This window comes from Anopheles marshallii, chromosome 2, assembly GCF_943734725.1.
Source record: "Anopheles marshallii chromosome 2, idAnoMarsDA_429_01, whole genome shotgun sequence".
Taxonomy (NCBI): domain Eukaryota; kingdom Metazoa; phylum Arthropoda; class Insecta; order Diptera; family Culicidae; genus Anopheles; species Anopheles marshallii.
In genome coordinates, this window is record NC_071326.1 from 60,444,394 (window position 1) to 60,588,572 (window position 144,179).

The window sequence follows — 144,179 nt, forward strand, 5'->3', positions numbered from 1 at the left end:
GCCAGTCTGTGATCAACTGCCCACGAGCAAGGACTGCTCTCCCGGATGCGTTCAGTGATTATACCGCGAATATAAAGTTACACTAATTCCATGTTACACAGTGCTAATATCCGTACCAAATAAATATATGTTAGATGACACAACCCTTAAACACACATTATCTACAACCTCACCGTACTGCTGGAAAGCGTAATGTTTACAAAAGCCTGTAGCTTTTCATGTAGCGCTACAAGTCTTTGAACCAATTTGCGCCGTCTTGCTAGCAATGCAAAGTCCGATTAAAAAGTCAGTATCAGTCTATGGATAGTCTTTTGCCTTGGCGATCAACTGTCTCTACGTGTTGGATAGATCATCCGTCTGAGGTTAGGGAGTAAAAAGTTATGTTCATCGCTTTTGAACGCTGTTTGGAGGAATCTTTTTTCTCTGTAAAATGTTATCCTTTAACAGACCCAAACCTTCAGTCACTGCTTGAGAGAGCTACCTATTTGCGCACATCCGATTGGTCTGAGCAGAACCTGACGCATAATAACGTTTACAAACAAGATGAGTCCTTCAACTAGTGATGAGAAGTTAGAGGGCCGATCCAGGCTTGAAAAATCTGATCCAATCTTATAATATGGGATCAAATGATCCGGGATCACTGTTGAATAGCGCTTTTGATCCGTAGCGATCCGGGATCATCATTGCATGGAAAAAGCTCTCTTCCCCCACCCTTCCCCGCCCCGATGTAAATTTACACTATCCGATTCCAACTTTGGGATCATTTCCCATCACTACCTTCAACCTCCAGAAAGAACGGAGGGATCACTTTGATGTCGATTGTCATCTTTAACTGTTGCTAACTGTTCTAACATAACTTCGATAGCATTTGCCTAACAAATTAGCTGATACCATGAACAAAATCTTCATCTAAACACCATCTGAATCTGAGCTACAACAGAAGAAACAAGACTGGAATCAAACACATTTGGCAAGGAACTCGTGCGTTGCTTACCCTATTGTTCCATCATGTTGTAGCATTTACCGTTACAATTGCACGGATGGCATATTTACAATCATCGTCACAACATATGACCAGACAAAGAACAAACAAACCACAAAACATCACACGTGAATCTTCAATAGATTTCAGTAACTATAATTGTACTAGTGGAATGACCGGTAAAGGACCAAACATCCTCTGGGATAGTGTTATGGATATTAAAATATGTTGAGAATCTCACTATGAGCGAAATACATGCGTGCATTGAGCGAACAAATCAGCTCTGCAAATGTTAAAAATGAGTTTTTTGCCATGAATCTCTGTGCACAAAGTAAATTCACGATCAAAAAGTGAAGTTAAAAACGAAGCATTTTTGCAACAGTGAGCTGTGTGTGTACGTTTGTTGACGTTTGTGTATACCTGCAACGGACACAACCGAGAAAGAAAGACTTCGAAGAAGCGAACAGCACGAGAAATTTCGCTCCGATCGAGAGAGCTTTCGAGGGGGGGGGGGGGGGGGGGGGGGGGGGGGGGGGGGGGGGGGGGGGGGGGGGGGGGGGGGGGGGGTTCGATTCGGCGAGAGTGCAAGCAGGAGCGAAATAGCTGTTAGAACGAGAACTTTCTGATTTTGTATGGAAAAAGTCCAATTGCTCTCCCTGGGATGGAGGCTCAACGACTGCTCTTCCAAAGGAACAATCAGCAACAGCTTCGAGCAGAACTGTACCAGGGCGTCTGGGACGTTGCTGCCGGTGATCAGCATCCATCTATCGTCGAACCACAGCAGTCTCGGAATGTTGGCTCTGTTCAAGCCAACGGGCAGAGAGATACGGTAATCGTCAACACCAACACCAACACTATGGCCGATGGCAACGGAAACACTCACCGTCGGACACTTCATACCACGGGGACACGAGTGATTTTGGCTCCATCCTCCGTCGGCAGTGAACGGTACATGCGAGCACAGTACCAGGATGCGATGGCTATCGTTCGGGCCTTAGGGAAGCCGGACCTTTTCATAACCATCACCTGCAACCATAAGTGGCCCGATATTACAGAAAACCTGCTTCCCGGACAACATGCGTCCGAACGTCCGAATCTCACGGCTCGCATTTTTCATCTGAAGAAAAATGCGATACTGAACGTTTTGCAGAAGGATGCACTTGGCGTGTAGGTCGCCAAAGTGTACGTGATCGACTTCCAGAAGCGAGGACTGCCTCATGCCCACCTGCTATTGATTCTTGGAGCTGACGACAAACCCCAAACGCCAGATCATTACGATAGATCCGTATCGGCAGAAATTCCGGATCCGGCCAACGAACAGCTTTACCACACCGTGACACAGTGTATGATGCATGGACCGTGTGGAGCTCATAATCGGAAGTCTCCGTGTATGAAGGACGGGGTTTGCACAAAACGCTACCCGTAATCGTTCTGCGAGCAGACACGCGCATCCGAGAATGGCTATCCGGAATGGGGTAGCGCTTGATAACCGACATGTCGTACCGTACAACCCGTGGTTTTCACACAAGTACGACTGTCATATCAACGTGGAAGTGTGTACGTCCATCACCGGTGTCAAGTACCTGTACAAATACGTGTACAAGGGCAACGATCGAGCTGCTGTATCTTTCGTATCGAGAGTGGATGAAATCGCCGACTACGTGCGGTACATTTCGGCGTCCGAAAGCTGCTGAAGAATCATGCGATTCGAGGTGCAGGCGAAATCTCACACCGTCATTACACTACCGATACATCTTCTCCACCAGTAGAGTGTTCTCTTTAGGCAGGACGAATCGGCACGTGGTAAGAATACCATGCTGTCGTGTTTTTTCCAGTTGGCAGCACACGATGATTTCGCCCGGAATTTACTGTAGCATGAAGTTCCGATACACTATCGATTCGCCAAACCAACAGCAAAACACCTAGAGCGAACGGTTGTTCTTCATCGATATGAGTCCGGAATCGTACCGGAAAATCGTACCTGTTACAAAAGATTCATGCATACACCTGTCGTCAGTGTAAAATCGCACTTGCCACAACTTCGAGCGGGATCGATGCACTACTGCTCAGTGGTGGCAAAACAGTGCCCTCCACCTTTAAATTGCCCCTTGATCTTAACGATCGCAGTACTTGCGCTATACCGGTGCAATCTAAACTAGCCGAGTTACTGAGCGAGACTGCATTGATCGTATGGGATGCTTCGATGGCCAGTCGCTACGCACTCGAGGCTGTCGATCGCACACTACAGGACATCATCGATGTGCGACGACATTTCGGTGGCAAAGTTGTGATGATTTCCGCTTCCGATTGAATCCGGAAGAGCAGGACAACCTGCATCTGCCGTCTGAGTTCCTCAAATCGCTTAACAGCGGCATACCATTGCACCGTTTGCGGCTGAAGCGATACGCGCCCGTTCTACTGCTGCGCAACCTGAATACCGACATGGGGTTGTGCAACGGCACTCGCTTGCAGATTGTGGAAATGAAGGCGAATTACATTAATGCCCGCATACTACGCATACTTCCCCGAATCTACTGCGATAGCAGCGATAAGGGTCTACCGTCCCAGATACGACGCAAACAGTTTCCTGTTCAGCCTTGCCTCGCGATGACGATCAATAAATCGCAAGGGCAATCGCTGCACCATTTGGGTCTCTTTCTGCCGAGACATGTGGTTGCTCACGGTCAGTTGTATGTGGCGTTATCGCGCGTTAAGCTACGGGGCCACGAGCGTTGAGACTGCGTCTCAAACCTCCTCAGTCACTCATTTACCTCAAAAAGTCACTCAAAACCAAAGTCTCCGTTGCCTCTTGAGGTTTTCCTCAATTTCAGTTCAGTGACGACCTTACTGGATTTGACGTTGACAACACACAGTGTGTGACGAGTAAAATGTTTTTCATGTATTTTTATTTCTTGTTTCTACTATATTTTTGTTTCAATTTTATGGAAAATATGGTCAAAAAAATTGTGGTTTTTTGATTAAAAACTAAATCATCATTTTCTTAATTACAGGAGATTAATCGATCAATCATATTGCAGTTGAAAAGTATCAATTCAATTATAAAACATGTTGACAACTTTTGTCACACAGTGTTCCAAAAGGTACGTTGCGGACACATAAAAACATCATACCGTACGCCAAAACATTGTGCTTGCACAATCATAATTACGCATAAAACACTTTCAGAATGTAGCTACATTCATAATAGTACGCAAAAAGTGTCTTTGTATTAAAAAATAAACCTTTATTCTTTCGCCATACCATCGGCAGATACAACAGGTTTTGTTTACATTTTGAGCTGCTGACTGGCCGAATCTGTCAAAAAAGTCTCAAAAATTTTTGAGACTTTTGTAGATGAGCCAGGTTTCCCTCAAAACTCAAGTCACTCAATATTTAGAGTTTTGAGGGAATCCTCATCGCTCGTGGCCCCGTGGCTTTACATCTAAATCCAACATTGCGATACTGATCGGCATTCCGGAACGGCAGGACGAACAGGGCGTCTCGACGACGAATATTGTTTACAAAGAAGTCGTATACGGTTGAGAAATGGTAGGTGACTTTAATTTCTTTTACACCCATCTATTATTTTATTTCACTCTTTCTACTCTTTCTATTCCATCGTTACTTATTTGCTTTACTTTTCACTTCACCGCAGAAGACGCTCCTGCTATCCAGTACATCGGAACAAACAGTTGGTATGCTGTCGCTGACGCAGCCCTCGCTGCATGCCAAAAACATTGGCAATGCAATGGATCAGGCCCTGTATGATACCTTTCCGTTTTTGGATGGAATGCTATGTGCACTGATGGGTGATGGTGAGCAACTGGGGTCGTTCTCATGAATTTTAGTAAAATGAAGCAATCAAAGACCCTGTTCCAGTTGCTTACACGCATTAGTTTTACCTCTAAAGCCTGCTATGATTCTATCTAGCCGACGACTGGTTTACGGTCGTACTGTGCATCTTACTGCCAACGCTGCCATGCCTGTGAGTATTAACAGTAGCAAACATTGGTTAGGATTCTATTCACAATGTTCACACGTTTTGATTCTACCTTCCATACCCTGCTATGCTTCTATCCAGTCGACGAGGTGTTCACGGGTTTACTTCATCTTCTGCATCGTTCATGGCCTTTCATGGCCTGTGACTTTCATCACAAACTGCTCGAAAACGAAAAACATTATTCAACATATACCATGCCTATTGTGCTGCTGCCTGGTGTGCCGTAATGTATTTTTACTTACGACAAAAATCAATCGTTTCTTCCAGTTAAGAAAATCGTTCTGTTAAGAAAATCGAGTAAACAGAAAAAACACATACGCGCAAATTAACATACAAGGTTCAAAGGTTAAGATTGGTGCTGCTCACATGACACTGCCGGTGGGCAAACAGGACACGGTTAGGGTTCGTTATGAACTGCACAGCACTGCGAAGTGCATGGTGGTTGGCCGCACGGTATGTAATCGCTGGAAGCACTGTCCACTATAAATAAGTAATATGTAGTTTAGAAGCAAAGTACTTAACAATAATTTACGTGACTGTAAGATTAGATTATGTTACTTTCATGATGCCGCTTCATTACAAAATGAACTGTAAGGACCTGTACCCAGTACGATTAGGTTTTGCCATTTACTCAATGTCACCGGAATGGGCTGTCCGCATGGGATTTCTTTTTCCTCTTCTTTGCCAAATGAACTATTGTCAGCTGTAACAAAACGAGTACATTCTATCACATTTTGTATATTGCTAATAAACAAGTTTTCAGATCACAATCTATGCGTGTACGGTAGGAGTTTTGATACATACATGACGCTACCGAGACGGTTGACTGTTCGCATGGGATACATGATTCGCTTACTTCGCTACTCAAACTACAGCCAGTTGTAACACAACGAATATATTATTACATACATACCTGATTTTTATACCACTTTTTCCATTTTAAACCATTGTTAACAACACCCGATTACATTGATTATTTACATCCGTTTGTACTGCGCATATTTTTGTATGTTTGCAGTTGCGCATAAAGAACAAGGGTAGGGTGTATTGGTATCATATTGATAATCTCCTAGCAGGCTTTCTGGAATCCTGTGGCACTTAGTTTGCGCGTATCCTGTAGAATGTACACACCATAGAGTTCATGTGCATTCGGGTGTTCATATGCTTTCCGGATTTTTTTGCATCCGGTTCTTCTCACAACGGTTCGATCGTAACCCATTTGTTTGCAATCCATTCTTTTTACTCTACAACAGCAAGGCTGCGTGAGCGGGTGAGAACAAGTCCGCTGATCTGCTCTCAAGAGAATTATTTCCGATTCCTCTATCACTTCGTGCTTTGTGGACGCTTTGTGGACGTCCGAAATCCACGAAGTCATACAAAAATTCAAAAAAATTGTGTCCTGCCGTGGACGCGTCCACAAAGCGTCCACAAAGCACGAAGTTACAGTTGACTGTCTCAATATCGTTGGAGCGATCCGGAGGGAGATAGACTGCACCGATAATGAAAGAGAGTGTAGCCCAAGGGAAACATTTAGACCTAACGCCATACAGAACTCAGAAGTGCTCGCTAACTACCCAGTGAGCAATTGAACCACGCCCCATCAAATTTTACTCGGATCTCTCGTTCTGGCCTACACGCGATGTGAGATAAAAGACCAACACACGCGAAATCACGGTACGCCCTCGATCGCGCGTGTACGGACGTACGAAGCGCACCAACACATGCAAAGCGACCGACCGCAAGGCGTGTGTCGACAGCGTACGTACCTATGTACAGTGTGTGTTGCCACTTGTGCGACCTTTTTGTATGCCTGGCTGACCAACTCTTTTGCTATTTCGGAACCAGTTCGACAAGCGCAGTGTTCTGCGCTGTACACAGCGCAGGTGCTTTTCGGACTCTCCACCGTACTACGTTTTATACAGTGCAGAGTGCTCGTTCGGACTCCTCATCGTACTGCGTTTTACACAGCGCTGTGTCCTCGTTTGACTTCCGCATGGTTCTGTGGAGTCCCGCTTCATGGCATTACCGGTGTGTAATTTCGGTGTTGCATTTCCTGCATTTAATAGCATTTAATTTATTATTTATTTACAAACGATCGATTGCAAATATTGGCAACACTTTAAGCTAACATTTGGAATATTTTTTGCTAAGATATTTTGAAAAACAAGTGCTTAAATTCATTGATTGGATTGAAAATTATTTCTCTATGACTTTCCCATGTAAAATTTTTACTGCCGATAGAATGAAAAATATTCAAATAAATATAAATAAAAAAATACTAATATATTAGATCGATTGCATTATTTTTAAATATTATTATTTGGAACTTATTTGATGCTTTAAGTTATTGCATAATTACTTTAAATAAATATATTCAATTCTGTTACACTTGCAACTAGTTCTTCGATTAACCGACAAGTTTTACCGTTGAGCAGCGTGTTTTAATTTTAATTAAAAAAAACATTCCCTGCTTCTGTACTCGGTGTCCCGTAGCCGCACTTACTGACCACTCTCAACAGATTAATGATATGAGTTTTGTTAGAGAACTGGACTTTTGGGCCAGTTCTACCGGCACCGGTCCACGTGCAACTGCCAAACAAATGTTTATCTAACATCAGGTCCAAAACGTTTTGCATTCGGTTCTTTGGATCATCGTGACCGATTTGATCATTTAGCTACGCTGCCATTGCTGTTAAGAACTCCGCATCTGATTCCAACCTTTCCTCCAAACTGTCCAGTTGTTCCGGTGTCTTAATAATTTCAAAATTAAAGCCACTTGGAGTCTGCGATGACGGGACTGTTACAATGGTATCGTGTTGAAACTACGTGCACTACAGTACGCAAGCGTGGCCGTCCTAAAGAAAGCTTTCCATGAAGCAGCATACAATAATTTTATGCTGTTATTTTGTGCAGCAACATATGTGGAATGTGAAATGGAAGATATCTTCCGTACATGAAAGCGAGTGGGAGCTTACAAAACAAGTTCGGGTTCAAGAATTTTTCTGGTCAAGGATTTTCGCACTATTTATGGAGAAAGTAGTGTTTCCAGCAATGTTCACAATATTCAGAATATTTACGAGGACATCGTAAGATTTGGACTTTTGAAAGAAATTTCCACGTATGCTTTCGAAACCGAACCAACACCTGAAGCGTCGGATGAAAGGAAGAAGCAAATTTTTGGAACAAATTGTTAACAGAGTGTGTGAACTACATCATGAAAATGTAGCCACAGTAAACAACGAAGGCAATACACAAGGGCATAACATTTCGTTACACATCACTCCCGAATTCCGCTTAAGAAAATGACCTAGGAACGAGTGGTTTTTATCGAAGGACAACACCATAATGAAATATTATAGGGCAGCTCAATCAGAAACTGAAGGTATAACCGTCTATGGTTATGACTTAGTTCGTCAGTACGAATTGTTTGACTATCCTTGTTCTTCTACAAAGCTAATGATGTTCCAAGCCAGTGTGAGTGTCCTTTCCCTTCGATAAGACAAGTGTCGGTTTCCGATATCCGCTGTAAGCTAGTAGGAATTAATGTGGATCAAACTGCTGCAGCATATCTACTAAACCTATAGTTGTAGCACAATTCTATCTGGAATAGTGAAATTGCTAACTGGGACCTACTTTAAGTGGAACCAAATACGCGGAAGAAAAAACGAGCATCGCGCAAACGTAAAGACACAATACAATCGTTATTAACGCGATAACTCGTAGCCACGCGACTAAACAAGCGGAAGTGAACATCTTAGCGTAAACTCATGACTTAGTCGTCGCAACCGCACCGTGCATCAAATAACGGTTAGCCGGAATTTATCGTTCCTGTTTAGAATAAAAGAAAGCTACAGATCTTACGGAACTAAAACAAACCCTCATAGATTTAAGGAGATAAAGTATAACATATGAATTTAATAACGTAAAGGAAGCTGTTAAAAACTTATGGTGTTTGTTATGATGAATAAAATATGTTAATACGTACAGTATATTGTTCATACATATGGTTTCATCCTTGTGTTTTAAATGAATAACAAAAAGTGCGATTAACATACAATATCTTAACCAACGTTTATAATTTCTACACTGTAAACGGTTAAATATCATACATTCAGTAATACGTGCCAGAATAAAACGTTTTAAAAAACCTCTAATTCAAACGTTTCATAGAGCAGCGCCTTAAGTTACGATAAAGAAAATAACCGAACCCGCATCAGCGAGCAACGGTTTTGATTCATTTAAATAAACCTCTATTCTTCATTTATCTCTAACAACCGCAAACTCCTACCGCACACATTAGTTTACAGCGATACCGAACAGTTTTTTTTAAAGATACCTGTGTCTGTTACCTGTTGTTTATCCAGTTTCTTAAAATAATCCAGCACATGGGGCAGTTGTGTAACAAATACTATCCATAAAACTGTATATTTCTAGAGAGCAAAAACAGGAATTATCCACCAAGAACGATATAAACAGCAAATAATCGAATCATACATGCGATAATAATGAGGATAATCATTCATGCAATAATAAATGTCAATCAATTCGCAGAACGCGTAAATGCAATACAATACGCAGAAAGCATACAATAAATTATTTCGTCTACAAATGTACACTATACGGAACGTACACTATTACGAACTTTGTAATCTTCGTACATTTAAAATATTTCCCGTTACGTCTCGTTCATATATGATATGCAACGTACGCAACTCAACAACAATCAGACGTCAATAACGTAAGTACCACTTTCCACCTACCACTTCCAATGCTTGAATCCAATGTTCTCTTTCATTACAGCACAAAAAAGATACGGGAGCATATACGAATGCTCCCCATAAGCGTATAGCGCTCACTCCGGCTTGTCACGGCAGAGAAAAAAAAATGTTTAGCCAAATTTGCCCCTCTACTCGAATCCAATATTTCATCAATAAATCAATCATAATTTTGTTGCAACCTGGCGTAGGTCCTTACGCTGCAAAAGCCGGAAGGCGACTGAAACGTGCGTGGCTACGCGAGGCCTTAAATACCACTCCGGTGAGAGTGTGTGCGTGAAGGTCGAAAGTATCTGACCATCGGTGCTCCGATTATAGGTCAATGCGGTATATCCGCGTCCAAAAGAACAAAAGGTTTTCGGAAACTTTGTTCGACTGGGCCGGAGTGTTGTAAACAAAACGTGTTCATACCGATCGCCGCTGCGATTGCTTATCTCGACTGATCGACCAGACCGTCAACGATTATGTATATGAACCTTGAGAGTCGGGTCTGCGATCGGCATAAGCAAAGCTATTGTAGGAGACAAGGTTGAATATTAGCGACTTTTCGCAAAATTCTTCTTCCAATAATTTGACGTTGGTGGGTGTGGGATCATACGTTTATAACTACAGTTACTACAGTTACAACTAAAGCCTATAGGCAGTGTATCATTTGAGAAGGGGGAAATAAATAGTTATTTGTAGAATATATCATTCATTTCATTACTGGGTAATTGATATCAACTTATCTATTAAAAAATAAAACTATTGCAGTACATGCTTGATTTATATGCCCAGACGCATTGCGGTCAGCATGAATTTTGGTGTGGTTCGCCGATTGTATAACTTGAAACCAAATTGTGGCGGTGCTAAATATGAACGAAAGGATGTTACTGTACCAAGTGCATATGGTTCTTTTCGTGTGAAAAACATCAATTAATCGAAAGGCATTCATTTCGTTATAACTGAATCTGCGCACGAGTTCATCCTTGGGAGTACCACTATCTTAAGATGCCGCTCTCTTAAGATCGAGTGGAAAGGGACATTTCACGGACGATTGTGGCTAATCGATATCGATAGATAATGATTGTACAAAATGATATGAAATTTAATCATCATCAAAAACTGTTTCACTTATGCCTCTTCATTACTCAATTTATTCTGGATGTAAATGATACAGTTTTGCTTGGTAGCAACTTTGCATTGACCAATAGCCTTAACAAGATATACCGTCCCCAACGGACATTCTCTTTTATATTTCATTAGTTACTATCATTACTTAAAATTCAAGCGCGAAATTTTGTATAATGTACAAAAGAAAAACATAAAAATGTTTAATTTTAATCGGACAGAGAAACACCGTTGCAATTCAAATGGTCGGTGTACCTTTTCTGAGGGATTTTGCAGGCTGTCAAACGCACCCTCCCCTGTCAAACGCACCTTCTAGTTTTTCGTCTGCTTGCTTGTCAAAATAATCTACATTCCACCACCTTGTCTCCTACAATAGCCTTGGACATAAGTGAGAATTGTAGTGAGTTTAGTAAATGTGGAGAGAGAGCGACCTTATAAAAACGGCGACAACGAACACGAACGGCATTCACATGTAAAATACGAGAAGGAATAAAGGGACTAATTTTTAGTTCGCGTGAGCAACTAACCGTATTTGGCTGCTTATCACAGCGAGTGTCAAGTTCGGTACGGGTTGCATTTTTGTGATTACCGGCGTGCAAGTGTTTTTTTTTTGTGATAAATTGCTAGTTTTTCTTCAGAATAAAAGGAAGGAAAGAAGAATAAGAGATCAGGGAAAATGAGCGCTCTTAGCCAGGTTGAAACAATAGCAGAGTTAGTAGATTTAACCCAGTATGGGCACCAGGCAGTGCGGTTGATGCAGGAGGCAGGAATGTTAAAGGGTGAGCACAAGGGTGTGAGAAGTGCCACCACTCGATGGTTTTGCTTGAAATAGAAAGACGCAATGCGTACAAATGGGTTTGTGCAAAATGGGTTTGTAGAATCGGAATGCACTATCCGGAAGGGAAGTGTGTTCCAATACTCGAAATTGTCACTTACGCAACTCCTCCGCTTAACCTTCGAGTGATCCCACGACTCGCACGTTAGCAGTACTAAGGCCGAATCAGGTTGTAGCAGGAAATCAGGAAACCAATGGTTCAAAACACTTATGGAAAAATGTATATTGCATTTAGAGGAGCATAGGAACATCATCGGGGGACCTGGATTGACGGTGGAGATAGACGAGTTCGTCCTCACGAAACGTAAGTATAAAAGAGGCCGGTTCAAATGGTCGTAAATAATCTTTCTAGGGTAACTATGTTGGCATATCCAAAGAGTAACGCACTTTACTCACTAACGAACGATGCACCAAACCATGCAGTCGTTGCAGTGCTACATCAACACCATGAAGACAAGTTTGAGCCACTGGCAGTATTTCAAAGACACTGGCATGGTTTCCGGCGAACGATACCCAGGCAAACCAAGCGGGGCTAAAATGAACAAATCAACGTGTATCCTGCTCTAATTGTATACCTTTCTAGCTGGGGCTCATTAGATATTTTTGTGTCACGTCACACACTTCGGCTTTTGTTCACTTCGTTATCATGCAGTTCGTTTTTACTCTATTCCGACCTTGCTTGCTCTTACATGTAACATTGACGGGACAAGATGTGCTACATCATATGTATCAATGTATGTGTACATATACAAAGCATTGGACGAATTTCCTACCTCCGGACGACCCTACCTCCGCTCATCCTACAAACAAATCCGTGTACAGGTAATGTTTGCTGAAAAAAAAATACAAATGTTGTTTCTTTCCGACCAACGCCATGTTGGACGAAATTTAAAGGTCAATGTCTTTTAAATGGTCAGCTGTTTTTGAAATTTCTTGACCATCAAAGCAGTGAAGATCGTTCATAAGAGTGCTAAGGGAAAGTGTTTGAAAAGTAAAAGAAAATATCTGATTTAAAACGTGCCCTAAAATCTGGAAAGTTTTGTCGCAGAGCTGCGAAGTATATAGAGCTAGACCCTTCCGAAAAGGACAGACATGAGGCAGAATCAAGTACATCTAGTAAGTGTTCGCAGTGGCTGTATTTGTTCTTTGCAAGAGCACCGGAATAATATAACCTAAAAGAGTTTGTTTCTTTTAAAGATCCTCTTACATTGTCTGTGGAAAATGTTGGAAGTGAAGCTTTTGTTTCGGAAGCAATTATGCCCCAGGCAGTAGACATAATTGATTGTGATGCAGACGAGATGATTCATTTCTATTCCTCATTTCTTGGATGATGAGGATGCTGATAGTATCGACAGCGATACCGAAATCAATGTTGGCGATCCTATAAGCCAAACACTAGAAAACATGTCTATCATTGATGGCCTTCGATACTGGGCACTAACAACAAATGCTCCTCACAGCTCCATCAATATAGTTTTAAAATTATTTAAAAAGGTCCAAGTAGATGTACCTGCAAACGCCAAAACCTTGTTAAGGACTAAATGGAACACATCATTGGAAATTGCGGAGATCGGTGGTGGGCAACTGTGGTATTGCGGATTTGAAAAATGCTTGATTAATTATTTCTGGTGAGTGTATTTATTGTTCTACATTTTATATTAGTCAAACAATCTGTTAATTTTTTCCAATATTTTTATTAGCGTCAATAAGTGCCCAACGAACAAATTGTCTTGGTCGGTATCGATAGACGGATTACCTTTACATAATAGCAGTAGTATGCAGTTTTGGCCCATCTTATTCACTGTTCAGGAATTGCCACAAGCACCAATTATGACGGCAGGAATATTTTGTGGGCCAACGAAACCAACAAATTTAGAACAATATCTCCGCCCTAAGTTTGAAGAATTGAATTGGCTATTCACATCCGGCATAACAATCCGCCGACAACATGTTACAGTAAAGCTACGTGTCATCGTTGCTGACACTCTAGCCAGGTCTTTTATTAAAGGTGAATAATATATAAAAAAAATGTTTCAGCAACATCAATAATTACCAGCTATTAACTATGTACGGTTTTGTTAATTACAGGCGTAGTTAGCCATAATAGCTATGAAAGATGTTTAAAGTGCACGGTAAAAGACACATATATACATGTAAGAAGATGAAGATGGGATAACCTTTTCTCCTTCCTGCCCTTCCTTATATAAGGCTATTTCCAGGGCTGTCAAACCTCTTCCCCACACGGCCTTTCCTGACAGTCATCCACCGCGAATGTTCCCATGGTTTCAACATATCAGCCGCACTAACTGTTTGTCGTGGACCTTAATCTTCGTCACACAACTTTCGTACCTCATATCAACCATACGGCATGATCTTCGCTATCTCATAAGGACCATAGAATCTCGGCTTAACCTTTTTACTCGTGACAAATTGCGTAACTGGTACAGCTACTAAATCTCCTATTTGATATATTTGTGCAGGTTTCCTACGCAGGTTATAATGTTTCCTGTTTTCTTCCTGCATCTTTTCAATGCTATCTCTCGCGTATTTTCGTCAATTATTTCGTGTTTCTTCAAAGTCCTTATGCAATTCTTCGTTTATCAACGTAGTCAAACCTACATCCTGCTTGGTGCGCATCTTTACTCCTGCCATCAGTTCGAACGGCGTCGTTTGTATCGCTCTTTGCCAACTATTATTAATAACTATTTGCACATCCGTCACAAACTTGAACTAATCCTCGTGATTTTTTATCGAAAGCTTCGTAAGTATCGGTATTATTACGCGATGAATACGCTCAATCTGTCCATTACCCCTCGGAACCCCTGTGGCAATCCGATGTGTCTCTATTCCACGATCTTCACAGTACTTCTGAAACGCTCCCGACGTGAAAGCTGCTCCATGATCAGAAATAATACGACTAGGATCTCCAAATACACCTGCCACTACTTCCAACTTCTTAGTCGTCTCCTGAGCCGATGTAGTTTTTGTTGGAAACATCCAAACAAACTTGGTAAATGCATCAAGAATCGTCAAAATGTAGTTATACGACTTTCGAGTAGAAGGCATGGGCCCTTAATGGTCTAAATGAAAAGTATCTAAAGGAACATCGCCTTTAGGAATTGGTTGCAAGTGACCCTCTGCCTTGCCTCGCTTCTTTTCGCTCAGTATGCACTCGATACAACTGCTAATGCATACTCTTATCTTTTCCTCCGCACTTGGAATAAAGTACTCATCTGTCAAATGCTCTATTGTTTTCTTAACTCCAAAATGCCCTTCTTCATGCGCTCTCTTAACTATATCCATTTCCATGGATCATGGTACATACATCTTCTTGTGCCCATCGACTTCTTTGTACAACATTCCATTAACAAATCTGAAATTACCGCAATGTCCTTCTCGGTCAATCCTGTTCACAATTTCTGAACACTTTTCATCTTCCTTTTGGGCCTTAATCATCCTTTTACAAATTACAATCGAAACCTTCAGCACATTTGCTCTCGATAATGCATCGACATGTTGTATTCTCTCAGCGGGACGGTGTTCTACATTGAAATCAAATTCAGCGAATGATACAAGCCATCTGCTTACTCTTACATTAATAATGGTCTTATTAAGTGCTTGTTTAAACGCTACGCAATCGGTTATAACGGTAAACTTTTCACCTAGTAGATAGCATCTGAATTTCTTCAAGGATTCAACAACAGCCAATCCCTCTCAAAGGAATGATAATTCCTTTCTGCCACATTAGTCAACCGACTATAATAGTAACACGGATGAATCTTCCCGTCATCGTCATACTGCATCAAGATTCCTGCTAACGCGTCTTTACTGGCATCTGTATGCACTTCGGTTCTACGACCTATCTTAAAAATGCGCAACACTGGATACACCGTTAGCATCCTCTTCACTTTCTCAAACGCTTCCGTCGCATTGGGGTTGAAGTTAAACTCTACGCCTTTCTTTAACAGCACGGACAACGGCTTCATTATTTTCGCAAAATCTGGGATAAACTTGCGGAAATAGTTGGCTAAACCATAAAACCGCTGAAGCTTCACATTCGCCGGAACAGGAAAACTTCTCACTTTTTCCACCTTCTGTGATGCTGGTTCAATGCGCCCTTCGTAGATCTGGTAGCCCAAATACTCGTCACGTCGTTGAAGAAACACGCATTTATTCCAATTGAATTCCAGGCCCGCGCTCTGCGCTATATCCAGCACACATTTCAACGCCGCTAATCAACGTTTCTCGTCTTGCGATGGGATGATAATATCATCAACAAACGCCAACATCACTCCTTCGCTTATCATATTCCGGAACACCGAACTGATAATTCGACCGAACGCACTTCCACTCGTACAAAGCCCAAAAGGTGCACGCATGAACTCGTACTGCCCATCTGGTGTTACGAAGGCTGTATACATCCTGCACTCTTCTTTCACCGGTACGTGAAAGTATGAGTTTTTTAGATCCAACGTGGTGTAAACTCTGGCATCGGCAAGCTGATCAATCTGGTTCTCTACGTTCGGCATAGGGTAGGGATCACGGACCATTCTTTTATTGATCTCACGATAGTCGACACATACCCGGTGAGATCCGTCCTTTTTGGGCACCACTACTAGAGCACTCACGTATGGACTATCAGAAAGCCGAATAATATCTTCTCGAAGCCATTGCTCGATCTGTTCACGAACCACCTTTCTTTCTACGCGGAATTCATTTTCTTTTCACGAAAGGAGCCAATCTACGCGGATTATTGGTGATCGTAAAATCCACATTTCTTAAGAAATTCATCCTCAATAACACGGAAACTACCGACGTGAGTGCCGTCTCAGGAACAAGGTCAAATTTGATATCAAATTTCTCTTCACCAATGATAGCAAACAAAATAGATTGCCCCGAAGTGTTTATTACCTTTCCACCCATATCACTAAGCCGCTGTGTCATTGCACTCCACATCTGCAAACTTCTCGGAATTGTTCTGTGCACGTCTGCTCGCAATAGTGTCACTTCGCTCCCAGTGTCCACACACGCATTCCACGCATTGTGCGACTGGTCCGCAATCTTTACCGGAACACTTGGAAGGGTGTGCACCAACAATACCTTTTGTTTTTGCTCTTTGCATTCGGACGATACATGACCAAATTTACCACACTTGAAACATTTTTTCCACTGTTTCTATGTGCACAATCCGAACTACGGTGTTTGTCTACCGTTTTCTCCGCATGTCTACCGTTTTCTCCGCAATTGTAACATCGAACTTTCGTGCTTCCTACCTTCTGTTTTGTGTTCTCATTTTGAGAAACACTGGACTTTTTGGAAAGTCCTTCTCTTTTGCACGCTCCTTAAGTTCGATTTTGTTTTTTAGCTCTCTAATTGTACGCGCTTCGTACAATGCCGCTCTCTGCACTTCGTCATCTGTTAGGCCGTCTACAATGTACTCACAAATCGTTTCTTCATCTAAATCGATTTGCTTTCCAATGCGCTGCATATTGTAAACAAAATTAAAATCAAAATCTTCTTGTCTTTCGCTCGTCGACGCATGGCTAACTGGCGATGCACATCGGATGGACGCGTCTTTTTCCGAATTCTGCTAACAATGATTTCTTCAACGCTGGAAACGACGTTACGTTGGTTATCGTTGAAAAAAAGTTCCAAGCAGTGCCTGCCAATTCTTAAGACACAAGATGAATTTTGGTCGTCAGACCATCCTTCCATCTTTGCGACCGCTTCAAATTCATCCAGCCATACCGTAAAAGCGATCGAGTCGTCCGATCCGTACGTCGAGATACTATAATGAAAAGATTACTGATTGGTTGGCGCGATGGTGTATTGGGCAGGATTCGATGGTCCAATAAAGATTGTGAAGACATATCAGTGGCCTTGGGAAAGATTGCACTACCAAGCGAAATTCACCGCAAAATTCGGCCACTGAAGTCTTTAAAACATTGGAAAGCCTCTGAATGTGCGACCATTTTGCACTACGCAGCAATAGTAATGTTTGAGCCTTATCTACCTGAGGATGTATACCAACATTTCATGTTGCTATTCTGCGACATCACTCTGCTCTCCTCCTCTGTATACAAAGATCATTGGCCGTTGGCGGGACGGTTACTAGATCGTTTTGTACTGGAGTATAGCGATATCTACGGTGAACGGTATGTGAACAGCAATGTACATAATGTACAACACGTTTATGAGGAAGTGCAACGATTTGGCTCGATATCATCCCTATCAACCTACCCGTATGAAAGTAAACTGCATCATCTGAAAAGACTAATTCGAAGTGGATGGAAGAGCTTGGAGCAAGCGGTAAACCGTCTTTCGGAGCTAGATGAGTTCTTTGCCTCCAGGGCACCGTCTATGATAAAATTACCTTCTATAATCCGGAAAGATAAAATTACAACTGCGCATGTTCGACCTAACTTCATAATTCAGGACAATCCGAGAAACTGCTGGTTTTTGACGAAAGACGAAAACATCGTACAGTTCCACACAGCAAAGGAGCGGTAACTATCAACGTATGCCTTAGTGACCATAAAGTAAATCCGAAAGATTTGACATCGAATGTCCGATGGATTAGAGCATCATATTTATATTTAAAGGTTATATGAACAATTTATCAAGCAGCTTGATATAAGCCAATTTAAACGACATTAGATGCAAGTTAGTGCCGTTACAAATTAACTGCAATGATGAATTCATTTTTGTTCCATTATTACATACATTAAGTGCATAAAATATAATACAATACGTGTTCAATATGTACTAAGCTACAAAACCAATGAATGTCGAAGCTTAACTGGAATGTATTCTTACATATGTATTTTATTCCTAGTATTAATATGAAATGGATTACTGAGAAAGAAAATTATATAAAAAAGATTGCTAACAAAAATGATTCGAGGATATTTTTAGTTAATTTCTTTATCTAAACTCAACCTACTTTATCCTTCACATTACAAAAAGTTGTTGAATCATCCTTCAAATGTTGCCGAGCAGGTGCGTGATTTAGTTTCGTTTTCATAAACTCTGCTAAATATGCACTACTGGCAAATAAACGTTCATTGCTGCCTACTGTTTTAAATAAATCCAAAATAGTAGTAATTTTACGTAGCTCTATTTTCCTTGTTTTTGCATTTCGACTTATACCCGACCCACTACACTGAGCAAAAAGGTGTTTGCTGAAGATTAAATCGATAATTCGATGCAGACGCCTTCGGATATGAGCTTCTGATACGTTAAATTTTAACCATTCCAAAACTTTTTGTATATTCTAAGTCTGATTTCATGCGCTGCTTGAAAGCTTGTAATTCTTCTTCCGTCTTCAGTGGTTCCAACTCAAATTGCAACTAAAAAAAAATCCCGCCTTTGGATGGCTAATCGCTATTAATTTGTTGATTCTTTCTGTGTTACGGGCCGAGTTCTTCAACAACTCTCTTATTTTGCTGTGCAATTGTTCTTTTAGGAATTTAACTTGATCCTCTAGTGATGATATCTGCTGCAAGTATAAGTGTTACGAACGTTATCGTAACAGAACGGCTCATAAAACGCGGTGTAGTTTTTAATAGCTTTATTTTCCTCGAGAGAGGGCTAAAAAATTCATTATCGTTTCGCAATAAACAAATGAGCGCTTTTTTCCCTTCGTCGGTCCCCTTTATGCCTTTTTCTCGTCCTGGCCAGCCAATGACCCCTAATCGAAACGTCATTCGGCCCGATCGACTCCACTTCGTACTGGGCGACGACGCCAACGCCATCTACATGACGTTTATCTCTGACGCTGGTTCCTAGCTTTCCTAATTTTAATCAGACCGTTGATTTGTATCAACACTGCCCCCAGTGTTTGTAAACACGTTTGTAAACACTACTTGTCCGATATGTTGATCACTGCTATTTTGATAGCCGGGCGCTCCAATACCTTTTCGGAAGCAGTTTGCACGTGCACACGTCGCACTTGGCCATCCTTCGCTGTACGGGTTTGTATGATCCTTCCTTTTGGCCAGCATCCTCGCGGGAGGTTTTCGTCAACGATGAATACCGGGTCCCCAATCTCAATCGATTTGCTGGGCTGAAACCATTTCGAAAGTTTGGTAAACGTTGGCAGATACGCCTTGACCCATCTTCGCCAAAAGATATTCGCATACACCTGGGACGTTTTCGGCATTTTAACCTTCTCAAGGCCATCGATTTGTTGTTGGGTAATTTTATATTGCTTCCGGGCCATAATAGACCTGTTTCGTACCGACCGTTCACTAGCTTAGTGTTTGAGTTGAGCAACTCTAAGGCCTGATCATCTTGCTTAGAAATACTGATTTTCATATTGGAGGATCGTACATCCTCCAAAGCAAAGCCTTGTTTCAAAGCGGCGTCGATTTTAGCATCTATATTTGCGCAGTCGCAGACGATTACACTATGTGTGGCTACGGCCATGTTTCGATTCTGTATTTCAGTGGTACAGCATCCTGATACAACCCATCCTAAGCGGGTCTTCGTAGACGTTGGTTCATTTATTAGTCCCTCAACTGTCTTAAGAAGGCGGGTTAGACGATAGTTATCGATTCCGATAAGTAATTGAGGAACAGCCGCTTCATAAGGCTGCAACGGAAGAGTTTTTAGGTGGTTATATCGCGACGTAAGATTACTCACGTTGACAGATTGCGTTGGTAAGTCTAGTGACTTAACCGTCCGAAAAGCAGGCATCAGGAACTTTCGATCTCCTTTTCGAATCCCGGAGATGGTGATCGGAATCTCGACGGAACCGTCATCGTTTCGTAGTGCCCCCCCGGTCCAGCTCAAACAAAGAGGTTTTATTGTTCCCTCTAAGCCCAGCTGTTTCATCAAGCTATGCTCCATCAGCGTCACGGATGAACCTTCGTCGAGGAGTGCCACCGTATGAACCGTCCGTTCATGTCCATGTCTGCCACAGGGACATAGCGCAACAATACCTCGCCTTTGCTATGTTCTCCTGTGAAATGCGAGAGATTAACTTCATACTTGCTTTGTTTTTCCGCTGTAGGTTCGTTGTGCAACAACGAATGGTGCTTCCTGGAAAAGCCGTTTTTGCCGCAAATCCGTGTCACGCGGCAAGGGTTGCGGTGACGACGCAAACATGTGCTGCATAGCTGGTCATCCTTCACACGTTTCCACCGCTCACCCGGAGTTAAACGCAGGAAACCCTCACAATACTCCAGCTGATTGCAATTGTTGTTGCAGGCGCACACTATTTTTTCGGAATGTGCGGGTGGCTCAGCCGTGGTATGCACGTTGATATGTTTGGCGCTTCGCTTCTCTTCTGGTTTCGCTGCTGCTGCTGCTGCTGTTGGAGAAGCTATCAGTGCGGCTTCTTTAGCGTCACGGATCCAGATACCAAAATCAGTCAGGCTAGCTGGCGGCTTCCTCACACGTTCCATTCCCCATAGAAAGGCCACGGTAGACGGCAGTCGTCGCACTAGCTCTTCCAATAAAGGACCGTCGTACCGATTCTCGAGACCACTTTTCTTTATTGCGGCGCATACCTCTTCCACCTTTATCGCGTAATCCACCAGTGTGTCCAGTTTCTCCATCTTCGGCGTCGGTGCCTTCCGAATCTGATCCATAAGCGAGCTTATGATCATCTCCGGTCGACCGAAACTGCTTCGTAGCGCTTCCATCACATCGGCCAGGTTGTCCGCTTTCCGAAGTCTCAACTGTACAGTCTTCAAGGCTTTCCCCTTTAATGCTCTTTGTAGCCGCATTATGTTCTCCCCATCCGAAAAACCACACAAACGCGTGCTTTCTTCGAAAGTCGAAATAAACATCGACCATTCGTCGGGATTTCCGGAGAAGAAGGGAAGCTTCGCCGCACCAATGTGTCTTGCAGATGATTTGGCCCGCGATAATTCCGGTTCATCATCTGTTGCAGAAAACCCGAAAGTTGAAGATGATGGCGGCTTTGCGTTAGTGGCGTGCGCTTTTAGCTTTTGTTCTAACGAGTTAATGCGTTCTACCAGTTGATCCACTGAACTTGACACTGGTCTCCTCGCTACCGTACAAATCGCGCACTGCCAATCACGTATCGCAACTGCTTCTACTTCCTGAATACACTCGATGTGACACCAGCGATCGCATTTATTACACTCGATCATGTTCAGTGTGCTGGTACGATTGCACACATAGCATACTCGTTGAGGAGAGGAGTTGCTAGGGGGTTCGCCCCCTCGTAACATGCATGCCTTCATTTCGTTAAAGAGGCGACTTATCTCGTTCACAGTATCGTCCGGCAGCGATGATTGACGTGCTACCGGATTGTCTCGAAGCGGGGACGATGAAGCCACGCTCGTCGCTCGAGGTATGCATATTGCACATCGCCACTCGCGGGTTCTCACCGAATCGTCTTCACCTACGCAATCCGGATGATATGATCTCCGGCAATCAACGCATCGAATGCACACAATATCGGTGGCCGAGGCACAGATTACACAAACTAGTTCGTTGGGTGCCATTTTCACAATTTCACTTCAGCACGGTTCTGCTGTTCTATTTCTTCAGCAACTTGCCGGCAACGGTAAGTCTGTGATGAATTAGCACTTTTTGTCACTTATTCAACACAAGTGAATTTTTTAGAATGTTACGAACGTTTTCGTAACAGAACGGCTCATAAAACGCGGTGTAGTTTTTAATAGCTTTATTTTCCTCGAGAGAGGGCTAAAAAATTCATTATCGTTTCGCAATAAACAAATGAGCGCTTTTTTCCCTTCGTCGGTCCCCTTTATGCCTTTTTCTCGTCCTGGCCAGCCAATGACCCCTAATCGAAACGTCATTCGGCCCGATCGACTCCACTTCGTACTGGGCGACGACGCCAACGCCATCTACATGTCGTTTATCTCTGACGCTGGTTCCTAGCTTTCCTAATTTTAATCGGACCGTTGATTTGTATCAACAATAAGTTTTTCATTTCCTTACACATTTCGCTGTACATTTTATTTCTTCATCAGCGGAATAATCCAATTTTCTTTTCTTCGTTCCTAAAAAGACACAAACACGTTAAAAGTCAACATAAAATATACAATTATTCTAAATTGTTGTCACTATTTGATTTTTAGAATTTTTTTTTCTTCATAACTTACCAAAAGGTTTTCGAGTAGCTTTGAAATTGAAAACTGCAGCTGACGTTGATGGTCGAGGATCGTCCACTACAAAACATAGGCAAATGTAGAAACAAAGTAGTACAAACGAACTTTACACTTGCATTTTTACGCCTACCATTTTGAACTGCCTTGACGTTCTCTTTATCATTTATTTCGATATTTTGTGACATTTTTGCTGTATTAATAAAAATAAAACTTAAAAAAATAAAAGAACAAACAAAAACCCTGTCTTGATTCCCCCTCGATAGATGGATCGATGGTTGATGTTATTCACTCATTAAAAGTGTTTTTTTTTTTTTGTTAAATATACAAATATTCACAATTTGCAAAATACCAATAGCAAGCAAAACTTTTAAATACAAGATGTTTGTTGAATCACTCCAATTCGGGACACGACTTTTTTCCCGCCTTCGTTTATATTTGATATGGCACATTCACAAATGTATATTGCGCATGAAGTACGTGTAGAAAAATAGAAAATCTCCTAATATCCACCGTCAACCATCAGAGTCAGCAAAGCATAATCATACCATCGAGACTGCTACAACTGCACGGTAAATATCGCTATGTACGCAGTATATGGGATGGTTTACGGCGAACGATTGCTCACGAGCGATTGTTCGTGACCCAGTGGGGAAAATTGTACGCAAATCCATACAAAAAAAGGGTCGATTAAGGGCCGATTTGAGGACCATTATAAGGCTGGGCACACACGGGACGTCCACGTCCTGCCCACGTCCACACCAACTTCGTGCAAAGCCGCACATAAACGCCTATCCTTTACCGTACGCACGAGCGAGACAGCATTTGTCGTACGATCAAGCCCGTTATGCTCTGTACGCGTCATTCTAATAGTTATTTCCGATTCCTCTTTCACTTCGTGCTTTGTGGACGGCTTGTGGACGCGTCCACGGCAGGACCCAATTTTTTTGAATTTTTGTATGACTTCGTGGATTTTGGACGTCCAGTGGACGTACGTGTGTGCCCAGCCTAAGAGTTTACTAGGCCCATTCACACGGCCAAGCGCTGTCATTGTGTGCGTGTGTTGCGCCGCTGCTGCCGTGCTTCTCATTACTACATGCGCATTACCCTAGGCGTGCTTTCGGATGGATTGAAAAGTGACCCGCAAGAATGTTTTGGTTTAATGCGAAATTGATCGCACATTTTTTTTTTTTATTTTTGCACCTAATATTTTCAACTATTGTTACCTTTAATTGTGCTGCATATTGCAAAGGTGAAATAATCACAAAAACGCCGCAAATACATTTTGTTAACACAATGTTCGCCCAAGGAACTTTTCAATCCATCGATTATTTCAATGACAAATGACAGATTGATTTGTGACATGCCAAATCAAAACACGGTGACCGCCTCCTGAAGCCGGCTCTTTGCTGAGAAATTGCAAGCTGTAAAAAAATAGCAACAAATTAGTGAAATGTTTGATTTGTGGTTTTTAAAATGATAATAACTTAGCTTGATTGATCGGGGAATGCCCACATGTTCATGGAAGATTATTTCAAACCAACAGCACGACAAACGTTGGTAAGGTTTCTGTTGTAAAAGAATAATGAAAACGAATGTAATTGATTAGTTAACAAATGTTGTTGTAGGAATACTCATCTTGGTCAATATTTTTGATTAAATCTTTACAGATTTCTTCAAGCGACGAGTACATATCACGGTGGTAAGTATTAGGCTATGAAAAGACATGAAAAGATGTGTTATTGATGTGTCCATTTGTCTTTGGTAGAAAAAATACCTTGCCGAAATAGTTAGTCACATGATGGAGAACAACAGCTACCCGCAACAAGATAAAGGCACTGGATGGTTTGCTGATACGAACCCAGAATCGAGGACAGAGTTGTGCAGCGAACCGTTAGGATACCGCTACCAAAGTCAACCAATTGCTGGACAACCTGTTGAATTGGTTTCCGCCGCCAGCAGTTCTCTGCAAACAAAAGCAATAGAAGAAAATAACAAACAAATATTTCGTTTAACCAAAGCGGTAACAATTTTAACGGATAAAGTGGACCGTGCATTGAACATTAATAATAACAACAACAACTGCAACAATAACTACAGCCAAATAATGCAACAGTGCCCATTTGAAAAAATAGTAACAGGTGTGCAATTAATTAATTTTAATCAAAAGTTATCTTCGGCACAGGAATTCCAAACGGCTTACAATTGGCTCGTAGGAAACATCGAATCGACATGCTCAAGAGCACGAATGCACGAAGCATTATATATTCTTTTCGATCGACACTTTCTAATGGCCTGTACTTGGGGCGGAACAAGTAAATCAGGGGTAAAAATAGCTTTTCGTCAATTTGGTAATTTGTTGAGGTTATTCCGTGAAATTGCGAGTAACAACTATAATCGTATAAGCATGAAAGAAGTATCTGCATTTTTTAAAATGAACTTGAAGCATGCCAGCAACTGTTTGAAATTCAAAAATATGTTTCTTGTTTCATCTTTTGTGTCTTCCTAGTCCTACAATTAACAATACAATTAGTAATCGTAATAAGTGTTGTGAAAGTAACAATTTATATTTTACCAATCAAACATGGATAACGTGCGAGAACTACAATTATAAATAAAAAAACACAACAAGTTAGCGGTACATCGCGAAGAAAACTATGTCTGTGATAGAAAAAAAGTTATTAATCCTTTGGAATACAATCATGGAAGCTCTTGAAATTAACATGTATTGTTCTAAGACCACCTGTTACTTTTAATTGAATTCAAGTAATAGATTGTACCCATATATTGTAAGTGTGAAGTAGAGGGAAAAATGCTATTTCTCGTGATACTTCTGTACATTGAGTGAGGTGTGACATAAACGGCTGATGTGGTAAATGAATGGCCACAAGTTTACATTTTATATCTGTTCGCATTATTTCAATGGGAATTGTTGAACTTCTCTCCTTAACTTTATAAATGCATAAATTAGACGAGCTTAGATAGGAATTCATTCCATTCTTAGCAATGGAAACCTGAAACAAATTCCATGTATCAGTAAACTGATGGCCACTAACAATAAGACGATGTGAGGGCGTCACTTGTGCCTTCGAAAATTTTACTATCCTATTGCTTTTTGTTAGGAACCATTGATCTTTGAAATTATCCTGCAATATGAAATTTGAAGCTACCCTGAGAACAGTTCCATTCGCTTTCAGTTGAGGAAATTTGGGCCATCATTCGCATACAGCTCTCAAATGTTAGCTAGTTCAGTAGAGCTAGCTATAACTTGCTCAAGGCATCTTGTACCAGATCTTACCCAGCGTTTGAACAACTGAAGATTCAGGCAATTCATTATTTTTGATTAATATTGGCAATATTTCTGCAGGATTGCTTTTATGTAGCGGTAAGCCATCTATAAATATGTACAGTGATAATTCATACACTGGAGGGTTAACATTCCTAAAATAAAAAGACAATTATATATCTGCATAAGACTTCTGCTACCATACTGACCTAAAATAATTCCTCAGAGCGTTTTCAACACCTTTATACCAGAATTGACCGTTTGCTACATTAGCTACTTGGAAACTGATATTGGGGTAGATCACGGTCTAAGCCAGTTTTTTGTATGCGTTTTGACGTTTCCAGGCTTATCCGCTTACAGCTCGCCATACAAATGGCAAGCCAAGTTAAGCCTAGGAAAGAAGGATTAGATTGGTTTCTCAATGAAAGTACCCAAAACCCAAACTCGACAAATGTCAAAACAAAGAATTTTGCTAGCTGGTCTGAGCCAGGTTAGGCCAAGTTTCCGGTGTACGAAAAAGGTAAACAATTTTTTTTAACGAAAAGAACTGAAAAAGGATTATTTTGATAATAAGACTTGTACATTATTTATTTCAAAAACATTGAAATTAAAATCAAATTACTAAACTTAAATCTATTTTTCTCAAATTTTAGTTTCACAAAAATGATCCCTTGTGTCATTCTTTATGTCAAAATGCTATGTCCTTTACGACTCTGTACAGAATGATACCGCCCGCTACCTGGATTATTTGACAGATACAGGCTTAAAGCTTAAGCTTTCTAACTTTTGGGATGATCTACCCCAGTATTGTATTAGGGTGTGCCGACAGGGCAAGCTAGGATCGGTTGTAATATGTTCAATAAGACTATGAAACTATGACAAAATATGAGAAGAAAATAAATTTCAAAAAACATAAATTATTTCCCTTAATTTTCTGAACTAATGTCGCATCCCCAACCATAGGCCCGGCGGAGTTATTGATCTTTACTTTCAAATGTGATAGGTGAATCTCGTCGCTAGTTGTTCTTTGCTGCATATAATATATTCCGCAAGATGGAGTACTCAGATGTAATGTTGTGTTTTCAATATTTTATTACGCTTTTTTACGAAAAGCCACGAACAGCTGAGGCATTCCCATTGACAAGTGGTATTATCTTAAGCTTAATTCTTCCTATTGATAAACGCTATGTACCGTAAAAAAACCCGTTTTGGCTAGACACAGCCCGCGTACTGCGGACGTCCACAATTTAAATTCCTGGATGTTTAGTTTATGCTTTGCCAACGCATGGAAATTCGTACTTCGTCAACCGATGAATGCTCTCGCGAAGAGCACACATGAGTGCTTGGTTGCATAACGCATCCAACAACAAGGTGTGGTACCGCTCCTTAATAGGATCAATACGCATCCGATTCGATGTTCGATTCGAACCAGATACCGCCTTTTGGAATTGTACGCTACCGGAATTGCTGTGCTGCTAACTTCTTGTTATCTGTAAATATTTTTTAATTTGCAAATAAAAAAAGACTTAAGGGAAATATACACGGTCCGTTGAATTTAATGATAACTGTGAAAATATATACAATTTGCGTTATTGGTCTACATTATAAGTACCTGCATAGCTATATGGCCTGGACGTCTTTCTAAAAGTAAAAAAGAATCGTCACAAGTAGGTAGGATTAAAATTTAAAAGTGTTGATAAACAAACAGATAAGACCATGGTACTTGTTTGAATATGTGTTGCTACCTGTAAAACTATTGAACTGTGCTTGAAGCCTGTTGTACGCGAAATTTGCTTTAAAAAATGTGTTCACCGTTTGGCCTTCCGATTGCTACTGACTTTATTCATACGCATACATTGCCCTTTGCGGGTTGCTATAATTTTAACGTCTATGCCCTATGATTCATTCCTTAACATGCCGCCCCCCGTGGAAAGGTATCTTTCTACTCCTATTAACCTTCTTGAACTGGTAAAATACATATCTTTGATATCGCTCGGCGATATTCCCCTTCCTTTGTTCGCACCTCAACGACCCGTATATTGCCATCATCTCCTCTAAATATTTTTGTTATTCTTCCAATAGCCCATTTTAACGGTGGCAGATTATCCTCCCTCACTAACACCAACGTTCCAACATCAATGTTTTCTCTCTGTCGTGTCCACTTAGTTCGCGGATGGAGCCCGGATAAGTAATCCGTTTTCCACTGTTTCCAGATCCGACGTACATACTCTTGGATCTTCTGAAAACGGTCCAATCGATTGATGTTCATATTTTCATACGATGGTTCAGGTATGGATACCAAACTGCGATGAATTAAGAAATGACCCGGTGTAAGTACTTCTAAATCTTCAGGGTCTGTCGATAACTGCGTCAATGGTCGGGAATTCAAACATGCCTCGATTTGAATCAGCAATGTCTCTAGGTCTTCCTTCAAAAGGATGGTGTCCCCAATTACACTTAAGTACACTTCAGATGCTTCTTCATACTCTTGATGGCCGCCTCCCATATTCCTCCGAAGTTTGGTGAGCGTGGTGGAATGAATTTAAATTCAATTCCTTCGGTGAGACACTGAGTGGTTATGGCATCTTGAGCTTGTTGCGTTGTAAAGAGTTCATATAGTTCCTTTAAAACTCGAGCCGCTCCTCGAAAGTTTTTAGCATTGTCACATTCTATAAGTGCGGGTTTTCCTCGTCGTGCTACAAAGCGCTTCAGCGCTGCGATAAACGCCTGGGTAGATAAATCCGCTACTAGCTCAATATGAACTGCCTTGGTTACCAGACATATAAAGACTGCCACATAACATTTAACTGGTGCAGACTTTCGTGATGCGAAACGATACCACATTGGACCACATAAATCGATTCCGGAATTTAGAAACGGATAGGATGGGGTGACCCTTTCTGGCGGCAGGTCACCCATTAGCTGCTCCATACACGTGGGTTTGCTTCTATAGCATTTTACACAATTGTGCACTACTTTGCGAGCTAAGTTGCGCACTCTAAGTGGCCAGAACCGTTCACGTATTAAAGCGATAAGCAGCTGTGGACCTGCATGTAGAAATTGGCGATGATATGACTGTATTAGCAATAGGGTAAGTGGATGTTTTGGGTCCAAAATTATTGGATGTTTTCTGGTTTCTGAAACTGGGGCATTTCGAAGTCTACCTCCGATACACAAAATACCATCCACTAATATCGGTGCCAGCGATTTCAGTTTCGAAGTTCCTTTTACTTGGCCATCTTTCAAACTCGCTATTTCTTCTTCGAATGTTTCTGATTGAGCCAATCTAACTAATACCTTTATGGCTTGTTGTAGTTCAACGAGTGTAAGGAATCCTTTTCGACGATGGCTTCGGTTCACCCTCTGACTGTTGTAACGGAAACGGAGAATGTATGCTACTGATCGTGCTAAGGCCGAATACGACGATCGCAGACTGAATATAGGACTGCTGTTCTTTGCCTGAGCAGTCAATACTACCACTCGTTCTTCTAATTGTTCTGCTGTGAAACTTTCATTTGGGACAGTAGTACGTGATGTCCATTGGATGTGCTCACTCAGCCATTTTGGGCCATGCCACCAGACCTCGTTTTTCTTCAAATCACAAGGTAACATGCCTCTAGATATAATATCCGCTGGATTTTCTTCTCCTGACACATGTAACCACTGAATCTTGTCAGTGATATGTTGAATCTCAGAAACCCTGTTTGCAATGAAGGGTTTCCATCGGGAAGGATTACCAGCGATCCAGTACAGGACAATTGTCGAATCTACCCAGAATACACAATTCATTTCGCGTTTTATGCTTAACTTGACCTTTTGCCACAGATGACTTAACAGTAAGGCAGCAGACAGCTCTAGTCTTGGTAACGTTACTCTTCTTTGTTTCTTGCCATTTTCGATAGGTGCAACCTTTGATTTTGCACTTAGCAGCTCTACTGTGATTCTTCCGTCTGTCGAAATAGTGCGTATGTAAATACAAGCACCATATGCCTTTTCAGATGCGTCGCTGAAACCATGCACTTCTACGATATCTGCTTCGTTTGCAACTACTCGACGTGGAACCACAATTTCTTCTATATCTGCCATGCTTCGTTTAAACTGCATCCATTTATCTCGTAGCACCTCCTCCAATGGGTCATCCCAATTAACCCTTCTTTCCCAAAGAACTTGCAAGAAACATTTGGCTATAACGATGACTGGTCCGATCAATCCCAAGGGATCGTATAAGCGAGCTGCATCTGATACAACAGTCCGTTTACTGATATGCTCTTCATTATTCCATTTTGGGATACAAAATGTAAGTATATCTTGTGCAGGTGTCCACTTTAGTCCAAGCGTCTTAATAGATTTGTGGGGATCGATCACAAGCTCCGAACCCACTTCTTGAAGTTCGGGTGAAAGCGTTTTTAATATATGTGCTGAATTAGAAGCCCACTTTCTCAGATGAAATCCCGCAGAATGTAGCACTGTAGATAGTTCTCTGTAAACACGCTCTCCTTGATCGACCGTATCTACCCCGCTTATCATATCATCCATATAAAAATCTGCCGCTAGTATCTTTGACGCTACTGGATGCGACAATTTGGTCTCGTTGGCAAGTGTTTGTAGGCATTTTGTGGCTAGGTATGGGGCTGACGCTGTTCCATATGTTACGGTCTTTAGTTGAAATTCCCTAATTCCACTTTCGTCATTTCCCCACAGAATGCGTTGGAGTGGGCGGTCTGCTTCTCTTATCCAAATCTGCCTATACATTTTCTCAATATCGGCTGTTAATGCGTATCTTGGGAAGCGAAAACGCATTATGATACTGAGCAGATCGTCTTGGATGACTGGGCCCACTAATAAAGCTTCATTTAACGAAACTCCTGAATCCGTACTACAGGAGGCATCAAAAACAACCCTTAGTTTGGTCGTTAGGCTATCGAGCTTTATAACGCAATGGTGTGGCATATAATACATCTGTACAATGCGTATTTGTTGGTGACTAATTTCCTCCATGTGGCCTAGCTTTAGATATTCGTTTAGAAACTCCTCGTATTGGAGCTTTAGTTCAGGATTGGCTTGCAGACGACGATTCAGCGAGTGGAGTCGTCGTTTCGATATTTCGTATGATCTACCTATCTTTTTTATCTTATCCCCGTTTTTAGGCAACGCAACTATAAATCTTCCATCTGATCCGCGAGTGGTTGTGCTTTCGAAAATCGCTTCACATTCTGATTCTTCAGGGGATAACATATTCGAAGTCTGACACGTTTCTATCTCCCAAAACTTGCAAAGTTGTTCGTCTAACGAATCCGCAACGTATGTTACATTTATAAGGCTTTGTTGTACGCAACTACTTTCTATCGACGCCTTTCCGGATACTACCCAACCGAATAGCGTTTGCTGTAGCATCAAGCTACTATCCTCTGAATGCAGTCTCATTAACCCGTCCAACAGTATTTCGTTATATACCTCTCTGCCGAGAAGCATATCTATCGGGCCAACTTCTTCACATGTCGGGTCAGCCAGTTTAATGTTCTGTGGTAATTTCCAATGTTGCGTATCAACCTTAGCAGCTGGAAGGTTCCACATTATCTCCGACAGAACGTGCAACCTTAAAGGAAATTGAACATTAGTACACTGTGACTGAATTATTACGTTTACCGAATGTGATGAAGGCTGGCAGCTCCTGCCCACTGCACCAATCGACAAGTCCTCCCGTTGCCTTTGAGCTCGTACTCCTTGCACTACTCGCTCGGTAATCAGGTTGACTTGCGCACCGCCGTCCAATAATGCTCGTGCTATCATCTTATTGCCATTCGATGTGACGACGGTTACCAGGAGGGTTGGCAGTAAAATCGTTGTTGAAGGCGCCGGTAGGCTCTCAGTCGGTGTGAACTTAACGGCGTTAGAAGGTTCGCCGACATGTACCATCGAAGATCTAGTTGAGTCACTTGCAATTGCGATTTCAGGAACAATGGCTTCAGGAGCACGTTGCTGGTCAGTCGGTGACCTGTGCAGCATAGTGTGATGTTTAAGCTTGCACACCCGACACACACTAGAAGTACAGTCTCTCACGCGATGATCTGACGCCAAGCAGTTTAAGCAAAGCCCTTTCTCTTTCACCATGTCGAATCGTTGGTTCACTGTCAGGTTTCGAAACGTGTTGCACTTGAAGAAAGAGTGGCTTTCTTGTTTGCAGAACATGCATTTTTTATCTAGAACATTAACTGATGCACACGCTTGCTTCATTTTGTTTCGGCCATGGTTTGTGTGTGCGTGTGGTAGAGGTTGCTCTTTAGTTTGGGGCATGCCTTGTAACACTATTAAGTGCTCCTTCAAAAACTGCACAAGTTCTTTATATTCGGCAACTTCTGCACTTCGATGATGCGTTTCCCATTCCTTTCGGGTGTTCGCATCCAATTTTTCGCATAACATGTGTGCTAGAAGCACACTCCAGCCATTTGTAATAATCCCAATCTTTTCCACCATTTTGATGGTCCGTTCGAAACTGTCTATCAAAATGGTGAGTGCCTCGAAGCTTTCGCTTTTTGACGGTGCAATGGCGAACAGTTCGTTCAGATAGCGACGCACTAACACCTTTTTGTTTTCGTAACGATCTTTTAACAGCTCCCAAGCCACACTATAATTCGCCGCGGTAGTTTCTACTGCGTCGATCAGCTGCGCTGCTTCCTTAGTCACCACGCGCTTTAGATACATTAACTTGTCTACATCAGACAATTTCGGATGCCCGTCGATCATACTAACAAACGAATCCCGAAACGTTGGCCACGTTTCCCAGGCACCATTGAAACTGGGCATCGGAATCTCAGGTAAACGCACCTTGGATCGGGAGTTTGACACTCCTGGCTGCTGCGTTTCTGTGTTGGACGCACACAAATCTGCTCCACTTCTCTTTATAAGTATCGATACTTCGCAGCGACGCCGGTCAAACTTCTCATACCGCTTCTCTTCTGCTTCCCACTGCGCAGCATCCACAGTCTCGAGCAACGACGCGTGCTTTGTATCGAACGCGGACACTATCACACTTAATCGTTCCGTCCATTCCTCTACATATGAAGAATCCGTATCTCTAGCGGCTTGGATAGCGTTCTTTAGAGAATCTAATCTACGCATTAAATGTGCTTGACCCCGTTGGATCACATTCGATACCGAGTCGTTTGGGCTCGATGTAGCTTGCACTCCAGAGAATTCCGACATTTCTGGGTTCGACATTTTTATTTTCAACAAAGAACGGTTAAAACTACCAGTTTACGTAACTATCCGGTTTTACGGATATCCGGTTCGAAGGACCAAATTTTTATGTACGAGAAATTTGCTTTAAAAAAGGTGTTCACCGTTTGGCTTTCCGATTGCTACTGACTTTATTCATACGCATACATTGCCCTTTGCGGGTTGCTATAATTTTAGCGTCTATGCCCTATGATTCATTCCTTAACACCTGTAAAGAGCAGATAAATAGAAAAAGTACAAAAATTAAATCGTTTTCCCCCGATCCTGTTAGTATATGATGGCCGGTAGCACACATCATATTCCAGCCAACACCACGAGGAGGTAGGATACGGAGTTCCAAGATAGCGGATGTATTACATGTAAACGCTAAGGAATGAAGAATACATTCGCTCTTGGCATTAGCTAGCCACCTTGAAGATAGCTGATGTATTAAAAATGTTTACGGAAGAGTAAATGAACAATTGATGGAAAACTTACCCATGTTCCTGTGTGACCGACGGTTGGATGGATGAGCACATTATCTGAAGAGAAATAGAAACATACAATTTACAAACATCTCTCTAGCATTCGGTAATCAGATAATCGGCATAAAAGAAAACTTACCCAAAGTCCTGGACAGCTTTGATTGCGCGCAACACACTCAGGAAGCCGTTCTGGTTCCGCCGCTTCATTTGGTACTCCCGTAGGTACGCGATAAAGGCTCCTCGGTTGGTGCCCTTAGATCTTAAAAAGGGCTTTAGCTTTAAAAGGGATATTTTGTGTGTTCACAAAGCCATCGTCCAGATCCACGAAATTTTCGGAGTGATTGACAGCTACGTGAACATATCCGTACTGTTCGATGCCGTTGTAGGCCCTCCAACCATCAGTCACTAACGTTGTTCCCGGAGTCACATGCTGCACAATGATGTCATGCAATGTGCCAGCATCCCGTTGCTGCACCAGCTCCAGAAACACTTCCTGTGTCTCGCGGCAGATACCGTCGACCAACCAGACTTGGTTGTCTTCCGCGAAGCGTCCGCGGTTGTACTTCCGCTTGGTGACGAAAGATTCGTCAATCTCGACGATCATTCCATCGCCACCAATTGGAGCCTGGTTAGTCTCGATGTATTCCGCGGATACTGCTCGAAGTATAGCGTACTATTTGGATATGGCACTTTTGCCGGCACTGCACTCCAATGCTGCGGCCGTCCGCTTCGCATCCCGCGACCACTCGAAGGTTATGTGGATATTTCTATCAGCTTCGATAGGGATAGGCGCGAATTCTTGAATATACTGTCCGCACGGACAGTACACTCCCACCCGGTGCAGCTGGTCGTCGACTTGCAAATCCATTTACAAGAATTAGTTTTTTTGGTCGCTTTCATCTTCATGCGCCGGTTACACTTGTTGCACATTTGCTCCGACGGCATTATACCGTGTAATGTATTGTAATGCAAGTACGCATACTAATCTTAATAAGAAATATTGAATTCACTAACACCACCATACCTTGTACTATAAAAGGTGCTCCAGCATCTGCACGAGAATCATTCTCGATCGTGAACTAATAAAAGCAACATCCCTAGAACATCACATAGTTTGGCGACGAGGAAAAAGGCAACGCATGAAAGCCTTCTCTGTCCAATAATCGTATACATTGATCTGTGTCGGGTCATTGCTCAGCAGTCAGTCTATCTCACATCAGAGATTGTGAAGTGAAGAGTGCGTGAGTGTGCTAGTAGGGAGGCGAGTATGTCCACCAGTGAAGAGAAGAAACCGTCAACGTCACAAGCAGTAAAAATGGCCATGCCAATGTACGGACACATGGAACAGTTTGTCGTCGGGGAAAAGTTTTACGAATATGTAAATCGATTAGAACAGTTTTTTATCGTCAACGACATAACAGAGGAGAAGAAAGTACCAATGCTGGTTACCATGGCAGGTCCTTCGTTATACTCAGTTGCATCCCGTTTATGTTCTCCAGTCGAGCCATCGCAAAAGCCATATGCGAAGTTGATCGCATTGTTAAAGCAGACCCTGGACCCATATGTAAACGTGGTCGGAGAGCGATACAAATTTCGAAAGTGTGAGCAATCAGCAAGCCAAACAATAACGGATTTCATCATCGAGCTAAAGGCTTCAGCACAGTCCTGTGAATACGAGTCGTTTTTGCAACAAGCGCTGAGAGATCAGTTCGTAGCCGGAGTGCACAACGCTACCTTACGCACGAAATTGCTCACGGAACGTAGACTCACCTTCGAACGTGCATGTAATATCGCTAGAAGTTTTGAAGCTGCAGAACATGAGTCTAAGGGAATGCAGGGCACCACGAAACTGGCGGCATTGAAGTCACGATCGTTCCATAAACAGTCAGAGAAAACACAGGCCGCGGGGAGAAAGAACAAATTTGAAATATCACGCGGTGCATCGAAGTCATCATGGGAGCGCGATCAGAGCTGTTTTCGCTGCGGTAGGGCTCACAATCCGGAGTCTTGTCCTGCCAAGCGATGGAAATGTTACACCTGTGGCAAGGTCGGTCACATCTCATCATTGTGTCGAATGAAAAACAACAAAAATCGTGTGGCAGAACTGGTCGATGCTACGAAGCAGTGGAATTTGAATCGGCTAGATGCAGTGGAAGAGACTTCGCAGGCAGCAACAAATGAGAGTGAGAGAAACGAAATCTTCCGATCGGTGATAAGCAGCACAAGTCCGAAGCGAATAGATGTACCTGCTACAATCGAGCTGGAGATCGAAGGTGTGCGTATACGTTTCGAGGTGGACACCGGTGCGTGTGAGTCGGTGATTTCGAGAGAAATGTATACGGAGAAACTATCACACATACCGATGCAGAATACGGCAAAAGTGTTTCAAACAGTATCTGGGCAGGATATTCGTCCAGTAGGAGAGATTGTAGTTCAGGCGAGGAATACAAACGATGATTTCGTGTCGTTACATCTTTTTATTCTACAACCGGAGAGGAAAAAGTTCCTTACACCGCTTCTGGGTCGCTCGAGTTTAGATGTCATTGTACCAGAATGGAGAAAAATGGTAAGTCTCAATTTATCATTTATTAGTACGAGTCAACACGATCTTAAGTCTGAAATCCAAAATCAATTTCCGTATGTGTTTTCTGGGGATACCATACAAGCAATTGAAGGTTTTACAGCAGATATTGTTTTAAAACAAAACGCTGTGCCTATTTTTCACAAACCATATACGGTACCATTTAAGTTTAGAGAACGCGTGGAAAAAGAATTAGACCGCATGGTGGATAGCGGAATTATTATTCCGGTTCGTTCGTCACAAAGTACAGATTAATTGGACCATATCAAGATTTTTAGAAACAGAAATAGAACACCTCGGGTTTATGCTTACATCCAGGGGAATTCGTCCCAATCCTAAAAAAGTAGAAGCAATCTGTTTTGCTCCTGCACCTAAAGATATAGGTCAATTACAGTCGTTTTTAGGTCTTTTGAACTATTACCATAGGTTTTTACCGAACTTATCGTCGGAGTTACACCCATTGTACAATTTGTTAAAAAAGGATAACAAATTTATATGGTCACCTGAGTACCAAAACGCATTCAAACGAAGTAAAGAAATGTTAGTGTCCAATGATGTATTAGAACTGTATGATCCCAAAAAGCCACTAATACTTACAACGGATGCTAGTCCATATGGGGTTGGTGCCGTTCTATCTCATGTCGTCGGATTAGTAGAGAAGCCGGTATATTTTGCGTCATCAACATTAACAGACGCACAAAGAAACTATGGACAGATACATAAAAAGGATTTGGCAGTAGTGTTTGGTATCAAGAGGTTTCACAAGTATTTGTACGGTACGAGTTTTACACTCGTTACAGATAGTTCGTCACTCAAACAAATTTTTGATCCGCACAAAGGGTCATCAGCCGTTGCTATTTCGAGATTGCACAGATGGGCTGTTACACTGTCGAACTACTCATATAGTGTAGTACATAAAACGGGTAAAAAAACAAGTAATGCCGATGCGTTGTCTCGATTACCGTTACCTAGTGAAAACCGGATTGAATACATGTCAGTCGCACGGTATAATGTGCAAGCATTTATCAGTAATGATAAAATAATAGAGGAACAGCAAAGAGATAAAATTGTCACTAACATTGTAAAGGGAACAAAAGATGGGTGGTCTAAAGTTCTAGATGATCAAATGAAAGCATATGCAAGATTGGGTCACAATTTTGAGGTAGAAAATAATTGTCTTTACTGTGCGCGCCAATTGGCAAAGCAAGAAGGCATGACATTTGTCCGTAGGAATACAATGAAGACGATGAGCACACCTGCCATCATTGAAACCCAATGTACCCACTGTACCCAATTGGCGCGCAAACTAGTAGTTACATACACCAATATCGGATCGAGACCAAGATTTTCCAACAAGCGTGTTTGAAGCTAGAACGATGGAAACTTTGGGTGCAGTGCGAAGTTTGAGTGAATTGAAGAAAATCACCGAGGATGAGCAGCGTTTGGTGCTATTGTTGCAGGAATCCGGTATAATGCCGTCGGAGCAAATGTGCAACAAGTGTAACCGGCGCATGAAGATGAAAGCGACCAAAAAAACTAATTCTTGTAAATGGATTTGCAAGTCGACGACCAGCTGCACCGGGTGGGAGTGTACTGTCCGTGCGGACAGTATATTCAAGAATTCGCGCCTATCCCTATCGAAGCTGATAGAAATATCCACATAACCTTCGAGTGGTCGCGGGATGCGAAGCGGACGGCCGCAGCATTGGAGTGCAGTGCCGGCAAAAGTGCCATATCCAAATAGTACGCTATACTTCGAGCAGTATCCGCGGAATACTTCGAGACTAACCAGGCTCCAATTGGTGGCGATGGAATGATCGTCGAGATTGACGAATCTTTCGTCACCAAGCGGAAGTACAACCGCGGACGCTTCGCGGAAGACAACCAAGTCTGGTTGGTCGACGGTATCTGCCGCGAGACACAGGAAGTGTTTCTGGAGCTGGTGCAGCAACGGGATGCTGGCACATTGCATGACATCATTGTGCAGCATGTGACTCCGGGAACAACGTTAGTGACTGATGGTTGGAGGGCCTACAACGGCATCGAACAGTACGGATATGTTCACGTAGCTGTCAATCACTCCGAAAATTTCGTGGATCTGGACGATGGCTTTGTGAACACACAAAATATCCCTTTTAAAGCTAAAGCCCTTTTTAAGATCTAAGGGCACCAACCGAGGAGCCTTTATCGCGTACCTACGGGAGTACCAAATGAAGCGGCGGAACCAGAACGGCTTCCTGAGTGTGTTGCGCGCAATCAAAGCTGTCCAGGACTTTGGGTAAGTTTTCTTTTATGCCGATTATCTGATTACCGAATGCTAGAGAGATGTTTGTAAATTGTATGTTTCTATTTCTCTTCAGATAATGTGCTCATCCATCCAACCGTCGGTCACACAGGAACATGGGTAAGTTTTCCATCAATTGTTCATTTACTCTTCCGTAAACATTTTTAATACATCAGCTATCTTCAAGGTGGCTAGCTAATGCCAAGAGCGAATGTATTCTTCATTCCTTAGCGTTTACATGTAATACATCCGCTATCTTGGAACTCCGTATCCTACCTCCTCGTGGTGTTGGCTGGAATATGATGTGTGCTACCGGCCATCATATACTAACAGGATCGGGGGAAAACGATTTAATTTTTGTACTTTTTCTATTTATCTGCTCTTTACAGGTGTTAAGGAATGAATCATAGGGCATAGACGCTAAAATTATAGCAACCCGCAAAGGGCAATGTATGCGTATGAATAAAGTCAGTAGCAATCGGAAAGCCAAACGGTGAACACCTTTTTTAAAGCAAATTTCGCGTACAACAGGCTTCAAGCACAGTTCAATAGTTTTACAGGTAGCAACACATATTCAAACAAGTACCATGGTCTTATCTGTTTGTTTATCAACACTTTTAAATTTTAATCCTACCTACTTGTGACGATTCTTTTTTACTTTTAGAAAGACGTCCAGGCCATATAGCTATGCAGGTACTTATAATGTAGACCAATAACGCAAATTGTATATATTTTCACAGTTATCATTAAATTCAACGGACCGTGTATATTTCCCTTAAGTCTTTTTTTATTTGCAAATTAAAAAATATTTACAGATAACAAGAAGTTAGCAGCACAGCAATTCCGGTAGCGTACAATTCCAAAAGGCGGTATCTGGTTCGAATCGAACATCGAATCGGATGCGTATTGATCCTATTAAGGAGCGGTACCACACCTTGTTGTTGGATGCGTTATGCAACCAAGCACTCATGTGTGCTCTTCGCGAGAGCATTCATCGGTTGACGAAGTACGAATTTCCATGCGTTGGCAAAGCATAAACTAAACATCCAGGAATTTAAATTGTGGACGTCCGCAGTACGCGGGCTGTGTCTAGCCAAAACGGGTTTTTTTACGGTACATAGCGTTTATCAATAGGAAGAATTAAGCTTAAGATAATACCACTTGTCAATGGGAATGCCTCAGCTGTTCGTGGCTTTTCGTAAAAAAGCGTAATAAAATATTGAAAACACAACATTACATCTGAGTACTCCATCTTGCGGAATATATTATATGCAGCAAAGAACAACTAGCGACGAGATTCACCTATCACATTTGAAAGTAAAGATCAATAACTCCGCCGGGCCTATGGTTGGGGATGCGACATTAGTTCAGAAAATTAAGGGAAATAATTTATGTTTTTTGAAATTTATTTTCTTCTCATATTTTGTCATAGTTTCATAGTCTTATTGAACATATTACAACCGATCCTAGCTTGCCCTGTCGGCACACCCTAATACAATACTGGGGTAGATCATCCCAAAAGTTAGAAAGCTTAAGCTTTAAGCCTGTATCTGTCAAATAATCCAGGTAGCGGGCGGTATCATTCTGTACAGAGTCGTAAAGGACATAGCATTTTGACATAAAGAATGACACAAGGGATCATTTTTGTGAAACTAAAATTTGAGAAAAATAGATTTAAGTTTAGTAATTTGATTTTAATTTCAATGTTTTTGAAATAAATAATGTACAAGTCTTATTATCAAAATAATCCTTTTTCAGTTCTTTTCGTTAAAAAAAATTGTTTAACTTTTTCGTACACCGGAAACTTGGCCTAACCTGGCTCAGACCAGCTAGCAAAATTCTTTGTTTTGACATTTGTCGAGTTTGGGTTTTGGGTACTTGTGTACTTTCTTTGAGAAACCAATCTAATCCTTCTTTCCTAGGCTTAACTTGGCTTGCCATTTGTATGGCGAGCTATAAGCGGATAAGCCTGGAAACGTCAAAACGCATACAAAAAACTGGCTTAGACCGTGATCTACCCCAATGTTTCCCATACCAGACAGTACTAAAGGATGGAATACCCAGGGCTACAATACATGTCATCATGAATGTTATTTGCAAAATTATACTCTGGATAGTATTCTGCATATGCTCTTTGATAAAAAATTTACATCAAGGTTGGTATGGAAGATTGCGTGAGTTTAGAATATTTCGGATGTAAAATGCTGTAGCATATCTGCTAAAGCACATCTGCTAAACCGAAGATTAAAACGTTGCATACCTACTAGGTGGATAAGGAAAAGGGCCGTAGCCTTCCGCATACCGCATAATAGCGTTAACTTCCGCATACCGATGCAACAACAGAAAACATGCATTAAATAGACCACAAACATTTAAACCAAAACTTAACCCAAAAACTAAGCGACCTCGATGCAAGGCGAAAACACAACTAACCATAGCATAAACATCCATTGTAAACACAGAAAAACCCAAACCCGGAAGAGACAAACAGCCACACATTTGCAAAACAAGCGATTGACAAATGTAGGCTGTCCAGCAAAGAGTTTTGATATAAATAAATCCAATCGAGAAGCCAAAGTAGACAGTGCTGAGTTACAGCTTGTGACGAAGCGTGTTGCTGATGCAACTCGAGAGTTTTACATGACGAAGTCAGATCCGTCTCGATTCTTATTTCGAACTATCGAAGTCCCCCTACCCAAGGTAAGGCTCGATAGCTTCTAACCGAAAAACGCTGTGTCCGAAAGTAGAACATCTCCACCTCGTCCGCAACAAAATTGCACCCATGCAATATGTACGTATCGTTTCGGCGCGGCAGTGACGCACATCGAAGGTAAACGGAATTCCGCTGACGTTGTGCATCAAATGTGAGGCACTGTTAGCCCATTACTTGAACCCCTGCAGAAGGCACCACAATGCAAATTCGAATTATGGATTGTATGAAAAATAATTTCATTGTACCAAAGCCACGAGAGTGATAGCTACAAGCTAAATATATATTCAAATATTGTTAAATTAACATTTAAATGGTAAAAAACGGTCAAATCAAATTATCATGTTAAAATTGTCTTTTGATAATGCAATTAAAGATTTAGCTTAATTATTAACTTCATCCCAAGGAAAGACAGTCCATACAATACAATACATTACAGACAAGCAGTAGCTGATAGTTTAAACACATTACACGCTATAAATACATAGCAGCAGCTTCCTACCGTTTATTTATCCGTTCCTACATTTATAAACGAAGTGATAATGGAGATGAAATCGAGATCAAGTTGAAGATCTGCAGCACCAGTACATCGTATCGGATTAAGGTCGAGACCGTTCTTCTCCATCAGCGCATCAGTAGTATCGACGCAGCTAAACCTGCATCGCACCCGCGTGGCTACGTATAACCATAAATAAAGAATTAGTATTATTCAACATTCCGAACGAGTAATCGTGTTTCCTTACCTTTTTTCCTTTGACTTTGATTTACACTCCTAAGGACAAGACCAATTTTGATACTTCCCAGGGCATCCTTATGCTCATCAAATGGCTAGATCGAAAAAAAATGAATGAATGAAATTAAATGAAAAAGGATACTCGGTACACTTCAGGAAAAATGTGATGTTACGCCATGTAATATTTGTGGTTACCTGTAATTTTCGAAAGAGATTAGTGCTAACATAAAGCTGTAAGATTGTAGCTTTGGAACACTTAAAGAAATAAAGTAAAACAAGTACTACGCTAATAATAAACATCCTTCAATTTCGTAAACCATTGTACCACTACTGCGATCACTTTTTCTTCCATTTGCGTGCATTTATGACTTCTAATTTTTAAAACACCTTCTAAGATTTTCCAACCAAGCGTACAGTTTTTCATCAGTTTCCTACAGTAAAGGAGTATTAACTGTTTTTTTACCCGCGGTAACCATGATTGTGATAAAACCCAATTTGGAAACGGGGTTACAGTAAGTAGCAGGTTTCTACAATAGTTTTGCTAACACAGTTTTCATTCGCAGATTGCATCGGTTAAAATATCATCGTTGCGACAAACTCAAATTTTTACGGCGAACGTACAACAAAAAGGACAATCTGAAGAACTATTTACAATATTAAACCACAATATTGATTTGAAAAATGTAGATTCGACAATTTGGAATCGATTAGAGAGAGAATAGTACCAGGTGTCGATTTTCCCAACTGGCTTGTTAAAATGGGTATACTGAAACCAGTATTGGACAACCAGAACACACTATAGGCCACGGTCAAACATTTATAAACAATTATAAAATCAATCCACTAAACGGAGCATAATAGGTGGCGGTAAGAAATTTAGCAAATTGCTTGTATATTTTACCCAACACGTTACTTGTTCTACTGCTGACAGAAAATGGAATATAACTCACACGTGCATGTCATTTCCCTTGCTCGATACCAGCATGACACGTTAAGTAACCCGGATTAAGGTAGGATAATCCAAAGCGAAACCCCGAGTACAGTCTTTGTCGTTGGGTTGCTTCTATCCCGGATAAAGGAGAAGTCATCAACGATAACGGCGACCGCCAGTCCTTCACGGCTTGAGGTAATAGGTTTTAACCATATAATGCACCATGTTATGGGATTCTGAGCATAGCCATAGCAATGCGAAATGGCGGAACACCGACGCAAGATATAAGATGCCTGTCGGCCATCGGAGGACCGATCTAAAGCGAAAAGACCTGTCTTCATATAGAGTATAAATAAGTGTTACTCTGTGTATATGTCCCCTGTGCATGCAGAATATGAAACAGGCAAGATTTGAACCTAGCCTGAATCATCCGTTAACCTGGAAGTGTGTAATCGAATTACGACAAGTAAATAATTTCCAATGCTAGGCCACATCATCAGGCTGCATCACATTGAAACCACTGGTCCATCAATCGCTGGAAAACGCTTAAAAATAACTCGAGACCCGTTGCAAATACCCATGATTTACATACCACTTCGTTCCGGTCGAAGAAAGTGTCCATCTCAAGGTTGCCGGTATTACTCCGTTCAGGATTTTCGAATTCACGATGATACAATTTGGATTGTGCGACGCAACCCAGCCATTTAAGCGCTTCATGGACGGTATATTAGCAAATCTCAGTGTTCTGGTGGTGTTTGTTGATGATGTTTGCTTCCTCCACTGAAAAGGAGCATGTTATAATTCTGTTTTGGCATCTCAAATCGAACGGCCAGGTACTGAACTTATAAAAGTGTTAGCCGACTACAGTTGATTATGGTCGTCCTACTGCTTTGTTAGCACTGCGACGATTTTGCGCCGCACTTGTCTTCATTGGCAATGCTTCTCTTTGGAACAACTGCGTGCTGTGTCTGTTTGGTGCGTCGAAATGTAAAAAAAATAAAAGTTATACGTAAACTTCACCGGATGCAAGGAAAATTTGGCTAAAGCTCTTATCCGTGTTATCTTATCTTAATTTGTCCAAACGAATGTGGCTTGTAGCGGAACGGATCCGTTAAAGAACTCCAAAGGCTTATTTCCAGCTCATCGGATATCGCGGTAGGGCCATTTCTACAGCAGTACAAAAGCGATCGATAGATCGGTGCTGGTCTGGTGACCATCAACCGCTAGGATCCTTCACGCAGAACTTTTCAGTTAAATTTCTTCACAGATTCAGCAGCATCCCGTCGTCGTGCGTTGGCTAACAGCCGGTGACCTGAAGCTATACCTCTTCCTGATATGTTAGCATACACATTAGCCAAGTCATTTTGCGCAAGCAGGTTTTCTCGGTTTGACCGTGCGCGGATATAAAACACATTGCTACACCGACTGCTGAAAGAAAATGCATTACATGCGCTAAAAACGAGTCATTTATTTTCACCACAAGCTGCGTTAATTGAGCATGCAATTTGAAAATAAAATACCTCTCGTAATTTGTGGCAAGCAAAAAATTTTCATAAGTAATACACTCTGTTGCTTTTAAATTTCCGCTTTAAACCTCCGATATTTATTAAAACGTAAATGTAAACAAACCATGTTGACATTTAATTTGTCACATCGCATGACCGAACCACCCTTTGATGTGCGTGAAACTATAAAAATCTTTTACCCAATAATGACATTAAGCTCCTTTTTCCAGTTTGTTGTAGTGATTCCAAATGGCACTACTTCGGATTCGGAGCCAAATCTGTTAAAAACCAATTAAAGATATTGTTTCTAGTTTCCTTTCTAATTACAAGACCTATTAAGAGAAATCTCACTCACTTGTTTTAGTATACTTCAATTCACTCCAACGAACCGTAGGGTCAAGACAAGTTTGCTCAAAATGTACTTCTGCTAGGCCTGGTTGTTACGGACTGACTGATAACTCATGACTTTTTTGACTGACTGTCTAATATTTTCTTGTTCACAATCTGCACGGATATCATTCTTTGTTTTCTTTTACTAAGAACGAACCTTTTATTGTTAACAAACAATCAATTCTGAAACTTACAAAAATCAGAATTTATAACAACTACTATGCTGATGGACCCTAGGTTGAAGAAGCAGGCCTTCAGAAGCGACGATACCACGTAAAAAAAACGTTTGTGAAAATATCAGAATCATTATTGAATATCATCGAACAGAGACGTGAATTTGTATTGTTTAATTTCCAATTGAAATTTCTACACCGAAAATCAACGCATAACGATTTAAAATAATACTTTCATATTTTTATGTATTATTATTGCTAATGAAACTTTCATTTAAATTAGAGCTACCGATTTCTGTTCTTATTCCTTTGCATTTCATTTTAACAAAAAAAATTAAATCGCTGAAATTGCTCGCTAAAGAGCAATCCATACTTATTGCACTCATCTATGTGTTAAACAACACACATATGAGTGCATCAACTAACACACGAATGAGTTGATAGCCAAAAAGAATCATAACCCATGTATCATGACTCGCACATGAGTGTAACGGCTCACACACACGAATGAGTGGATAGTCGCCGCGAAGTGTCATGTGTTAAACCAGGGGTCGGCAAAGTCCGGCCCGCGGGCCAAATCCGGCCCGCCAGCTGATTTTATCCGGTCCGCAAGAAATTGTTTGTAAGACTCATGAAGCACACAAAAACATCACCAGCTTTTTGTTTATCCGGCGAATCAAAATAAATGCCACTGTGTAATATCTCTATACAGTTTTCGAATACATATTTCGTAGATTGTTCTATAACCTTTCGAGGTTTCATAGCCTTTGTGGAACGACAGCCGGAGGTTTCATAGCCTTTGTGGAACGACAGCAATGCCTTGCAACGGGGCTCGATAATGACAGAGTGTGGCAGACGAAATTCTCGGAACATTTTCACAATTAACAGATGTTATGATGGTTTCCAGCCGGGCGGTGTTGGAGCGAGAAGTAGCTATAAAAAGTTCGAAATATCAATACCGGCAATGTTCAGTGGGTAGAGGGAAACGGTACTCTCGCTCAAAACGTACTTCGACTCATCCACACATTAACCATTTCTGGTGTTTCACCTGACACACTCACGATTTCTATGCATGTTTTTCGTGTTCTGCCAAACTTTTCCTCGGCTTACCAAACATCGCCCGGTTTCAGCCTACCGCAACGTATCGTTCCTCTACAAAAGCACAAATTCTCGTGCTCATTGTCGACATCACTCTATGTCGATAGGAGCACAAAAGTGAGGGACGTATCGTTTTGGTCGCTGTTTAGTTGATCCGTATATTTCTACTGTAGTGGTAAAATTAATATATTATTCAAGTTAACCTGCCCTACCATGTCGACACTAAACAAGAAAAGAAAAATAGATTTGGAAAACCGGTCATTTAATCAAGCATGGAGTGTTTAGAATTTTGTATCGGATTCCAACGGTAAAATAACGTGTTTACTTTGCAACGACACAATAGCCGTATGCAAGGAATACAATATTCGACGTCACTACGAAACTAAACATCAATCGAAATATTCAAATCTTTCTGAAATTGAACGAGTGCGAAAATTTGAAGCTTTGAATAGCAGTGTATGTGCGCAGCGTAATATATTTATTAATATAAAAAACGAAAGTGAATCAATTACTAAAGCAAGCAAGCCTTCGAATCACACATTTAATAGCAAAACATGGCAAGCCCTTCACTGATAGTGAAATCATCAAATCAAATCATGCAGCTGAAGAGTTATGCCCAGAGAAAAATTTTTTTTGAATCTGTACCACTTTCGGCACGAACAACAGTGAGAAGAATAGAAGACTTAAGCAAAGATATGAAAGAACAATTAAAAGAAAAAGTGTCTAAATTCCAATGGTTTTCGTTAGATATCGACGAATCAACTGATATCACTGATACTGCCCAACTACTTATTTTTATAAGAGGAGTAGACAGTGAATTCCAAGTAACAGAAGAATTACTATCCATGAGAAGTCTGTATAGTAGAACCACAGATGAAGATATATTCAGGGAGGTTGAGATAACTTTGCAAAATTTAAACTTGCCCGTTTTAACCCGTCCAAATCCTATTGCAATTCATTGCATTATTCACCAGCAAGTTCTTTGTGCCAAAAATACGAATATCGTAAGTGTAGTTGAAGCAGTAGCCTCTATAAAAAACTTTATTCGTGCTCGAGCATTAAACTGGCGATGGCCAGTATCGTAATTTTTTACGAGAAATCCATGCCGAGTGTACCGATTTACCATATCATACTGCTGTACGATGGCTTAGTAACGGAGCTTTTTTAAAAGAAAACGACTACCCACAAGAAGTGCTTTCTAAAGAAGAATGGCTTTGGAAATTAGCGTTTGTAACCGATATCGTTGGTTATCTTAATAAATTTAATGTGAATATGCAAGGTGAAACAATGTTAATTTGCGAAATGTATTCCTTGGTTAAATCATATAGGCAAAAATTTTCATTGTTCAAATCCCAGGTTGCATTGGATAAATTCGATCATTTTACCTGCTGTAAAACAATACAGGGTTCGTTAACCGCACCTTTCCGTCATGCTTTTGCTTCAGAAATCTTAAGAGACCTTAACGAACAGCTACAGCAGCGCTTTGCAGACCTGGAATCCAATTCAAAAAAACCTTTTATTATTTAAAAATCCCTTTAATTCTATAATACTTCCTGCCGAACTTCAGTTGGAAGTAATTGATATGCAAAATAATGAAATTGTTAAACAGAAATTCAACCAATTTCAAACCTGAAATCTTACGTAAGAGCGTTTATTTCAATTTTTGGCAGCACATATTTATGCGAAAACACATTTTCAAAAATGAAATATGTGAAATCTCAATACAGATCATGCTTAACAGATGACCATTTGGAATCTGTTTTAATTGCTGGATGCACACAAATAGAGCCTCGTTACGATAACATAATTTCAGGGCAGAAATAAATGTAATTTTTGTTTATTTACAAATGTAGTATTAGTAAATGGAATGAATAATATTGAAATAAATTTATATTGAATTTATTAAACATTTTCATCTGTTATTGTTTTGTGCTACATTTTTCAAAATTATGCATGATTTTACTATTATTTTATGACATCACCTTATTCATGTTTAAAAAATGTGTGTGGGGTATATGGGCCGCAATTCCAGGCTTATTTTTAATGTTTGGCCCGTTTTGAGATAAGTGTGCCGACCCCTGTGTTAAACAACTCACCCAATAGTGTTATGACTCACCTACACATATGATTCATAAGTATCGAAGAATATGTTCCGCAGAAACTCTGCACTCTGGTGTGCTGTGGTGTGTCGTGTTAGGCTGTTGCTCTATGAAACCAACTCACCTATACACGGATATTTTTACAGGGTTTTAGACATGCAGAACGTTTATGTCGTATAGCTATTTATGACCAGGTAAAAGGAAAACATTAATATCTATACACGCCATTTCTATCACATATGAGTTAAAACAACTCTTTTGCATGATTCGAGTTAACTCACTCACTGACAAGATTCAATTCATTCATTCATTCTGAATATGATGATGAAGAACCTGAAGATGAGGAATCTCAAGAAGAACATCATGAGGATGAAGATGCTGAAGAGGATGAGCCTGAAGATGGTGACAATTCCATGCACGAAAACGATGAAAATAGCGACGGTCCTATCACCGATAACGAAGTCGAGTCGATCGAATCCAATGATTCCGATGGGGATCATGCATTGTATGATTTTTTAATATAAATCGGAACACCAGACAGAGGCGAGCACACTATATCGCCATGAATTACCGCCCAGCTATATATCAGTAAGTTATTGTCCATTTAAAATTGTGTTCATGTGTTCATCCACATTATCAATCTCTGTTTTGTAAATTTGTCCCCCTAGTAACAACGTATTCTATAGCGAGTCTTGCTTCTGGGGCGATAACTATATCCTGGCCGGTTCGAACAATGGCAGGACGTACATCTTTGAACGGCAGACGTATTACAGCGAGCTTACACTTAGAGACGAAGTGAGTACTGTGAATTCCTCCAACTTCCTCATAAAAATAAAATAAACGAGTAAACTAAGCTTAGCGCTCTCGCTCGCTTCAGAACAGGAAGCGAGAGGGACGGAAGTTAAGCGTCACTTCCTATCTATATCATAGGGATTAAGAAAGGATTTGACGAAAATAAATATTTAATAGGGATTAATTAAATTAAATTAAATTAAATAAAGTTGGAAAATAGGTTAGGCAATACATTACAAATAAATATTTGAATCAGGAGATTTAGGAGTAGGGTGCTAGGAAGTTGCCAAAACAAATATTGTAATTCACAGCATATTATGTATCGCTAGCACAACACGGAACTAAAAGGGGGCTACGGGGAGGTAGCCCAGAATAAAGCAAACTTCTCACAACCGGAACGAAAAACCTTTTTTCGGTTGGCTGCGGCGTGGTTAGTATAGTTGCTATCTTCTCTCACCCACGGTCGGAGTTTGATACTCCAGTCCGAGAGCTCAACACGGGTTTATCGCCCTGCTGTGCTGGGAACACAGAGTAAAGAGTTCTGTGATTAAATCGTATTAGAAGTGTGTAGCAATACGTGTGTATGTCCCATATGAACACTGCTGGACCGGATAATCATTGTTTCAACTAAAATAAAAAAAACTGTTCAACTGTTCTTTGTACGCCTCTTCTACTCTCTGTTAGAGAAGTGCATGATGAGCATTTAAGTGTGATAATTTCTACGACTACAAGTTAACGTGTACGATAACTTGTGCAATACACTCTGAAATGTGTGGAATAATCTTTAAAGCAGCAGTGACGGAAAAAGAACGCGAAAGATAAAAACGAAGAAGGCGAAACGGAAGCATCTTGCATTGTAGGCACGTGAGCTAAATGATTAATTGTTCGTTCCGTTTGAGATCCTAGTCTCAGTTTTATTCATTAAGCTCTTAATAAAGCATTTAAGTGTGATAACTTTAACGACTACAAGTTAACATGAACGATATTTTTGCTCCATTCCAATTACATTGATTAATTCAGAATAATAAGGGGAAAAATAAAATAATTGCACATATGATATATAAACTACTCCGAATCCTTCATTTCTACGAACCAGAAGGAACGGCGGAAGGATCGTCCATATACGTAATTTTGTCGAACCTGTTTCTTACTCCTTCTGGTGTCCAAAATCGAATAATTGAGTCGTTGCCAACGGTTGCTAGCATTGGTTGAGTCGGATTTGGTTTAACGCAATTCACAGTACTCATTTCGTCTCTAAGTGTAAGCTCGCTGTAATACGTCTGCCGTTCAAAGATGTACGTCCTGCCATTGTTCGAACCGGCCAGGATATAGTTATCGCCCCAGAAGCAAGACTCGCTATAGAATACGTTGTTACTAGGGGGACAAATTTACAAAACAGAGATTGATAATGTGGATGAACACATGAACACAATTTTAAATGGACAATAACTTACTGATATATAGCTGGGCGGTAATTCATGGCGATATAGTGCGCTCGCCTCTGTCTGGTGTTCCGATTTATATTAAAAAATCATGCAATGCATGATCCCCATTGGAATCATTGGATTCGATCGACTCGACTTCGTTATCGGTGATAGGACCGTCGCTATTTTCATCCTTTTCGTGCATGGAATTGTCACCATCTTCAGGCTCATCCTCTTCAGCATCTTCATCCTCATGATGTTCTTCTTGAGATTCCTCATCTTCAGGTTCTTCATCATCATATTCAGAATGAATGAATGAATTGAATCTTGTCAGTGAGTGAGTTAACTCGAATCATGCAAAAGAGTTGTTTTAACTCATATGTGATAGAAATGGCGTGTATAGATATTAATGTTTTCCTTTTACCTGGTCATAAATAGCTATACGACATAAACGTTCTGCATGTCTAAAACCCTGTAAAAATATCCGTGTATAGGTGAGTTGGTTTCATAGAGCAACAGCCTAACACGACACACCACAGCACACCAGAGTGCAGAGTTTCTGCGGAACATATTCTTCGATACTTATGAATCATATGTGTAGGTGAGTCATAACACTATTGGGTGAGTTGTTTAACACAGGGGTCGGCACACTTATCTCAAAACGGGCCAAACATTAAAAATAAGCCTGGAATTGCGGCCCATATACCCCACACACATTTTTTAAACATGAATAAGGTGATGTCATAAAATAATAGTAAAATCATGCATAATTTTGAAAAATGTAGCACAAAACAATAACAGATGAAAATGTTTAATAAATTCAATATAAATTTATTTCAATATTATTCATTCCATTTACTAATACTACATTTGTAAATAAACAAAAATTACATTTATTTCTGCCCTGAAATTATGTTATCGTAACGAGGCTCTATTTGTGTGCATCCAGCAATTAAAACAGATTCCAAATGGTCATCTGTTAAGCATGATCTGTATTGAGATTTCACATATTTCATTTTTGAAAATGTGTTTTCGCATAAATATGTGCTGCCAAAAATTGAAATAAACGCTCTTACGTAAGATTTCAGGTTTGAAATTGGTTGAATTTCTGTTTAACAATTTCATTATTTTGCATATCAATTACTTCCAACTGAAGTTCGGCAGGAAGTATTATAGAATTAAAGGGATTTTTAAATAATAAAAGGTTTTTTGAATTGGATTCCAGGTCTGCAAAGCGCTGCTGTAGCTGTTCGTTAAGGTCTCTTAAGATTTCTGAAGCAAAAGCATGACGGAAAGGTGCGGTTAACGAACCCTGTATTGTTTTACAGCAGGTAAAATGATCGAATTTATCCAATGCAACCTGGGATTTGAACAATGAAAATTTTTGCCTATATGATTTAACCAAGGAATACATTTCGCAAATTAACATTGTTTCACCTTGCATATTCACATTAAATTTATTAAGATAACCAACGATATCGGTTACAAACGCTAATTTCCAAAGCCATTCTTCTTTAGAAAGCACTTCTTGTGGGTAGTCGTTTTCTTTTAAAAAAGCTCCGTTACTAAGCCATCGTACAGCAGTATGATATGGTAAATCGGTACACTCGGCATGGATTTCTCGTAAAAAATTACGATACTGGCCATCGCCAGTTTAATGCTCGAGCACGAATAAAGTTTTTTATAGAGGCTACTGCTTCAACTACACTTACGATATTCGTATTTTTGGCACAAAGAACTTGCTGGTGAATAATGCAATGAATTGCAATAGGATTTGGACGGGTTAAAACGGGCAAGTTTAAATTTTGCAAAGTTATCTCAACCTCCCTGAATATATCTTCATCTGTGGTTCTACTATACAGACTTCTCATGGATAGTAATTCTTCTGTTACTTGGAATTCACTGTCTACTCCTCTTATAAAAATAAGTAGTTGGGCAGTATCAGTGATATCAGTTGATTCGTCGATATCTAACGAAAACCATTGGAATTTAGACACTTTTTCTTTTAATTGTTCTTTCATATCTTTGCTTAAGTCTTCTATTCTTCTCACTGTTGTTCGTGCCGAAAGTGGTACAGATTCAAAAAAAAAATTTTCTCTGGGCATAACTCTTCAGCTGCATGATTTGATTTGATGATTTCACTATCAGTGAAGGGCTTGCCATGTTTTGCTATTAAATGTGTGATTCGAAGGCTTGCTTGCTTTAGCAATTGATTCACTTTCGTTTTTTATATTAATAAATATATTACGCTGCGCACATACACTGCTATTCAAAGCTTCAAATTTTCGCACTCGTTCAATTTCAGACAGATTTGAATATTTCGATTGATGTTTAGTTTCGTAGTGACGTCGAATATTGTATTCCTTGCATACGGCTATTGTGTCGTTGCAAAGTAAACACGTTATTTTACCGTTGGAATCCGATACAAAATTCTAAACACTCCATGCTTGATTAAATGACCGGTTTTCCAAATCTATTTTTCTTTTCTTGTTTAGTGTCGACATGGTAGGGCAGGTTAACTTGAATAATATATTAATTTTACCACTACAGTAGAAATATACGGATCAACTAAACAGCGACTAAAACGATACGTCCCTCACTTTTGTGCTCCTATCATAGAGTGATGTCGACAATGAGCACGAGAATTTGTGCTTTTGTAGAGGAACGATACGTTGCGGTAGGCTGAAACCAGGCGATGTTTGGTAAGCCGAGGAAAAGTTTGGCAGAACACGAAAAACATGCATAGAAATCGTGAGTGTGTCAGGTGAAACACCAGAAATGGTTAATGTGTGGATGAGTCGAAGTACGTTTTGAGCGAGAGTACCGTTTCCCTCTACCCACTGAACATTGCCGGTATAGATATTTCGAACTTTTTATAGCTACTTCTCGCTCCAACACCGCCCGGCTGGAAACCATCATAACATCTGTTAATTGTGAAAATGTTCCGAGAATTTCGTCTGCCACACTCTGTCATTATCGAGCCCCGTTGCAAGGCATTGCTGTCGTTCCACAAAGGCTATGAAACCTCCGGCTGTCGTTCCACAAAGGCTATGAAACCTCGAAAGGTTATAGAACAATCTACGAAATATGTATTCGAAAACTGTATAGAGATATTACACAGTGGCATTTATTTTGATTCGCCGGATAAACAAAAAGCTGATGATGTTTTTGTGTGCTTCATGAGTCTTACAAACAATTTCTTGCGGACCGGATAAAATCAGCTGGCGGGCCGGATTTGGCCCGCGGGCCGGACTTTGCCGACCCCTGGTTTAACACATGACACTTCGCGGCGACTATCCACTCATTCGTGTGTGTGAGCCGTTACACTCATGTGCGAGTCATGATACATGGGTTATGATTCTTTTTGGCTATCAACTCATTCGTGTGTTAGTTGATGCACTCATATGTGTGTTGGTTAACACATAGATGAGTGCAATAAGTATGGGTTGCTCTTTAGCGAGCAATTTCAGCGATTTAATTTTTTTTGTTAAAATGAAATGCAAAGGAATAAGAACAGAAATCGGTAGCTCTAATTTAAATGAAAGTTTCATTAGCAATAATAATACATAAAAATATGAAAGTATTATTTTAAATCGTTATGCGTTGATTTTCGGTGTAGAAATTTCAATTGGAAATTAAACAATACAAATTCACGTCTCTGTTCGATGATATTCAATAATGATTCTGATATTTTCACAAACGTTTTTTTTACGTGGTATCGTCGCTTCTGAAGGCCTGCTTCTTCAACCTAGGGTCCATCAGCATAGCAGTTGTTATAAATTCTGATTTTTGTAAGTTTCAGAATTGATTGTTTGTTAACAATAAAAGGTTCGTTCTTAGTAAAAGAAAACAAAGAATGATATCCGTGCAGATTGTGAACAAGAAAATATTAGACAGTCTGTTGCGTCCTGCAACTCGAAAGTTCGTCGCGTCCTGCAACGATATTTCTTTCAAACGTCCTTCAACCAACGATCTCGGCTCTTTTAACACTTCAAACCGTCCCGATTTATTAGTTTTCGTACACGATAGCGCGTGGTTAAAAAAAACAACCGTACTCTCACTCGCTGGTTGAAAGAATGACCATCGTGGCCAAGCCGACCCGAAGCGGGTCCTTATGTGGTGGTCACGCATAGATCGCGAATAGCGCCCTCTGGCGCGTGGTACCGGTACCTCGCACCGTTACTAACAGTCACCACCAAGATTGTTAGTGACACTCCCCCCGGTGTTTGAGTTGCAATCAATCTTTTGTGGTGCGAGGTCGATGCGGGCTAGCTTTACGGCTGGTCTTTCGATGATCTTTCCGCTAGTAGTTTGAACTCGTGCCCGTCGCACTGCTCCATCTTTAGATGGTTCCGCCGATACTACTCGTCCTTTAGGCCAACAGGAACGGGGAAGGTTTTCGTCGACTATTATTACAATGTCACCAACTTGGAGCGGTTCTTGACGCTGGAACCACTTACTCCTTTTCGTGAGCGTTGGAAGGTACGTCCTTATCCACCTGCGCCAGAACTCGTTTGCGTAAGCTTGTGATGTTTTCCATGTGTTTCTCAAGGCTTCACCGGTATCGTCATAAACTGATAACGGCTTCACGCCGCTGGACGTGCCTACGAGGAAGTGGTTCGGAGTGATAGGCGCTTCTTCGTCTTTGTCTACTGGTACTTCAGTCAACGGGCGTGAATTTATCATGGCTTCTACTTCCATCAGCCAATTGTTAAACACTGAATCAGTCGGTTTTCTCGTGAGTTGAACATGGTAGAGACCACGTTTTACGGACTGTACCAGTCGTTCCCAAGCTCCTCCAAAATGTGGTGAGGCTGGTGGGTTAAAGGTCCACCTTGTGTTGGTTAGGTTCATCTCTTCAATTAACTCCTCCTGATCGACAGTTTTTAGAGCCTCCCGAAGTTCTCTTTCCGCACCGATGAAGTTCGTTCCCCTGTCCGAAATGATCTCGTTGGGTGTTCCTCGCCGGGCGATGAAGTTACGGATCGCCATTATACAGGAGCTTGTAGTGAGAGAATGTGCCACCTCGATATGTATCGCCCTCACTGTGAGACACGTGAACAGCACGCCCCAACGTTTCTCGGTTTTTCGGTCACTCACTATCATGAACGGTCCGAAATAGTCTATTCCCGTAAAGGTGAACGGCCTAGTAAAGGGCGACAGTCGTGCCTCTGGAAGGTTCCCCATTAGTGGTTCGCAAGGTTTCGCCTGTCGAATACGACAGTGTTGGCAGCGGTTTCTCACCCTATGGCAAACTGCTCTAAGCGCCGGAATGTCGAATCGTTGGCGCACTTCGTTCATAACCGTCTGATGATTGGCGTGGCGGTAGCGGCGATGATAGTCTTCGACGATTAGTTCGGTAATAATTCCGGTCTTAGGAAGGATGATGGGTTTTTTGGTTTCGTTGCCGACGAACCTACAAGCGTCTATTCTGCCATTTACTCGAAGCACCCCGTTCTCGTCTAAATAAGCGCTGCGTTTTAGTAACGGACTGGAACGTGACAAGTTTAACGTTTCGCCGGGATGCGTCCTTTGACGTTGCATTTCACGACATTCCGCACCGTATTCTCTCCGTTGTACGTCTTTGAAGATGATAATTTCAGCGCGCTCGATTTCGTCGTTAGTTAGCGGACCCCTTTTTCGATCTTTCCGTTCCGAGCGAAGATTTTGAGTAAAACGCCATACGTATCCCACGGCTCTTCGGAGTCTGTCCCATCGTCCGAATCTTTCGTAGTCCAATAATGGTTCTGTGGGCGTATGGACGTTGGCGCACTGTCGCAACTCTTCTGCTGTTTCACGGTTAGGCAAGCTTTCGAGCGGCCAGCTCGACTCGGCTAATAGCAGAAGCTCGGGGCCTGAAAACCATTTACTAGTCTTTAGGTGATTTTCTAGGTTCGACCACTTCGTTCCTTCGTCGGCTACGTTGCTATGGGTAGGGATCCAGTGCCAATCGGTTATGTTCGAGTCTTCCAGGATTTCACCTATTCGATGAGCTACGAATGTACTGTATCTTCGATGGTCTGATCTTAGCCAACACATCACGTCTCTGGAGTCCGTCCAGAAGTGTCGACTACATATTGGGACGCGATGTGCCTTTACTATTGCATTTGCGAGACGGACACCTAGTACCGCCGCCTGTAGCTCCAAGCGCGGAACCGATATATACTTCAACGGCGCGACTCGTGTCTTCCCACCAACTAGCGCAGATTCAATTAGTTCACTGTTGCTGAATCTAAAGTATGCCACCGCACTGAAACCATCTTTACCGGCGTCCACGAAAGTATGAAGTTGTACCTTTAAACCCTCCAGCTCAGTGCATTTCCGATAGCATCGCGGGATCGAGATGTTCTCTAGCTCCGGTAGACACGCAATCCATTGCTTCCATTTTTCGTTGAGGTAATCCGGTATCTTTTCGTCCCAAGCGGTGCCCGATCGCCATATATCTTGCAGGATTACCTTCAGAAAAAATAGGAATCCCGCAATTAGACCGAGAGGGTCGTACATAGACATAAGCACACTTAATACTTCGCGTTTCGTAGGTACTGATTTGCTCAATAGGTCTTCTTTCAGTTTTGGGGTTCTAAAGCTAAAGGAGTCTTTCGAGGGATCCCACCACATGCCCGATATCTTTTGCGTTGATGAAATAACGTCTAGATTAAGTGCTTTCTGTCGCTGCTTGGGTTCTCCGATCGCTTCTAGCAGTTCGAGTGAATTCGATAGCCAGTGGTGAAGTGGGAATCCACCCGTTTCTTGAATGAGACGTATGTCCTTAGACAGTTGAATAGCCGCCTTGACGTCCTCAACGCTAGTTAGTAGATCATCAACATAATGATCTTCCTTGATGCTCCGTACTGCCGCGGGATAACGGGTGGAGAATTTGTCTGCATTAGCGTTTTTGATAAACTGCGCGGAGCTTGGCGAGCATGTTGCCCCGAAGGTCATCCTTAACATGACGTATTCGTCTGGTTCTTCTTGTTCTTTGTGCCATTTCCACAGGAATCGTTGACTTTGTTGATCATTCGAGTCTATACAAACTTGGTGATACATTTCGCTGACATCGGCTGCTACTGCGATCTTATATTCGCGGAATCGCTGAAGTACACTGGGTAGTGGCACGAGAAGGTCAGACCCAGTCAAAAGGGCCGAGTTTAGAGACACGCCGCGAATAGATGCCGCGGCATCCCACACAATGCGCAGTTTCCCGGGCTTGTTAGGGTTCAACACGGGAAAGATTGGCAGATACCACCTGCGAGGGCATTGCATTTCCTTTTCTTCCTTCGTTAATAGACGAATGTAGCCCTTTTCTAGATATTCGTTCAACTTGTCGTTAATGCTGTTCCGTAGGCAAGGTTCCTTGTTCATTTTGCGCTCAAGACATTCCAGGCGTCGTAGCGCAATAGGCCGGCTGTTAGGAAGAGTTATATTATCCGCGCGCCACAATAACCCTGTCGAGTATCTTCCGCGTTCGTATGTTGTAGAATTTTCTAAAATCTTCATGGCGCGTTCATCTACCTTTGAGCGGAGTATTTTTGCTTGTCCAAATATCTTCTCTATTTGAAAGTTATCTTTCAGAGCTGCATCTATTCTTGCCTCAATATCGTTGCATTCGCATAGCCTCAACTGATGGAAGGATACTGTCGTAGCGCTACTTCGTTGCCCCGGAAGGTGATAACGTCCCGATATAGCCCATCCTATGCGAGTCTTAGTGGCTACTGGTTCGTCCGTATACCCTTCGACGGTTTTCAATGGACGAGTGAGATGGTAGTTGTCCATTCCTATAAGTAGCCGCGGTGCAGTAGGGCCGAACGATGCCGCTGGTAGGGCACTAAGATGTTTGTAGCGGGCAGCCATCTCAGTTACGTCAATCTGCTGTACGGGTAATCCAAGATCCCGTACAGTTCGCACTGTTTTTAGTTCATACGTGCGAGGTCCAATGCCGACCCCGGACACCCGAATGTTTACCGTCACCGAGTTATTCTCGTTCCTTTGCTGCCCGCCAGTCCAGTTCAGGCACAGTGGCTTCGCGGCTCCTCGTAACCCTAACTCTCGTAGCAGTCCATGCTCCATTAGCGTTACGGTAGAGCCCTCATCGAATAACGCTAGTGTGTCAACGCGCCGATTGCCGGAGTGCAGTGTGACCGGAACGTACCTCAGAAGAACGTCGGTACCTGCAGCGGTGGAATGAGAAAGATTAGCGATACCCTTTTCACCTTCGCTTACCTCTCGCTTTTCCGGTTGAGTCGGGCGATGCAATGACGGATGGTGTTTTGCGGTACAATTGTCCTTTCCGCATGAGCGCGACTGCCTACAATCCCCTGGATGACGACGTAGGCAGCTTTTACATATTGTTTTCTCCTTCACGAAACGCCAACGATCAGCTACGGACTTCTGCCAATAGCCCTCACAATCGATGATCTGTGAGCAGCTGTTGTTGCACAGGCATCGTTGCTGGTTAGGTTTAGTTACAGGATCAGATGCATGGAAGTTCACACTCTTGCTTTGTCCTCGTCGTTCTCCGGCATTGGAAATTCTGGGCGTGACAAGGAATATCGCGTCCTTAATTTTTTCCATCCATATCGAAAACTCCTTCAAAGAAGCCACTGGCATAGCTTCGTTAATGCAATGGAGACCCCATTGCATTTACAGAGACGGAGGCAGGTGGCCAACAAGCTCCTGAAGAAGAGGCCCGTCAAAGCGGTTATTCACTCCGCCGGACTCCACCGTTGCACACGCCTCTTCGACCGATATCGCAAAGTCTACTATGCTGTCAAGCTTATCGGCTCTGGGAGGGGTTTGTCGTCGAATTTGTTCTAGCAGTTTATTGATCACGATTTCAGGACGGCCGAACATTTTCCGTAAGGTGGCCAGAGCGCTCTTCAAGTGTTCTGGTCGCCGTAGTCGACATTGAACGGCTCGTAGAGCTTTGCCCTTCAAAGCTTGTTGTAGCCGTATGGTATTCTCCCCGTCCGAATAACCACACAGTCGGGTGGTCTCCTCGTAGGCAGATTCGAAGTTTCCCCACTGATCAGGATTGCCATCAAATGTGGGGAGCTTTTTGCTTACCGCCTGTCGTGCTGACACCTGGCTTCTGCTTAAATCGAGGTAGTCGTCGAACGCCATTGAGCTTGCTTGACGACCACTGGAGGCACGTCGATGGGTTCCATTGCATTCTTCCATCCGTTGCACGAAACTTCCTAAAACGTTCTCAAGACGTTGAACGATGTTGTTTTCTTGCCGGTTTTGGTCGCGCGTGGATCCATAACCGTCGACCAGCCTCTGAAAACAGCGGCTAATTTCGTCCAACGTGTGATTCGCGTTGGTCGTTGTGTTGGCCTGTGTATGCGTACCTGTCTCCTGGTTGGGAGACGATGTCGCTACTATCGCTCTCGCTCTCGCACCCTGCTCCTCGCCTGCTTCTACGGCGTTGCCCGTAGCTACGGGCTGAGCAAAGTATACCGTAGGAGTATCGATCGTTGACCCGAATCCTTGCCTTGCGATCGGTGGTGTTCCAGGTACACAGAACGGACAATTCCATTCTCGGTTGAACACGGTTTCATCCTCGTTTACGCACTCGAGGTGAAATTGTCGGCCGCATCGATCACATGCCACGGCATCTACTAAATATGCGTCATTACACACACCACAAACGTTTTGTTCCATTTTGTCGGCAACTAGCACTTAGTTACGACTTATTCACTACCAGGATGTATTGACCAGTCACGGTAAAAAAGGTGGTTGTTTTTTTAATGTTGCGTCCTGCAACTCGAAATTTCGTCGCGTCCTGCAACGATATTTCTTTCAAACGTCCTTCAACCAACGATCTCGGCTCTTTTAACACTTCAAACCGTCCCGATTTATTACTTTTCGTACACGATAGCGCGTGGTTAAAAAAACAACCGTACTCTCACTTGCTGGTTGAAAGAATGACCATCGTGGCCAAGCCGACCCGAAGCGGGTCCTTATGTGGTGGTCACGCATAGATCGCGAATAGCGCCCTCTGGCGCGTGGTACCGGTACCTCGCACCGTTACTAACAGTCACCACCAAGATTGTTAGTGACACAGTCAGTCAAAAAAGTCATGAGTTAACAGTCAGTCCGTAACAACCAGGCCTAGCAGAAGTACATTTTGAGCAAACTTGTCTTGACCCTACGGTTCGTTGGAGTGAATTGAAGTATATTAAAACAAGTGAGTGAGATTTTTCTTAATAGCTCTTGTATTTAGAAAAGAAACTAGAAACAATATCTTTAATTGGTTTTTAACAGATTTGGCTCCGAATCCGAAGTAGTGCCATTTGGAATCACTACAACAAACTGGAAAAAGGAGCTAAATGTCGTTATTGTTTTAAAACAATTTTTTATTCGCCAGGATCCACATCGAATTTGAAGCGTCACAGAACCCTTAAACATCCTACGGTTCCGTTGAACAGAGAACAAAACACCCGCAGAGATAAAAGTGCAGGAATTCATCGCGAATCCGTTACACAACATTGCCGTTTAGATATAACAGAGAGTAAAAACTCAGAAGAAGATAATGGGGTAGATCGCGCTCTAAGCCAGTTTTTATATACGTTTTGATGTTTCCAGGCTTATCCGCTTACAGCTCGCCATACAAATGGCAAGCCAAGTTAGGCCTAGGAAAGAAGGATTTGTTTGGTTTCTCAATGAAAGTACCCAAGTACCCAAAACCCAAACTCGACAAATGTCAAAACAAAGAATTTTGCTAGCTGGTCTGAGCCAGATTAGGCCATGTTTCCCGTGTGTGAGAAAGGTAATCAATTTTTTTTAACGAAAACAACTAAAAAAAAGATTATTTTGATAATAAGGCTTGTATATTATTTCATTGTATGGCATTAAAATTAACTTACTAAACTTAAATCGATTTTCCTCAAATTGTAGTTTACAAAACTGATCCCTTGTGTCATTCTTTATGTCAAAATGCTATGTCCTTTACGAATCTGTACAGAATGATACAGCCCGGTACCTGGATTATTTGGCAGATACAGGCTTAAAGCTTAAGCTTTCTAACTTTTGGGATGATCTACCCCTATAATGGTTCAGGCACGTCAAAACGTATATCGTACTCTTCTATGGCACACTATTTAAGAAAACCAATGACAATTAATAAGAAACGAGAATTAGACACATTGTTAATAGACATGATATGTCACGAGTGTTTGCCCATAACATTAGTGGAAGGAAAACATTTTTCTTTAAATTATAAACGCCCTAAATCCTGATTATGAATTACCGAGCCGTAAAACAGTTAGTAATTCTTTATTACCGTGCGACTATCAGGAAAAACTGAAGTTGAACAAACTGCTGAACAAATATATAATAATAATAATTTTATAATATAATAATTTATCATATCATTCTTACATACTAGCACAAAAATGAGCGAAAGAATCGCGATTCACATTTCGTTCTTTTTTGAAAAAGAGCTTGGTCGTTCGAGTTCATAAAAAAAATCGTTTTGCTCATCCCTAAACAGGAGCAGGATGGATTAGAATATATAATAGGTAACATAGCTAAAAAAATCTATTCCAAATATCCGATACTCAATTTAGGTTTAAAAACGTATCAAGCTACCAATGACCATCCTTATTGCCAGCCTCAATCATTTGTGTAGTAGGCGGTTTACGTAAACCGAGCAAAGAATTTTTTAGAAATGGGAGCAAAAGTTGAGTTCATTTTAAAAAATATTCATAGAGATGGTAAATTATTTATAAAAACAAGCATCGTAAACTCAACCCAATCTTTCACAAGGGAGGTTATAAACATGCCGCGGAAAAGCTGCCAAGTCAGACTGATGAAATTAAATGCTCCCGTTCAAAAATCCGGTGCTTGCAATCAAAAATGTGCGCCGGCGACAAGAAATCGAGTGCGGCGCGTAAAAAAATGTGTGCTGCCAGTCAAAACTAAAGTGTAAAACACTGTAATACTACATATTAGGTATACATCGCATTTGTTCGACCTAGATTTTCATAAAGTAACATTTTCATCACAGCCTTGGTAAAAAGATCATGTCAGCGATGTTAAAATAAACTAGTCAATTTATCTTTCTAGAACTAAAAAGTGTGATAATTTGCAATGTTTTTTTGTATGTGTATCATTACTTTGCCCATCCGTTGTTGGCTTCTTTCGTTCTGTAGTGCACTACACCTGCTGGTGTATCGTACTTACGTACGAAACAAACTAAAGAACTTTGCACTACTACTGGTGGCCTTTTACTAATAATGGTCTGATAAGCTTTCTTCATAGCTATTTTTTCGGGGCACTGTCCTGAAGCTGTACTATTTTGTCTTCACATTCACTTAGCAACACACAACGTGTATCTGAGCGATCGGGCCAGCCGTCTAATGCATCCGTATGCGGGTTCAGCGATACGAGTCTAGGCACTTGCTCCTGGGTTTTGCCACCTTGATCTACTGTGTGCAATTCTGTAGATTGAGAATGTATGTTTTGTTTGGTATAGAAGCTTGAAAATTGCCTGTGTTATCAACATTGTCTAAAATGTGACCGCAGTCTTTGAATCCAAGCGAACGGGAAAGGAAGGAGTTTTTGTGTGACCACCTAGCGTAGCAAATCAGTTGCTAGTGAAAATTAAAAAGAGCAGCTCAGAATGAGTTATAGCAACGATATTATCAGCGATTTTATCGAAGTGTGGTATTCTTATCCCGGGCTATGGAATATCAAACACGCGCAGTACGGAAACAAATACGCGAAAATCAGAGCTCTTGAGGCATTGACTCAAGTGCTAAAGAGAGAAAACGTTGATACGACTACGAAGGATGCGAATCAGAAAATATTTAATTTTCAAAATTCATACAATCGAGAAAATTGTCTCTGTAAACAATCTGTTCGTTCGGGTGCTGGCTGTTCCCAAGTGAGGAAACCAAAATTGTGGTATTTCGATCAGTTGAGTTTTCTCAAGGACAGTTCTGAAACAACACCATCACGAAATACGAATTTTGATGCACCTATTGCACCCCTTGCACAACGTGCACCACATGCACCAGAAACTAACAATCCCTCACTATATGTGCTATCGACGGGTCAACGTTCTAGTGTGAGTAAACATGATCGATTATTGTAATTTAAAATATTATAACAATCTTTGTTTCACCTTCTTAACGGGCGGTCCGCAGCTCTGTGTCTGCTATTTTACAAAAAGTGACATCGATACTGGACAATGCGCAGGATGAATCATCCCAAATGCGCTTATCATTTGCGGTTCTTTTGCGACAGTTACCTAACAGTAACCTAAAGGATTACTGTATTTTCGGCAATGCAAACAATGTTTATAAGGGAGATTCAGGCGCACCTAGAAACGACTCCGAATTCGGGTACAGCAACCCAAACTGTTTTGCGGGAAGATGATTGGATGTCGATCAAGATAAGTTCCAGAAATGTACCACATAAACCACCACAGTTAAATTTTTTAAAATAAATTTTCATTGACTCATCGTGTTTAATTTTGAGAATAGTTTTTTTTATTTTGTGTTCAGAATTGAGACCCTTCATTATTGAAAAAATCACAAAAAACATCCCTTACATTTTGGCCAGAATTATTTGAAGTTCTTCTAGCATTTGGAAGGTAGGAACTGGAGGGAGGAAAGCAGAGGGAGTTAACAATGAAGCGGAATATGTAGGCGATGATTTTTTTTTAATATGCAAATAACAAGCAGCAAGTACAATTTGTGTTGCTTTTCAGGAGCTACTCGAATAGGTTGACGGAACACCTGAAATCGAGACACATTGTGCCCAAAAATACACTCTACAACATTTCGCGCTTTCGAAATTCCATCACTGTATGGTTTCATAAAATGCGTTGTGAGACGGAACGCTTCGTCTTCGATGAAGACATGGGGAACGACTGTGTCTGTTCCCGGTAATCGTGATGGTGGTGGCAAGTTCAGCTCGTTGTATTCCAACAACTCACCGAAACTCAAATCGCGCATCACTCCGCCAACCGATATGCTCCCATTAGCTCCGATATCCGCCGATAGGATTTCATTGGCATTTCATTCATTGGCAACAATTAGCAAAACAATGCCAAATGTACCCTTATAGTTATAGTACGTAAATGCGGAATGAGCTGGCTTTTGTATTAAAATGTGTTTCCCGTCCGCTGTACCGCAACAATTCGGAAATTGTCATTTGTTCCAAAAACATTCGCTTACCTCTTTCCACTCTTCAGCACATTGGGGCAACTATAACAAAACATATTAACACCGAATTAAATTTGGACGACCACATTCTTCCTCTAATCAATTACCTTAATGTATTCGCGTAAAGATTGTAATATTGCTTCGCATGTCTCTATTATAATCTGCCCAATGCTTTTAGGAGACACTCGACACACTTTGGCGAGTCCGAATCTGTGAAGCTTTTTCCTGTCGCCAAATATCGTAGCGTTATAATCAACCCAACTGACTACGAGTAGAAATTGCTGCTCTCATCCTCGTGTCTGATTTGACTATAAAAGAATGAACTCTTTCCAACAGCGAATTGAACAGAGTGTCATCCATTCGCAGGTAGTTACGAAAATCACCTTCGTCTTCAGCATTCAACTCACGCACCATCGTTACTTCTGTTGATGTGCGATTACGATCCAGAAGCCACTTCTTGCTCCAAACACGTTTTTCTATTTCTGGCTCGTCCCTTTCAAGCGCCTCAGCCAAAGCCGCTGTGCAAATAGAGGATGTAAAATTATCCATTTCGTCTGATAAATTTGGTACTGCTGTCGAAATACGTCTAAATGCACACGTTTCTGATCGCCAACTGAAATAAATAGTTTGATACTAATCAAAAGAAACCTCTACTTACACATGTACGTGTACTGCAATATAATAGTGATGAATGTCAGAACAGGTTACGCAGACTATACCGCAATACAAATTTATAGTAATGCGTACTGTGTTCTCGCCTGACATTAACATTTTGGATTGGTGTAGATTGGTTTTTCTACGCATATCGGAACACTAGGTCTTATCAAAGTGTGTGTCTCCACTCTGAGCGAACCAGTAAAAATATTTTTATTAGACACAACTATTTATTTAACTATTGTAAACAAAAATACACAGAAAGTTTTAAATATTCGGCATTTTAGTAATTCGGGATTCCTATAAATATAAAATATAAAAAAAAAATATATCTGTAAAAAAAGAAATAAAATAAAAAAATGAAATTTTTTTGCCCTGTAATTCGTCTTGGTATGATATTTAGTGCAGTAGCGGATCATTCCCATTGGAGGCCATGTGCCATATCATATGGCGCTTGAAGACCCTGGGAGGAATAGTTGGAGCTATTGTCTCATTCAGAACCGGTCGAGCAGGAGAGGGAAGGGGAGAGTAGGACTGTCCCGTATCAATTTTTCTAGAGGCATTCCTTGTAGTACACTCCGAGGCCGCTTCTAGCATACTTCAGGGGAGGGTGCTATACAATTTTGTTCCTTTGTCGTCAGGCGATGAGGCCCTGCGTGGCCGCCTACTCCGCTTGCCGTAGATTTAGTGAAACAATTGTCGAAAAGCATGTGAGGCTTATCTGTACATGTACATGTAGTACAGTATTACGAAAATTCTCTCCTACCTCCAGGCATGTTGCAGTAAAAAAATGCAGTTTCTTTTGAACTTTTTTGCATTACATGTAGTTTAACGTTAACTCGTATCATGATGTGACGTAGACACTTATTTCTGTTACGTAAAGTCAAACGTCAGCGCTGCGTCAATTGAGTATCAAGATTTTTCAGGGATCACAAAAAGGGTTTTTGGTTTTTCCTCTTTTTTTATTGTTTCTATTTTATACAAAAGTTAAAAAATTAAAATACAAATGTACAAAAGGCTATAAAAAGTATCGAGAACTGTAAAATGAGTCAACCTAAGCTAACTCATACGTAAAGTTTTTATAATTTTACTGGTTAGGATGGCAATAACTTAACCAGAAATTGGCAACTGGGCAACAGTTAGATACATCCAATTTGCAGAAATAGTTTTCTCATTTCATTTCAGTATATAATATATGCTTGTGGTGAGGAGTAAGGCGTCTTGTAACTTTTTTTTCAATATAATTCTAATGTTGCTGTTACTTCTTTCATTGGTCGTAGAAAAATCGCTTTTCAGTGATCGATAAAATTATTGGCCAGATATATGTAGCCCAGATTTAAAACACGTCCAATGCGCATCCCTCAGGGACTTCTTTATCGTCTTCACACTAATTTTTTTTTATGCCGCAGTTCAATTAAATTTTACTACTTTTTTGTGCTGTGAATTCAGTAACACGGGGATCTACAGACATTTAACATCGAGCAAGAACTGTCATATCGTATGGGAATTATGTTCAATGAACAGACACTTTCCATACAATTTGACAGCTTTTGCTCAATGTTCAATGACTGTAGACCGCCTTGTTCAATGTTCAATGACTGTAGAATCCTATGATTAAAAGAATGGCTTACCTTATCTTTCAAGAAGGAGAATAAAAATTACTTAAATTTTCAGATTACTGATTATTCGGTGAAAAGTTCTGCTTTTTGAATGGTGGAAGTAAAGTCTGTATAAAATACAGAATATCGTTATTGTTTACGGGTTGCCTATCTCTGGGAGTAACTCCAACAATCACGGACAAATACTTTTCCGTTATCTACCATTCGTTTTGATCAATCATCCTCAATTAGGTTTTCCATAGAGATCAACACCTATATTGGAAGCGCGCTGTGACAAAAGATTCACGACGAATTTTGTTATTTTCACCACTACTATTGTCATTAGTTTACTGCCAAGTTCCTCTCGCTTTGATTGCCATCCATCTGACCGTAACATGAATTTCAAATTACTGTTATAACATATTAAACAGTAGATCGAAGCTAATCACGAAAGCATTTTTCGCTGCCAGACGCTTAACCGAAGCAACTTGTTTACATAGCTTTGAAGCCAGCAACACGTATCATTGAACCATGTGTTATCGATTCTGTTTTGATTGGTCTTTAGCAAGGTACCCAGAAAAGGTTAATGAATTTTTGGTAGGCGTTAATTGCACATGTCCCTACCATTAAGGCTGTCAGGCCTCTAATGAAAGATTGCTGTAACATGATCACGCGCATAAACCATAGCATACCATAGCGCATGATCAGCTAATTTAAGTCTTGTGTTACGATTTTCTGTGTTTCAGAGACGAGACACGGAACAATCACACGACCGGCGAAAAGATTAAGACAGCGTCACCAGCGGCATTGAACAGTGCGGGACGAATTGTCGCATACTGGCAGAAAAGTGGTAATATAAGTGCGTTTTCCAGTGGACGTGAAATTTGTGAAACTATGTTACACGAGTGAATAAAGTGCAATTTAGTGTTTAAAAAAAATTGTACTAAAATTATATATGAAGCATTGAGAAAATAAAAACAGTTGAAGCGTAGCTAGTGTAGTGTACGTCACTGTAGGATAAGATCGAACGGCTGGACACACACGGGACGTCCACGTCCTGCCCACGTCCACATCGAACTTCGTGCAAAGCCGAACATAAACGTCTATCCTTCACCGTACGCGCAAGCGAGACAGCGTTTGTCGTACGATCAGCCCGTATGCTCCGTCATTTACGCGTCATTCTAATAGAAGCATACGTAAAGTTCAGAAAGGATCGAGGAGCTTTCCCCCTAGTTCCTTTCATAAACATTTTCTTTACGTTTTGAACTAAACGAATACGTTTATATGCTGACGTTAGACAAAAAAGAGTTGTAGAAATGGAGAAACATTTTTCTGTGAAATAAATGGTTGTTTTGGAAATGGTTTATGATAATACGAAAATTTAAACCTTCTATTTCTGCCGGTACCTGTTTAAAAACAGTACTACCGAGCATTTTCGTGTGCTCATTGGCTGGGCACACACGGACGTCCACGTCCTGCCCACGTCCACATCGAACTTCGTGCAAATCCGAACATAAACGCCTATCCTTTACCGTACGCACGAGCGAGACACAATAGTCGCACGATCAGCCCGTATGCTCCGTACGCGTCTTTCTAATAGAAGCATATGTAAAATTCAGAGAGGATCTATTACCTTACCCCCTAGTTCCTTTCATAAACATTTTCTTTGCGTTTTGAGAGCCAGATATGATGTTCATTTTACCTAGTCTAAAATTTGTTCATGTAATTATATTTTTCATGTAGGTTTAAGATAAACCATTGCAAATAAAGAGTTAATAAAAAAAATAATATTGTTCCAAAATATCGGGAACCGCTTCGCAATATGTTGTGGTGTTTAAACATTTCATCACAAAAAAATCCAATGCTTTTCTTCCTAGTTCTCACAACGGTTCGATCACAACCCATCTTTATGCAATCCATCCTTTTTACTCTACAACAGCAAGGCTGAGTAAGCGGGTAAGAACAAGTCCACTGATCTGCTCTCGAGAGAATTATTTCCGAATCCTCTTTCACTTCGTGCTTTGTGGACGTCTTGTGGACGCGTCCACGGCAGGACCCAATTTTTTTGAATTTTTGTATGACTTCGTGGATTTTGGACGTCCAGTGGACGTACGTGTGTGCCCAGCCTTACCGCTTCCAGCATAGCGACACTTACCGCTTCCAGCATAGCGACGCTTACCGCTTCAAATAGAACTGGCACTGAACAATCATCTCACTATTCCGATTCCATGACGCAAGTTGCACCGCGGATACAACAAAGTTTCCAAAGTATCTTCCACCGCCACTGGTGTGTTTCGATGGCCGTCCTTTTGTGTCATCACAGCAGCCGTCAACAATAGTTTCTGCATCTTCCGAAAACAACGAACCAAGTTGCACCGTGGATGCAGAGAGGGTGTCTTCAATGCATCTTCCTTCGCCTCTGGTGTGTTTCGATGTCCGTCCTTTTGTGTCGTCACAGCAGCCGTCAACAATAGTCTCAGCAGCGCGTTTGTCCACTCCATCGCCGTTCAGTAATAGTGGCCACGACATCTCGCTGCCACAGCATTCAGCGAAGACGTTCGAGCTGTATGATAGGAAATACATAGGACAAGGAATAGAAGGAATACGAAAAGAAATGCACGATATGAATGATGCTATAGGAACGATGAATGCACATTTGTACAAACTGACACGGAAAATAATTCAACGGGACTTGCAGGGACCAACAGGTGTTTTTGTCCCACTCAGCGACGCGAGTAACAAAACCATTTCTCCAGTAAGGACAAAGGAGGAGCTGTATAAATTAGAGGAGTTTCTTCAAAACGAAAAATATGGAAAGCATGGTAATACGCTTATGTGCAACAACGTCTGCGCGTGACGCACCGAACCGTTTAAGTGAGGCTTTACATAGAATACTAAGTGATGCATTTTTAGCGCAATGTAGCTGGCTGGGTGGCAGTAAAAACGGACCGAGAACAGGAGTTCCGTTGAAAAAATTTACAAATTTTTTAATTCTGCTTCAACGCGTGGCAGGGACAAATAATGCGGAGCGATTAGAATTTGAAAGAATTCTAAAAACGAAAATATTTCATGCCCCAGAAAGATTGCGCTACATGGAAAACGTACGAAACAGCAATTGTAAAACCCGAAAACAGCACTGAATAGTAATTTTTCCTCACCTTATGTACAACCCGTGTAATTTATATTGCTTACCTGTATAGAGATTTGCAATTGGAGCGCTTCCTTAAAGACCATCCTGTTGTGTGTTCTGGAACCATTGCGTGAAAAAAATCCTGTAACAATCCTGAATGAAATTCAAAAGTACAAATTTTTATTGTAAAACAAAAAGGTTAGTCATTGCAGAGCTAAATGGTCAAACCAGCACCTTGTTTTGACCACAGTAAGGAGAAGTTTAAATATTATAAATAAATATACTTTCCATGGAATACAAATAAACGTTATTTGATCGTAAATAAATAGAATATTGTTTAACAAAGCATTTGGTGTATTAAACTATTAAGTACTATTCATCCATCGACCAAACCATTTCAAAGTCATCGGCCAAGAATACAAATGCGCACGTCTAGGAGAAGGCCTGGACAGATCGCGGTGTCCCGCAAGCATGAACATAAAATTCCCGATGATCCAACCTAAAATGCCCAAAATATTATCTACCTATCTACCTATTTATCTATCTGTCCACCTATCTATCTACCTATCTATCGAGCTAACTATTTATCCATCGATCCATCGATCAAACTATCTAACTATCTATCTATCTATCTACTTATTTATCTACCTATTTATCGATCTAACTATCGGTCTAACTGTCTATCCATCGATCAAACTATCTAACTATCTATCTACCTATCTATCTATTTATCTCTCTAGCGATCCTTCTAACTATCTTTATATTTATGTTATATCTAACACCTATGCTACCTAACCTTCACCCACTTTTACAACCTAATCAACATTAAAAAAAAATGGTTAGATATGTTAATTTAGGACATGGGATAAAATTCATGTTTAATGGGATTGGATCATTGAGGTGCCATCCATGCGGTTAAAAGGGTCGGCTACGAACTGGGCACCATTGTACCGGAATCGCGACGAAAGTGTCTGTAATTAAAACCACAAAAATCAATTAGAATCTTTTTAACAGTCAATGGAAGTATCATAACTTACCACTTATTACCTCCCGTGAAAAATAAGGCTGTTCACGCGGCCACAGAAGGTTCCTATAATATATATATGAACAACCTATCGGAAAAGTTTTTATCAATTTATTAGCGTTTTAGTTGAAATAGTATGGATGAATTAGTAGGTAGGAATGGAGGAATTAGTTGAAAAAGTTAGTAAGTTAATAGAAGGGTGATTAGTCAAGAATAAAAGTATGAAGAAGAGGAAAGAAGGCTATAGTATCATGAGCAGGACGTGGAAGAGGTTGTTTGGGATGAGGGCTAAGGCATTGGGTAGGAAACCGGACTGCAACCAGCTTGCACCTGATTTCAGTCCATGACACTTCCACCATTCGTGGCGGAACATTCTCTTGCACTTCATAAATATGCAAATCAGCAGACGACAATGCAGGAAAAGCATTGCCGTCCGCTAATACGTTGAAATGCTCCGCCACTGACAAAAACCGGACTCCAACTACGGAGATGGGAAGCGCAGAAGATTTCTTTGCTTCCAAAAATTTAACAATGCCGTTGTCTTTGGTTAAAAAAAAATTGATCTCTAAAAGTTGGCATTAAGGCAAAATCGGCGGTCACGTGTACACCGGCTCCATTTGCCTTTAATCTAGGATATTGTGGAGCAATTACGTTAACAGCCCGATAGATGCGTGCAAGTTCGTCTGACCGGGCTGCCACTTGCTGCGCTCATTTGGTGCCCGCACGGACCCAGCGTTTAATAAATTGTAAATGATTTTTGAAGGGATACGCTGAGAACTCATCGAGCGGTCCATACAAAGTAACCTCTCCATACACGTGCTGAAGATTGTGGATATTGCTCGTCAAGTAGGCACGACCATATATCGAGCCAAATTCCTTCACAAATAAGCGAAGGAATTTGTCTGCTAGAGGCCAAGGGCGCTGGTGTGCCAATGAAGAAAATATTGTCACACCGCAGAAGTAGAGCAGGAAGTGACGATATTGATGATAATCCGTAAAGTTCTTCATGACCACAATACTAACATAATGTAGAAAGGACCGCAATTCGGTTCCCTTCCAAAAGGCGACATGTTTGATGTGCCGCATACGCTGTTGCACCTTCGAAGGAAGTTGTATGCTTAACAAAAATCGCGATACTACTTCCTTCGTTCGGGTGGACCACTTTTCACAAACCCCCGGATAATCCCCATCCATCATACCCCGCAAAAGTTTCCAGGTTCCACCCAATTCAATAAGATGTAGACGATCGCAGGAGACAACACCTTTGATCATATCAAAATTGTCTAAGTTTTCCAATGGGGATCGCCAAGACTTATGATGGTCCACACATACTCTACTACGAAACTCTGCGTCCGTCCGCAGGGGAGTATCGATCGTATCAAAAATCATTTTTTTACGATCGGCTAAGTATTCGCCAACAGCAGAACACTTCAAACAACCGTGATATCCGTTGTAGCTCGTTGTTGCTGAAAAAGAAAACGAAAAACCCATTAACAGTCTATCTTATTATTACTGTGTTATAAATATTACATCAAAGTAGTAAAACATTTTAAAAAATCTTACCCTTTAAAAGTGCTCGAGCTGGCGAATCAGCGATAAGCACGAACTCTTAACTGCACCGTTTTATCGCCGATTGCCAAGCCTTCCCGCTGAATCAGATTCAGCTCATCTATTAACGGCCGAAGAAACGGTGTCACTCCGGGATTGACGTTCCTGTAATAAAATCACATACGAAAACGAAAATGAGTTTTCTACATTATACACAAATTGGATCATGAAATACTTACTGCAAATGCTGGGTCAGGCTTAAGACCTCCATACCAAAAATCACCACCAGGGATGGGAGTGACAATCTTCCCAACCCCAGTAAGTGTCTTCACAAGCGTCCGCGCATCTTTGGGAAGATCTAATTTTAGCTTCTTCCGTAGGATCGCCAGCATCATGTTGACCGTCGAACGGGGGAACTGATGCGATACAGCAAGGTATCTCAGACAGTCAATTAAAGACATGTCATCGAATATGTCGAACGCATCGTCCCAACCGACCGCGTCTTCTTCAAAATCGGCACGGTCGTCCCCGTCCGAATGAATGTCCTCCTGGTCGGTATCTATACTAATGTTAGTAGAGCTATTAGAACCACCACCATGATTAAAATTACAATAATTTAAAAAATCATAATTGTCCCCTCCGCCGTGGTCTGCGTCGCTGGTTCCTAGTAGTGATCCTTCTTTTGCTGCGCTGGTGCCATGGCATGGGTGATGCTGCGATTAAATCTAAAAAGAGAACATGAAATATTCAATCTCGTTACACTACTGTCTTATATATAGTAGAAAATAACATATGACCACGCGTACGCGTTTTTTATTTCGTTCATTCCACGCTTGCACTCGCGATTACACTATCCGGGTGTGGCATTTAAGATACGACTACATAAGTTTCACAGAGCGAAGGTTTTTGAAGTTATGTTTGCACTGTCCACTACATTACAGCCATCTTAATTCCATCAGAGCATTTAAGTACAGTTTTTGCATTAGCATATTAAATTATCGCAGATTAATTAAAACTATTTATTATTAATCGGTCAAATTAAACTCACAATTCCATTAATTTTGTTCCACACAAAATTAATTAACACACTTTTTAGAATTATAACCACGACGGAGCCATTTATGGTTTCCTTGTGTTGTTCTGGATTTTCACTCTTGCGTGCATTCCGGCCTTTTTTAAAATGGGATTTGGAACCGGACCTCCTATGTAAGAAAGCTGCAACCGCTGCACCACCTACGTAACATTATACTATCACATAGTTGTGTTTTTTCAATTTTGGAACTGTAATTTTGAGGTCTTGGCATGCTATTTCTGACATGTCAAATTCAATAGTACAGCCCTATCTACGAGATTACAGCACGGACGGAAATTGGTGATGCTATCGTTTGAAGACAAGCGGCATTACCATCTACATCAGTGGTCTCCAACCTATGGTCCGCAGACTACTTGTGATCCGTGGCATTAGTAAAAGTGGTTCGCGAAAGAAATTATTTGTTCCTTGAACCGATCACTATCACTTATACGCCATGCCAAACAAAATTTGTTTGGAGGATTTAATTCACATATATTTATTCTACGGAGCAATTAATCGTAAGGTAATATGGGCCACGATAAATATATAATTATGTAGAAAGAAAAGAACGCACATGCGTACACGACAAAGGTTAGGCACAAAGAGAGCGGTTCGCTTCACGTTATGCGTTGACCTGTCAACGCAGCCGTGCTGCCAACCTGTAGTGTTTATTCTATTGCAGTTTATAAAGTCTCGTTAAAGGTGTTGATAATGATGGTGATGATGTTGCATTATAATTATATGTTGAATGAAAGTCGTCCGCGGAACTAAAAAGGTCGGAGAGCACTGATCTACACCACCGGGGCCACCTCCCGATAGTTTCTCACTTAACATGGAATTTAAAAAAAAAATTGTTTCAATTTTAAGAAAATTTTTGTTCTTCTTATCTTCTTCTTAAATTTCTTATCATTTGGTCACGCACAACTTATGTTAGTCTTGACTTGCTATACATGCTTGCTATGCAGTGACTAACTATCTGTTTCTAAAATGTCCTATAGTCGTCTATAGGACACACGGATCAGCCTAAAATTCAGTCACGACTGGTCCGTGCTATACACTTCTTAAAAACACAAAGGCACTTTTTACACATAATTTCACTACACGCACTTGACACAGTGGACACATTTATTTAAGTCTTTTAATAAAACTACACTAATCATAACTTACCAATATCCGGAAGAGGAACGAAATTTGGCAATCCACTACTTCCTGCACGGCGGTGCCGCTCCTTTGCCTCATCGAAATCGCGGTCAAGCTTTTCCATTTCTTGGCGATATTTCGCATAAAAAAGGCCATTCATTTTTGGCATTTTCGGCAGTTTTGGAAACATTTTGATCACTATAATTGCACAATATATTTATCAAATTAATCACAAAAACCACGATTTCACTTATTATTTCACTTAACACCTATAATTTTCAAAACTGTTATTATAGAACACTTGAACGTACCGGCATGCGTTGAATCGTGTAGAAAGTGATTTGTCTATGTCTACTACACAATCAAATAATTGTTCTATTCGATCTATCGCGTTATTATCATTCCCGCACTTACACTACAAACCAATCCTTCGTTTCTATATCGCAACACACTACTTTTTCTTTCACTTTTTTATCTTTGCTCAAATTGACACGATCGTGTGGAAAAAGGAGAAAAAAAGATCAAAAATGTACTCGGAGCGTTCGGATCGCTAATTTTACACCAACACATCAACAAAAGTACTCTTCGCGGCACTCGACCCAAGGAGAGCAATTGGACCTTCTCCATACAAAATCAGAAAGTGCTCGCTCTAACAGCTACTTCGCTCCTGCTTGCACTCTCGTCGAATCGAGCCCCCCCTCGAAAGCTCTCTCAATCGGAGCGAAATTTCTCTTGCTGTTCGTTTCTTCGAAGTCGTTCCTTCTCGGTCGCGTCCGTTGCAGGCATACACAAACGTCAACAAACGTACACACACAGTCCACTGTTGCAAAAATCCTTCGTTTTTAACCTCACTTTTTGAATGTGAATTCACTTTGCGCAGAGGGATTCATGGCAAAAAACTGATTTGAAACATTGCAGAGCTGTTTGGTTCGCTCAATGCACGCATGTATTTCGTTCATAGTAAGATTCTCTACACATTTTAATATCCATAACACTATCCCAGAGGATGTTTCGTACTTTACCGGTCATTCCACTAGTACAATTATAGTTACTGAAATCTATTGTAGATTCACGTATGATGTTTTGTGGTTTGTTTGTTGTTTGTCTGGTCATATGTTGTGACGAACTAGTTTTGTTTGTCATGATGATTATAAATATGCCATCCGTGCAATTGTAACGGTAAATGCTACAACAGGATCGAACAACAGGATAAGCAACGCACGAGTTCCTTGCCACATGTGTTTGATTCCAGTCATGTTTCTTCTGTTGTAGCTCAGATTAAGATTTTGTTCACGTTATCAGCTAATTTGTTAGGCAAATGCTATCGAAGTTATGTTAGAACAGATAGCAAAAGTTAAAGATGGCAATCGAAATCAAAGTGATCCCTCCGTTCTTTCTGTTGGTTGAAGGAAGTGATGGGAAATGATCCCAAAGTTGGGATCGGATCGTGTAAATTTACCGGAATACCGATACCGGAATAGGATGGGATCGAATGATCCCTGATCTCTTGTGGAATGGTTGGCGGGGTGGAGGGGGGGAAGGGGAGGAGAGCTATTTCCGTGCAACGATGTTCCCGGATCGCTGTGGATCACAATCCCCATACAAGGCATCACCTTTTCCATGCAACGATGATCCCGGATGGCTAGCGATCAAAAGCGCTATTCAACAGTGATCCCATATAATAGGATTGGATCAGATTTTTCAAGCCTGGATCGGCCCTCTAACTTCTCATCACTAGTCAAAGGACTCATCTTGTTTGTAAACTTTATTATGCGTCAGGTTCTGCTCAGGCCAATCGGATGTGCGCAAATAGGTAGCTCTCTCAAGCAGTGACTGAAGGTTTGGGTCTGTTAAAGGATAACATTTTACAGAGAAAAAAGATTCATCCAAACATCGCTTACAAGCGATGAACATAACTGTATACTCCTTAACCTCAGACGGATGATCTATCCAACACGTAGAGACAGTTGATCGCCAAGGCAAAAGACTATCCATAGACTGATACTGACTTTTTAATCGGAATTGCATTGCGAGCAAGACGGCGCAAATTGGTTCATAGACTTGTAGCGCTACATGAAAAGCAACAGGCTTTTGTATACATTACGCTTTCCAGCAGTACGGTGAGGTCGGCCTTTTTAAATCAGTCAATTTTTCATCGGTAGGACGTTACTGATGGATTGATAGGATCACTATTTAGCTTAATCTTATTCTATGCAGAACAGATCCATCGAGTTATGTACACAAATATAACATGTTTAAAACAACATGTGCCAATGAAAGGTACACCAACATGCTCCTGTCTATGCCCCTCACCCACAATCACCTCCTGTTATGATTTCACGAAAGGAAAGAAAACGAACATGGTATGTCACCATACACCTAAAGGCTTCATGACAACAACAAAAATCGTTGGTTCTAGTAAGACCGAACATACACGTTTTTGCCTCAGCTATGCTATCTGATCGGAATCCGAACAAACTAGCAGTAATAGTTTACTCTCGATATACGATTTGTTAACATCTGCGAAAACTAACTCCATGAACCATCTTGACCTTCTTTGTGCGGTACTGTACCTTATGCGCATAAGTTCCGTTATCTTCGTGCGCACGCATATACATCTTCACACGTTTGTTTCAGACTCAACCAATAACGACTAACACGGTACGCAAATTGGTACCAGCCAGATCGGTCATCGAATTTCATTCGGAGTAAAATGGAAAGAAACCATGTTAAACCTGAAGTAGTCTCTTTTTCCTGAATGATGTTTCGACATCAATCATCAAACATCATCAATAGTTTACTTCCTTGCATCGTAACCTATCTGCATGATGACATTCAAATCCTGTTTCTAGTACTGTTTCTTGTATCAACATTTTATGAGAGGGAATACGAATGTTCGATTGTCATTGCTTCAACCGTAGAACAATAACAAATCAAAGGGATTGTTCTCAAACACTGACCCAAACCTTACTGAGCATATCCTTCTAAAATCATTGCATCATTGAAATATTTGCATCTTCAATGCGCATCATACTTATTTTTTGCTTAGCGCGTTAGAGCCTACTGCACATCATGACACATTTGGTCAAATGACCGGAATGTATTTTCACCAAAGTTGCATACACACACAACACTCGACGCACTGACTACATAAAACAAAACTCGACGCGGTTGTGTACCCTCTGACTAGGATTCCGTGGCAACATCGATTCGACGGCGACTTGAGGTAAATTGTAAACATAAGTTCTCTACTCGTTCTCCCAACAGCTGATCACGAAGGAATAAAACATCTGCCACACTCCTCTACACTCCACACGCACTTCCACCTGCGCCGAAACGTGCAAGAAAAAACAGTACTAACGAGCGCTAGCACAGATAGGCGAAAGGCACTAGATAGAACAGAGCGAAGATAGCGAGCATAAATAAACCGGAGAGAAATTAATTTTTAAATTTTCCAACTGGAAAATAGTTGCAGCTTTTTATTGCACTACCACAATCGCACCGAAAAGCTTCCAAAATTTTGTGCCACTCCCCCTGACAAATTTCGCGACAGGTCCAATTTGCTTCCTTTGGAGTATAAACGGGACCTATTTAGGACGTCCTAAAACGGTCCCAAGCAGTCTTTTTGCAGCCATTTCGGAATAAAACAGGACCGTTTTAGGACGTCCTAAATAGGTCCCGTTTATACTCCAAAGGAAGCAAATTGGACCTGTCGCAAAATTTGTCAGGGGGAGTGGCACAAAATTTTGGAAGCTTTTCGGTGCGATTGTGGTAGTGCAATAAAAAGCTGAAACTATTTTCCAGTTGGAAAATTTAAAAATTAATTTCTCTCCGGTTTATTTATGCTCGCTATCTTCGCTCTGTTCTATCTAGTGCCTTTCGCCTATCTGTGCTAGCGCTCGTTAGTACTGTTTTTTCTTGCACGTTTCGGCGCAGGTGGAAGTGCGTGTGGAGTGTAGAGGAGTGTGGCAGATGTTTTTTCCGTCGTGATCAGCTGTTGGGAGAACGAGTAGAGAACTTATGTTTACAATTTACCTCAAGTCGCCGTCGAATCGATGTTGCCACGGAATCCTAGTCAGAGGGAACACAACCGCGTCGAGTTTTGTTTTATGTAGTCAGTGCGTCGAGTGTTGTGTGTGTATGCAACTTTGGGGAAAATACATTCCGGTCATTTGACCAAATGTGTCATGATGTGCAGTAGGCTTTAACGCGCTAAGCAAAAAATAAGTATGATGCGCATTGAAGATGCAAATATTTCAATGATGCAATGATTTTAGAAGGATATGCTCAGTAAGGTTTGGGTCAGTGTTTGAGAACAATCCCTTTGATTTGTTATTGTTCTACGGTTGAAGCAATGACAATCGAACATTCGTATTCCCTCTCATAAAATGTTGATACAAGAAACAGTACTAGAAACAGGATTTGAATGTCATCATGCAGATAGGTTACGATGCAAGGAAGTAAACTATTGATGATGTTTGATGATTGATGTCGAAACATCATTCAGGAAAAAGAGACTACTTCAGGTTTAACATGGTTTCTTTCCATTTTACTCCGAATGAAATTCGATGACCGATCTGGCTGGTACCAATTTGCGTACCGTGTTAGTCGTTATTGGTTGAGTCTGAAACAAACGTGTGAAGATGTATATGCGTGCGCACGAAGATAACGGAACTTATGCGCATAAGGTACAGTACCGCACAAAGAAGGTCAAGATGGTTCATGGAGTTAGTTTTCGCAGATGTTAACAAATCGTATATCGAGAGTAAACTATTACTGCTAGTTTGTTCGGATTCCGATCAGATAGCATAGCTGAGGCAAAAACGTGTATGTTCGGTCTTACTAGAACCAACGTTTTTTGTTGTTGTCATGAAGCCTTTAGGTGTATGGTGACATACCATGTTCGTTTTCTTTCCTTTCGTGAAATCATAACAGGAGGTGATTGTGGGTGAGGGGCATAGACAGGAGCATGTTGGTGTACCTTTCATTGGCACATGTTGTTTTAAACATGTTATATTTGTGTACATAACTCGATGGATCTGTTCTGCATAGAATAAGATTAAGCTAAATAGTGATCCTATCAATCCATCAGTAACGTCCTACCGATGAAAAATTGACTGATTTAAAAAGGCCGACCTAATCGTACTGCTGGAAAGCGTAATGTATACAAAAGCTTGTTGCTTTTCATGTAGCGCTACAAGTCTATGAACCAATTTGCGCCGTCTTGCTCGCAATGCAATTCCGATTAAAAAGTCAGTATCAGTCTATGGATAGTCTTTTGCCTTGGCGATCAACTGTCTCTACGTGTTGGATAGATCATCCGTCTGAGGTTAAGGAGTATACAGTTATGTTCATCGCTTGTGAGCGCTGTTTGGAGGAATCTTTTTTCTCTGTAAAATGTTATCCTTTAACAGACCCAAACCTTCAGTCACTGCTTGAGAGAGCTACTTATTTGCGCACATCCGATTGGCCTGAGCAGAACCTGACGCATAATAAAGTTTACAAACAAGATGAGTCCTTTAACTAGTGATGAGAAGTTAGAGGGCCGATCCAGGCTTGAAAAATCTGATCCAATCCTATATTATGGGATCACTGTTGAATAGCGCTTTTGATCGCTAGCCATCCGGGATCATCGTTGCATGGAAAAGGTGATGCCTTGTATGGGGATTGTGATCCACAGCGATCCGGGAACATCGTTGCACGGAAATAGCTCTCCCCCCCCCCCTTCCCCCCCCTCCACCCCGCCAACCATTCCACCGGAGATCAGGGATCATTCGATCCCATCCTATTCCGGTATCGAGTAAATTTACACGATCCGATCCCAACTTTGGGATCATTTCCCATCACTTCCTTTAACCAACAGAAAGAACGGAGGGATCACTTTGATTTCGATTGCCATCTTTAACTTTTGCTATCTGTTCTAACATAACTTCGATAGCATTTGCCTAACAAATTAGCTGATAACGTGAACAAAATCTTAATCTGAGCTACAACAGAAGAAACATGACTGGAATCAAACACATGTGGCAAGGAACTCGTGCGTTGCTTATCCTGTTGTTCGATCCTGTTGTAGCATTTACCGTTACAATTGCACGGATGACATATTTATACTCATGACAAACAAAACTAGTTCGTCACAACATATGACCAGACAAACAACAAACAAACCACAAAACATCATACGTGAATCTACAATAGATTTCAGTAACTATAATTGTACTAGTGGAATGACTGGTAAAGTACGAAACATCCTCTGGGATAGTGTTATGGATATTAAAATGTGTAGAGAATCTTACTATGAACGAAATACATGCGTGCACAGAGCTGTTTGGTTGCTCTGCAATGTTTCAAATCAGTTTTTTGCCATGAATCCCTCTGCGCAAAGTGAATTCACATTCAAAAAGTGAGGTTAAAAACGAAGGATTTTTGCAACAGTGGACTGTGTGTGTACGTTTGTTGACGTTTGTGTATGCCTGCAACGGACGCGACCGAGAAGGAACGACTTCGAAGAAACGAACAGCAAGAGAAATTTCGCTCCGATTGAGAGAGCTTTCGAGGGGGGGCTCGATTCGGCGAGAGTGCAAGCAGGAGCGAAGTAGCTGTTAGAGCGAGCACTTTCTGATTTTGTATGGAGAAGGTCCAATTGCTTTCCTTGGGGGTCCTGTTTTATTCCGACCCAAGCAGTCTTTTTGCAGCCATTTCGGAATAAAACGGGACCTTTTTAGGACGTCCTAAATAGGTCCCGTTTATACTCCAAAGGAAGCAAATTGGACCTGTCGCGAAATTTGTCAGGGGGAGTGGCACAAAATTTTGGAAGCTTTTCGGTGCGATTGTGGTAGTGCAATAAAAAGCTGCAACTATTTTCCAGTTGGAAAATTTAAAAATTAATTTCTCTCCGGTTTATGCTCTCTATCTTCGCTCTATTCTATCTAGTGCCTTTCGCCTATCTGTGCTAGCGCTCGTTAGTACTGTTTTTTCTTGCACGTTTCGGCGCAGGTGGAAGTGCGTGTGGAGTGTAGAGGAGTGTGGCAGATGTTTTATTCCTTCGTGATCAGCTGTTGGGAGAACGAGTAGAGAACTTATGTTTACAATTTACCTCAAGTCGCCGTCGAAACGATGTTGCCGCGGAATCCTAGTCAGAGGGTACACAACCGCGTCGAGTTTTGTTTTATGTAGTTAGTGCGTCGAGTGTTGTGTGTGTATGCAACTTTGGTGAAAATACATTTCGGTCGTTTGATCAAAAGTGTCATGATGCGCAATTGGCTTTAACGCGCTAAGCAAAAAATAAGTATGATGCGCATTGAAGATGCAAATATTCCAATGATGCAATGATTTTAGAAGGATGTGTTCAGTAAGGTTTGGGTCAGTGTTTGAGAACAATCCCTTTGATTTGTTATTGTCATATGGTTGAAGCAATGACAATCGAACATTCGTATTCCCTCTTATAAAATGTGAATACAAGAAACAGTACTAGAAACAGGTTTGAATGTCATCATGCAGATAGGTGCTGCAGTTGCATTACGATGCAAGGAAGTAAACTATTGATGATATTTGATGATGGATGTCAAATCATCATTCAGGAAAAAGAGACTGCTGCAGGTTTAACATGGTTTCTTTCCATTTTACTCCGAATGAAATTCGATGATCGATCTGGCTGGAAGCAATTTGCGTACCGTGTTAGTCGCTACTGGATGAGCCTGAAACAAACGTGTGAAGATGTATATGCGTGCGCACGAAGATAACGGAACTTATGCGCATAAGGTACAGTACCGCACAAAGAAGGTCAAGATGGTTCATGGAGTTAGTTTTCGCAGATGTTAACAAATCGTATATCGAGAGTAAACTATTACTGCTAGTTTGTTCGGATTCCGATCAGATAGCATAGCTGAGGCAAAAACGTGTATGTTCGGTCTTACTAGAACCAACGATTTTTGTTGTTGTCATGAAGCCTTTAGGTGTATGGTGACATACCATGTTCGTTTTCTTTCCTTTCGTGAAATCATAACAGGAGGTGATTGTGGGTGAGGGGCATAGACAGGAGCATGTTGGTGTACCTTTCATTGGCACATGTTGTTTTAAACATGTTATATTTGTGTACATAACTCGATGGATCTGTTCTGCATAGAATAAGATTAAGCTAAATAGTGATCCTATCAATCCATCAGTAACGTCCTACCGATGAAAAATTGACTGATTTAAAAAGGCCGACCTCACCGTACTGCTGGAAAGCGTAATGTATACAAAAGCCTGTTGCTTTTCATGTAGCGCTACAAGTCTATGAACCAATTTGCGCCGTCTTGCTCGCAATGCAATTCCGATTAAAAAGTCAGTATCAGTCTATGGATAGTCTTTTGCCTTGGCGATCAACTGTCTCTACGTGTTGGATAGATCATCCGTCTGAGGTTAAGGAGTATACAGTTATGTTCATCGCTTGTAAGCGATGTTTGGATGAATCTTTTTTCTCTGTAAAATGTTATCCTTTAACAGACCCAAACCTTCAGTCACTGCTTGAGAGAGCTACCTATTTGCGCACATCCGATTGGCCTGAGCAGAACCTGACGCATAATAAAGTTTACAAACAAGATGAGTCCTTTAACTAGTGATGAGAAGTTAGAGGGCCGATCCAGGCTTGAAAAATCTGATCCAATCCTATTATATGGGATCACTGTTGAATAGCGCTTTTGATCGCTAGCCATCCGGGATCATCGTTGCATGGAAAAGGTGATGCCTTGTATGGGGATTGTGATCCACAGCGATCCGGGAACATCGTTGCACGGAAATAGCTCTCCTCCCCTTCCCCCCCTCCACCCCGCCAACCATTCCACAAGAGATCAGGGATCATTCGATCCCATCCTATTCCGGTATCGGTATTCCGGTAAATTTACACGATCCGATCCCAACTTTGGGATCATTTCCCATCACTTCCTTCAACCAACAGAAAGAACGGAGGGATCACTTTGATTTCGATTGCCATCTTTAACTTTTGCTATCTGTTCTAACATAACTTCGATAGCATTTGCCTAACAAATTAGCTGATAACGTGAACAAAATCTTAATCTGAGCTACAACAGAAGAAACATGACTGGAATCAAACACATGTGGCAAGGAACTCGTGCGTTGCTTATCCTGTTGTTCGATCCTGTTGTAGCATTTACCGTTACAATTGCACGGATGGCATATTTATAATCATCATGACAAACAAAACTAGTTCGTCACAACATATGACCAGACAAACAACAAACAAACCACAAAACATCATACGTGAATCTACAATAGATTTCAGTAACTATAATTGTACTAGTGGAATGACCGGTAAAGTACGAAACATCCTCTAGGATAGTGTTATGGATATTAAAATGTGTAGAGAATCTTACTATGAACGAAATACATGCGTGCATTGAGCGAACCAAACAGCTCTGCAATGTTTCAAATCAGTTTTTTGCCATGAATCCCTCTGCGCAAAGTGAATTCACATTCAAAAAGTGAGGTTAAAAACGAAGGATTTTTGCAACAGTGGACTGTGTGTGTACGTTTGTTGACGTTTGTGTATGCCTGCAACGGACGCGACCGAGAAGGAACGACTTCGAAGAAACGAACAGCAAGAGAAATTTCGCTCCGATTGAGAGAGCTTTCGAGGGGGGGCTCGATTCGACGAGAGTGCAAGCAGGAGCGAAGTAGCTGTTAGAGCGAGCACTTTCTGATTTTGTATGGAGAAGGTCCAATTGCTCTCCTTGGGAATGTCATCATGCAGATAGGTTACGATGCAAGGAAGTAAACTATTGATGATGTTTGATGATTGATGTCGAAACATCATTCAGGAAAAAGAGACTACTTCAGGTTTAACATGGTTTCTTTCCATTTTACTCCGAATGAAATTCGATGACCGATCTGGCTGGTACCAATTTGCGTACCGTGTTAGTCGTTATTGGTTGAGTCTGAAACAAACGTGTGAAGATGTATATGCGTGCGCACGAAGATAACGGAACTTATGCGCATAAGGTACAGTACCGCACAAAGAAGGTCAAGATGGTTCATGGAGTTAGTTTTCGCAGATGTTAACAAATCGTATATCGAGAGTAAACTATTACTGCTAGTTTGTTCGGATTCCGATCAGATAGCATAGCTGAGGAAAAAGCGTGAATGTTCGGTCTTACTAGAAGCAATGTTTTTTGTTTGTTCTCATGAAGCCTTTAGGTGTATGGTGACATACCATGTTCGTTTTCTTTCCTTTCGTGAAATCATAACAGGAGGTGATTGTGGGTGAGGGGCATAAACAGGAGCATGTTGGTGTACCTTTCATTGGCACATGTTGTTTTAAACATGTTGTTATATTTGTGTACATAACTCGATGTATCTGTTCTGCATAGAAAAAGATTAAGCTATATAGTGATCCTATCAATCCATCAGTAACGTCCTACCGATGAAAAATTGACTGATTTAAAAAGGACGACCTCACCGTACTGCTGGAAAGCGTAATGTATACAAAAGCCTGTAGCTTTTCATGAGGCGCTACAAGTCTATGAACCAATTTGCGCCGTCTTGCTAGCAATGCAAAGTCCGATTAAAAAGTCAGTATCAGTCTATAGATAGTCTTTTGTCTTGGCGATCAACTGTCTCTACGTGTTGGATAAATCATCCGTCTGAGGTTAGGGAGTAAAAAGTTATGCTCATCGCTTTTGAGCGCTGTTTGGAGGAATCTTTTTTCTCTGTAAAATGTTATCCTTTAACAGACCCAAACCTTCAGTCACTGCTTGAGAGCTACCTATTTGCGCACATTCGATTAGCCTGAGCAGAACAAGATGAGTCCTTCAACTAGTGATGAGAAGTTAGAGGGCCGATCCAGGCTTGAAAAATCTGATCCAACCCTATAATAGGCGATCAAATGATCCGGGATCACTGTTGAATAGCGCTTTTGATCGCTAGCGATCCGGGATCATCGTTGCATGGAAAAGGTGATGCCTTGTATGGGGATTGTGATCCCTAGCGATCCGGGATCATCGTTGCATGGAAAAAGCTCTCTGCCCTACTACCCCTCCCCCCTCGCCAACCATTCCACCAGAGATCAGGGTATCGTGTAAATTTACACGATTCAATTCCAACTTTGGGATCATTTCCCATCACTACCTTCAACCTCCAGAAAGAACGGAGGGATCACTTTGATTTCGATTGTCATCTTTAACTGTTGCTAACAGTTCTAACATAACTTCGATAGCATTTGCCTAACAAATTAGCTGATAACGTGAACAAAATCTGAATCTGAACACAATCTGAATCTGACTGGAATAAAACACATGTGGCAAGGAACTCGTGCGTTGCTCATCCTGTTGTAGCATTTACCGTTACAATTGCACGGATGACATATTTATACTCATGACAAACAAAACTAGTTCGTCACAACATATGACCAGACAAACAACAAACAAACCACAAAACATCACACGTGAATCTACAATAGATTTCAGTAACTATAATTGTACCAGTAGAATGACCGGTAAAGTACGAAACATCCTCTGGGATAGTGTTACGGATATTCAAATATGTAGAGAATCTCACTATGAGCGAAATACATGCGTGCATTGAGCGAACCAAACAGCTCTGCAATGTTTAAAATGAGTTTTTTGCCACGTATCCCTCTGCGCAAAGTGAATTCACGTTCAAAAAGTGAGGTTAAAAACGAAGCATTTTTGCAACGGTGGGCTGTGTGTGTACGTTTGTTGACGTTTGTGTATGCCTGCAACGGGCGCAACCGAGAAGGAACGACTTCGAAGAAACGAACAGCACGAGAAATTTCGCTCCGATTGAGAGAGCTTTCGAGGGGGGGCTCGATTCGACGGGAGTGCAAGTAGGAGCGAAGTAGCTGTTAGAGCGAGCACTTTTTGATTTTGTATGGAGAAGGTCCAATTGCTCTCCTTGGGATTGATCATTCGTGTGAAAACTGCAACGATATCGAGGTGCGTAACTTTTTGGCTGCAAGGAAATGAGGGAAACGTTCGGGATTCGAACCGGATATTTGTGTATAATTATTGCATTGTATGATAACTTACGTTGGCACGCTGTTTGCGGTGTCCGTTTGACGATGGTGCTAAAGTGTTGGCACCAAAACTGTGTGCTAGCAAGCAAGTTTTGTTGTATGATTATCGGCGCTTCGATCCAAACGCCGGTCGGTGTCAGCGTTAGTTTGTGCTTGTGCGGTGGTGTTAGGGCCTCGGTGCTCGAAAGCATGTACCATGTTCGTCGTGGTCTTACGTTTTGTGATTATGTTTAGTATGCTGGTTTTGCAAGTGTAACTAAAAATGTGTTTATTTTCACAGCTCCAAACATGAACTTCTACAACCCGGAAACGTACACGGCAGATTCCGTTTTGTGGCATCTTGCGAGATGTAAGTAAAATACAGTGCAACGTAAAATACCACATTGCACTAAACATAATGCTTCATGCGCTTTTTATTCAAAGTGCCACACTTAACGGTGAAAGTTGATGGTGTTGCACTGGCCAGCGGCAACGATTATGCTGGGACCGCATTGGCTGCTGGTAAGTATGGTACGCTTGAGTTCATATACAAGCTTTATGACCGAATTGCGATGTGATATGTTTACTGCATTTGTGTGTTACAGAAAGTGTCGTTACGGTCGCACTAGGGGATTCCGCAACAGCAGTGCGTCCGATGCCGCTGGAATGTCAAGTCGTTGCAACACCTCAACCTGGTAAGACTTATCATACTTAAACTAGTACGATAACTTCAATTGGTCACATTTGTCTAATACGCTTGTTTTTCTGTTCCCGCAGCCCCTGTTTCGCCACCATCGCTTGTAGGTGGCAGTGAAGTGAGTGTTGAATCGTTTAAAGGTAAGATTTTTGCAGCTTGTTGTTGCAAGATATCTTTAGCCCATGGACAAAATTCTAATGCGCTTGTTCGATTTTTCAGCACCTGAAATCCCGACCCTGTCCCCGACCCGATGTTACTGCGACCACGAGCGGCAATTACGACTTGCTGAACAAAAATTCCAGGAGCAGCAGCAAGAAATCCAGTACTAGAGGGCGAAGCAGAATGGTACACTGGAGACGCTGCTCGCCAACTCTGGACGTCAACGACAAGCGTTGGAAGAAGTGTTAGCCGCGGTCCGGCCGAGGGAAGGGCTTCTTCCTCCCTCCGATTTTACTTTTGTGCCATTAGAGAGTGCGCAACAGTTGGTTAATTTTGATGAGGTATTAGGCCCGGACCCGGAATACGAAGCAATGGTTGTGCAGTTTTTGAAGCAACATATATCGCGTTCAGATGTTAACAATCGATTGCACCAGGCAATCGATCTGTTGTTCACCAAGTCGTTTTTCGCACAAATGACTTGGACTGGGGTCAGTAGATCGGGGGAACCAAGGGTAGAGTTGCGGAAGTTTATGAAAGTTCTGCAACTATTCCGAACCGTTGGGGCCAACGATATGCTTTTGCCGACGCCAAACTATGTGGCAGAGTTTTTACGGCTAAAGCTAAAGCACGCCAAGGCACGCCTGCACATACCTGCAACCAAAGTGACTTCAAGCCACAAGAAGGCTAGATTTACTTAGTTTGTAAGGGTATATAGGGTAGGTTTCATGGATTTGTCTTTTTGAATTTTATTTTTTTAGTAGTTTAAGTTCAGTTTTTAGTGTTTTTTTTTACTTATTATTGTTAGTTGCGTTTGTATTGCATGAAGTTGTTTTTTTTCTCCATTTTTATTATTTAGTGTAACGATGAGGGTTGAAGTAGTTTGTAGCGATTTACAGGGATTATGTTGTTTGAATTTGTTTATAGATTAGACTAGATTAGTTTCACAATTAAGTCACTTTTGTTGCAGGTATGTGTATGGGTACAGCTTAAAAACTCTGTCACATACTTTGCTGTCAATGCATTTCTTCCGCTCCAATGATTCGCATTACTTGTGGAACGTTGTCGATTACTTCCTCAACACTGCTTTGTGTTCCCAGTTTTGCTGGCACCGGCACCTTAGGTAGATGTAAAAAACGATTTGCTGCAAACAACAAATTGATCGTACGATTGCTAACATCTGCGCCGATATAATGTTTCGAAAACCATCTTTTCGATATTCCGGATCCGTGCCTATGATCGCTCTGGTCATTTTTATTCGCCACTGTTCTCCTCTCTAATGGTACTGTTTGGAGAGCAAGCGGCTACCTTTCTTCCAATCGCTGTTACCGAGCCTTCGTCGTGTGCCTTTAGTTTCCTTCCTCTCTTGCTGCTGGGATTATTTCATTGTGGCCGGTCGTGATATGGAGTGGATCGTGGCCTCGTTGGGATACGGCGTAACCAAACGGTTCGGGAGGACGCTGCGCTGCCATCGACATAGACTCTCGGCGCTAACACTACAGTACGTGTCATGCGTTGTCTACATTGTAGTTAGCGTTTATGTAGCGAGTGCTGCGTTGAGAAAGTATCACATCCGTTCTGTGATAGTCTGAATAAGAAGACTGAATATTGTATCGTGTACAAAAATGTTTTGCGCGAAAAGAAAGGAATAGATATAGGGATAAGGCGATACTACCAACCGCGCAAGCCCGGGATGAGGCATCGTGCATGGAGAAAATTCCTTGCACTAATGGTACAAAATTCAACGCAAGCGGCGTTGACCATGATGCAGAAATTAACAAAGAAGAGTAGTACCGGTCAAAGATAGAACTAAGTGTGTTGTATACAACTAAACGCTGTAAAACGTAGAACGACAAGCAATGTAACAGGAACCAAACGATGTGATATGTATACTATGTGATACTAGAACCAAAGTGAAGCGAGCAAGAGTGAAGGCTGTAAAATGCACAAAAATATTCGACGAAAATAACAATGTGATATTACCGAACATTGATAAACTCATGTTTCGTTCGCAATACCAAACAATGTATTTATTTTTATTTTGTAATGAAATATAAACAAGTGAACACAAGGCGCATACACGAACTTGCAACAAATGTCTTCTATTTGCAGTATATCTTCTGTAACATATCACAATCTCAGCCATGATTTGATAATACAATATATAATTATGTTATTTATTATAACATTGATATTTTTTAAAGCTAAACTAACCTAACTAACCTAATTAACCTAATTTTACTACCAGTTTGTATCAAGCGTCCTATCTAGCCGACGAATCAATCAAGAAGAACGAGTGTGTCCTGCCGCTTCCGTTATTAGCCTTAGCTGTCACTATAACGCTCCTATACTGTAAATGTTATACCAGTGGTAACGCTATAGGGCAGCTTCACATAGCTTATACCACATGATTATATATCTCAACTTGGTAACAGATGGTCGAATCCATACATGAACACATTAATAAACGGATTACTTAGCGCACTCGGCAATGCAAATGTAACATATTTTTAAGGTCACGCATCTGTCCGACGCATACTGATGTGTGGAGAACTCAACACATTCGGGCCATACTGCATGGAATAAGATTCAGCTAAATAGTGATCCTATCAATTCATCGGAAACGTCCTACCGATGAAAAATTGACTGATTTAAAAAGGACGACCTCACCGTACTGCTGGAAAGCGTAATGTTTACAAAAGCCTGTAGCTTTTCATGTAGCGCTACAAGTCTATGAACCATTTTTACGTCGTCTTGCTAGCAATGCAAAGTCCGATTAAAAAGTCAGTATCAGTCTATGTATTGTCTTTTGCCTTGGCGATCAACTGTCTCTACGTGTTGGATAGATCGTGTTGGATAAATCATCCGTCAGAGGTTAGGGAGTAAAAAGTTATGTTCATCGCTTTGGAGCGCTGTTTAGAGGTATCATTATTCTCTGCAAAATGTTATCCTTTAACAGACCCAAACCTTCAGTCACTGCTTGAGAGAGCTACCTATTTGCGCACATCCGATTGGCCTGAACAGAACCTGATGCATAATAAAGTTTACAAACAAGATGAGTCCTTCAACCTCCAGAAAGAACGAAGGGATAACTTTTATTTCGATTGTCATCTTTAACTGTTGCTAACAGTTCTAACATAACTTCGAAAGCAGTTACCTAACAAATTAGCTGATAACGTGAACAAAATCAGAATATAAACACCATCTGAATCTGAGCCACAACAGAAGAAACAAGACTGGAATCAAACACATGTGGCAAGGAACTCGTGCGTTGCTTATCCTGTTGTAGCATTTACCGTTACAGTTGCACGGATGGCATATTTACAATCATCAAGTCAAACAAAACTAGTTCGTCACAACATATGACCAGACAAACAACAAACAAACCACAAAACATCACACGTGAATCTACAATAGATTTCAGTAACTATAATTGTACCAGTAGAATGACCGGTAAAGTACGAAACATCCTCTGGGATAGTGTTACGGATATTCAAATATGTAGAGAATCTCACTATGAGCGAAATACATGCGTGCATTGAGCGAACAAAACAGCTCTGCAATGTTTAAAATGAGTTTTTTGCCATGAATCCCTCTGCGCAAAGTGAATTCACGTTCAAAAAGTGAGGTTAAAAACGAAGCATTTTTGCAACGGTGGGCTGTGTGTGTACGTTTGTTGACGTTTGTGTATGCCTGCAACGGGCGCAACCGAGAAGGAACGATTTCGAAGAAGCGAATAGCACGAGAAATTTCGCTCCGATCGAGAGAGCTTTCGAGGGGGGGCTCGATTCGACGGGAGTGCAAGTAGGAGCGAAGTAGCTGTTAGAGCGAGCACTTTCTGATTTTGTATGGAGAAGGTCCAATTGCTCTCCTTGGGCACGGTGCCATCGATCCCAGAAACTTCTCATCAGTTGCTGCACGTGTCGCCAATGGTTCAGTCGATGCTCGGGACATCATCACATCCATCACATCGTGACGTGACATCAACGTCCGGAATCTGATGTAGCGATGATCCAATCAAAAAATGACCTGGAGTGAGCGCCGTTAGATCCGTGGTGTCGTCATTCATCGGGGTGATGGGTCGAGAGTTCAAACAACACTCGATCTCGACCAGAAGAGTTGCCATGTCCTCGAACGACAGCGTTGATGATCCCAATACTCGCAACAGGTGGTGTTTAGTCGGTCGAACAGCTGCTTCCCACAATCCTCCGAAATGAGGATCTCTAGGCGGGATGAACTTCCAAGTGATTCCCTTTTCTAAAGTCCACGTCTTTATGGCATGTTGATGATCTGAGGAATGAAAAAGTTTGTACAAATCATACAACACGTGTTGCGCGCCTTTGAAGTTGGTCGCGTTATCCGAGTGGATTTCGGATGGAATACCACGTCGAGATATGAATCGTCGCAACGCTGATAGAAAGGCCTCTGTTGTTAAGTTGGACACTAGCTCGATATGCACGGCTCGGGTCACAAAGCAGACAAAAATAGCTACATACGCCTTTGTGGCTACGGCTCGACGATGAGGACCCTTTACCATTACTGGTCCACAGTAATCTATTCCAGTTATAGAGAATGGGCGTACTGCTTGAACTCTTCCAGCTGGTAAGTCTGCCATTATCGTTTCTGAAGATGCTGGGCGAGCACGAAAGCACGTATGACACTGATGGTAAACCTTTCGATCCACATTTCGTCCTCCAATAATCCAGTACCGTTGACGGCTGTAACTCAGCATGAGCTGTGGTCCTCCATGGAGCAAGGAGTGATGAAAATGCTGCATGAGCAAGTTGGCTAATGGGTGGCCATTTGGAACCAAAAGAGGATGTTTCATATCTTCATGTAGTGAAGAATGCTCCAATCGACCTCCTACTCGTATGATGTCATCTGGTCCTAGTTTTGGATGAAGCCATTTTAATTTTGATGAAGCGGAGACTGGCTTGTTTCGTTGTAGCATTTGAATCTCGGTGCTGAAGCTATCGCGTTGAACAAGTCTACACAAAGCATCTTCAGCTTCCCTCAGATCTTTTGTGGTCAATCCTTTGCTGTGATATGAACGTCGTTTAGCGCAACGGTTCATGAATTGACAGCAGTAAGCGATGATTCTTCGTAACTTGGAAAAGGATGAGTATAGACTGAAGATAGGGTTAGGTGTAAAGTTTGTTACCGTACATGCGACCGTGGATGCTCGTTGTTCTGCTTGTATGTCTTCAGTACTTGCTGTTGGGGATGAATTGGGCCAGTTATCCTTGGGCTGGTAAATCCAGGGTGGTCCCTGCCACCATAGGGAATTTTTTAGAAGGTCAAGACTCAAACACCCTCATGAGGCCACATCAGCCGGGTTGTCGATTCCAGGTATGTGACGCCAAGTACATCCTTCAGTATTTTGTTGTATTTGTGAAACCCTGTTCGCAACAAATGGTTTCCAACTATTCGGAAGAGCTCGAAGCCAGTGAATTACAACCATTGAATCAGTCCAAAAAACTGTAGGAGCCGTTATTGGTACTGATTTCCGTAGCCGTTCATACAACTGACTCGCCAAATGGGCTGCGCACAACTCTAATCTTGGAATGGAGTGTTTGCTCTTCAGTGGAGTAACCTTGGTTTTGGATACAAATAAATGCATGGTTACCTTTCCAGTGGCGTCTTCGTTGCGAATATAACAGCAGGCGGCATATCCCTTTTCGGAAGCATCGCAAAAGAAATGAAGCTGCTTGTTTACCGATGTTCGGCCAACCGCTACTCGAGGAATTTGCAAATGTTCCAACTGAGACTGAAACTTCATCCATTCAATCTGCATCGAAACAGGAAGTTCATCTTTCCATCCCAATGGCTGAGCATTTTCGTTGGTGAGACTCCAGACTCGTTGCATGAATTGCTTTGCCATGGCTTTAACAGGGTCAATTATTCCTAGTGGGTTGTATATTCTAGCTATGCATGAAGGACCTTGGTTTTGGTGATGGCTTCACTTGTCTTGGGAATGTTGAACTTAAAACGTAGTGTGTCAGATGATGGATCCCAAACGTTGGTGAGACTCCAGACTCGTTGCATGAATTGCTTTGCCATGGCTTTAACAGGGTCAATTATTCCTAGTGGGTTGTATATTCTAGCTATGCATGAAGGACCTTGGTTTTGGTGATGGCTTCACTTGTCTTGGGAATGTTGAACTTAAAACGTAGTGTGTCAGATGATGGATCCCAAACGAGCCCGAGCGTGGCCAAAGCTCCTTCACTGTCAATGCTTGAAAACGGACTGGTTGCCAGATTTTGCTCTTCAATTTCTGAAAGTATTACAGGTTCATTAGATGTCCTTTTTCGTATAGCAAATCCTGCTTTTTTGCATAGCTGTTCCATCTGATGTTGCAAAATGAAAGCCGCTGTAGTTGTTTCTTCACCGGATACGAAGTCGTCTACGTAGAAATCACGAAAACGGGTTGCAGCAATAGGAAATTCTTCAGCATGATCTTCGAAGACTTGTTTTAACGATCTAATTGCTAGGAATGGAGCCGATGCTGTTCCGTAGGTTACAGTGTTCAATTCATATTCTTGAATAGGATCATCTGGAGATTTTCGCCATAATATTCGTTGTAGAGATCGATCCTCAGGATGTACCCAAATTTGTCTATACATCTTGGCCACATCTGCTGTAACAGCTACAATCTTTGTTCGAAATCGTAGAAGAATTGAAAAGGCGTCTTCTTGGATGGTTGGCCCAACCATCAACGTATCATTTAATGATACTCCAGATGTAGTGGCACTTGATGCATCGAATACAATTCGACATTTGGTGGTGGTGCTGTCAGCTTTGAAAACTGGATCGTACCACATATTTACCATCATCATCTCGTGTGGACGTTTTGGTATAGTGTTCTACGCAAAGCCGCTCCTCCACGCTCCAGCTTGGAGAATCACTGATATCTTCAATGGAAAAGAATCTTTTAATTAGATTATCGATGTTAGTAAACTGCATTGCAACAGCGCACATGGTTGGTGTTGAAGGAAGGACTGTTGCAATTCCACTAACTATCCATCCAAATTTGGTTGCTTGTAATGTAGGTAGTCCAGCTCCCAATGATATCCGTCCATTCTCAAGAAGATCGAAGAAATATTCCGCTCCCAGAATCATGTCGATACTGCTAGCAACATTGAAAGACGGATCAGCCAACACACATTCTTTGGGTACCTTCCATCCACGAACATCAAACGATTCTCGAGGCATATCAATTGCTGGCTTCGATAGTACTAAAAATTCTACTATGGTTGAAAATGATGACAATCGGGAACAGATTGTTGCTTGAACTTTATGCTTTACGTTGGTGCCTGTACTGCCACCAATCCCTGTCAGAGGGATATCAACCGATTGACATGGCAATCGCAATATCTGTGCCAATCTACCAGTTATAAAGTTAGCTTGAGAACCACTATCAAGTTATCCTCTTGCTTGATTTTTAGTTCCATACTCATCTATTATATATAGCAGGACTGTTGATAATAATACAGTCTTAGTTGTCACATTATTCACACTTAATGCCACGGCACCAGAGCTTGGTTCGGTAGATGTTTGAGTTGGTAAGCTATTCACTTGGGTTGGTTTGGCACTTGATTCCCCATGCAACAATGTATGGTGTTTGTGCCGACATATACGGCATGCCCATTTCGATGTGCATCTTTGTGTCTGATGGCCTACACCAAGACAATTAAAACAGAGCTTTAATTCAATAAGTTTTGCCCTTTTGGCTGCATTGGACAATTCTAAAAATGCCGAGCATTTATGAATATGGTGCGGTTCTTTGCACATAACACATGTGGGCGAGGTTTTAACAACTGCAGCGGTGTATGCCTTGGCACTTGATGATTTGCCTTTCACTTCAGGCACACACTGTTCCAGGACTTCACATTGTCGTAAAATGAATTCCATGGTAGAATTCAGCTCAGGAAACTCACCAGCTTTAATTGTACGTTCCCATAATTTCCGAGTTTCCATGTCAAGGCAGGACACTAAAATGTGCGTTATTATCAGATTGCTAGTATTATCGATAGGTTTGTTCATAAACCGTAACCCATCCACGTGGGATTTACATTTTTCCATAAGATCTCTTAAGCTCTTTGCTGATTCCTTTTGAACAGGTTTCAACTGCAGTAGTCCACTGATGTGCTTGTCCACGATTACTCGTGGATTTTCGAATCGATTTTCTAAGATTTCCCAAGCACTTTGGAAATTGTTGTTGCTTATGATACTTGCATTGAGAATGCCTGCCGTACTGCCTGTCAAAGCGTTATTAAGATGATGTAATTTCACTGCATCTGATACATTGGACCGTTTCATCAGGTCGCAAAATATTGCCTTGAATTTGGGCCATTGCTCATATTGACCATCAAATTTAGGAATGGGAATCGATAGCTGCGGTTGTGATGTCGTAGCAACCTCTCTACTTGTAGTCGGTTGCACATCAAATGCCTCCAATTGTGCGGCAGTGGTGAGATATGCTGATTGGAAAGCTTCACCTTCCTCGATGTCATTATCTAAACCTTCTGGAAGCAATTCGATGATTTCTTGCATGATTGATCTTTGCTCATGCTTCATTTCCTCAAGCGTTTTTAAATATATTCGAGAAGCACCGCTTGGTAATGATGAAGTTTGCACGTCTGCCTTCATCTTCGACAATCTTCTTTGCACCGCCTTATGCTTAATGCGTGCTACTATTACCGCAGTAGGTATAACTTGTGATGGAGCACTTACTGCTGAAGCATCTATAATTTCTTCAAGAACTCCTTTGACGGATTCATCTTCCTTCGTTGGTGAATGTGTGATCGGCATTATGATCTCTGGATGACACTAACAGGTTTGACGCACTTGAAGAATCGGGAATATGACAATATGAGATTTTTGGACGATGATACAAGTGAAGGGTAACCCCGACGGCCCCTCGCTCTGCGATGTACACTGGAGGGTTACCACGACGGCCCCTCGCTCTACGATGCACACTGGAGGGTTACCACGACGGCCCCTCGCTCTGCGATGCACACTGGAGAGTTACCACGACGGCCCCTCGCTCTGCGATGTACGCTGAAGGGTTACCCCGACGGCCCCTCGCTCTGCGATGATCGAGAGTTAACACGACAGTCTTCTCGCTGAAGTGACGAACACTGATGACAGGTTTCCCAGGTGATCTCCTTGTTGCTCGCCGAACACTCGTAGTTTGATGCCTCGGCACCTTGTTCACGATTACTGAAGGGTTAACACGCTTTGTATTCGACACGCGGTTTACTTGCAAGGCGCGAACTATCCGGTTTACTTGCGAGGCGCGAACTATCCGGTTTACTTGCGAGGCGCGAATTATCAGGTTCGAAGGACCAAAATGTAGGGTACGGCCTACTCCGGAGAGAATTTTTGGTGTCGGAAGAGGATGGGAGAGGTAAGAGGAGTGGTCGTTGGACACGCCGAACTGACCGCCCTGGATAGAGAGGAAATATGGATGGCCGTTGGACACGCCGAACTGACCGTCCTGGGAAGAAGGAAGGAGGAAAGGGGTACGAGAGTGGTTGTTGGACACGCCGAACTAACCAAACCGCAAGAGGGAGGAAGGAGGAACCAAAAACACTAGCAAAGATATATAAATACACCGAGGAACGTGTATGAGTGTCTGTAAGTCGCTACCCGCCAAGGACTCCTTACAGATTCAAACACTAGGTGTTTTAAAGGATGTAGAATTTAAAAAACTCAGTCTCCAAATCTTTGCTTTCTATTTCTCTGCTTTTTTATTCAATTCGCATGGTCTACCCACTGACCATGGTAGTGCGTTAATAGCGATACATTACATGAAAATCTCTAACTTTTTGAACCCAACTAGCAATTCTTACTTTGAAACCTTCCAACTGTTTTCTTTAAAGGTGTTGACGCCGACACCTAGATGGCGCGACTGTACTAATGAATACGAATACTGAACACGTGTCATGATGCGCAATAGGCTTTAACGCGCTAATCAAAAGATAAGTACGATGCGCATTGAAGATGCAAATATTTCAATGATGCAATGATTTTAGAACGATGTGTTCAGTAAGGTTTGGGTCAGTGTTTGAGAACAATCCCTTTGATTTGTTATTGTCCTACGGTTGAAGCAATGACAATCGAACTTTCGTATTCCCTCTTATAAAATGTTGATACAAGAAACAGGTTTTGAATGCCATCATGCAAATAAATGCTGCAGTTGCATTACGATGCAAGGAAGTAAACTATTGATGATATTTGATGATGGATGTCGAAACATCATTCAGGAAAAAGATACTGCTGCAGGTTTACCAGGGTTTCTTTCCATTTTACTCCGAATGATATTCGACGACCGATCTGGCTGGTGGCAATTTGCGTACCGTGTTAGTCGCTACTGGTTGAGCCTGAAACAAACGTGTGAAGATGTATATGCGTGCGCACGAAGATAACGGTACTCATGCGCAAAATGTAGAGTACCGCACAAAGAAGGTCAAGACGGATCATGGAGTTAGTTTTCGCAGATGTTAACAAATCGTACATCGAGAGTAAACTATTACTGCTAGTATGATCGGATTCCGATCAGATAGCATAGCTGAGGAAAAAGCGTGTATGTTCGGTCTTACTAGAACCAATGTTTTTTGTTGTTGTCATGAAGCCTTTAGGTGTATGGTGACATACCATGTTCGTTTTCGTTCCTTTCATGAAATCATAACAGGAAGTGATTGTGGGTGAGGGGCATTGACAGGAATATGTTGGTGTATATTTCATTGGCACAGAAGGATTTAGTAGTCTTAAACATGTTTTTATATTTTGCATAGATAGCTTGATGGATCTGTTCTGCATGGAATAAGATTCAGCTAAATAGTGATCCTATCAATCCATCGGTAACGTCCTACCGATGAAAAATTGACTGATTTAAAAAAGGACGACCTCACCGTACTGCTGGAAAGCGTAATGTTTACAAAAGCCTGTAGCTTTTCATGTAGCGCTACAAGTCTATGAACCAATTTGCGCCGTCTTGCTAGCAATGCAAAGCCCGATTAAAAAGTCAGTATCAGTCTATGGATAGTCTTTTGCCTTGGCGATCAACTGTCTCTACGTGTTGGATAGATCATCCGTCTGAGGTTAAGGAGTATACAGTTATGTTCATCGCTTGTAAGCGATGTTTGGATGAATCTTTTTTCTCTGTAAAATGTTATCCTTTAACAGACCCAAACCTTCAGTCACTGCTTGAGAGAGCTACCTATTTGCGCACATCCGATTGGCCTGAGCAGAACCTGACGCATAATAAAGTTTACAAACAAGATGAGTCCTTCAAACTCCAGAAAGAACGAAGGGATCACTTTGATTTCGATTGTCATCTTTAACTGTTGCTAACAGTTCTAACATAACTTCGATAACAGTTGCCTAACAAATTAGCTGATAACGTGAACAAAATCTGAATCTGAACACAATCTGAATCTGAGCTACAACAGAAGAAACATGACTGGAATCAAACACATGTGGCAAGGAACTCGTTCGTTGCCTATCCTGTTGTCCGATCCTGTTGTAGCATTTACCGTTACAATTGCACGGATGGCATATTTACAATCATCATGACAAACAAAACTAGTTCGTCACAACATATGACCAGACAAACAACAAACAAACCACAAAACATCACATATGAATCTACAATAGATTTCAGTAACTATAATTGTACTAGTGGCCGGTAAATGACCGGTAAAGTACCAAACATCCTCTGGGATAGTGTTATGGATATTAAAATATGTAGAGAATCTCACTATGAGCGAAATACATGCGTGCATTAAGTGAACAAAACAGCTCTACAATGTTTCAAATCAGTTTTTTGCTAACAATCTCTACGCGCAACGTGAATTCACGATCAAAAAGTGAGGTTAAAACCGAAGGATTTTTGCAACAGTGGACTGTGTGTGTACGTTTGTTGACGTTTGTGTATGCCTGCAACGGACACGACCGAAAAGGAACGACTTCAAAGAAGCGAACAGCACGAGAAATTTCGCTCCGATCGAGAGAGCTTTCGAGGGGGGGCTCGATTCGGCGAGAGTGCAAGCAGGAGCGAAGTAGCTGTTAGAGAAAGCACTTTCTGATTTTGTATGGAAAAGGTCCAAGTGTTTTCCTTGGGCAGTGTGTGTTGCCGCCTGCGCGACCTGGCTGGCCAACTCTTTTGCCAATTCGGAAACAGCGCAGGTGGTTTTCGGACTCATCGTACTGCGCTGTACACAGCGCGGGTGCAATTCGGACTCATCATATGCGATGTACACAACACGGGTGCAGTTGCTAACGGACAGTGACGAAGAACAGACGTACTTCCAAATTGCTCTTCAAATCTACCGCTGAGCCACAGTCATAGACACATACAAAAACGATACCATATCGACAAAGACTACGATCCATACTCTTCTCACAGGATGGTGGGAAGAGGAAGGCCAAGGGGTAAACGACCCAAACTATCATCCTCACAAGACCGAAGTGACGGATTCGACACGCGGTCGGATCCATCCGAAAACAGCTACGCGTTGCTAAACGACAATGAAGAAGAAGACGTAATCGGAAAGCAGAGAGATGCTCCTATGTCTACGTGCATCACAAATACAACGAACACAACGAACAGTGTCCCTGGTAAAATACCACCAATAGTGGTAAAAAGTTCGTCAGTGGCATTGGTTCACAAAGCCGTTATAGCCGCTGGAGTAGTGAACTACAACACCAAGCCTACATACCACGGTACTATCGTGCAGATTACCAACACTATTGATTTCCGAGAAGTGGTGACCCACTTCAAAAAAACAAATCTTCCCTTCCACACGTACCAACTTGAAGAGGACAGAACAACCAAAATCGTGCTATACGGTTTACAAGATCTTCCAGTCGAAGAAGTGGAATCACTTCTAAATGCAGCATATCTAGAGCCAAAAAGTGTAAAGAAGCTTGCACTAAAACAGAAACGATACGATGAACACGCGGTATACTTACTCCACTTTAGTGTGGGTAGCATATCGATGCAGCTGCTACGCACAATCACTACCCTCGATCACTGTGTGGTAAAGTGGGGCTTTTATTCAAAAAATTCGGGCCCAATGCAATGTAAAAGGTGTCAACTCTATGGTCACGGTGCGATGAACTGCAATCGTGCTACAAAATGCAACAAATGCGCCGATGAACACGCATCATCGCTTTGCCCTCTCACTGCGGGTACTTCGACTAGTGATGGAAAAGTACCGGAACACAAACTGAAGTGCGCCAATTGTGAAGGGAACCATACGGCGGGATACATCGGATGCCCAAAACGCCCGGTCATAAGCAAATAAAAAAAAAAAACAAACATCTCGAAAAACTATCAGCCGGTCCGTGCTGACTTTCCTGCACTACCACAATCAAAACCAATTTCAGGATGGAGAACAAACACATACTACGTAAAACCTACGCAACCAACGGTTAGTTTTAAACAAACACATAACGGTACAAGTGAAAGCTTTGCTGCACATCAAGATCTGTTCAGCGCAGAACAAATCATTCCAATAGTTGAGGAAGTTTTTAAAAAACTGGAAAAATGTAAGTCAAAACAAGACCAAATAACAGCAATCTTTCAAGTGGTTGCCAAATTCTGTTTTCCGTGATGGATTGCCCAGACAAATTAAAAGTTTCATTCTGGAATGCAAACGGCATTTCCATTGAAAACATGAGCTAAGCCATTTTTTATCTGCCCATGATATAAACATCATGATGGTGGTAGAAACATTCCTTAAACCGGACCATGTATTCAACATGCCAGGATATATCGTGCACCGGCTAGATAGAGTACTAGGCCCAAAGGGAGGAGTACTTGTTCTTATAAGTAAATCCCTGAAGCATCAGTTGATGAAGCATTGCAACCTTGCAGTAATCGAAACAATAGGAGTTAAAGTTTTCTTAGATCAAAGTAGCCACACTTTTATAACTGCATACCATCCCGGATCCAACACAAATATGTCGGAGTTCCGAAAAGACATCCATAAACTTACCAATCGTAAAGACAGTTTTTTCATCTGTGGCGACTAGTTAAGGCCCGGTAGTACCTACCGTACCTACGGGATGCCCGCAAACTCCAGGATGCATTTGAAATCTAGAATGCACATGAACTCTATGGTGTGTACAATCTATAGGATATGCGCAAACTAAGTACCACAGGATTCCAGAATGTCTGCCAGGAGATTATCGATATGATACCCAATACTCCCATACCCTTGTTCTTTATGCGCAACTGCAAACATACAAAAATATGCGCAGTACAAACGGATGTAAATAATCAATGTAATTGGGTGCTGTTAACAATGGTTTAAAATGGAAAAAGTGGTATAAAAATCAGGTATGTATGTAATAATATTTTCGATGTGTTACAACTGACTGTAGTTTGAGTAGCGAAGTAAGCGAATTATGTATCCCATGCGAACAGTCAACCGTGTCGATAGCGTCATGTATGTATCAAAACTTCTACCGTACACGTATAGATTGTGTTCTTAAAACTTGTTTATTAGCAATATACATAATGTGATAGAATGTACCCGTTTTGTTACAGCTGACAATAGTTCATTTGGCAAAGAAGAGGAAGAAGAAATCCCATGCGGACAGCCCATTCCGGTGACATTAAGTAAATGGCAAAACCCAATCGTACTGAATTATAGACCTTTTATTAACAATAATGTGTTCGTTTTTTTTGCAGGTCCTTACAGTTCATTTTGTAATGAAGCGGAAGAAGAAATCCCTTGCGGACAGCCACCTGTTGTATCGGTGGCATCATGAAAGTAACATAATCTAATCTTACAGTCACGTAAATTATTGTTAAGTACTTTGCTTCTAAACTACATATTACTTATTTATAGCGGACAGTGCTTCCAGCGATTACATACCGTGCGGCCAACCACCATGCACTTCGCAGTGCTGTGCAGTTCGTAACGAACCCTATCCGTGTCCTGTTTGCCCACCGGCAGTGTCATGTGAGTTGCAACAATCTTAACCTTTTAACCATGTCTGTTAATGTGCGTGTGTGTGTGTGTTTTTTTGTTTACTCGATTTTCTTAGCAGTTGAGTTTTCATACGGAAGTTCGCTATTCCAGGGAAATGATACGACGGAATGCGGGTTTGCATGTAAGCATAGGAAAACAGTACACAATTTTTGTGGTAACTGTTGACGACAGCACCGCATGATTGGGTCAACACGGCCGGTCGACGGAACAAAATGCATGCAAGACAACTTTAAAAAAACAAACGATATCGAGCAGGATAAAAATGCTGACCGCGATTCGGTCAGCATTAAGTTAAGCAAAACTGAAAAGTGTATAAAACTGCTGACCGCGATCGGTCAGCATTAAGTTAAGCAAAACTGAAAATTGTATAAAACTGCTGACCACGATCGGTCAACAGAAAATTAGTATATAAGCTAGAATAATTCTTTAATAAAGCGACTTTCAAACCAGAACTCAACAAGAACTAGCGTTTGACTGTTCTCGCCAAGTCGGACGGTAAATCCTCCTGTCTTGGCTCTTTCCCAACGAGTTTAGATTCGTTGTGGAAACTTTATGGTGGCTCCAGAGAGGAAGTGTTGTTACCTGACGCTTACCTCACCAAGAAACGCACTCTACCGGCGCTCCAACGGAGGAAGGCTCGACGCCCTGTAAAAACAGGGAAAACCGCGATTGCCTAAAAATTGTCGGCAAAGGCATAACTACTCATACCGAAAAGTGAACGAGTGTGAGAACGCCTATGAAAGTGCAGAAAGGTGCCTGTGCTTGTGCTAAGAAGTGCAAAGTGCAGAGACGGCAATATCAGAAGGGTGACATACGATCACCGATAGTGCTTGTGTTTAAAACGCTGGTAAAGCCGACGTTCGCGATATTGTTCCGGCCGTACCACAGGCTCGTAAGCAAATCGAGTGTGTGCAGTGAAGCGCAAATGCAGAAAGGCGAAGAACGACGTTAGAACACTACGATCGAACCAAGATCAACAATTATTAAAGTGTCATCAGTTTAACAATTTATGCGTGTGGCATACGTTCGCAGCAAGAACGTAGTGAAAAGGCCATAAGACGCTAACGACCGCTGTTCATGAACGTTAACGCTGTGCTACCGCAAGAACTAGCAGTGTTCTCCAATTGAAACAGCAGCTACACCGCGGGCGAGCATACACGAGGTGCATCCCCAAGCTAAGCCGTCTCCGGCGTCCCGAGAAACCACGAACATAAACGTGTTTTTTTGCGAAAAAAGTGCGAACTAGAAGAACTAAGGTTCTGATAAAGAGCGCGAGTGATTGAGCGACACGTGTACTCTGCTAGTTATTGGTGCAGAACGCGTCCGGCTTGCTGAAGTGTGTTCATCGGCAGGCAACTCCATTGCCTGACAGTCACTGCCCTGAGAAGACCCGACTATCCAGCGAAAGAAGTGCGACGGCAGAATTACCGACGCAGCGGATCTGAAGGCGACTAGAAGGAAGGGAATCTGACGATTTGGTGAGGAACATCCGAAGACGACCTCGAGCAGAACGAGCAGGAGCAGGGGAAACAACGCCGACACAGCTCTGTCCATCCGCCAACAACCGCGCAAGTCATCATATCCACCAGTACCAGCAAAGTGAGTAGTATGGATATCATATTCAAAAGTAACCCAAAGGGGAATTGCAAGCTATGCAAGAACCCCGATGAGTGGGACACGCAGGTTAACTGTATTGAATGTGACCGATGGTTACATCTCAAATGCCTGAAAATGGAAGGGCCCGTAAAAAAATATGTGTGTCCAAAATGCCTCGCTATAGCTGAGGAATGCAAGGGTAGTAGGGAGGCATTAATGCAGGCAGAGAAGCTCCTAAAAGAAAAATTTGAAGCGGAAAAAAGATCCAAGGAAGAAAAGGAAAGGTGTGAAAGGGAAATAGAAAGACTAGAAGACATCCTAAGAAATGAAGAAATTCATAATCAAACCGACTCTTTACAAAACGACTTACAGACATTAACAGGGAAGGTGGAAAATCTAGGCAAGCGTAAAATTCTAAAACTACCGGAATTTTATGGTAACTATCGAACATGGCCCGGATTTAAACTGCTGTTCGAAGAAACTACTCGAACCGAAAAATTAACCAACTTGGAAAATCTCACCCGGCTCCAAACACACCTTAAGGGCGAAGCATTGAAGTCCGTTAGCGGACTTATGCTGAACCCAAATAACGTGGATGCCATCTTAGAAAGATTGGGTAGATTATACGGCAATCCACTTGGTATCTTTAACGCTCTATTGAAAGACCTCATGGCAGTTAAAGGGGTATCTTTAGAAAACCCAGCCACGGTAATAGAACTTTGTAATGCGCTTAACAATATGGTTGAGAACATGACAATGTTAAACCAAAAGGAGTACTTGATGGATCAGAGGCTTCTTACGGATTTAATCTCGAAGCTTTCTCCTGAACTTAAAACTCGGTGGCTTCGAGAGTCCCTCAACGATGAAGGTGGCAAGGTTAAAAATTTGGCAGATTTTGCCAAATGGCTAAAACCAACAGAAGACGTAGCAATTACGCTCGTCGCTATGGAAGGGCAAAAGGAAAGATCGACAAGACTAAATGCTCATTTTTCAACTAGTCGCCAAAATTCCAAGGGTTGCCTAATTTGCAGTCGTCCGCACGAAACGACGTCTTGCTATAAACTAAAAAATGCTCCTGTAAATGAGCGATGGAAAGTTTTGAAGGGAAAGAATGTGTGTACTAACTGTTGCAAGTTCACCAACCATACAGCCATCAACTGTCGGTCAAATCCACAATGCACAGTTGACGGTTGTGGCCGACGGCACCACGTCATATTACATGAGGAGAGAACCAACCACCAGATTGGCGAATCTTCAAGGGGGCGTTTAAACTTTCATCAAAATTCCGAACAATATCTGTTCCAAGTTCTCCCAATAACCGTTTATAGTGGGGATACTTCTATCAAGACGTACGCGCTAATTGATCCTGGTTCCTCCACTAGTCTCATGACAGAGGACTTGAGGCGTAAACTAAACGTCTACGGACCAAGAAAACCTCTAACGCTTTCCTGGACGAATGGCTGCCACCAAGTGGAAGCTGAAAGCATGTCAGTGGCGCTCAAATTAAGAGGACCTAATGGTAGGATGCTCTGCATCAAAAACATTAGAACTGTGAATGAACTTGATCTCCCAACACAGAGCATGAACGTTAGTGCCCTAAAAAGAAAATTTTCTCACTTAAAGGCGGTGAACATAGCAGGCTATGAAAACGCTAAACCCGCCGTCCTGCTAGGCCTCCCACATGCATATTATACTCAAGCTATTGAGTCAAAAGCAGGAACACCCGATGAACCAGTGGCGCATAAAACACGCATTGGATGGGTCATTTTTTGAAAATGCAATCATGGAGATACAACAGGGCGACATCACTTGTTCACCGTGCAAGAAAAGAAAGAAGAAGAAGAGAAATCGCTGAGAGAACTTATGAAAGGATTTTTCTCAACGGAGGAATTTGGTGTTAGAGAAACTAAATCCTTACCAAAGTCAAAGGATGATGAAAGGGCTCTCAGAATAATGAGCAGCACCTTAAAGTATAAAAGAGGACAATACGAAATTGGTCTATTGTGGAAAGACTCCGATGTATCTCTTCCAAATAGCTACGCACAGGCGTTAAAACGGCTCGAAAGTCAAGAACGCAAAGTGAAAAATAATGATGAAATGAAAGCATGGTATAAAAAACAAATAGCCGATTACATTCAGAAAGATTACGCTCGCAAATTAACACCGTTTGAACTTCTAGAAACAAGCTCTAAGATTAACTACATTCCACACTTTGTAGTCGTCAACCTTAACAAACCCATTCCAAAACCTAGGCTAGTTTTTGATGCAGCCGCAAAAAATGAAGGAGTTTCATTAAACTCTACCCTTCTATCCGGACCAGACACCACTACCTCTATCTTTGGAGTATTAATACGTTTTCGCGAATTCCCTATTGCATGTTCTGGAGATATTAAGGAAATGTTTCATCAGATACGGATCCGCGAGGAAGACCAGGTTGCTCAAAGATTCTTATTCAGAGACAACCCGTGCGATGAACCTCAAGTTTATACAATGAATGTAATGACCTTTGGAGCAACATGCTCCCCGGCATGTGCCCAATTTGTTAAGAATCAAAACGCCTTGAAATATAAGGATAAGTACCCTAGAGCAGTGGAAGCAATTTTAAAAAATCACTACGTTGACGATTATCTTGATAGTTTTCGTACTATTAATGATGCAATCCAAACCATCAACGAAGTATGCCTCATACATGACAACGCGCATTTCTTTATAAGAAATTTCGTTTCCAATTGTCACGAGGTAATAAAAAATATTCCGGAAAACAGGTCTTCACAACAAGAGTTACTCCAGATCTCAAATAAGGAGACGAATTTTGAAAAAATTCTGGGACAATACTGGGACAAAACGAGCGATGTATTGAGGTATAAAATCAAAGACATCCCTTGCATCAACCTATCCAAAAGGGAGATGCTTGCCTTTGTGATGAAGATATACGATCCCTTAGGCCTAGCTTCAAACTTTACCATACAAGCAAAGGTAATTATTCAAGAAATTTGGAAAACAGAACTGGATTGGGACAGCCCAGTACCAGAACGCATAATGATACAATGGCTCCAATGGATGGGAAGAATAAAGGAATTGGAGGGCATACAAATTCCAAGATGTTATTCGAAATCTAACGATGTTCAAAAAACTGAAATGCATACTTTCGTTGACGCCTCGGAGAAGGCGTTCGCAGCGGTAGTATATTTGAGAACCTTGAGCAAAACAGGTATAGACGTAAATATAATAGCAGCAAAAACCAGAGTGGCACCAATAAAGCCACTTTCAATTCCAAGGTTGGAGCTGCAAGCAGCAGTTCTCGGAACTAGGCTCGCTGAAACTGTCAAAAAGGAGATGAGAATCAAAACTGAACAAGATTACTTTTGGACAGACTCCAAAACCGTCTTAGGATGGATTAACGCCGACCCACAAAATATAAACAGTTTGTGGCTGTGCGCATTGGAGAAATTCTAGAATGCACCAGCGCTCATCAATGGAAATGGGTTCCCTCCGATAAAAATCCTGCAGATGAAGCTACTAAAGTCACAACAAAGAAATCTATTTGGCTGAATGGGCCAGAATTCTTAAAACAAGAACACATTGAGAGTAAAGACCCAACGCCAATTGTCACACAAGAAGAAATACGTCCAAGCTACACTATCAAAACTGTTGAAAGACAATCATTCGAATTTATAAGAACCGAATGGTGCTCTAATTGGAATAGACTAAAAAGAGCACTTGCAATCAGTCTAAAGTTCATTGATTTATTAAAAAGCAAAGTCCGAGGAACCAAATTTGTACCTATTATACAAAAAACTGATCTTGACGAAGCTTGAACAGCTTCTACTACAAAAGGCTCAATGGGAGATGTACGGAGATGATCTCTTACAACTATCGTTGAATGGTCAAATACCAAAAAATAGCTCAATAAAATCCTTGAACCCGCAAAAAATTGATGGACTGTTACGAGCGAACGGACGGTTAGCGAATATTAGTTACCTTAATGATGAAGTAAAACAGCCCATAATTCTGCCTAAGAAGCATCATGTGACAGCATTAATCATAAGCCAATATCATGAGCGCTACAAGCACAAAAAAACAGAAGCAGTTATTGCGGCGATTCGACAAAGGTACTGGGTAATCGACCTCCGTGCCATGGTAAGAAACGTGATCAGCAAATGCCAACACTGCAAAAACGAACGCGCGCGCCCCATTGCCCCAATGATGGCTCCGCTTCCCGAAAGCCGAGCCGCTGTGTTCAAAAAACCCTTCACCCATACAGGTGTAGACTACTTTGGACCTATGCAAGTGACAATCGGAAGAAGAATAGAAAAACGATGGGGAGCGATATTCACATGCATGACAACACGTGCTATACATTTAGAAATCGCTAAAGACTTGACCGCAAATTGCTTCATAATGTGCTTAAAAAATATGCAGCATAGGCGAGGAAAGGTTTGTCACATGTACAGTGACAATGGTACCAACATTGTTGGGGCAAACAGGCAAATAACGGAAATAATCGAAAGATGTGCAACCGACGGTATCCAATGGCATTTTAATCCCCCGGCTGCGCCTCACTTTGGAGGTGTATGGGAGAGAATGGTTAGAGAGGTCAAGAGCCTGCTGCCAAACAATGATAGTATGCCGGAAGAAGTACTAAGATCAGCCTTTATCGAGATTGAGTTTATCCTCAATAACAGACCTCTAACCCACATCCCTCTCGAAACTGAAGACGATGAACCTCTTACACCGTTTCACTTCTTGATAGGGTGTTCCGGAGAGGCCGAACCCACACCATCCGGGATTTCAGCAGCTGAAGCTAGCAGAAACAACTGGAAGAAGGCGCAAATTATCACTCAAAAATATTGGGAACGTTGGTTGAAGGAGTACCTCCCAACACTGGCGAAAAGGGAGAAATGGATAGCACGCTCGAACCCAATACAACCAGATGACATAGTAGTCTTCCCTGACGAACAACGCGTAGGCAGGTGGTTAAAGGGACGTGTAGTAGAAGTCTATCCCGCCAAAGACGGACAAGTCAGATCAGCAAAGATTAAGGTTGAAAACGGCGAATATAAACGCCCTGTTATCAATTTAGCGGTGCTAGAAGTAAAAGGGAACGAGAAAAATACAAGCGTACCTTCGTGGGGAGTAAAAAGACCGGTTAACAGCTACATTAAACAATCAGCTGATCACCTAAGAACTCCTCCTGCAAAAAAGAGGAAGCATTTCATAAGACCCTACAATGGTCCTCTATCTGTTCGTTCTAATTACGCTAGTACACCCGATAAGTAATCTATCGGTCCGCCAAATTGAAGAAGCTGGTATATTCTTCGACCACGAAGCAACGCTTCTCCTGAAAAGGGGTGTGTGGGAAACAGCCTTCCACACCAAAATACACCCTGAAAATGACACACAGACTTTACTAACGTTGGAAAAGAAGGTGATCACTGCCTTCAAGGCACTGAGCGACATGGACGCTAACCTTCTAAACATGAAATTGACATTACAACAAAACATTAAACACGCACTTCAACTATCACAGACTGCAGTAAAAAGACGAACCAAACGATCTAGCGGTATATTCGGATTTTTGAAAGGTATTCTTTTTGGAGAGGACGACATTGACGAGCAGTTAGCCGTCTTCAGGGCCTCTGAAGACCAGAAACTAAGACATATATCAGAAGAAATGACGAATAAAATCAAACAAGGTGATATGCTTAGAAGCGAGCTATATATGAAAATAGATCACATGCATGAAGGCATAAAGAGTATAAACAACAGCTTCAACGAAAACAAAAAAAATGTACTTATAAAACATGTCACAGAAACAATAATGCTAGCTGAAAGCATAGTACAACACATTACCACAAAATATCTCGAGTTAGAAATTCACCCCCTTAGTATATTTGAATCAAACAAAATAACCGAGAAGATTCAATCAAGGTTACCCAACGGACTTATAATTCTAGACCACCCTCAAATTACGAACAAAGAGATTTGCGAAGGGGAAATAATAGTGCGTATCGTGAACGTCATCGTCTCGCAAGAGAGATTCGAAGTATTCCATATCAGCATCATACCAAACCTAAAAAACCTTACAACTCTGGACTTAGATAAAAACGTAATAGCTATAAACGATATACACTACATATACCCAACAGACATTGCGCGATATAATAGCACTCATCACGTAGCCTCCGATTTAATAGTTAAGAGGGATTTGGATTGTATATCGTCATCGTTCAGACATATAAAAACAGAACGTTTGTGTGGTATAAAACCAATAAAAACCCCAATAACTAAATTTATAAAACTCTCCCAGCCGAACAAAATCCTGTACTATTCGTCTCAACCTAACGATATATACTTTAATTGTAACAAAACGCTAACACAACCCGCGTATCAAGCTGGAGTAATAACACTTAGTCAAGACTGTAAAATACAGACCAAGAACATAGAAATCCAGCCAACTATGAAAATAGAAACAGTAGAAACGAAAATGTATTTCAAACCACTGGTTAAAATATTGGAATCAAACTTAGAGCAAAACAAAGATACGAATTCTGATCAACTTCACCTCATAATAATTACAAGCGGTATAGCCTGCGCCTCCACTTTAATATTAGGATTAACTGTGGCACTAATTATCAAACAAATACGAGCTAAAGGGTACGCGTTGCGCCCTCCACCATTTAAACCGTCAGAAAGTAGTAACCCCTCTACGAGGAATTACGGGGGTCAGGATGTTGACGACAGCACCGCATGATTGGGTCAACACGGCCGGTCGACGGAACAAAATGCATGCAAGACAACTTTAAAAAAACAAACGATATCGAGCAGGATAAAAATGCTGACCGCGATTCGGTCAGCATTAAGTTAAGCAAAACTGAAAAGTGTATAAAACTGCTGACCGCGATCGGTCAGCATTAAGTTAAGCAAAACTGAAAATTGTATAAAACTGCTGACCACGATCGGTCAACAGAAAATTAGTATATAAGCTAGAATAATTCTTTAATAAAGCGACTTTCAAACCAGAACTCAACAAGAACTAGCGTTTGACTGTTCTCGCCAAGTCGGACGGTAAATCCTCCTGTCTTGGCTCTTTCCCAACGAGTTTAGATTCGTTGTGGAAACTTTAGTAACAATATGACTGCCATAGTAGTCTAACTAATCCGATATGGTTTTCTTTTTTCCGTATATTACAAACGCAGCAAACGATTTTTCCACGTTTGTAGGCGAACTTCTACATTGGCAAACGTCAACCCGCCTGGAGCAATCAGAAGGACAGGAATGTGAGTGTATACGTATGTTTACAAAACAGTTGCGCATTATGCTCTGCTTAATAAACGTTTATAATTTTCTGCACCGTATATTTTTGCAGCATTCCCTCGAGGTCATCCTTCTTTAAAGGAAGAAACGATTGACTTTTCTTGGCGTTGGCGTTAAGATTAGGAGCGTTGGCAGTAAGATGCATACGACGACCATAAATCCATGATCACCTTGTTGGATGGATAAGCAAAGGTACCGTCAACATCAGACCGATCGCAGAATAGTACACTGGGGAGGTAAAACCAAAAAGTTTAAGCAACTGGAACAGGATGCCGATCACAGGAATGATTCGCCATACTCACAGGCTTGGCAGTGCTAGCAGTTTGATCGATGCACCTGTACTAATGTAACCTCGCCATTCGTCCTCTCTCGACGTTCCCCTCGGTATTACCCGTCATTCATTATTGCGCCATCAGCATTGTAGAGTACATTAAAATGTGGTTAATTGCGAAGAAAGAAGAAAGCATTAATGGACTTCAGGATAATTGGCGATAGTTATTAGTATACCTTTTTCCACCCTTGCAGTAAGAAACATGTCCGTGTGCCTCAATAGGATGACCAGCGAACGTTGGCATGAAAATATAGTTGAAAAGAGTACGGTATGCATTTAGTAAGCGAGTCCGAAGTTCGTATTATGATTATGGTATGATTACCTTAGTTTCGGGTTTCGATGTATGACCGTTACCAAACGATGATGTGGAGCTGCGATGCGGTGGCTCAAAGCAGTGTGATGCCACAGGATTAAGATAAATGTGTCCATAATAGTATAGATAAAACAAAGAAAGAAAGAAGCATTGTGTCAGCAATGTGAGCTTGAATTTCATGCGAAGAATTGATATACTTACCCTATTGTTGGTATCGGCCGAGAATAACAAATGTTGAGCTGTAATCAAACAACGTCCTCTTTCGCCGGTGTTGTACGATGTGTCTAGGTGCTCCTAAGAAATGAGCTAATGTGACCCAGATGACAGACGATAGCAAAATGGAAACCGATTTAGTTGAAAGACGTGCCGCAGAATGTTACACATTTCGTATACTATGTAACTCTATTGTAAATCGTAAAATACGCAGTATTGTTTACTTCGTTTATTTTTTATTTGTTTAACATTTTTTTAATTTAAAAAAAGCATCGAATAGTTACCAATATGCTTACAATACTGACAATGTTGTTTGTTATTTAACTTAACATCGTACTCTTTGTTGATAATACGGCAAATGCCGTCATTGTGGAGTATAAATAAATACAAATTGTACTCTTTGTTCAATTTATTTCGATGTCGTTTTTTTGAATTTCATTTCCGTTAAAGATTAACTTCATTTAGAAGTCTGAACAGGAGTAAAGTAGATCGATCGGACGTTTCACGGCACCGGTGCAGTGGCTGATAGGCGTCTCACCAGATCATCCCCATGATTGGTGAGAGCCTTCGGGATGCAAGCTGCATCCGGTGCGTTTCGTAGCCCCGTCGATCGGCGTCACACACTGTCCCTTGCAGGATAGATGAGAGCCTGGGCTTGTGTTGTTGGCATGTTGGTCCATAATTAGTTCGAATTTCGCACTGCTACGAACGGATTGCAATATCTTTACGATCGACTCACACAACGCCTTCATCGAATCGTAACCCATGTGATTGGATCAAGTGCCGCTAGGAGAGTGTAAAAAGGTTTTCCACAAAAGCATACACTGTACGTTGGAGACACCGCCATTCTATTATCATGCATCGCCCGTGACATCCCAGGAACATCTGTGCGGCCGCAGAACAACATCTCACCCTATCCCGCCCCGGATTGGGGATAGGTGAGAGCTTTCACGACACACACAGACACATACACACACACACACATTGGGCGTGTTGCCCCATTTGCCAGGCTATTCGGCGTCTCACTTATTTCATTTTTTAACCATAAAATAAGTGAGAGCTTGGCCCAGGTCCTCACGGCGTTTTAACGGGATCGTCACGACGGATGCATCTCGATGTTGGCCTGTGCCAATAGAAAACAATATATATGAATATGGAAGTGATCTTGTTATACACCACAGAACAGTGTTAGCAGCAAACATGATAAACTATAGCACTGTGAAAATGGTAAGACAGTAGTTTGGCATTCATGTTCAATGAAAAGATAAATGCACTGTAAACGCAGGTAAGCGGTGATGTGCTGAGTGGGATTAGAAAAATAACAAATGATCGCCACTTCACCCCATCGTCGTACGGCACCGGTGCAGGTGCTGATAGGCGTCTCGCCAGATCATCCGCATGATTGGTGAGAGCCTTCGGGATGCACGCTGCATCCGGTGCGTTTCGAGGCCCTGTCGATCGGCGTCACACACTGTCCCTTGCAGGATAGATGAGAGCCTGGGCTTGTGGTACACGGAGCTATTACAATGTACCTGATTGTAAGCGTGTGATATCATGATAGTGATAGGCTACTTATAATTCACGTTATGTGATTAGATTCGATCGAAAGGTTAGGCGAGTCGCTAGTAGCAGCGCAATCCGAAGTAACCCAATTGGGTGTAAAAAAAGACGAATTAAAATAGTGAAGTACTTAACAGAACAGCATAGCGATAAGCTTTCAACTGATTGTGTGATGAAGAGTGTAGTGCGTGATTAAATAGAATAGAATGTACCTTATAGTGATATTACCATTATTTATGGCAGTAGAAAATAGTAAGAAGGAAAATAAACAAATAATGGTACACCCGAACATTAAGTTAATCAAGAATAAGCACGTTAGTATCCAAAAGTTCACTTATTGACTTGCGACAGAGTTCGATAGTATACGAACTGGGTAACATTCTGGGGCACTGCTTTCAACTAAAGCGGTTGTCACACAATGCTATCGTTTTTGTCTGTCATCTGGGTCACATTAGTTCATTTCTTGGGAATACTCAGACACAGAGCATACAACATCAGCGATCGCGAACTATAAGTTCGATTTGGCATCCAGCACTGGCCGGGATGATACGCGATGATATTACTCCGATGCGTTACGTTGTATCCGCGTGTCGCCAAAAAGATGAAGAACGATGTATGGAAAAATAAAAATAAAATTGGAAAATGCGAACACGCATTGAGTAAATGAATCGGTGGTGCGAATAATTCGTGAACTTACCCTAAGCTTACCCTTTTTGCACTGGATCATTACGCATATTGTATGTGCGCGTGCTCCGACCGGATTATGATTGATATATGGCATGAACGTATATAGAGCTGAAATTGATATGTACGTTTTGCAATTATTAGGTGTACTGCTATATCATCACATGATGTAGTTCCAATTACATGCAATACGATGATTTCGCACCACTTACACAGGTATGGCGGCACAGGCAATAAGTCGAAAACAGGGCGTTAAAACGTCATCGAATGGAAAGAGGCAGGCTGTGGAGGTAGAACCAAGGCATGTGAGATCTATGTTAGTTACTGTTTACTTACAGTTGACAGAGAGATGCACAGAAGGAACGTAAACCCGTGGACACCTCGTCGGCTGGATAGAAGCATAGCAGGCTGGATAGAAGCATAGCAGGCTGTGGAAGGTAGAACCGGTACGTGTGAACATAGTGCATAGAATCCAAAACATTGTTTGCTACTATTTATACTTGCAGGCATGATAGCGTTGGCAGTAAGATGCACAGGACGACCGTAAACCCGTGAACACGTCGTCGGCTAGATAGAATCATAGCAGGCTGTGGAAGGTAGAACTAATGCGTGTAAGCAACTGGAACAGGATCTTTGATTACTTCGTTTTACTTACATGCATGAAAACGACGCCAGTTGCTCACAATCACCCATCAGTGCACATAGCATTCCATCCAAAAACGGAATGGTATCATACAGGGCCTGATCCATTGCATTGCCAATGTTTTTGGCCTGCAGCGAGGGCTGTGTCAGCGACAGCATACCAACTGTTTGTTCCGATGTACTGGATAGCAGGAGCGTCTTCTGCGGTGAAGTGAAAAGTAATGCAAATAAGTAACGATGGATTAGCAAGAGTAGAAAGAGTGAAATAAAATAATAGATGGGTGTAGCAGAAATTAAAGTCACCTACCATTTTTCAACCGTTGACGACTTCTTTGTAAACAATATTTTTCGTCGAGACGCCCTGTTCGTCCTGCCGTTCCGGATTGGCGATCAGTATCGCAATGTTGGATTTAGATGTAACGCGCGATAACGCCACATACAACTGACCGTGAGCAAACACATGTCTCGGCAGAAAGAGACCCAAATGGTGCAGCGATTGCCCTTGCGATTTATTGATCGTCATCGCGAAGCAAGGCTGAACCGGAAACTGTTTGCGTCGTATCTGGAACGGTAGACCCTTATCGTTGCTATCGCAGTAAATTCGGGGAAGCAGAACGTCATCGCCTTGTCGCTTGCCGGTTAGTATGCGGGCATGAATGCAATTCGCCTTCATTTCCACAATCTGCAAGCGAGTGCCGTTGCACAACCCCATGTCGGTATTCAGGTTGCGCAGCAACAGAACCGGCGCGTATCGCTTTAGCCGCAAACAGTGCAAAGGTATGCCGCTGATGTTAAGCGAGTTGAGGAACTCGGGCGGCAGTTGCAGATTTTCCTGCTCTTCCGGATTCACCAGTGTGTCGACGGAACGGTACTCCATGAGTGGCTCGGGTATCCTGTCCAGCACAACATTGTTGATGGTAGTAACATCAACGTTGAACGGTGACAGAATCGAACGATCGGAGAAAAAATCCTCATCACGATAGTACTGCTCCAGCTCCGGGTAAACTTTGGAGATCAGCGAAAGCAGGCCATCTTGCAGTTGATTGGTAGCGGGCAACACCATGTCCACCGGTAATCTTGCAAAAGACGGGTCCAGTCCGGGGATAACATCGTGGCGGCCCTCACCGATCTTTAGCAAGAAGTCAGCAAACTCTTGCAAATCGCAGGCACGGTTCGCGTCCGGAGCAGATCGAACGCGCATATTGACTCGCAAACGCAGCTTGTTGAATTGCTGCCACAATGCACTCCGCTTGATGCACTGGTCGATGATTTGTGCCTCCGTTCCTCTTGGTACGATAGGAAGGATCTGGCGGAAATCACCGGAAAGCAGCACAACTTTGCCACCGAAAGGTCGTCGCACACCGATGATGTCCTGTAGTGTGCGATCGACAGCCTCGAGTGCGTAGCGACTGGCCATCGAAGCTTCATCCCATACGATCAATGTAGTCTCGCGCATTAACTCGGCAAGTTTAGATTGCACCGGTATAGCGCAAGTACTGCGATCGTCGAGATCGAGGGGCAGTTTAAAAGTGAAGTGCACTGTTTTGCCACCACTGAGCAGCAGTGCAGCGATCCCGCTCGAAGCCGTGGCGAGTGCGATTTTACCCTGACGACGGGTGTATGCAAGAACCTTTTCCAGCAGGTACGATTTTCCGGTACCACCCGGACCGTCCAGAAAGAACAACCGTTCGCTCTCGGCGTCATTCGAATCCACAGCCGCCTTTAGTTGATCATACACTCTGAGCTGATCTGCGTTAAGTAGGTGCACCGTGGCGAGTGCACTGTCGAGATCGGTCACAGGGTGTTGTCGTTCAGCGTCGATCAATGCATTTGTTCGGTCATCGATTAGGTGCGCGTGAAAATGACCATAATCAGCAATCTGTGGCATTCGCGCATAGCACGTTAGATTCTTCGGCGGTGTGGAGCTGCGCAGATAGCAGTCGATTTCACAGAGTGCGCGAAAATGTTCGACATCGCGCAGCATCTGATTCTGCGCATCCGCCTCATCCGACGTGTAACGATCCCGATGTTGGCGACGAAAGTCCTCGGTGAAAAGGTCCACGAACGTGTTCCACAAAAGCCGCGGATTCTGTGGCTGTCCAGCTGTCAGGATCATAGCGAAAAAGTTCCGCAACTGCCGGGGCATTTGGAACGATGCCGCTTCACGTAGTGCCCGTTCCCACTCATTGTCGTCCTGAAGCAGACCCTCCATGACGGCGGCTTGTTGATACGTGGCACACACTGTGCCACGGACTGTACGCAAATCCTGGAACGAAGTGGGCCCTTTGCGGTAGCATAACAACAGCCGCAAGCAATATCGCTCCATGTCCGCCATAGGACAGTAGACCATTCTGCCGATGACCATCTGTTCGTTGCGGATGCGTCGTACCCACTGCTGGCCCGAACCATTGTGCCACGGCTGCCGTTGAGCTGCTGTTGGTTTGGCGAATCGATAGTGCATCGGAACTTCATGTTATAGTAAAGTCCGGGCGAAATCATCGTGTTCTGCCAACTGGAAAAAGCACGTCAGCATGGTATTCTTACCACGTGCCAGCACCGCACTGACCGGTTCGTTCTGCCTGAAGAGAACACTCTGCTGGTGGAGGAGATGTATCGGTAGTGTAATGACGGTGTGTGATTTCGCCTGCACCTCGAATCGCATGATTCTCCAGCAGCTTTCGGACGCCGAAATGTACCGCACGTCCAGGTAGTCGGCGATTTCATCCACTCTCGATCCGAAAGATACGGCAGCTCGATCGTTGCCCTTGTACACGTATTTGTACAGGTACTTGACACCGGTGATGGACGTACACACTTCCACGTTGATATGACAGTCGTACTTGTGTGAAAGCCACGGGTTGTACGGTACGACATGTCGGTTATCAAGCACTACCCCTTTCACCGTCACGGTGCGTCCATCGTTCCGGCGACGGTATTCCGGATAGCCATTCTCGGATGCGCGTGTCTGCTCGCAGAACGATTTCGGGTAGCGTTTTGTGCAAACCCCGTCCTTCATACACGGAGACTTCCGATTATGAGCTCCACACGGTCCATGCATCATACACTGCGTCACGGTGTGGTGAAGCTGTTCGTTGGCCGGGTCTGGAATTTCCGCCGATACGAATCTATCGTAATGGTCTGGCGTCTGGGGTTTGTCGTCGTCTCCAAGAATCAGTAGCAGGTGGGCATGAGGCAGTCCTCGCTTCTGGAACTCGATCACGTACAATTTGGCGACCTACACGCCAAGTGCATCCTTCTGCAAAACGTTCAGTATCGCATTTTTCTTCAGATGAAAAATGCGAGCCGTGAGATCCGGACGATCGGACGCATGTTGTCCGGGAAGCAGGTTATCGGTAATCTCGGGCCACTTAGGGTTGCAGGTGAGCCCGGGGAAAGTCCAACCCCATACCTCCTCGCGGTCCCGGGTGGAGTGTAGCTAGATCCATCTAGATTTATCTAGAGTTTGCATACTAAATTGGGTAGTGGCAGTCCGGAGTTAACGTGGTTGTCCACGCGATCACGTTGCTCCAAACCGATATCGACAAGGCTCGCACGTTCGTTGTTTGTTTTCGGGGCTGGCGGACAATCCAATCTGATCCCTTAGTAAATTGGGGTGATACCCAATTGAAACGGCGTGAAGGCTAATGGTGCGTCCGTCTCCGTCCTATTAAAACCTAGCAAGTCTGCAGTAGCGCTCACTGTTCTGTCGCCGGGAATGACCGCTCGGCCAAGCTGAAGGTGTAGGTGTGCTCACGCCCTCTTTATCCCGACCTGGCTCTGATCGTGCTGCCTCATGAGGGCAGCACGACAACCCTCGCGTGGCCTCCCTGCTTGCATAGATAACCACGAGGTCATTATGGGAACTTTAACTTACAGGCAGTGATAGCGGATTGCAGTTTGGACCAATTCGTAATGAGTGATCAAAACCCACCAATACAAAAGCCGATGACTCGGTCCGCCTCTCGGGCGATCGAGTCTAGTGAGCCGGCCTCCACCGCTCCGGCGGAGGAGGGTCCGGAGATTCTGAACTGCGAGGTTAAGGCCGAACCTCAGGGGCAGACACACGAGGTGTCTTACCTTGAGCTGTTTCGGACTTACGTGGAGTCCGCCAAGGATGATTCCCTCGCCATTGCCAACGCTGGATTTCTGCGGGAAACCCTCACCGTGATGGAGGCGCTGTTTGAGGAGATAAAACACCTCAAACAGCAGCTTGCTAGACCCACTGTCGGGGTCTCAGAGGAGACACAGACAGAAGCGGGAAGCGAGCTCTTATCTAAGCGGCCTGAGGGGGTCGATAAAAGGATGGAGGCCGTGTGTGCTTGCACACAAATAGCACCACTCCCGGCGACCGTTCCCAAGAAGCAGAAGACCGCGAAAAAGGCAAAGGCACCTCAGACGTCCCGAAAGCCACCTGTTGGGGTTAAAGCTGTAACCCAGCCAACAACAGGCAAGGCCGGTAAGGCAGGCGCTCGACAGAGCAATGGTGCTACGCCGTCTGCTAGGGTGGCAGCTGACACCCGCAAAAAAGCAGGCCAAGCAAGCGCTGAGCCATCTGCGGAACAGGGGTTCGCAGTACAGACGAAAAAGGGCCGGAAACCCAAGTCCAAGCCGGAAACCGCCGTCAAGGCAGTGAAAATGGCCGGGACTTCGAAGGGTAAGGCGCAACCGAGGCAGTCTACAGCTGCTGGGCCAAGGGGTCGACCGACTGACTCTAACAGTCAACAGACCCGGCAACCCAAGCGCATCCCGAAGCCCCGCCCAGAAGCAATTCTGATCAGTGCGGGATCTGAGGGGCAGACATATGCCGACATTCTGAAGGGTCTCCGCGGGGCGGATTCCCTGAAAGAATTCGGCAAAAATGTCAAGCGCATCCGGCGGACGCTAAAAGGGTCGCTAATCATTGAACTCGTTCCTGGCCGCAAGGCCAGCGAACACCTCGAGTCAGTGTGTGAGACCCTCGGCACCAAAGGGACGGCGAAGGCGTTGGCACCGACAGCAATGTTTGAGTGCAAATACCTCGATGAGGTATCAACGCCGGATGAGGTTAGTGAAGCCCTTAAGGAGCAGTTCGACGTGTCGATCTGCCCTTCCACCATCAAGGTGAGAAAGGGATTCTCTTCGGGTACGCAGAACGCGAGGTTCCGTGTCCCGCTTTCCTCGGCCAACTCTCTGCTGCTTTCCGGGAAAATCCGCATCGGTTGGTGTATTTGCCAACTTCACGCGGTGGAGCAATCGCCGTCATGTTTCAAGTGCTTGCGCGTGGGACATGTGGCGAAATACTGCACAGGCCCCGATCGGAGCAAACTGTGTAGTAACTGCGGCAGCGAAGGGCACAAGCGTGGAAAGTGCCCTAACCCTGCGAAGTGTTTGGACTGTAAAGGTCCAAACGCGTCGAAACACGCCACCGGGTCACCTCGTTGCCCCAACCGGCGTGTGAAGACAACTCGTGGGGTTTCGAATGCTTAAGGTTCTGCAACTAAACCAGAACCATTGTGCCACAGCAAGGCAATTGCTGTGGCAGCTGTCAGCAGAGCAACAAGCCGAGGCTTTACTTGTAGCGGACCCGTATTATGGATCTTACGGGAACGGAAACTACTTGTATAGCGATGACAAGACAGCAGCTATAGTACCGACTGGACGGTTTCCGATTCAGGAGGTAGTTTCCACTAGCATTAGTGGATTCGTGGCTGCTGTCATCAATGGCATCACAATCGGTAGTTGCTACGCTCCGCCGTCATGGACTCCTTCGGAGTTCCGAAGTTATCTCGACCAATTGGTGGTAGCTATCTCCAACAGAAGTCGCATCATTATTGGTGGTGACTTCAACGCGTGGTCGGCGTGTTGGGGTAGTGACATGAGCAAGAGAGGTGAGCCTCAGAAGCGCAGAGGGGACGAGCTCCTTACAGCGTTTTCTGGTCTCGGCTTAATCCCTCTGAACGTTGGTACTGAGAGTACCTTCGTTCTCCCAGGAAAGAGTTCAATAGTCGATGTCACGTTTGTAAGTCCGAATCTGGTCCGGGGCACGACCTGGACCGTGTTGAAAGACTTCACTTACAGCGACCATCGGGCGATTAAGTTCTCCGTTGGTGGCGACACGCGAACTACCAGCCGTTGTACAACAGCTGGTCCGCGAAGATGGTTGACTAACCGCTTCGACAAAACGGTTTTTCTGGAGGCTCTAATGTTCGAACTCAATCGAACCGAGATAACCGATGTGGTATCCCTCACGCGAGCCATCACTTTCGGGTGCGATGCAACAATGCCACGGCAAAGAGGTGAGGCGGGACGACGTCACCAAGCGTTTTGGTGGACGGCCGAGATCGCCGAACTTCGCCGCCAGTGTCTGCGATGCAGTCGTAGAGCTCAACGCTCATTCGGAAGTGAACTACATGGTGAGCGCTTGAGGGATTACAAGTCTGCGAAGCGTACACTTAAGAATGAGATCAAGCGCACGAAAAAACGGCTCTTCAGCGAACTCATTGAGCTCGCGGACGAGGAACCGTTCGGAACTGTCTATCAGATCCTAATGCGTCTCATTAAGGGAAACCGCACACCCACCGAACGAGATCCGGCGAAGCTGCGCACTATCGTGCAAGGCCTATTTCCTTCGCATTGTGAAACAATGTGGCCGGTGTACCGAGTGGAGGGATGCCCTGCATCCACTCAAACTCGGCTCTCTTCGGATGCAATCAAGTCGATAGGTGAGAGACTGGTTGCAAAGAAAGCACCGGGACCGGACTGCATACCCAATGTTGCCTTAGCGGCAGCAATGCAGCACCACCCGGAGGCCTTTCTTACGGTTTACCAAAAGTGTCTGGACGAGGGAGTTTTTCCCGACATCTGGAAACGCCAGCAGCTTGTACTTATCCAGAAACCTGGGAAACCCCCAGAAGATCCGGGTTCATATAGACCAATCTGCTTGATCGATGGCCTCGCCAAGGGCCTTGAGAGAGTCATCGCTGACGATCTCAACGATCATCTTGAACGCGATAGGGTGCTATCAGATCGGCAATACGGCTTCCGAGCCGGCCGGTCAACGGTAGACGCCATGCAGAATGTGGTGGAGATTGTATCTCCTGCTCGACGAAGGATCCGAGGTAATCTCCGATTCTGTGCAATGGTCACGCTTGATGTCAGAAATGCCTTCAACAGCGCAAGCTGGTTGGCCATTGCCGAATCATTGCAGAGAGCCAAGGTTCCCGAGTATCTATACAATATCGTTGGTGACTACTTCCGTAACCGGGTGTTAATGTATGATACTGCGGACGGTCCAGTTGAACAGAAGGTGACCGCAGGCGTTCCACAGGGCTCGGTATTGGGTCCGACACTGTGGAACCTTATGTATGACGACGTTCTGTCGCTACAACTGCCCACTCGATGCTCGCTGGTAGGCTTCGCAGATGATATCGTACTGATGGTAGAAGGAAATACCATCACGGAAGTCGAGGAATCAGTGATACGATCGTTGTCGATCATCGAACTCTGGATGCAGAGTGTCGGTTTAGAGTTAGCGCTGCATAAGACAGAGTATATCGTTGTCAGCTCCCATCAAAAGGAGCAGCGGTCCAGCATCGTAGTAGGCAATCAGGTCATACACTCGAAGCGGTCCCTTAAGTACTTGGGCATCATCTTTGATGATCGCCTCGAGTACCACCAACACATTTCGTATGTTGTTGAGAAGGCCACTAGAGTTATGACGGCGCTTCTGCGCATGATGCCAAACCGATGTGGGCCGCGGAGCAGCCGGCGCCGCGTAGTGGCCTCAGTAGTGTCCTCTATAGTTCGCTACGGAGCCCCTATATGGGGCTCAGCCCTACGCTTCGAGTGTCGGAAGCAGTGGCTAAGACGCCTGCACAAGACTGTTGTGCATCGGGTAATAAGCGCTTTCCGTACAGCCTCTCACGATGCGGCTTGTGTGGTGTCAGGAATGATGCCGTTGCACATCCTCGTCGATGAAGAGGTGCGGGTATTCCTGAGAAGGAAAGAGTACCCAGCGCTCAGTAGTACTGCGCGAGCAGTCGAGCGCGAAGTCTCTATCCGGGCCTGGCAACAGGAATGGAATACTTCGCAGCACGGTCAGTGGGCTCGGAGGCTCATACCGGACATAGGTTCATGGATAGGCAGGAAGCACGGGGAAACCGACTTCTTCCTAACACAGTTCCTTACTGGTCATGGGTTTTTCAACCAGTATTTTGGGCGGATGGGATTCGCCGACTCAAGCGACTGTGTCACTTGTGGTCGCGAGGAAAGTCCGGAACACTTACTGGTTGAGTGTACGCAGTTTGCTGATGTACGAACTGAACTGGAGTTAGCGTTAGGAACTCGGGTCTCACCCTCGAATATTATCCCCATTATGAGTTCCAACCAGGCCCTCTGGAGTCTGGTACACAATGCTATCCGAGTCATCATGACTCGACTCCAACAGCGTAGCATCAGAGTTGACCGACGGCGCGGACGGCGACAGTAATGTTGGAACCCGCGCCTAGGTCTGTCCGGGATCGCTGTATTGGGAGCCCTTGGGCAACCGTACAGTGTTAAACCGTGGTGGCGGCTTATTGACCTAGGCTACCCCAGGCACCAAGCGCCTGGGACCCCGGGATCACGAGCTGTCGTTGCGGGTGAGTAGGACATTCCTCTGTATTGGGCACGCCGACTATACGTCGACAGTCCAATTAACGAGGAATGGACGTGATCATCTCGAACGCCTGACATCTAACCCGTGTCATCGTGCGGTGCCGTTGGGGTCTGATAGCGTCGATGTGTACACATCGGCAGCTACTCAAAGTACCCAGCAGGCCTATTGCTGACGTAATGTCTTAACGGACCAACCGGCATAGGTTCTGAGGCCTGAGGAGTTTTTAGTCCGTAGGCGCTTCGGCGAATCGGGCAGTTCCCTGGGTGTGGTGCCTCCTGCATACGAGCAGGCGTCCTTGGTTAAGGACGTGGGTTCTCTATGAAGATTCTCTCCTCCGACAATCCAAAAGAAAGGGTTGCAGGTGATGGTTATGAAAAGGTCCGGCTTCCCTAAGGCCCGAACGATAGCCATCGCATCCTGGTACTGTGCTCGCATGTACCGTTCACTGCCGACGAAGGATGGAGCCAAAATCACTCGTGTCCCCGTGGTATGAAGTGTCCGACGGTGAGTGTTTCCGTTGTCATCGGCCATAGTGTTGGTGTTGGTGTTGACGATTTCCGTATCCCTCTGCCCGTTGGCTTGAACAGAGGCAACATTCCGAGATCGCTGTGGTTCGACGATCGACGATGGATGCTGATCACCGGCAGCAACGTCCCAGACGCCCTGGTACAGTTCTGCTCGCAGCTGTTGCTGATTGTTTCTTTGGAAGAGCAATCGCTGAGCCTCCATCTTGCAGTACTGGTCCACACAGTGCTGCTGGAAAAGGCGCCCGCCCCGATGGAACAGCGTGCTGTCAGTCGGTCGCCAGCACAGCCGATATGCTGCGTACTCCCTTGGGGTTATTTGCCGGCTAGATGCTTCCGGATCCATACGCTGCTCGTCACGTTGCACTGGTGGTTGGTGACGGCGCGTCTTCGCCAGCCCAAACGCCCAGCCCAACTCGCCGTACGGATGTAGCAAAGGGTATTGCATGGCATCGAAGAGCTGATTTTGTTCAAATACTCGTGTCAATTGCCCGGTGACTCGGGTCTGCACGATCAGCTCTCGGGCCGGCACATTTTGCCCTTCCACCAAGAGGCCTCCTACCTCGGCTACCGTCGGTCGGTTATAGCGGCGCTGGTCGACACCTTCGATCCGTGTATGCAGTAATAGCTGGATGTTTTGGCCTGTCCCAGCCAACATTCGCTCGTAAGCATGCATGAATGTTCTGGCCAGTGGATTATGTTCCGTGAGCACTCGCTGCAGCGTTGCCATAATGGTTCGATCCAACCCAGCACAGAAAGACATCCTGGTATCGAGTATTGCGTTGTACTGTTCGACATGACTCGAATCATAAAAGTACAGTTGAGCGAACGATGGCGCATGCCCAGGCAGATGTGTCAGAGAGCCGATACGGTGACAAAGCGCTCCCTGGATGCGGTAATTGTAGACTCCACCGCCAGCAACGGTTTCATCCTGCCGTACGGGATCGTTCGCTCTGGTCGATGCACACATTGACGTGAACGCAAATGCATTATTGTACTTGCGGATGTCTTTCATGAACTGCGGATTGTTGAACAATCGCTGCAGCTCTACTGGAGGTCGATCAAATGGTGGCAACACAACCTGACCACTGTTGCAGCATACGGTTGGTGCCTCGCCAGGCCACTTCGGTGCATTGCAGTAGGCGCAGTTCAACTGCGAACCTAAGTGATGTCGTTCCGGGTGGTTGTAATCCGTGTGAAAGCCCAGCCCAATGCATAAAGTACTGCTGCCATGCCGGGCAATGAGCCGTCGCTGTCGTGCCGCTTCAGTGTCCCGTCGAAGCCGCAAATCCACCTGGTTGTGATGAGCTGTTTCTTGTGCAGGTGTGGTGAGCTCCTCCGACGTTCCGGCGACTGACGAAGTCGATGGAGTGCTACCCGTTTTCGAGAAAGCCGCCGATTCCTGGCAGCAGCCGTTTCGTTCGGAGGAGTAGCAAATACAACCGTCAACGAACTGTCCGAATTTGCCCAATCCATCTTCTCGGTCTGTCCTGTGCGAGCTGCGGCAGTAGATGTCGATGCTGATTCCATCCCCTGCTCCGTTACGTTTTGAGCTGCTGATGATCGCACTCGTTGGCGATACCGATAGAGCGCAGAGTTGATCCGACCCAGACGCTTCTTGCGCTCTTCTGACGTCTCCAGTGGGGGTGTAGGGTATCTCGCACGAACGTCTAACTCGCCACGAATCGCAGAATCCTGCCGTGTGGCTGATGTAGTCGCATCGCAATCCATTTGCTTGCCAAATGATATGAGGAAAGAGATTAAAATGTTGCTTACCAATGAATAGATCGTCGAACGGGAGAAATATGATTTTCATATTTCATACACACATATCTCCATACAAACAAACACGCACTGAAAAACACGCAGGCACAGGTACGGGATACTGGGATTGTTCCAGCGATAGAGATGAGTTTAGAATGCGGAAATAGTTTTTCCTTTTGGTGTTACAACTTTTCTCCACATAGAACACACATCCCGAACTACAAAAACTCATTTTTTGCGTAGCACACACCGCCGTAAAATGAAACTCCATACAACGGTGAGTGAATTTTTGCAAAATATCCAAGCAAAATTTGATACGTGGATAGAAACAGTTAGTAAACTAAAGAGATGCACACATACAAAAACAGACGCATGAACGCATGGACGCACGGGGTTGAAGATTTTATGTGACAAATATATGTACAATTTTAGTTTCACCACTTAATAAAACAAAAACAAAGAATATTTTCTTCCGGCCAAACGAAAACGAAAGACACATATATGCATACACACACACACACGCACGGTACGGGGTTTAAAGGTGATATTTTTTCTAGGATGAACGTTAAGGTTTCGGTTTAATTAACCAAAAATTAATTAAGAACACTCATACACACATTTACAAACAAACGCACAGATTGATTTTATGAGATGGCCGTGAGTTTGGGAGTCGAAGAAAGATTTTATTCCCCTCACGGCGAAATGGAAAACAATCGACACACACCTACACAGGCAGAAGCACACACACACACGCAGGTACACAATTATTTCATTGTGAATGAAAGTAGTAAAAAAATCTCACCTGTCTACTATTAATGTAACTAAGGAAGGTTAACAGAATGTTTAATAAGGTTGGAAAAGTATCGCGAAGAGTAGTTTCGCAATGGTGATCTTTATCCTTCACTTGCTGAATGAGGTTTGAAAGCCGCGTCGCAAGCGGAAACAAATGAAATGTAAACATAGACGAAAAACAGCGCAACGGTACTAATCCTAATGCAATTAAATGGATGTGTTAGAAACTTACTAACATACATTTGCAATACACCATATACCGTTAGTTTAGAAGAGTAAAGTTTTGGCATGGGAGAGAAGTATTAGGGCAGTAACAGTATGCAGTATGTGTGTTGGTGCCTAACCTACTATTCAGGATCGTCGGCTTCATTTCTTTCATTAAGTCTAGGAGGGCAATAGTTTGGTGCTGTGTAAAATGAGTACGTATCTTTATGACGTGTACGATAGTAATTGTACGGTGGTTGATTTATGTTGACGTTAATTAAACATTTTCACGGCGTTGCGCATGTTGCTTATGTATGGTCAGTGACAATCATCACCGATGGTGCAAAAGCAGTGAAAAGTAGCTTTGCTGTACCTTTGTATCCTTCGTTGTAGTGTGGGTTCGGATAGTAAGTTGAGCGCGGTACATTGGGACAGTGTTGTATGTGTGTGGCGATCCGGTGTGTGAAATATGCGTTGATACTTACCTTCAATCGAAATCATTGTCATCATAAACCAATTCCCGGTTATCATCATCATTATCATGCAACACGAAAACTGTCATCAAAGTGTTATTGTCATCATGGATACTAACACGGTGAATAAAAGTTTTTAATTAGAAGATCATTTGCATGATTTAGCAAAAAGGTTAAACATTAATTGTTGATTGTGTAGTTGATGGTTTATTTTTTTTTATTGTTAAGTGGAGTTCATTAAGTTAAGTATAATAAGTTGAGAACATTCTTGAACTGGCTGCGCATGGTTTGGTAACGGAAAGATGATGATGTGATGTGAAAGAGGCAACGCGGGAGCACGAATCATACGTTTTTTTTCGTTAGGTGATTTTTATCATACAGTTCGTACGAAGAGAGAGAGCTCAAACGTGACAGCCAGTGGCGCGGTTCGTCCATAGCGACGGTCGGGTGCAGCACCACTGATCGTGTAGTGGTTTCTATCGACGTGCTCTCGCTCGCTTTGGTTTCTCTCGAGGTGCTCTCGATCGCTTCGCTCGCTTGTTGATTGGAAATCAGCTGACTGCGCGTGTGGTTTAGCAAGCGCGGAAGCGAGACAGGTAGCAATGAGGTAAGCGGACGCAAACGCGCAGCCGAGAGAGAGAGCCAGTGGCGCTACACCCGTTTGTCGCTTTAAACACGTCTGAACACGGTTCGTCCATAGCGGCGGGCGGGTGCAGCACCACTGACAGGGTAGCGGTTTCTCTCGCGGTGCTCTCGCTCGCTTCGCTCGCCTGGCTCGCTACGCTCGCTTGGCTCGCTTCGCTCGCTTGGCTCGCTTTGCTCGCTTGGCTCGCTCACTCGCTTTGCTTACTCGCATCGCTCCCTTTCGCTTACTCGTACACCAATTTCGTAGAATGACGCGGCAGCGTTACATCCAACGAAATTTTCTGTGGCGATATGAAAGCTCGTCACAAGCTGTGGAACTGCTCTTCAGCCAATCCGGCAGGAAAAATCCTTTTTGACGAATCACAAAAAGGCCAATTTTCAATATTCCACCCAAACAAACCAACATACATTCCAGCAGATCCTTCCCGTAGGCCTTCCATTCTCGATCTGGCACTAACCAACAGCAGCAAATCCTTTTCTCACCCCAAAACAATAACAGCACTTACTTCTGACCACTTACCAGTCTCATTCACAATTCAAAACAGTAAAACAAATACAATCCCAGATTTTCAAATTCCAGATTACAGTAAAGCTGATTGGACAAAATTTAAAAGCGTCATCAATGATTCCCTCGATTTATTCACAATACACTTAAGTGATATTCAAAATCCCTCCCAAATCGACAAAATGATACAAAATCTAACTTCAGCTATAACTAGTGCATATGATAGAGCTATCCCTACTGTGATCCCAGGAAGATACAACATCATACTCCCCGATCATATAATATCCTTAATAAAACTTAGGAATAAATTTCGAAAAAAATGGCAAAGACATCGATTAGATGCTTCATACCGGGACTCTTATTATCTTCTTAAACGAAAAATAGAATACCTAATATCTCAAGAACGGAATAAAGCGTGGAGTAACACACTTGAAAACATTAAACCACAACATAATAACAATAATCGGCTCTGGAAGCTCGTAAAAACAATTAAAAATCAGCATACAAGTATTCCATGTCTGAAAAATCACAACTCCATTCTAACTACATCTGCTGAAAAATGCAACGCCCTTAAAGATCACTTCGAAAATGCGCACAATTTAACCCACAATTATTTCAGCCCCATGGAACGAAAAATAACCAAGGAAAACAGTAATTATTTTTCAACTAACCAAGGAAATCTACTTCTCCCATCTGTGTTCATTAAACCTAAAGAACTGCAAAAATTGATCAAAAATTTAAAGAACAAAAAGTCAACTGGTTGCGACAAAATCAACATCAAATCTATCAAGAGACTTCCTAGGAAAGCCGTAGTCTATCTAGCCCTTGTATTCAACGCATGTCTTAAACTTGGCTATTTCCCTTCTCAATGGAAAACCGCAAAAATCGTTGCCATCCCTAAGGCTGGCAAAGATCGTTCCAATCCTGAAAGCTACAGACCGATTAGCCTTTTGAGCTGCCTAGGCAAACTTCTGGAAAAGTTAATTGCTTCCAGAATTCGATTACATGTGGACAACAACAACATCATTCCCGATTCGCAGTTTGGGTTCCAACCTTTGCTAAGTACCACTCACCAAATTCACAGGCTAAAAAACATCATTATTGAAAATAGGTTGTGGAACAAAGCTACAGGACTAGTGCTTTTAGACAACGAAAAGGCTTTTGACTCGATATGGCATCAGGGACTTCTGCACAAGCTAATCAAACTCAAATTTCCTGCTTACCTTATTACCCTAGTAAAATCGTTTCTAGACGATCGAAAAAATATTGTATACATAGGAAAATCTAAATCTTTGCCGTATGAACCTGTAGCCGGTGTGCCTCAAGGTAGTGTTTTATCACCCTTGCTATTTAATATCTATATAGCAGACATACCGACGACACGAAACTGTACCAACTTCCTTTACGCCGATGATTTTGCAATTGCATCTGCCGCTAAAAGTCCTAAAGTGATTACTAAACGACTGAATATTGCCTTGGAAGCATATGCTCAATATTGTCATAAATGGAAACTTAAAACAAATAGTTCGAAATCTGAGACAATCTACTTCACAAGGAAAACAAGTATGCGGAAACTACCACAAAGCGAACTGGTGATGAGACATGAGTACATTCCATGGAAAAAAAGCATAAAATACCTAGGAGTTTATTTCGACAAACGGGTCACTTTCAAAATTCACACAGAAAATACCCTGCTTAAAACGAACAAAATCATAAAAGGCACATATCCATTCTTGAATCGTAAATCCAAATTAAACCTCAAAAACAAACTATTAATATACAAAACATTTTTTCGTCCAGTTTTTACGTACGCAATCCCAGCATGGAAGGGTTTAGCTCTTACACATCGTAAAAAAATCCAAATAATGTAAACAAAATCCTTAAAATGATCATAAATGTTCCACCGTGGTTCAATACCAAAAAACTCCATAAAACCACCAACATGTGCACCATTCAAGAATTTGAATTTGCCAAGATGCCAAGACAGTAATCTCAATATATTAAACCAGTTAGTAGGATAATTTAGACTAGCTTCGTCATAAGCTAATATTCGTTAGAGTTTTTACTAGTTTTTATTTGTTGTGTTAGGCTTAAATTGTTTTTCCCTCGTTGTTATTACTTTTAGATTAGTCCCCCAATTTTCATGGGTTTGTTTTTGTCTTTTTCCCATATTACTATCATCATTCATTTATCATCAAAACTCAGCAAATAGTTTATTTATACAAAAATTAATGAGGAAAGCAAAGGTGCGAACCCATTATAAGTAATGCGAACCGTTATTATAACATTATGAAAATCAAATTAAAATCCACCAAATCCACAGCACGGGTGCAATTCGGACTCATCGTACGGCGTTTTACATAGCGCAGTGTCCTCGTTCGATTTCCGCATGGTTCTGTGGAGTTCCGCTTCATGGCAATATCGGTGTGTAATTTCGGTGTTGCATTTCATGCATTTAAAAGCATTTATTTTAATATTTATTTACAAACCATCGATTGCAAAGCACTGGCAACACTTTAAGCTAACATTCGGAATACTTTTTGCTAAGATATTTTGAAAAACAAGTGCTTAAATTCATTGACCAATATAATTTGATACATTCCGAGGCAATGCATTGCGGCGGTCGATAACTTACGCGTGTTTGAGAACAGCAAAAATAAGCATTATTTAAATAATTTTATTAAAAAAAGAAAATGTATTTCTCTATGACTTTCCTATGTAAAATTTTTACTGCCGATAGAATGAAAAAATTCAAATAAATATAAATAAAAGAAGACTATTTAATTTTTAATTTTAATTTTAAATATTATTATTTAGAATTTATTTGCTGTTAGAAGTTATTACATAATTGCTTTAAATAAATAAACTAAATTCTGGTATACTTGCAACTACTTCTTCGATTACCCGTCAATTTTGCCCGTTGAGCAGCGTGTTTTAATTTTAATTTTTAAAAACCAATCACTGCTTCTGTGGTCGGTGTCCCGTAACCGCATTTACCGACCTCTCTCAACAGATTAATAATATGAGTTTTGTTAGAAAATTGGACTTTTGGGCCAGTTCTACCGGTACCTGTCCACGTGCAACTGCCAAACAAATGTTTATCTAACATCAGGTCCAGAGCGTCTTGCATGCGGTTCTTTGGATCATCGCGACGGATTTGGTCACTTAGCCACGCTGTCATTGCTGTTAAAAACTCTGCATCTGTTTCCAACCTTTCCTCCAAACTGTCCAGTTGTTCCGGTGTCTTAATAATTTCAAAATTAAAGCCACTTGGAGTCTGCGATGACGGGACTGTCCTAACGATATCGTGCACTGTTGAAACGATCGCCTGTACATTATCGCTCTTTAAAGCCTGCTTTTGCGAAATTGTAATGAGTTGTTTTAGCTCCTGCAACACCGCTTCCATTGTATTGTTACTGGTGAAAGAAGAAACTCTGGCTGGATCTTTGCGTTGACTCTGTACTATGTTTACAGTTGGCTGTGGTGGTTCTGGCAAATCTGAGCAATACTCTGGATGTTGGAGTCCTGACGTTGAAGGCTGCTGGAGTGTTGTCGTTAAAGTTGGGACTATATTTTCGGTGTATTGTTTGCTACCGACCGAAGACATTTAGTTTTCAGGCTCTAAAGTTGAATGCTGCTGGAGTTCTGTTGTCGAAGTTGGGACCAAATGCGCAATGTCCAAAGACGGCAATTGGATGTTGGCTACAACGTGAACACCGGTGTCGATGATATCCATTTCTTGGCTCTCGTCTAGATGGCTTGGCTAGCTTGTTGACTCGGCACGGATTTCGCAACTAATGATGAAGATTCGTACTTCATCCTGTCTTAATATACTCAAATTTTAGGCTTAATAACTTACCTGTACCACATATAGGAATGGGTATATTTTTACATCTCCTTTATGCATCTTACTGACGTACACCTATTGGATTTTCCCTGTTTGGTTCTAGTGTCAGGTACTAAACATAAAACTTGTTCTAGCTGACACCCGTGTTAATGGGCCAACATATGCATATTTATCCGTATTTTCAAGATTTCCTTGTGAAGCTCAAATTATCTTAGCTTACGACCTGTTTCATATTATGCAATTTGTTTTGTCACTTAAAAACAATATCAATCAGTCACATTTTAAAACGTCTCGTTTTAACTGATTGCATCGTTCATCGTACTTTTCTTAAATTACACATAAACTCATGTACGAAAGAAAATTTCGGAATAAGTTAATAAGTTCTTCAGTGTTGCTTCATATACGGCTTGGAGTTGCTTGAGATCCGATTACTGTTCACAATAAACACATTTTTTTAACGAATGTTATTATTAAAACTGCTTAACAAATTGAATGTAATTATAAATGAATCCGGAACATAAACCTTTAAGGTAGAGTATGTCACACATAATAAATTTGTTCAAGGACTGTGATAAAAGTTGTATTCTAAACTTTATAGCACGCAATACTGTTATTCTTTTACAAATTTTGTGAATTAGACTCAAAGTTTTTAATCGATTTTTTATCAAAGCTTAGCCCTATTGTCAAATGTGTTTAAGGTTGACATGCACCTTCCACAACTTACCCAAAGTAATATTTTTGTATATAACAGTGCACAGGTGTACATTTTGAACATAACGTTGTACAGAAGTATAAAAAAGGTAGATGTTAAAAAAGGTAAAATGTTGTGCATATGAGAACTAACAGGTAGTTTGTGTACGGTATGCAAAGAATATTTTTTACCTCTGGGTAATAATTTTGCACAAACGGTCTAAAGGTTTTACATTCGGTTCTTTGGATCATCGTGACCGACTGTTGAAACTACGGGCACCACATTACGCAAGCGTGGTCGTCCTAAAGAAAGCTTTCCATGAAGCAGCATACAAGAATTTTATGCTGTTATTTTGTGCAGCAACATTCTTATCATCTTCCGTATATGAAAGCGAATGGGAACTTACACAACAAATGCTGGATCAGTTCGTCAAGGATTTTCGCACTATTTATGGAGAAAGAAGTGTTTCAAGCAATGTTCACAATATTCAGTATATTTACGAGGACGTCGTTAGATTTGGAGTTTTGAAAGAAATCTCCACGTATGCTTTCGAAACCGAACCAACAGCTGAAGCGTCTGATGAAAGGTGAGAGCAAATTGTTGGAAAAAATTGTTAACAGAGTGTGTGAACTACATCATGAAAATGTAGCCACAGTAAACAACGAAGGCAATACACAAGGGCATAGCATTTCCTTACGCATAACTCCCGAATTCAACAGCTAAAGCGTCAGATGAAAGGTGGGAGCAAATTGTTGGAAAAAATTGTTAACAGAGTGTGTGAACTACATCATGAAAATGTAGCCTCAGTAAACAACGGAGGCAATACACAAGGGCATAACATTTCCTTACACATAACTCCCGAATTCAGCTTAAGGAAAGAACCCAGGAACGAGTGATTTTTATTGAAGGACAACACCATAATGAAATATTGTAGGGCAGCTCAATCAGAAACTGAGGGTATACCCGTCTATGGTTATGACTTCGTTTGTCATTACGAATTGTTTGACTATGCTTGTTCTTCTACAAAGCTAATGATGTTCCATGATGCCAGTGTGAGTGTCCTTTCCCCTTCGATAAGACAAGTGTCGGTTTCCGAAATCCGCTGTAAGCTAGTAGGAATTAATGTGGATCAATCTGCTGCAGCATATCTGCTAAATCTCTAGTTGTAGCACAATTCTATCTGGAATAGTGAAATTGCTAACTGTGACTTACTTTTAGTGGAACCAAATACGCGGAAGAACAGACGAGCATCGCACAAACGTAAAGACACAATACAATCGTTATTAACGCGGAAACATGACAGCAACTCGTAGCCGCGCAACTAAAACAAGGGAACTTGTTTAGGGAACCAAAACACGCAACTTGCCCGGGGAAAGTCCAACACTATACCTCCCCGTGGTCCCGGGCGGAATGTAGCTAGATTCATCTAGATTTATCTAGAGTTTGCATACGAAATTGGTTGGTGGCAGTCCGGAGTTAATGTGGTTGTCCACGCGACCACGTTGCTCCAATCCGATATCGACAAGACTCGCACGTTCGTTGTTTGCTTTCGGGGCAGGCGGACAATCCAATCTGATTCCTTAGTAAATTGGGGTGGTACCCAATTGAAACGGCGTGAAGGCTAATGGTGCGTCCGTCTCCGTCCTATTAAAACTTAGCAAGTCTGCAGTAGCGCTCACTGTTGTGTTGCAGGGACTGACTCCCCGGCCAAGCTGAAGGTGTAGGTGTGCTCTCGCTCTCTCTATCCCGACCCGGCTCTGATCGTGCTGCCTCATGAGGGCAGCACGAAAACCCTCGTGTGGCCTCCCTGCTTGCATAGATAACCACGAGGTCATTAAGGGAACTTCAACTTACAGGCAGTGATAGCGGATTGCAGTTTGGACCCATTCATTAATGAGTGACCAAAATCCACCAATTCATAAACTGATGACTCGGTCTGCCTCTCGGGCAATCGAGTCTAGTGAGCCAGCCTCCCCCGCTCCGGCGGAGGAGGGGCCGGAGGTACTGAGCTGCGAGATTAAGGCTGAACCTCAGGGACGGACACACGAGGTGTCTTACCTTGAGCTGTTTCGGACTTATGTGGAGTCCGCCAAGGATGATTCCCTCGCCATAGCCGACGCAGGGTTTCTGCGGGAAACCCTCACCGTGATGGAGGCACTGTTTGAGGAGATAGTTCACCTCAAACAGCAGCCTGATAGACCCACTGTCGTGGTCTCAGAGGACACACACACCGAAGTGGGAAGCGAGCCCTTAGCTTCCCGGACTGAGGGGGTCAATAAACGGGTGGAGGCCGTGTGTGCTTGCACACAAATAGCACCACTCCCGGCGACCGTTCCCAAAAAGCAAAAGTCTGCGAACAAGGCTGTAGCACCACAGACGTCCCGAAAGCCACCTGTTGAGGTTAAAGCTGTAACCCAGCCAACAACAGGCAAGGCCAGTAAGACAGGCGCTCGACAGAGCAATGGTGCTACGCCGTCTGCTAGGGTGACAGCTGACACCCGCAAAAAAGCAGGCCCAGCAAGCGCTGTGCCATCTGCGGAACAGGGGTTCGCAGTCCAGACGAAGAAGGGCCGGAAACCCGAGTCCAAGCCGGAAACCGCCGTCAAGGCTGTGAAAATGGCCGGGACCTCGAAGGGTACGGCGCCGCCGAGGCAGTCTAAAGCTGCTGGGCCAAGGGGTCGACCGACTGACTCTAACAGTCAACAGACCCAGCAACCCAAGCGCATCCCAAATCCGCAGAGAAGCAATTCTGATCAGTGCGGGATCTGAGGGCCAGACCTATGCCGACATTCTGAAGGGTTTCCGCGGGGCGAATTCCCTGAAAGAATTCGGCAAAAGTATCAAGCGCATCCGGCGGACGCTAAAAGGGTCTCTAATCATCGAACTCGTTCCTGGCCGCAAGGCCAGCGAACACCTTAAGTCGGTGTGTGAGACCCTCGGCACCAAAGGGACCGCGAAGGCGTTGGCACCGACAACAATGTTTGAGTGCAAATACCTCGATGAGGTATCAACGCTGGATGAGGTTTGTGAAGCCCTTAAGGAGCAGTTTGACGTGGCAATCTGCCCTTCCACCATTAAAGTGAGAAAGGGATTCTCTACGGGTACACAGAACGCACGTTTCCGTGTCCCGCTTTCCTCGGCCAACTCTCTGTTGCATTCCGGGAAAATCCGCATCGGTTGGTGTATTTGCCAACTTCACGCGGTGGAGCAATCGCCGTCGTGTGTCAAGTGCTTGCGCGTGGGACATGTGGCGAAATACTGCACAGGCCCCGATCGGAGCAAACTGTGTAGTAACTGCGGCAGCGAAGGGCACAAGCGTGGACAGTGCCCTAACCCTGCGAAGTGTTTGGACTGTAAAGGTCCAAACGCGTCGAAACATGCCACCGGGTCAATCCGTTGTCCCAACCGGCGTGTGAAGACAACTCGTGGGGCTTTGAATGCTTAAGGTTCTGCAACTAAACCAGAACCATTGTGCCACAGCAAGGCAATTGCTGTGGCAGCTGTCAGCAGAGCAACAAGCCGAGGCTGTACTTGTAGCGGACCCGTATTATGGATCTTGCGGGAACGGAAACTACTTGTATAGCGATGACAAGACAGCAGCCATAGTACCGACTGATCGGTTTCCGATCCAGGAGGTACTTTCCACTAACATCAGTGGATTCATGGCCGCTGTCATCAATGGCATCACAATCGGAAGTTGCTATGCTCCTCCGTCATGGACTCCTTCGGAGTACAGAAGTTATCTCGATCAATTGGTAGTCGCTATTTCCAACAGAAGCCGCATCATTATTGGTGGTGACTTCAACGCTTGGTCAGCGAGTTGGGGTAGTGACATGAGCAAGAGAGGTGAGCCTCAGAAGCGCAGAGGGGACGAGCTCCTCACAGCGTTTTCTGGTCTTGGCTTAATAATCCCTCTGAACGTTGGCACCGAGATTACCTTCGTTCTCCCAGGAAAGAGTTCTATAGTCGATGTCACGTTTGTAAGTCCGAATCTGGTCTGGGGATCGACCTGGACCGTGTTGAAAGACTTTACTTACAGCGACCATCGGGCGATTAAGTTCTCCGTTGGTAGCGACTCGCGAACTACCAGTTGTTGTAGAATACAACAGCTGGTCCGCGAAGATGGTTGACCAACCGCTTCGACAAAACGGTTTTTCTGGAGGCTCGACTGTTCGAAATCAATCGAACCGAGATAACCGATGTGGTATCCCTCACGCAAGCCATCACTTTCGGGTGCGATGCAACAATGCCACGGCAAAGAGGTAAGGCGGGACGACGTCACCGAGCATTTTGGTGGACGGCCGAGATCGCCGAACTTCGCCGCCAGTGTCTGCGATGTAGTCGTAGAGCTCAACGCTCATTCGGAAGTGAGTCACATGATGAGCGCTTGAGGGATTACAAGTCTGCGAAGCGTACACTGAAGAATGAGATCAAACGCACGAAAAAACGGCTCTTCAGCGAACTCATAGAGATCGCGGACGAGGAACCGTTCGGAACTGTCTATCAGATCCTAATGCGTCTCATTAAGGGAAACCGCACACCCACCGAACGAGATCCGGCGAAGCTGCACACTATCGTGCAAGGCCTATTTCCTTCGCATTGTGAAACAATGTGGCCGGTGTACCGAGTGGAGGGATGCCCTGCATCCACTCAAACTCGGCTCTCTTCGGATGCAATCAAGTCGATAGGTGAGAGACTTGTTGCAAAGAAAGCACCGGGACCGGACTGCATACCCAATGTTGCCTTAGCGGCAGCAATGCAGCACCACCCGGAGGCCTTTCTTACGGTTTACCAAAAGTGTCTGGACGAGGGAGTTTTTCCCGACATCTGGAAACGCCAGCAGCTTGTACTCATCCAGAAACCTGGGAAACCCCCAGAAGATCCGGGTTCATATAGACCAATCTGCTTGATCGACGGCCTCGCCAAGGGCCTTGAGAGAGTCATCGCTGACGATCTCAACGATCACCTTGAAAGTCATAAGGTGCTATCAGATCGGCAATACGGCTTCCGAGCCGGCCGGTCAACGGTAGACGCCATGCAGAATGTGGTGGAGATTGTATCTCCTGCTCGACGAAGGATCCGAGGTAATCTTCGATTTTGTGCAATGGTCACGCTTGATGTCAGAAATGCCTTCAACAGCGCAAGCTGGTTGGCCATTGCCGAATCATTACAGAGAGCCAAGGTTCCCGAGTATCTATACAATATCGTTGGTGACTACTTCCGTAACCGGGTGTTAATGTATGATACTGCGGACGGTCCAGTTGAACAGAAGGTGACCGCAGGCGTTCCACAGGGTTCGGTATTGGGGCCGACATTGTGGAACCTTATGTATGACGACGTTTTGTCGCTACAACTGCCCACTCGATGCTCACTGGTAGGCTTCGCAGATGATATCGTTCTGATGGTAGAAGGAAATACCATCACGGAAGTTGAGGAATCAGTGATACGATCGTTGTCGATTATCGAACTATGGATGCAGAGTGTCAATTTAGAGTTAGCGCTGCACAAGACAGACTATATCGTTGTCAGCTCCCATCAAAAGGAGCAGCGGTCCAGCATCTTAGTAGGCAATCAGGACATACACTCGAAGCGGTCTCTGAAGTACTTGGGCATCATCTTTGATGATCGCCTCGAGTACCACCAACACATCACGTATGTTGTTGAGAAGACCACTAGAGTCATGACGGCGCTTCTGCGCATGATGCCGAACCGATGTGGGCCGCGGAGCAGCCGGCGCCGCGTAGTGGCCTCAGTAGTGTCCTCTATAGTTCGCTACGGAGCCCCTATATGGGGCTCAGCCCTACGCTTCGAGTGTCGGAAGCAGTGGCTAAGACGCCTGCACAAGACTGTTGTGCATCGGGTAATAAGCGCTTTCCGTACAGCCTCTCACGATGCGGCTTGTGTGGTATCAGGAATGATGCCGTTACACTACCTCGTCGATGAAGAGGTGCGGGTATTCGCACGAACGATCGAAGTTCTTTGGTTCGATCGTACAATGTCGGTGTAACTGACCTACACACCGGAAATTGTTTAACGCGAAAACGTTTACAACGAAGATTCATCGTAGTTCCGTTATTACATACTTTGCAACCCTTGTAAGTTATAATGAATATGAAATATGTTAATACATACAGTATATTGTTCATACATATGGTTTCATCCTTGTGTTTTAAATGAATAACAAAAAGTGCGATTAACATATAATATCTTAACCAACGTTTATAATTTATACACTGTAAACGGTTTATTAATATAACATACATACAGTACGTGCCAGAATAAAACGTTATGAACAAACTCCAATTCAAACGATTCATGGAGGAGCACCTAAAGTTACAATAAAGAAAATAACCGAACTCGCTTCAGCGAGCAACGGTTATAATAGCCGGCAGAAAGACTAAAAAAACCTTTTCAACCAGAAAGGTTGATCGATTTGTAGTATGAATGAGTATGCAACATGCACCGAAGAACGATGCATGATTATGTGAACAATTTGAAAATAAATGTGTAATTGTTTAATCCTCAAAATTAAAACTACAAAAGGCAGATTTTAAAACTACGTACGACGAAAAAGTAAACGACAGTTAAAAAAGTTAACGACTAGTCGTCAATGCACATAGGAAACACGGGTAAAATTTTCGAGCAGTTCAATAAACGACTATTAATTTGTATCACGTACGCTTTAGACGATTGTTTATTTAACGGCGTCTCAGAGCCTGTTGTTAAAATTAACATACGAATATGTCATTAATTTTCTATCCAATACAACAAATACATGAGATGAAACTTCTGTTTTAACAATATTTTCGTCGTACGTAGTTTTAAAATATACTCTTTTACTTTTAACGTTGAGTATTAAGCAGTTGCACATTTATTTTCAAATTGTTCACATAATCATGCATCGTTCTTCGGTGCATGTTGCATACTCATTCATACTACAAATCAGTCTACCTTTCTGGTTGAAAAGGTCCTTTTAATCTTTCTCCAGTTTGATATGTGTCCCACACTGTATCACGGAAACGACTGTTAATTTTCAACGATTTCTTTCGCAATGCCGGCCAATAACTACAACAACAGTACCGGACTTAAACCATCACATAAAACAATAGGATAGACATAACGAACAGCAGCAATAGAACAAAACCCAAAACGACACACAGCCAAAATCTACCATACACCAACAACCGATCCAACCGAGTATACCCGGGATAAGGTAAGTCGCAAGGAGGAAATGCCTTGTAATAATTGAAAAATTTGTTAAAACTCAACACTATGTTGATAATACAGCAAATGCCGTCATTTTGGAATAAATAAATAAATAATAATACCTCATTTTCACAGTTTCTCAAAACCGACTGCCAACCAAACGATGTAATTACAAATTAAGCATACAACATACTTTTATTGATAGGATTATTCACAATTCAATAGAACTGAACAATTCAAACTTATGGAAAAGGTGAAGTAGATAAAAGGAGATCGTTCAGAAGATCAGATCAGAAAATCATTTTGAAAATTTAGTTGGATAAAAAGGGTTGCATTCAATCTTCGGTGCTAGTCTATTTCTTTTTTCGTTATAAATTTGGCCGGCTTTTGAAAAGATACGTTGGCACGGCACTGATGATGCTTGCGTGAGTTATCGGAACAACACAGAATCATAGATACAGTTATCAAAACTGTTCAACGGTATCAGTCCCAAACCAACACAGCATCGTCATCCGGTCAATCGAGCGTCCGTACCTGATTCTGCATCCCTACAACGGTATCAGCCCTAAACCAACATAGCATCGTCATCCGGTCGATCGAGCGTTCGTACCTGATTCAGCATCCCTTCAACGGTATCAGCCCTAAACCAACACAAGATCGTCATCCGGACGATCACCGTTATCTACGTCCTTTCTCTATATCCTTCCTTTCATCATCCGATCCCTTTGAACACGAAACTTATATTTAAATCTGAATAAAGCAAAAAAAAGGACGGCACTCTCAGCCTAACCGCCTTAGAAGAAGGAAGCTTTCGTTTCTCTTAACTTCTCTGTAATCCGAAGTGATAGTTTCGCTAACTCGTGCAATAACTTTTCTCTATTCTCTAATCGCGATTAAATAAGGAAAATTTGTCGCTTCTTTTTGCCACCATATCATTGGGTCATCTTCGAACGGAAGCCTCGGTGTTTGCAGGTAACGGGCTGCAACTGCCGAAACTCTTGAAGCATAAATTTGATTTATTTCTTCGACTGCACTTAAAAATTTATAATAAATTGATCCTGTACTAATAGAACTCCTAACAACCGGGGCATGGCAAGCTTCGGGATAATGCGAAATTATCCTTTTTATAATATTTTCGTACGCCATTTGGTACAAACATTCTCTTTTGGACATTCTATGATCGTGATCGTGAAGTAAACTTTCGTGTGTGCGTACAATAACGTGCCGTCGCGTGCAGTGATAGTGAACTACATAGTGCCCATCGTAGCAAGTGACGATGTCGAAGGATGAACGACCGGTGGATGAAAACCACAAGCTAAAGCTAGAGGTGGCACGCCAGCTAACAGTGCTGGAAGAAGCAATGGGCCGATTCCTGACACAGGCTCGTGAAGGGAACATGAGCCGGCACTTGGCTAAAGTCAAGGAAGAAGTCCTTAACGAACTGTGGAAGGAAGGGAACAAAAACCTACCACGGTTGGAGGCAATTGCCGGTCCCCAACAGCGCCGCGACACTTTCATGGAAGCCTACGCGGTGACCAAGTGTGAGCTACAAAAGATTATCTCAGCCGAGGTTCCGTCTGTCTCACAGTTCGACGTAACGCTCGCATCGTCCCCTTCTCGTTCCGACCACCTCCCGCGAATTGAACTGCCGAAGTTCAACGGCGACTCGTCGGAGTGGCCAGCGTTCGCCGGTCGTTTCGAAAAGCGCGTCGCGGGACTTTCCGGAGACGCGGAACGGTACGCGTTTTTGATCAAATGCTTCGAGCGGTGCGATATCGCTCGAAACAGTAGCGAGGCATTTGAAAATTCTGGCATGCCGTTCGATAAGGCATGGCAAAAGCTGGAGGAAAGGTTCTATAAGAAACGCGTGGCCTTCCTCGGTCATTTTCGTCACATAATGGAACTTCCCAAGATGACTACGGCATCAGCTAACGGACTGATGAAAATAATCGACGTGATTGAAACGTCGATTTCCTCCGCAAGGCAGATCGCTGGCGAGTGCGGACGGCAGCTTACCGTGGTGGAAGATGGACAATGGTGATGTCAAAACTGAACGACGACACCATCACTAGGATCTCCCGAAGGTTGGATGCTCAGGCTATTCCTACGTGGAAGGAGCTACGCGATGAGCTAGACCGGTTGTCGAGCATAATATATAACGAGCCGCGATAGGTAACATTCCGTCCAGATCGTGCGCAAACCAGTAGCAAGGGACGACCAGCATGTACGATGCTCGCAGCCACAGTAGATCTGGCAATCAGCAGACAAGCTGCAAGTGCGCGAACCCCGCGAGCGAGTGTCGCTTCAGTAGATCGCCAGGAAGGCACACGACGATGTTACGCTTGTGACAAATCTGGGCATCTGGGCACGCAATGCCCTGAAATGCGAGTGCGATCGGTGTATGAGCGAGTGAATTATGTTATGGGAAAAGTTACGTGCCCCTCTCGACGAGTTTCTGCTCCGTGCGCCGTTCCCGCTCCGTGCTTCGTTCCTGCTCCGTGCCGCCATCGCTCATGTGCTTCCAGCGACGGCCGATCCACGCGCTCGGCCCGTAATGCGTATGCGTAATGCGTAATGCGTAGCGATGCGGATGAGACGAGCGTGTCGTCATCCGAAGATAGTATTGTTTCGATGAAACCTTCATCGAAGCATTCCACCAAACCCGCACCTGTAGCATCCGGTGCAGCATCCAGCGTTGCCTCTACGCAGGTTCCTCAACCTCCTGCTCCAGAGGCACTACCTACCCGCAAACCACCTCCAGTGGTTGTTAAAAATATCTCTATTGCAGTTCTACGTCCAGAACTGCAATCCCGTGGCCTCACACCGGGCTTTAAGCTCAGTGGTGCAGGCACCAACATTCTTGCTCGGACCCAATCCGAACTGGAAGGTGTCCTGGGATACCTCGAAGCCACTAATGCGGAGTTCTTTTCGTACGCTCCGCGCGATGAACGCCCATACAAGGCAGTCATCCGTGGCCTACCAGCCATGGATCTGGACGAGATTGCTGACGAACTCCCTTCCTCTATAAGCTGGTAGTGCTGGGTGTCTTCCAGATGAAACGACGTGACGAGAGCATCGAATCGATGCTGTACCTCGTCAATTTCAAGCGTGGAACCTGCTCCCTTGCTAAACTGAGTACTGTGCGCAGTATTCTACAAGTAATCGTCCGCTGGGAAGCTTATCGCGGCGGCAAACAAGGCCTAACGCATTGTCTACGCTGTCAGAGCTTCGGGCATGGCACCCGCCTCTGCCACATGAAGCCGCGATGCGCACTGTGCACTAACAACCCGTCGTGCCCTCGTCGTGCACAATATAAAGAGATGCGGCAACAGGTTTTCAATCGGTTCCGCAATCCTCTAAAGCAGCATCAGCCGAAGCAGCCGCAGCAGCAAAATCAACAGCAGCATCAGCAGCAGCAGCAACGTTCGTCATATCGACAACCTCCTGTGCAGTCGATGAAAGCATCAGCTCCGTCCCATTCTTCAGTTCCTGCCACGACCCTGCCCTCTGCTTCCC

General features: G+C 42.7%; 4 protein-coding genes and 6 pseudogenes across 4 annotated transcripts; 5 read left to right on the top strand and 5 right to left on the bottom strand.

Annotated features, from left to right (window-relative positions):
• The first annotated feature begins 2,439 nt into the window (after positions 1-2,439).
• Positions 2,440-3,718, top strand: LOC128718283 (ATP-dependent DNA helicase PIF1-like). The gene is made up of 2 exons (XM_053811928.1): positions 2,440-2,648; positions 3,268-3,718. The coding sequence occupies exons 1-2, from the start codon at positions 2,440-2,442 to the stop codon at positions 3,716-3,718; spliced, it is 660 nt and encodes a 219-aa protein (XP_053667903.1).
• Positions 3,719-12,794: 9,076 nt separating this feature from the next.
• LOC128718284 (uncharacterized) lies at positions 12,795-18,212 on the top strand. The gene is made up of 5 exons (XM_053811929.1): positions 12,795-12,818; positions 13,038-13,330; positions 13,403-13,710; positions 13,791-13,855; positions 17,445-18,212. Exons 1-5 carry the CDS (start codon positions 12,795-12,797, stop codon positions 18,210-18,212), a joined length of 1,458 nt encoding a protein of 485 aa, XP_053667904.1.
• Positions 18,213-22,657: 4,445 nt separating this feature from the next.
• On the bottom strand, positions 22,658-33,311 carry LOC128718285 (uncharacterized). The gene is made up of 3 exons (XM_053811930.1): positions 32,565-33,311; positions 22,805-22,870; positions 22,658-22,702 (listed from the first exon to the last, which is right to left on the bottom strand). The coding sequence occupies exons 1-3, from the start codon at positions 33,309-33,311 to the stop codon at positions 22,658-22,660; spliced, it is 858 nt and encodes a 285-aa protein (XP_053667905.1).
• Positions 33,312-33,530: 219 nt separating this feature from the next.
• Positions 33,531-34,735, bottom strand: LOC128718286 (uncharacterized; annotated as a pseudogene).
• Positions 34,736-37,750: 3,015 nt separating this feature from the next.
• On the top strand, positions 37,751-38,656 carry LOC128718287 (uncharacterized; annotated as a pseudogene).
• A 118-nt stretch (positions 38,657-38,774) lies between these two features.
• Positions 38,775-55,635, top strand: LOC128718289 (uncharacterized; annotated as a pseudogene).
• A 15,658-nt stretch (positions 55,636-71,293) lies between these two features.
• On the bottom strand, positions 71,294-72,287 carry LOC128709404 (uncharacterized; annotated as a pseudogene).
• A 69-nt stretch (positions 72,288-72,356) lies between these two features.
• On the bottom strand, positions 72,357-74,949 carry LOC128718290 (uncharacterized; annotated as a pseudogene).
• A 40,741-nt stretch (positions 74,950-115,690) lies between these two features.
• LOC128718291 (uncharacterized) lies at positions 115,691-118,435 on the bottom strand. The gene is made up of 2 exons (XM_053811931.1): positions 117,922-118,435; positions 115,691-117,843 (listed from the first exon to the last, which is right to left on the bottom strand). The coding sequence occupies exons 1-2, from the start codon at positions 118,433-118,435 to the stop codon at positions 115,691-115,693; spliced, it is 2,667 nt and encodes an 888-aa protein (XP_053667906.1).
• A 24,802-nt stretch (positions 118,436-143,237) lies between these two features.
• The window catches only part of LOC128718292 (uncharacterized), a 1,184-nt pseudogene continuing 242 nt past the window's right edge, over positions 143,238-144,179 (top strand).

Coding starts and splice junctions, on each gene's coding strand:
- LOC128718283 (XM_053811928.1), top strand. CDS start 2,440: ATGGCTATCCGGAATGGGGTAGCGCTTGATAACCGACATGTCGTACCG. Junction 2,649..3,267: donor GAAATCGCCGACTACGTGCG/GTACATTTCGGC, acceptor TCGGTGGCAAAG/TTGTGATGATTTCCGCTTCC.
- LOC128718284 (XM_053811929.1), top strand. CDS start 12,795: ATGAGGCAGAATCAAGTACATCTA. Junction 13,711..13,790: donor AGCCAGGTCTTTTATTAAAG/GTGAATAATATA, acceptor TGTTAATTACAG/GCGTAGTTAGCCATAATAGC. Junction 13,856..17,444: donor TAAAAGACACATATATACAT/GTAAGAAGATGA, acceptor AAATTCATCCAG/CCATACCGTAAAAGCGATCG.
- LOC128718285 (XM_053811930.1), bottom strand. CDS start 33,311: ATGTCGAACCCAGAAATGTCGGAATTCTCTGGAGTGCAAGCTACATCG. Junction 22,871..32,564: donor TCGAACGGACCATCAAAATG/GTGGAAAAGATT, acceptor TATGTTTTGTAG/TGGACGATCCTCGACCATCA. Junction 22,703..22,804: donor AGCTACTCGAAAACCTTTTG/GTAAGTTATGAA, acceptor GTGTCTTTTTAG/GAACGAAGAAAAGAAAATTG.
- LOC128718291 (XM_053811931.1), bottom strand. CDS start 118,435: ATGCATGGACCGTGTGGAGCTCATAATCGGAAGTCTCCGTGTATGAAG. Junction 117,844..117,921: donor CAGTGCGGTGCTGGCACGTG/GTAAGAATACCA, acceptor TATAACATGAAG/TTCCGATGCACTATCGATTC.